We start from the raw sequence: 144,179 nt of genomic DNA on the forward strand, positions 1-144,179 counted from the left end.
TAAAAATCACAGGTCTTTGAGATATAACTGTCTTCATGGATTCAGGGAACTGAATCCTGTTCAAAACACAATAATTGGTCTAAGGTTTTATAGCAATAACTGATATTGCAGTAACAGCTCTGAAGACATGGAGGGAGCAAGAGATGGTTTCTCCTCTCTCCTTTCAAATGCCAAATAGGCAAGTTTTACATACAGAGAATTTTTCCTGGAGAGACATTTGTAATGATTTTTTTTTGCATCGAATGGGCCAAAGAAAACCTTGACAAACACCCAAAATAATATAAAGGTGTCCAACTCACAAAAATAGGGCAGTTTTTTTATTTTTCTGGAGTTTTGCTAGAGCTTGGGGAAAAGGCCAGGTTTTTAGAGGAGTGATTTTTGCTCTGCTCTGCTGTGAGATGAAAGAGGAAGTAATAGCCATCATTACCACAAGCTGGGACTAGGCCTGTGGCCAGAGTCAGCAGGGGGAAGGAGAGTCACTCTCCTTTCAACAAAAATTGATATGCATAGATTGGTTGTATAATGCTTCCAGGAGTGTAATAGAGACATTTGATAGTCCTAGGCTAGTTGTCTACACAGTAGGGTTGGCGAGCAGGATGGGGATTTTAGCAGTCCACTCAGTGTTTGACTATGCTGGGAAGCCCATGCCCAGGTCCCTCCCTCAGGGGAGCTTAGTGCTCTCTGTTCCCTCACATCTGTTCAGCTGACTTTGCTTCTGGAGCCACTGAGCCTACAGGTGGAGGGAGCTAGAGGCCTGAGAACACACTTCCTGTGGAGGAAACCTGTGACCAGTTGTGAGGCAGAAGTGTGCAACGGGCCAGATCCTGTATCCCAGGGAAGGCCACTTCTGAGACAAGTTACATACCAGGTTTGCATTCTGGTGTAGACTTGAATCAGCTTCTGGGGACTCAATAAGACCCTGCCCCAAGCAAACCTTCACCTCCTTCCCTCTTCACTCCCTGCTCACTTTCCAGCCCTGCCTTTGGGGGCACCTCCTTCATAAGTCACCATCTGCTCTCAGGAAACCCTGAGAGGGTGAGGGATATTGGAACAAATCAAGTGGTCTGGAGAAGTAAGCATTGTGTTGTAAAATTCATGCTGAAAACAGTTTAAGGCTGAGATCTTCTAAGTGAAGTTAGAGGCCAAAGACACAGGGAAGGAAGAGTTTTGTTGTTGTTATTGATGCTGCTTTGCTGCTTTTTTACTCAAACTAGATCATCCAGGAAAAGACAAAAAGACACAGCCCCACAGCCCTTTCCTGTACGTGGAAGATTAGCCATCAAGGTGACAGTGCACACTGCATGCAGAACCAACAAATCAGGAAGCAGCCAGCAGGGCTGGTGCTGTGGCAGAGTAGGTTCCTCTGCCTGCAGCACTGGAGTCCCATATGGGCACTGGTTTGAGTCCTGACTGCTCCTCTTTCGATCCAGCTCTCTGCTATGGCCTGGGAAAGCAGTAGAAGATCCTCCAAGTCTTTGAGCTCCTGCACCCATGTGGGAGACCTGGAAGAAGCTCCTGGCTTTTGGCTTCGGATCGGCGCAGCTCCGGCTGTTGTGGCCATTTGGGGAGTGAACCAGCGGATGGAAGACCTTTCTCTCTGTCTCTCTCTCTCTCACTGTCTGTAACTCTACCTCTCAAATAAATAAATAAAATCTTTTAAAAAATCACTGCTGAGTGGCGAAAACCATGGGCTATGATGAGTGTGTGCTTATAAGCACCTTTCAGATTGTGCCAAAGTGTCTTGGTCCTATCTCAAAAATATACAGAGTACACATTTCTCTGCTGTAATTTTCTGATGAGATGATGGTCTATGTGATTCCTGGGAAAATGCCGAGAAAGTGGAGTCATGAAAAGTAATCTCCAGTGCCTGTTAGGATTTGGTTATGCTTTACTTGCCAAAAGTTTGTATCTTGATAGTGTGGTCTTCAGTGTGGTGGTGGAACCTGAAAAGTTCTGGCCACGGGGCAGGTCATTGATCACTGAGGGCGGCACTCAGAAACCCGGACTGGAGAGTCTTATGGGGCCCTAAATTAGTACTTGTGTCAGCAAGTTAATATAGGCTAACATCTGACACCTAATTCACAGCCCAGCTTTCCCTGAATCACTCTCGGGTTTCCAACCTTGGTTTCTCTCTTTCTCTCTCTCTCTCTATGTTCTTGCCATTGTGGTGTTGTCCACTGTAAATCCCTCACCAGAGCTGGGCCAATATCAGTACTATGACTTGAACCTCCAGAACTATGAACTACATGAACTTCATTTCTACATAAAGTTACACAACTTCCAGTTATTTAATTATTTTATAAAACGATGCTCCTTTCCTACACAAGGTGGGGTCAACTGTGTTGAAGAATGAGAATTCCTCTGTTGACACAGCCTGATAGACACCATCCCTAGTACTTAGTCACGATCAATAACCCCCGGATGGTTCAAAAGAACATTCACACTCCTTGTGCAAGTATTTAGCCTCAGCAGTCTCCCCAGTATCTGTGATTAAGAAGCAAGAGGTAAAGAGTCCAGAATCAGCCCAGCAAAGATGGCCTTGTGTAGAAGTGTACCGCTTTTCACACGGCAGTGCCTTCCCACCATGACCTTGTGGAGTTGAGCCCCTTGCTTTCACAGAGGCAGAAGGGGAAAAGAGACTTCCAAGTATGGACAATTAATTGCCTGCCTCTAGCCTCTGGGCCCCAAAACAGCATGGCCAGAGAGGCCTTCCCTCAAGACAAGGCACAAGGCAATCACCGAGCATGTCTTGGACTAAGCCAAGCTCTGCACTTACCTGCCTCTAAGCCAATGCAGGAAGTTCCACTGGGTAAACTCTGCTACTGAAAGCACCCCTGGTCCAAAAGACTCCTTGTCCCTCTTTGGGAACTTTTGGAGATTCAGGGAATTATGTACTCTTCAATTTCCAGATATTTCTTTGAGCACGTGAATTTCTGTCTTTAGGATGAAATGTGATATTGACATTCTTGCCATGATCCATCCATAACTGACTTCTTTGGTAGAATGATATTAATGAAAGTAGGTATTTTTCCATTTGGAGATGGTGCCTATTATGGAGAATGTCAGATTCTATTAACATAACAAAATTTTGTTTGTTGATAGGTGTATACTCAGGGAATTAAAAACTCACAAGATATTACTTCAAACCCTAAATCTAGATATCAGAATCTTCTCTGGAGACAGCAGGTATAACTAATTTCTTTAGAGATATTTCATTCAATTCCACATACTTTCATATTTATTTCTTTTTACACATTATTTGTTACTAATACTTTTCTGACACCTGATTTTATATTGAGATGTAATCCTTATACTGTAAAATCCACCATTTTACATATATAGCTCAATGGCTTTTGGTATAGTCCAACATTATACAACTATCACTACCATCTAGTTGCACAAAATTTTCATTACCCTCCAAAGTAACCCTCTACTTCTAGCGATTATTCCACATTTCCATCTCCTTTCAGTCCCTGGAAAGCATTAATCTACCTTCTGTCTCTGTGCGTTTGACTTTCTTAGACATTTCATATGAAAGGATTCATAAAATGCTTTTGTTTGAATTATAATCACATTTGTAGAACTCTGCCTTCACCAAAATAAACCACACACACACACACGCACACAAAAAACCACACCATAAAACCATCACACTTGTAGTTGAAACCCTTCTCTATTCCCTTCACAAGACCACTAATGCTTTGTTTTCTGTTTCTGAGGATGTATACTTCTTGGCAATTTCAAATCAACATGACAATACAATAGGCGCTCTTTTGCGTCAGGTGCTTCCACTTATCAAAATGGTTTTTAAATGGATCCAGGCAAATACTCATCATTTCTCCCATTGTGTTGCCCAGTCTCGATACACCACAATCTGTTTATTCACTGACCTATTGATATCCATTTAGATGGTGTCCAGATTGGAATCATTATGAATAATAGTTTGCTGTGAATAAAACTGGTGCACAAAAACAAGCATTTGTGCACATGTCCTTGTGTGGACACATTTTTAATTTTCAAGAGTAAATAGCTAGCAGAGGGATTTCTTTGTCCTATAGCAAGCTGATGCAAAACATTTACGAAACCACCAACCTGTTTTCCAAAGTAGCATGGCCATGTTCCAAGTCCTACCAGTGGTATATTAGTGTTCAACTTACTCTACACGCTCAGTAACCCTTGGAATTGTCAATCACTTTAAATAAAGCCCCTGGAATGGACACACGTGGTATCACTATGGTTTTTATGTGCATTTTCCTGGTGACTAACGATGTTGAACAACTTTCTATGTGGTTTTAGTTATTCACAGATTTTAATGGTGGGAGGGGGAATGCATATTGAAATATTTTGTCTATTTATATTGGATTCTTGGTTTATTGTTGTTGTTTTTGATATTATTGTTATAAGAACACTTCAAAAAATATGAAATGGAATTAAAAGGAAAAATGATATGAGCATTTGAATAGAGGCAGAAATCACATTTGATAAAATGCAGCATCTCTCTGTGATAAAACTCCGACCATATTCAATATAGAAGGAAAATACTTCAGTGTAATAAAGGCCATAGATAAAACGCTAACAGCTAACATTACAAGTGAGAAAAAACTCCAGGGTGTTTCTCTCAGATTCAGAACAAGACCAAAACGCCCACCTTCACATCTGTGTTCAACATAGTACTGAAGGTCTTAACAACAGGGATTAAGTAAGAGAATGAAAACAGGTATCCATATTTGGAAAGGAGGAAGGCAAACTGTCACTGTTGGCAGACAACACAATCTCATAAATAGAAAACCCTGCAGGGTCCACCAAAAGCTGTCAGAACTAACTTTAAAAATTCAGCAAAATTTTAGGAAACAGAGTCAATGTACAAAATTCAGCAGCACAACTATACTCCAATATTAAGTCAACAGAAAAAGAAATCAAGTAAGCAATCGTACTTCCAATAGCTACAAAAAGTTAAATATCTTGAATAAATTAAAGCTAAGAGGTAAAAACCTCTGCAATGAAAACTGATGACAGAAATGAAAGAAGACACCAACAAATAGTGTTAATTAATTGGAACAATCAACATCATTAAAATGTACATACTACAAATGTACAAATTCAGTGCAATGTCTACCCAAAATCCCAATGACATTTATCACAAAGCTAAGAAATCACTATTATAATTCGTATGAGATTACAAAAATCCCAAAATAGCTAAAATGGTCTTGATTAAAAAAAAAATTGAAGCCTGTGTTGTAGTTCAATCTGTTGAGCTGTTGTCTGCAATTGAAATCTCATACTGGAGCTACATAGAGCCACAGCTGCTCTACTTCTGTTCCAGCTTCCTGCTTATGTGCCTGTGAAAGCAGCAAGAGTTGGTATGAGTGTGTGGGCCTCTGCCACCCTTGTGTGGGGAACCCAGCTAGAGTTCCAGGCTCCTGGCTTAGGCTTGGCCCACTCCAGCCCGTTGCGGCTATCTAGAGAATGAATCAGTGGATGGAAGGTCTTTGACTCTCCCTCCTTGCCTTTCAAATGAATAAATAAATCTTCCATAAAAGGAAAAGGAAAAAATAGGAGACATTACACTATCTGATTTTAAATATATTACACAAAGATACAGTAATTGAAACAACACACATTTGGAATAAAAACAATTCTAAGGACCAATGAACTAGAACATACACCCTGGAAGTAAACTCATGTATCTATAGCCAACTCATCATTGACAAAGGTACTAAGAAAAAATTAGAAAAAGGACAGTCTTTTTAATAAAGCTGCTGAGAGAATGGGTTATACACACATAGAGTACTAGATCCTGATCTCTCACCATGTACAAAAATTATCTTAAAATGGATGAAGGATCTGAATGTCAGACTTGAAAGTTAGATTATTAGAAGTCATAGGGAAAACACTTCAGTATATTGGAATGGGCAAGGATTTTCTGGATGAGACATGAAAGGCACGGGGAATAAAAGCAGCTATAGAAAAATGGGATTTTATTGAAACTAAAAAACTTTTTTGCAGCCGGCGCCGCAGCTCGCGGGTTCTAGTCCCGGTCGGGGCGCCGCATTCTGTCCCGGTTGCCCCTCTTCCAGGCCAGCTCTCTGCTGTGGCCAGGGAGTGCAGTGGAGGATGTCCCAAGTGCTTGGACCCTGCACCCCATGGGAGACCAGGAGAAGCACTTGGCTCCTGACATCGGATCAGCGGCCGTGCGCCGGCCGCAGCACACCGGCTGCGGTGGCCATTGGAGGGTGATTGGAGGGTGAACCAACGGCAAAGGAAGACCTTTCTCTCTGTCTCTCTCTCTCACTATCCACTCTGCCTGTCAAAAAAAAAAAAAAAGAAAAAGAAAAAAAATAACTTTTTCGCAGCAAACAAAACAGCAGAATGAAAAAAGTAACAGAGTGAAGAAACAGCCTACAGAATACAAGAAAATACTTGCAAGATATACATCTGACAGTAAAATAATGTCCAAAATATATAAAGACCTCAGATAACTCAATAGTAAAATAATCCAAGTAATCCAATTAAAAATGTGATTTTCAAAAATATAAACAGACATTTTTCAATTTCTTTTTTCTTTTCTTTTTTTTTTTTTAAGGGAAAGGGTTTATTGGGGGAAACCCAGCAGACCGGAGGGAAGGGGTGAAAAAGGCAAAAGAGAAAGAGAGTGTAAGAGAGAGAGGACAGGAGCTAGCAAGGAGAGAAGAGAGAGAGCAGAGAGAAGAGAGACAAGAGGGGGAGAGGGGAGGAGAGCAGAGAGCGCAGAGGAGAGAGAGAGCGAGCGAGTGAGCAGGAGAGAAGAGAGCCACGTGTTCAGGAACAAGTCCTTTTAAAACTTTGCCGGAGGGCGGGCAGGGAAGCAGGAGCAGCGAATCCCATTAGAATGGGGGTGTAGCTTGACACCGGTGGTTGGGCCATGTGGCCACCTGGCTTCCAGCAATGGCTAGAGCCTAGGATGGTGTCAGGGTGTAGATTGCACCATAGATAAAACTGTGCCATTTTCCTAACATTACCCCCTTTTGTTTTTTTATAAAGCAGGAGTTGTATGGGATTACATTAGTCCCAAAAGCCCAGGAGGGGTAGAGGGATGATGATCTGTCTTTAGAACTACTTCCTGCTAACCTGGGGTGATGTTTCAAGCCTCTGTCTCTGGAGTGGGGAGCCGAGTATATGCCTCTAGCAGCATTTTGTTGACAGCCGGGTTGCTGAAGGCCTTGGTTCGTTCCATTATCACTTGCTGTAAACACTTAAACAGACATAGTAGTATAAAAGTCAGGGTGAGAATAGCAACCAACGATCCTAAGTGTGGCATTAACCAAGTAATTAGAGGATTTCATAGAGGAGAGGAAATGGGGGGGGGGTGTCTCTGGACCCTTGCGAGGACAGTTTGATGGATGTGGCTTAAAGCTGATCCCAGCCAAGATTGGGAGAAAAGGCCACTAAACTACTTACCTTTTGCAGGTAGTGGGGTTTGTCTGTAGAGAAATTCTGAACAATCATACAATATCAAGTGGAGGAGAGGACCATCAGTACACACAGATTGGGAGTAGAGCCATTGGTGTTAGAGTAAAGGCTATGATTACAAAGGAATGAGGCCCAAGTGGGCTAGATACAAAGGACAGAGTTATTATTAGAGAACCTAAGAATATATAAAGACGTCAGACAAATCAATAGTAAAATAATCCAAGTAATCCGATTAAAAATGTAATTTTCAAAAATATAAACAGACATTTTTCAAAAGAAGACATACAAATAGCCAATGAGTAAATAAAAATGCACAACATAATTGATTATCAGGGAAGTGCAAAAGGAAAATACAATGAGACATCACCTTACTTTGGTAAGGTCAACTGTTGTCAAAATGATAAAAGATAACAAGTGTTGGCACAGACATGGAGAAAAGGAAACCCTTACACTGCACAGGTAGGGATGTAAACTAGTGGAGTCATTGTTGAAACCACCATGGAGGTTTCTCAAAACCTAAACTAGAGCTACCACATGATTAAGCAATTCCACTTCTGAGTCTGTACCCAAGGGAAATGAAGCCAGTCTGTCCAGGAGGCATCTGCACTACTCCCATATTTATTGCTGCACTATTCACTATAAACAGGAAATAGAATCAATCCAAGTGTCCATCAGCTGGTGAGTGGATAAAGTAGTCATGTAAACATAGTGGGTGCTACTCAGACGTGAAAAAGATGAAATCTCGTCATTTGCAGCAATACAGATACAAGTGGAAGTCATTTTGTTCAGAGAAATAAGCTAAGCATAGAAAGACCATTATCACGCTCTCTCACTCATATTTGAAGCCTAAAAAGAAGCAGGTGATCTTATAACAGTTACAAATATAATTATGGTTATCAGAGGGCGGAGAGAAAGGCTTGGGGGAAGGGTAATGATGGGTACGAAGCTATAGCTAGAGGGGACTAAGAAGTTCTGGGGCTGTTTCACAGTGTGGTGGAGAAGGATAATGTTAATTTATTGTATATTTCTCTATAAGAGCCTAGAAGACAGAACTCTTGGACATTTTTACTCTAGAGAAATGTTAAATGTTTGAAGTGATTGGATGTTTACACAATATATACATATAATGAAACATCACATAGTGTCCTGTAAGTATGTATAATTTTATGTCCATTAAATTTTATTAATGAATGAATAATTAATAACTAACACAAAATAAAGTTCAATGGGAAAAAAGTACATAATTTCATGAATTTTTTAAAAATTCCTCTCTCGTCCTCCTCCTCCACTCCCTCCTTTTCCTCTTTTGCTTAACATTATCACTACTATTGAATTTTTATTTTATTTTTTATTTATCTATTTTATTTAAGTTATGCAAGTTCCATAGATTTTCTTTATACCATTTTAGGAATATAGTGGAACCCCCCCCTCCCCCACTGTCCCTCCCTCTCACTCTCCAACTCTTCCTTTCCCTCCCTTTTGGATTCCAGTCGTTATCCTCGGCACAAGTTCTTATGAAGATCTAGGTGCTAAAATTAATTTCTCCCAGAAACTCTTCTCTTCTCATTTCACATCACATCTTCTGAAGCAAAGAGTTTAAAGAGCTGGGGCATCTTTCTTTTTATCCCTTTTGGCCTTTTTTGATAGAATTCTTTTTTTAATTTTTATTAATGTAAAGAGAAGAGATTTAGTGTATTTCATAGGTACAATTCTAAGAAGATATCCATAATTTCCCCCTTCTGAGTCTCACTCTCTCATTGCTCCCCCTTCCTTTCTTTCTTTTTTCCTTAAATTTTCACAAAAACATATCAATCCACTCCATAATCACACGCTTAATGCACCATTAACCATAATTTTCACAAGTAACCTGTAGAGAGACCACAGTTCCATAAGAGTATAAACAAGGGCCAAAAACAACAATCAAATACAAGATGTCTGTTTTATCCTTACATGTTGCTTTGTATTTTATATTAATCCCCAGATATCAGAGAAAAGATATGATATTCATCCTTTTGGGTCTGGCTTTACACTAAGCATAATTGCTGCCAGCTGTTTACACCTTCGTGCAAAAGCCAGAATTTCATTCTTTTTTATGGCTGAGTAGTATTCCACAATATTCCACATTTTCTTTATTCCAGCCATCAGTTGATGGGCATCTTGGTTGATTCTGTATCTTAGCTTTTGTGAGTGGAGTTGAATAAACATGAGAATACAAAGAGCTCTATCATATGTTGATTTCATTTTGTTTGAGTAAATTCCCTGGAGTTGGATGGCTGTGTCCTATGGCAGATCTCTTTTCAGATTTCTGAGGAATCTCCATACTGTCTTCCATGATGGTTGTACTAGTTTACATTCCCACCAACAGTGTTTCAGGATATATTTTATGTGTTTAAAATAAAAATGTTTTAAAATATATTCACTAAATGATGTAATGTTATAGGTGCAGTTTACCATTCACAAATCTTTTGGTTGTTTATAATCCTGGGCTCTTACCAGTACAAATGTAAGGTTAATTTTATAAATATGTGAATTTTTATGTAGGAAAAAATCCATAATAGAATTTCTTTAAAAAATTGCTTGCTTATTAAAATATGCCAGTTCAAAATGATAAATATTATATGTTTTGCCTGATTTGTGGTAACTAATATACAGAGTAGAAAAAATATAATGCTAAGTGACCAAGTTGTCGAGATTTGATTCTTATTTATGACCCTTGTCTATCCTTTTGAGGAACACTGATCTGTTTCTTACTACTTGTTGAATTCTTTATTTAGTGGAGAGTTAAGCTTGTGATTATAAAATAAATTGAAGTTTTGATGTTATAAAAATTAAAAGAAAAAAATAAGAAATAGGGAGGGAGGGAAAGAGGGTAGAGTGGGAGAAGACTATGCTCCTAAATCTATATATATGAAATACATGAAATTTGTTCACCTTATATAAATAGCAATTAAAAATAAAGAAGAAAAACATAAAAGGATAAAATTATTTTATTAAGCAAATTGACTTTTTGAATCAAGCAAAGAAAATGATATCTTACTGACGTTTTTTTAAAAAATATTTATTCATTTGAAAGGCAGAGTTACAGAAAGGCAGAGACAGAGACAAAGAGGTCTTCCATCTGCTGGTTCACTCCCCTAATGACCGCAAAGGCAGAAGCTGAGCCGATCCAAAGCCAAGAGCCAGGGCCTTCTTTAGGGTCTCCCACTTTGATGCCAGGGCCCAAGCAGTTGGGCCATCTTCTTCTGCTTTCCCAGGCCATAGCAGAGAGCTGGATGGGAAGTGGAGCAGCCAGGACACGAATTGGCGCCCATATGGGATGCCAGCACTGCAGGCGGTGGCTTTACCAGCTTATCCACAGCACTGGCCCCTTACTGACATTTCAATCTGAAGAAATTTTTCTTGTCAGATTGGCCAGAATTTTACCTTATTTATGAGCTGCATTTTCATGTCCTTTAACCACTTGTCTATTATTTATGACTTTGTTTCCTAATTCCTTATGTGTAAGGAAATTTTGCCTTAGTATGTGAAATGAACTGCAATTAGTTCACCCAGTTTAGCCTTTGATGAATCAGATCATCACATGATTTTTAAAATGTGTTTGAGTGTTAGAATTGAATGTGTCAATCTTTTGTTAATTTGCTGCTGGGATTTTGTATCATAGATTTCCCTGCTCTGATAGAATAAAATGATTCTCCATTGATTCTACATACTTATATGTTTATAAATTGAAATCTTTGATGCATATTGAATTTATCTTGATGTAAATTACTGGGTAAGAGCACAACTTTAAACTTTTTTCAAGTGCTATCTCTATCTTAAACCAATTAATTATCGATTTTTCCCCACTGAATTAACATCTGACCTAATGTATATGCAGGTTTCTTATGACTTTTGTTCATATTATAGAATTTGTTTCTGTTCTATTCCATTATTTTACTGTTGGTTTAACATCAATGCACCATTTATTTTAATGATCATAGCTTTATAATATATCACAATACTTAGTAGGACTACCTTTCCTCATTAGTTCAATTCTTTCAGAATATTCAGATTATGATACTCACAATTCTGCATGGACTAACTCAGTTAAAAAAGAAATCCTGCTGCTTTTACTGAGATCCCAAAATTTCTAGATTAATTTAGCAATTAAGAATATTCTCCCAATTCAAGGGTTTTGCACTCTTATTCATGTGTTCAGGTCTTCTTCTGGTAGTGTATAAATCTCTTAAAATAAATATATGCTCTTCTCTGTATAAATATTCCTTATTAAACTTCTTATTTTATCTTTGTTGTTGGCATAGTAATATTAAGTGAAGTGTAATCTCCCATTATCATTTAACTGATTCTTTTTATTTATGAAAATTACATATTTTGTGAATTAATTTTGTACTAATACTCTACACAAAATTTGTGCTTAGTTAAAATGATTTTGAGTTAATTATCTTGTATAAAACAGAAATTTTACCACATCTGCAATTATTACCTTTCTCAAATTTCTCTATCCTAATTGTCCTTGCAGTAAATACTAAATAAGAGTGGTAATTCTCATTCTTGTATGAGTGGGAAATATTTTAGTGGTTACAGTGTATAATCTTAACAATGATGCAGAATTTTCTTTGTGTATTTAATCACATTAGAGAAGCAGTAACTGTCTACTATTGCAAGGATTTTCTTTTTCCCTAACCCAAGAAAGGCTGTTAAACGTTCTCAAATGCTTTTCATTATCTTTGATGGTGTTCATAACTTCCTTCTTTTGGATATATTCATTATGATATGTTTTATTATTAAATTTTTTAATACTCAAGTATTCTTTATTCCTAGAATAAAATGCTATTGATAATGATGTTGTTTAATTAATTGTATGCTACTTGCATGCTATTTGTCTGTGGGGTATCTTTGCATTGATATTTAGAAATAAAATCATATGCCATTATCGCATAATCTTACTTGCATATGGGTTTTGCTTTTATGCTAAATTTACAAAAAAAATGGAAAACTTCTTTTCTATGCAGCAGCTTATTTTTAAAGATATACATCTTCTAAATGTGTATTTATTTACTTAGTTTTATTTTAAAGGGTGACAGAAATAAAAAGAAACACAGAGAGAGATCTTTTACCTACTGGTTCACCACCCAAATATCCCCAATAACTGAGGCTGGGGCTAGTCTAAACTTTAGAGCCAGAAAATCCATTTGTATCTCCTATGTAGTTGAAAGGGCCCCAGATACTTGACTTAGCATCCACTGACTTACAGGGTGTTCATTAGCAGGAGGCTGGATAACAGAACTCGTTCTCAAACTGAGGCACTCTGCTGGGAGAAGCAGGTATCTCACTATGCTACATCCTCTGTCTCAAGAGTAGTATTTAAATTATCAATTATTTTTACAGCTTTAGAAGAGTCCCCCCCCCCAAAAAAAAAAAAACTACCATGGATGATACTATTTTTCGCATGGTAAATTTTTGCTCTTGTAATTAGTTGGCTTTGTTAAAGATTTATGGAAAAATTAAGCAAAAAGTATAGAGTTCACACTATTCTGTGGGCTGCAATGTGTCTCTCCAATATTCACAGGTTGATGTCCTAACATCCAACACTTCATATGTGACTGCATTTGATGATAGGATCTCTAAAGTGGTGATTAAAGCAGAATATGGTCATTTTGCTTGGTCTTAATCCACTATTATTGGAATCTTTACAAGAGATTAGCACACAGACACAGATGGCCATGTAAAAACCCAGTGAGAACACAAATGTCTGAAACTCAAGGAGACAGACCTTAAAGGAGACCAAACCCATTGCACCCTGATCTTTGACTTCCAGCCTCCAGAACTGTAGAAAAATAAATTTTTGTTGTTTAAGCTGCCCAGGCTGTAGTGTTTCATTTCAGCAGCCCTAGAAATCCAACCTACATCTCTCAACACAAGTATAGTTTCCCCTGTAATGAACCCTCTGGGATTAGTGAGTACATCTGTTACCAAGAGTGAATGATTACTGATGCATTACTATTGGTCTAACTCAAGTTTCCCTTTTGTGTTGTATAGTTCTACGAGGTTTAACAAACACATAATGATCTGTTTTCACCATGCAGTATCAGAGTAGTTTCACCGCAATAAAAATTCATGGTTTTCACTCATTCATGCCCCTATCATCCCTAACCCAACAACCAGCAAGCACTGGGTTTATTATCTTCTTGGTTTTGTCTCTCTGACTGTATTCTTGTTGGAATTCTACAGGATGCAGCCTTTTCACTGGCTTCTTTAACTTAGCAATATGAGTTTATCATTCTTCTGCATTTTCATGACTTGTTAGTTCATTTCCTTTTATTGCCGAATAATAGCCCACTGAATGATTGCACTGCAGTTTCATTCTCAATTCACCTCCTGAAGAATATCTGGTAATTTCCAGTATTTGGCAATTATGATAAAAAGCTGCTATGAACATTCATGTACACAGTTTTGCATTGACATAAGTTTTCAGCTCATCAGGATAAATACCAAGAAGTGTGATTGCTACATCATATGGCAACACTATTTTTAACTTTGTGAGACACTTTCAAACTAGCTCCAAAAGTGGTTGTATTATTTGCCTTCAAGCCAGCAATGAATGGGTCCCTGGTGTTCTGCATCCTTGTCAACATGTGGTATTATCGGATATGGGGTTTTAGCTGTTCTATCCGGCTTGTGGTGGCATCTTACTGTTCCAGCTGCTGGGCATCTCTCCCTAAGCTCAGGTTTCTTTCACCTGTCTTCGGATAGCTGTCTCTTCAGATCTTTGTCCTTTTTAAAATTGAGTCGTTGGTTTCGTATTTTTGAGTTTTATGGGTTTCATATAATTTAGATAGCCATCCATTACCCCACAAGTGTTTTCAGTTTCCTTTTCCTCCCGTTCAGTGGCTTACCTCTCCTTCTCTTACCTGTGTCTTTCTAATTGTCACCCCACTGACCCAGGTTTCTCTCATAAATCATGCTTTTGATGCTGAATCTATAAAACATTGTCAAATCCAAGGTCATCTTCATCATCGATGTTGTCTCTAGTTGCATTACAGTTTTTCATGGTATACTTAGATTTATGATCCATTTTGTGTGAACTTTTTATTTATTTATTTATTTTTATTTAGCATAAGCAAACTTCAAGTAATTTACATATGCAGATTTAAGAACATAGTGATGTTTCCACCCTACCCTCCCTCATGCCCACAACCTCTTTCAAGATTTTCTCTTTGTCTTTAGTTTTGTATAATTTGAAAATAGTGTGTTTGCAATTTTATATTTATATATGTACACACAAATATATACATATAAATATACATATATTTACTTTCATTTGTGTTCTCTGAGCTTTCCAGATCTGCGATTTGGTGTCTATAATTATTTTTGGAAAATCTCAGCCATTATTAATTTTTAATGCAAAATTTTATTTAATAAGTATAAATTGCAAAAGTGTAACTTTTGGATTATAGCAGTTTTCCCCCCATAACCACCCTCCCACCCACAAACCATCTCATCTCCCACTCCTTCTCCCAACCCATTCTTCATTAATATTCATTTCTAATTATCTTTATATACAGAGTATCAACTCTATACTGAGTAAAGATTTCAACAGTTTGTACCCACACAGACACACAAAGTATAAAGTACTGCTTGAATACTAGTTTTACCATTAATTCTCATAGTACAACACATTAAGAACAGAGGTCCTACATGGGGAGTAAGTGCACAGTGACTCCCATTGTTGCTTTAACAATTGACACTCTTATTTATGATGTCACTAATCACCCGAGGTTCTTGTCTTGAGCTGCCAAGGCTATGGAAGCCTCTTGAGTTCACCAACTCTGACCTTATTTAGATAAGGCCATAATCAAAGTGGATGTTCTTTCCTCCCTTCAGAGAAAGTTACCTCTTTCTTTGATGGCCCCTTCTTTCCTCTGGGACCTCACTCACAGAGATCTTTCATTTAGGTCATTTTTTGCCACAGTGTCTTGGCTTTCCATGCCTGAGATACTCCCATGGGCTTTTTAGCCAGATACAAATACCTTAAGGGCTGATGTTGAGGCCAGAGTGCTGTTTAGGGCATTTGTCATTCTATGAGTCTGCTGTGATTCCACTTCCCATGTTGGAGTGTTCCCTCCTTTTTAATTTCATTAATTATTATTAGCAGACACTGGTCTTATTTATGTGATCCCTTTGACAATCGTATCTTTATGATCAATTGTAAACTTAAACTGATCACTTTAATTAGTAAGGTGTATTGGTACCATCAGTCATTATTAATTTAAATATTTCTTGTACTCCTTCCTCTAGTTTTTGTCTGGTATCTATATTATGCTCTTTTTGTATTTTGTGATTTTCCCACAGTTATTGTATCTTTCCATCTTTTTAATTTTTATTTTATTTTATTTTTATTTTTTGACAGGCAGAGTGGACAGTGAGAGAGAGAGAGAGACAGAGAGAAAGGCCTTCCTTTTGCCGTTAGTTCACCCTCCAGTGGCCTCCATGGCCTGCATGCCATGGCCAGCGCATCGCGCTGATCCAAAGACAGGAGCCAGGTGCTTCTCCTGGTCTCCCATGGGGTGCAGGGCCCAAGCACTTGGGCCATCCCCCACTGTACTCCTGGGCCACAGCAGAGAGCTGGCCTGGAAGAGGGGCAACCGGGACAGAATCCGGAGCCCCGACTGGGACTAGAACCCAGGGTGTCGGCACCACATGTGGAGGATTAGCCTATTGAGCTGCGGCGCTGGCCTTAACCTTTATTTTGAAAGTTTTAATTGACATTTCTTCAAACTCACTATTTTTCCACCTGTGGCTGTGTCTAGTCTACTATAACGCCTTTTTTTATTTCTATTACAGCATATTTTGTCTGTAACTTTGCATGCTCCTTTCTTAGATTTTTCAACTCCTCTGCATACATATTTGTTTGATCTTGCATATTGTCTACTATCCCCATTAGATATAATATTAAAATTAGTTACTTATCCTTAATCTGGCGATTCCAAAATATTTGTTTATCTGAGGTTGGTTCTTAGGTTTCTATTGTCTTGTCCAAATATCATGTCTCTCATATTTTAACATTTCTTGTGCTTTTTGATTTAAACTGTGCATGACGTATGATAAAATGGGAATTTAAATGAGCAAGCTTTTAAGGAGGAGTTTATGTTAATCTGAGTTCACTGAGCTGAGTTAGTTGCAGATGTAGGTGCTGGGGCTCCAATTTCCTCTGGTCTTCTTGCCCCACTGTATGAACTTCATAGTGTCTGTGATTTGTAACTTTCTCCTTTGTGACCTACTAGCTCCTTGTTGACATGATGGTAAGGACTCAGGTAGAAGTGTTCTATACTCGTGCGATGTATTTTTTTTTTTTTTGCTATTTTTCAACTATTATTTAATAAACGTGAATTTCCAAAGTATAACTTTTAGTGGCTTTTCACCCCATAACCTCCTACCCACCCGCAACCATCCCATCTCCCATTCCCTCTCCCATCCCATTCTTCATCATGATTCATTTCAATTATCTTTATATACAGAAGATCAGTTTAGTATATACTAAATAAAGATTTCAACAGACTGAACCCACAATGACACACAAAGTATAAAGTACCATTAATTCTCATAGTACAACACATTAAAGACAGAGATCCTACATGAGGAGTAGGTGCACAGTGACTCCTGTTGTTGATTTAACAATTGACACTCTTATTTATGACGTCAGTAATCACCCGAGGCTCTTGTCATGAGCTGCCAAGGCTATGGAAGCCTCTTGAGTTCACCAACTCCGATCTTACTTAGACAAGGCCATAGTCAAAGGGGAAGTTGGTATTCTGTATTTGCAGGTGTTTGGTGATCCTGGGTCCTTGAGCAGTGGCCTTCAGAGGTTTGTCTTAGGCTTTCCCTTTCATTCTTCATGGTAGGGGAAGACAAAGGGTCCAGAATGGACTAATTTTCTTCCTTTCAGGTCACTAAAGGCCCTGACAAAGGAATTTGTTTTGGAAGGTAGAATTTTGTCAAGAAGAATGCTCTGGATTGTTTTAAAATATTTAGTTCCAACACCAACCCTTTCCCTCCTGAAACATGTTTGTTTTTCTGTACTCTTCGCTGTGAACACTTGGTGGAGCAGTTGAAGCGAAAACTTATGAAAGCGTGAGTCTCTTCCCCCAGATTTGGTTCCCAAGAGTTTCCAACAAACTATTCAACCCTTGTTTCAGGAGGAATCCCTGCAGAGGCTTGGCCCAGGCTCTTGCCTCCATGTGTGAAAGAATTCAGAGGAGGCAAAGGCAAAGGAAAGGTACACACTGAAGGAATGAAAGCATCATGGAAGAGCGATGGAATTAGAAAGTAATGGGTTGTGGCCGGCGCCGAGGCTCAACAGGCTAATCCTCCGCCTTGTGGCGCTGGCACACGGGGTTCTAGTCCCGGTCGGGGTGCCAGATTCTGTCCTGGTTGCCCCTCTTCCAGGCCAGCTCTCTGCTATGGCCTGGGAGTGCAGTGGAGAATGGCCCAAGTGCTTGGGCCCTGCACCCCATGGGAGACCAGGAGAAGCACCTGGCTCCTGCCTTCGGATCAGCACGGTGCGCTGGCCATGGCAGCCATTGGAGGGTGAACCAACGGCAAAGGAAGACCTTTCTCTCTGTCTCTCTCTCTCACTGTCCACTCTGCCTGTCAAAAAAAACAACAACAACAACAAAAAAAAAAAAAAAAAAAAAAAAGAAGAAGAAGAAGGTAATGGGTTGTCTTTTGTAGGATAACAAATGATGCCAGGGCAGTGTTTACTTGAATATTCAAAGGTGATGGAGTTTGGGACAAAGCTTTTGTATCATCCATTTCCACTGCCCCTCCCCCCCCTTTTAAAAAAAATCTCTGAAGTGTCATAGCATCAGATGCATGATGAGAGTGCTGTTTAGGAGCACGACGGAAGTGGGGTGCATGTGCATGATGGGAGGGGTGCATAAAGCTGCAGCCATGTTGGATATTTTTAGCTGGTATCACCCTAGCCCCTCTATCTGCACAGAAATAGATAGGGTTTTGGCTGGTATAGGCTGGGTTTGGCACAAATGCTGGCATTCCTTAGTTCCTCACTACTTGCCTCCCTACCTCAAGCTAAGCCTCCAGAACTCATCAAAATTATCATGTAATTGCTTCTACCAGTAAATGGCTCTGTCAGTTTCACATTCAGGTATAATGATTCCAGCTTCAATTCTCTGCATCCACGCTTCTCCTCAGCTTCTGACATGGCTGTCTGCCACAAGACTTCAATTTTTTGATGAATTTAAGAAAAGAGATTGATATCCTGTTGATTACTTTTCTTTTCTTAAAGCATGGATAGGAATTATGATGTCCAACTTATTTCTAGATTGGAGCTTTGCCAATATGTCTTAGAGTCCAAGCATCTACATTCAGTTTTTGGTAAATTCTATTTTATTTGCAAAGTAGTCATGCTATCTGAATCTCCTGTATCAAACTGATCTTGTTCAACAATGTAGACTTTGAAAATTTTTAATTATAATTTATAGTTATTATCTTCTTATAATTTATTTTGTGCCTGTGTAGCTTATCAGCTATTTTAAAATAACTTTTTGGATCATTGATTATTTTGAAAATAGTTATTTACTTTATTTAAGCTTTCTTTTCTAATTCATTTTTATGTTTTCTTTGCAATCAGTTTAATTATTTTCCTAACATCCTGAGAGTGAAGCTTAATTAATTTAAATTTATTCCTTTTTTTTCTAGAAAGATTTTCCTTCTGAGTAGTTTTTGTTGAGACATTATATGATTCAAATGCATGGAATTCTAAGTAATAATCTAATTTTCATATATATGTATGGTTTCAATTTTACATCCTTTTTGAATAAATGGCTTTTTAAAAATATATTTATTTATGGTACAGCATTGTGGCTTAGTGGTTTAAGATGTCTGCAGTGCTGACATTCCATATGGGTATCAGTCACAGCCTTAGCCACTCCACTTCTGATCCAGCTCTCTGCTAATGTGCCTAGGTATGCAGTAGAAGACGACCCAAGTGTTTCGACTCCTGCACCCACATGGAAATCCTCTCTCTGTTTCTCTCTCTCTCTCTCTCTCTCTCTTTCTGTCTTTGTGTGTGTGTGTATCCCTCTCTATCTCTCTGTCACTCTGCCTTTTAAATAAATAAATATATTTTTTAAAAAAGGCAAGGTGACAGAAAGAAAGGAGATCTTCTATCCTCTAGTTCACTCCCCAAAAGCCCACAACTACTAGGTTTGTGCCAGACCAAAACCAGAAGCCTGAAGCCCTATCTGGGTCTCCCATGTAGCAGGCACCCAAAAACTTGGGTTATCATCTGCTACTTTCCCAGGCACGTTGGCAGAAAGGTGCATTGGAAGCAGAGCAGCCAGACCTCTCACCCAGTGCTCTGTTGTGGGATGCAGATGTCCCAAGAACCAGCGTAACCCACTGCCACAATGCCAGGTCAAGAATGGATAGCTTTTGAAGATTTCTTTTTTTAATTCCTTTTTTAAAGAAATATTTTTTCTCTTCCTTTCTTTGTTAGCTCTAATTTGCTGCAATCAGAAAGACTTTCCTTAGTCTTTCAGTTATTTAATTTTATTGGCAATTTTCCATATGACAGTGTGGGTTTTGTGTGTGTGTGTGCATGTGTTTATTCGTGATAATGGAGTTTTTTTTTTTCTCTGTCTTTAATGGACATAGTTTTATATTCATTAATTATGTCTATTTTATAAATCCTATTTATATTTTCTAAAGTTTTTCATGTGAACTGTTCTCATTTACAACTGATGGGCTTAATCCTGGGACAGCTAAGGTCCTATAATTAGGTGGTAACCTTTTCAAAGAGTACAGAAAATCCCTACCCTCCATCCAAGTGTATTTCCACATGATATTTCTTCTAGGAAAGTATTTGGTACCAGCCCATTCCAAGATTTGTTTCAGAAAGTCTATTCTATCATGAGTTCCTTCTGAATGGGTGATAAACCATCAAATTCTGTTCCCTGGGCTTTAGTTTGTCCAATCAGGGTCTTGAATATGCCAAATTGGAATAATGGGATTGATCAAAACAGACTGTTTCTCCCATAGATGCATAGGGGAACTGAGGAAGAGCAGGGGGCACTGGACCTGGTGGATCCATGGGCAGCTTCAGCATGCAGCAGAATGTTGGGTGGTAGGTGGAGAGAATGGCAGCACTGAATCACCGTGAGAATGACCTTGATCAGCCAGACAGGCCATGAGAGCTCAGAGAAGGATCAGCAAAGAATCCGTCTCCAGAGCCCTGGTTCTCTGCAGAACCCGGATGTTCAGCTCTCTGAGTTTTCCTGAGACGTTCTGAGCACTTGATACTGCTCTCCTGTTTCTTGAGCTACCTTAAATAGGCTAATTTTTCTTACAGTGAAATGGTCTGCATTGTGTCCTTGCATACTTAGCCAAAACAAACCAATGGTTCACCGCATGTGCCACATTTCTAAGCCATACTCCAATGCGGTGAGGAGGGTCATGAACCTTAAAAAATAATTTTGCTTCAAAATTACTATTCTTAATAATTTTAATATTTGAAAGTGACATCAAGACTTAATGGAGAAACACTCAAAAGGTGACATTCAGACATGTATTATTTATATTATTAATGAGACTGTTTTTATGTTTGCATCTCAGAAATTCAATCAGAATAATGTTAACACGAAATCCCCCTTTGTCTTCCCTGGATGTGCATAACAGCTGAAATTTCGAGACACTTTCCCTTTGGCATGAGTGTATCTCTAAAAAAAATAGCCATTCAGTTTCCTACCATGTGCCACTTTATTGTAGTTTTTAAAAATATTTTTAAAGATCGATTTATTTATTTGAAAGTCAGAGTTACAGAGAAAGAGGGAGAAACAGAGACAGAGGTCTTCCATTGTAGCAGAATCAGTCTGAAGGCAAGAGCCAGGAACTTTATTCGGGTCTCACACATGGGTGGCAGGGGACCAAACACTTGGGCCATCTTCCACTGCTTTCCCAGACCGTCAGCAGGGAGCTGCGAGGGAAACAGAGTAGCCTGACACGAACTGGCACCCATATGGGATGCCAGCATCACAGGCAGTGGCTTTAATACTAAGTCACACCATTGGCCCCAACTGTAGTTTTACTTCCAGCATTCTCTAATAAGTTCTCTGGTAGTAATTGAACATATTTAGAAGATAAATCTTCTTAATAATTCCTTTTATGTACTAGAGCTAAAAGATAAAACCACTGACTGGGAAATGATATTGATACAATTACTATCAGAGTCAATAAATGACTTTGGCTATTTGGATGTCTTTTATGTTCCATATGAATTTAGGATTGTCTTTATCTAACTCTGTGAACAATGACACTGGTATTTTGATATGGATTGCATTGAAACCTAAAGATTGCTTTAGGTAGTATAGACATTTTGATTATATTGACTAATCCAATCCTTAAGCAAGGAATATATGTCCAATTTTTTGTGTCCTTGATAATTTCTTTCAACAATGTTTGATAATTTTCATTGTACGGATATATCACTTCTTTGGTTAAATGTATTTCTAAATAGTTGATTTTTTTTGGTGGCTATTGTGAATAGGATTTCTTTCTTGATTTATCTGTACATAAATTCAGCATGCAAAAATGCGACTGGATTTTTTTGTATGTTTATTTTGTAACCTTCAAGTTTACTGAATTCATTTATCAATTTTAAATGCGTTTTGGTAGAGTTTTTCAGTTTTTCCATGTATAACATCAAGTCATCTGCAAACATGGATACTTTGGTTTCCTCTTTTCCAATTTTGATTTCCTTTATATTTTTCTCCTCTCTAATTGCTCTTGTTAAAACTTGCAGTACTATATGAAAAAGGGTGGTGATGACTTTTTGGACAAAATCCCCAAAGCAAAGTCAAGAAAAGCAAAACTAAACAAATGGGATAGACTATATCAAACTCAGAATCTTTTGCACAGCAAAGGAAATGGTCAACAGAGTGAAGAGACATCCAATACAATGGAACACACACACACACCACCTATCTGACAAAGGATTAATATTCTGAATATATCATCAACTTAAAACACTCAACAACAAAAAACCCAAACAATCCAGCTGAGAAATGGAGAAAGGATTTCAATAGACAGTCCTCAAAAGAAATACACATTGCTAACCAATGCATGAAAAAAAAAAATGTTCAACATCACTGCCATCAGGGAAATGCAAATCAAAATTACAATGAGCTATCACCTCATCCTTGTCAGATTGGCTAAAATCCAGAACACAGAGAATAACAAGTGCTGACAGGGATGTGGAGAAAGGGGAACACTTATACATTGTTGGTGGGAAAGTAAATTAGTGCAGCCACTGTGAAACACTCTGGAGATTTCTTAAAAACTACAAATGGACTTGCCAACTGATCCAGCAATCCCACTACTGGATATATACCCAAAATATTTGAACACAGTTTATCAAAGAGATGCTTGTACCACCATGATCATACACTGTTCACAATAGCCATAATTGGGAACCAAACAAGGCGTCCATCATGAGATGAATGGATAAGGAAAACATGATATATACACACAATGGGATATTATTCAGCTATAAAAAGTGAAATTCTTCCATTTGCAGCAAAATGGATGCAGCTGGAGGACATCATGTTGAGTGAAATAAGCTTGACACAAAAAAATCAATACTGCATGTTTTCCCTTATATGTGGAGCTAAAATTAAAAAAAAAAAAGAAAGAAATGGAAGAAGTGTTTGTGTGTGTCAGTATTGCTGCAATATAGTTTTGTAAAACTATTTTATATCTTTGTCAAAAAAGTGGTTAGAAAGGCTATACTACTGGGGCCAGCACTGTGGCACAGTGGGTTAATGCCCTGGCCTGAAGCAGTGGCATCCCGTATGGGTGTGGGTTCAGGAACCAGCTGCTCCACTTCTGATCCAGCTCTCTGCTATGGCCTGGGAAAGCAGTAGAAGATGGCCCAAGTCCTTGGGCCCCTGCACCCACGTGGAGACCCAAAAGAAGTTCCTGGCTCCTGGCTTTGGATCGATGCAGCTCTGGCCCTTGTGGCCAACTGGGGAGTGAACCAGCGGATGGAAGACCTCTCTCTCTGCCTCTCCTCTCTCTATGTAACTTGACTTTCAAATAAATAAATAAATCTTTTTTAAAAAGGTTATACTACTATAGGGTGAATGACCTGCAATTACCTTAAAATTTACTATATATGGAAAAAATGGTCATTTTTCCATTCAATTATTGTTTATAGGCATTGTCTATAATACCACAAAATTAGGGTCTTTTTGTTTTTTACTTGTTAAACTTCTTATTTGGTGAAGTATTAAGGCTTTTTACTGTAATACAATTTTCAACTATGTTATCACAAAAACTAAAAAGAAAGAAATGGAGGAGATAGCTTGGGAAGAATAGGGGAGAGGGGAAGGATGGGAATATCATTGTTCTTAGATTATATCTACGAATCACATTGAATTAGTTAAAAACTAATTAAAATAAAATTAAAAAGTTAAGAATTTCACGTGCTTTAGATTTTTACCAATCTTATTCAAATTAAGGTAAGTATTCACTCATTTGTCATACAATGAATATTTGCTGAGCACTGTGTCAAGAAATAAGGGAAAGGACAAGACATTTGGCACAACAGTTAAGCCATTGCTTGGGATGCCACATCCCAAATCTGAACGCCTGGGTTTGAGTCCCCACTCCACTTCCAATTCCGGATTCCTGATAATGAGCACCTTGGGAAGTAGCAGTGATGGTACAAGTAGTCAGATTCCTGCCATGCACATGAAATATCTGGATTGAGTTCCAGGTTCCTGCCTACAGCCAAGCGCAGCCCCAGCTATTGCAGGCATTTAGGGATTGAAGTAGCAGATGAAAATTTTTCTCTGTATGTGTGTGTGTGTCTGTCTGCATTTCAAATAAAAAAAAAAGAAGTTAGAAATATTAAGTTTATTTTTATTTTTATAAACACAATTGCCTTTATTGATGTGAATATTTTAAATCTGACTTAAAGATTGGGATTGTGTTTCTCTCCCAAGAGCATCTCTGCTCCACATTTAGAGTGATGCTGGGAGTCAGTCTGGTATTGGATTTCCCCATCTTCAATGGTACCACACTGGTCAGCTTTCTAGTACTTTCAAATGTCTGAGAGGTGTTTCTTGAGAAGGAAGCTTTATTTCAGCTTACAATTTGGAAGTTCATAGTTCAGGATCAGGCAATCTCATTAGTCTGGCACCTGGTGGCTGCTAGCAAAGGCAGACCAAGTGTGGAGGATCACATGGTGAGCCAGGAAGTAGACAGAAAAACTAGGCTGAACTCACTTTAAATACCCAACCCTCTCATGGGAACCGTCTTCTGAGTACAATATCCCAGTGCTCTAACTACCTCCCACCAGGCCCATCTCTCAGAGGTCATAATCACATCACAGCTCCGGGCTTAATCCATCAACCCTAAGCATATGACTTTAGCAATTTAGTAAGTGCATGAGTTTGAAATCCAGTTCATGCTCAATCCATAACGGCTATTTTGGTTTTTATTATTCTAGTCATCCAACTGCTGGGAGGATAAATAAAGAAGCAGAGCACCCATCACTTCCTCTCACTTTCTAGTGGAGAGAACGTGGACAATGGCCATATCTGGTATCAGCTGTTAAAGGGAGGGTGGGGAGTGGCTGGCACTGTGGTTTAGTGGGTAACGCTGCCAACTGCATTCCATACGGGTGTGCTTCGTGTCCTAGCTGCTCTACTTCCAGTCTAGATCCAGGCTATTGCTCTGGGAAAAGCAGAATAAGATGACCCAAGTGTTTAGGCCCCTGCCACACACACAGGAGACCTGGATGAAACTTTTGGCTCCTGGCTTTGGCGTGGCACAATGCTGACCTTTGTGGCCAACTGGGGAATGAACCAGCTGATGGAAGCTACCTCTGTCTCTGTTTCGCCCTCTCTATCTAGAACTCTGAGTTTCAAATAAATAAATAAAGAATAAATATTTTTAAAACCAAAATAAATACATAAATCCGCTTATTAAAAAGTATGTGTGTGGAGGGGGAGTGTGGGGAGAGATGGGAAATTGAGTCCCCGGATGGAAATAAGTGAAAGCAGATCTTAGTGGGGAGCCTGAGGGTCTTGCCACCGTGTATCTACCATAGTAGGCATCAAGAACATTGTGTTTGGATTAAAGGTCTACATGAATATTCCAGATTCTCCACCTACTGAGTCTGTGATTTGAACATGTTACCCAATCCCACTAAACTATGTCCCATCTTTAAAACAGGACAAATAGTACTCTCATAGCGCCAGTTAGTAATGTTTTGTCACTCATCAACCTTCACAACCTGCCCTGATGCTTGAAGGATCTTTAAAAAGTTTCTCGGGGCCAGCCCCGCGGCTCACTAGGCTAATCCTCCGCTTTGTGGAGCCGGCACACCGGGTTCTAGTCCTGGTTGGGGCGCCGGATTCTGTCCCGGTTGCCCCTCTTCCAGGCCAGCTCTCTGCTGTGGCCCGGGAGTGCAGTGGAGGATGGCCCAAGTCCTTGGGCCCTGCACCCCATGGGAGACCAGGAGAAGCACCTGGCTCCTGCCTTCGGATCGGCGCGGTGCACCAGCTGCGGCAGCCAATGGAGGGTGAACCAACGGCAAAGGAAGACCTTTCTCTCTGTCTCTCTCTCTCTCACTGTCCACTCTGCTTGTCAAAAAAATAAAAAAATTAAAAAAAAAGTTTCTGGGAAATGAATATTATGGAAAAAAGAGCGAGCACTTTACATTTTACACCAAAATACACTCACCTTTTTTGGAGCACCTGCACAATGGACTTGACCAAAGCATTGTTCTTTTACAGTTAGCAAAGTGTGAAGCTTTGTGGGTAGTGATGGAAGGGTATGGTGGGGCGAAGGGGAACCTCAACCTGGATCTTGTACATTGCGGGATTTTTAATGATTTTTTAATTTTTTCATTTGAGAGGTAGAGTTATAGATAGTGAAAGGGAGAGACAGAGAGAAAGGTCTTCCTTCCGTTGGTTCACTCTCCAAATGGCCACAACAGCTGGAGCTGCGTCAATCCGAAGCCAGAAGATAGAAGCCAGGAGCTTCTTCCGGGTCTCCCATGCGGGTGCAGGGCCCAAGGACTTGGGCCATCTTCTACCGCTTTCCCAGGCAATAGCAGAGAGCTGGATTGGAAGAGGGGCAGCCGGGACTCGAACTGGCGCCCATATGGGATGCCAGAGCCTCACACGGAGGATTAACCTACTGCACCATGGCGCTGGCCCCATACACTGCAGTTCTGATAATTTTTGTGCTACTATAGATTCAGCAGTGTGTGAGGGGACATCCCATGGCTCTTTGCACCACCCATGCCCTACAGAGTGTTGTCACTCAGTGACTACACAGCCCTGACATGGATCTAGCAGCCATTTCACTTCAGCTCACAGGTCGTGGGCGTTGGGATTAGCATAGTCTGTCTCAGCGGGAAGCCCGGTTCCCCCTGTCTCAGTCCACCTGTGCACTGGAGGGGGTTTCCCACAACTCTCACAGTGTGTCGTAGGTTGTGTGGCAGTGGAGTCTGAACAGCAAACTGGATTCCCTTCGCATGACTGTTCAACAATCATACTCTGCAGACATGTGGATAGTAGACATTTTTCCTTCCGTGTCCAGCTCTGTGTCAGACAACTCAATGAATTTCTCCTCTATTCATGTGCCTGCAGCCACACCTGTCCAGCGACGTCTGCACTCCATTTTTGTGGAAAGCACTCCTAGGATTTCCCTTCCTTTGACCCAATTTTAAACTTGAAGTTGCTTCTGAATTTTTCTTTTTATCTTTATCTTGCCACAATAATGTATTAATTCTTTGGCATAAACTTCCTCTGTTCAAATGCTGTTTGGTTTCTGTCTCCTGATTGGACATAGGCTGGTGTGTTATAATGTTGTTAAAATGATTTTGTATTTATTGAATTACTTCAATCAAAGCAGCTTCCACCACCCCTTTTCAGTGTAGGTTCCTGATTGAGAATCCCATTATTATCACCATTACTCCCAGCATCATCTGCGTTGCTCCCATCATTAGGAGCTATGGGCATGGCACATATCCCTTTATCCAGAGATTATGATTCAAACTATGTGTCCCGGTTTCCTGTACCAATCCCCTAACGCTGTCCCCCAGTCACTGTGGACACTGAAAAATCACCTCCAATCTTACCATCAGTAAAATTTGTTTTTTTAATCATTAGTGTGGCCAAAGCAAATCAAACTGTCCTATATTTCAACGTGTTCATTTGAACAAAAGAGATTATAAAACCTACTCTGCCTACCTGGGAAAACAAGAGTTAATTTTAGCTAGAGTAAAATGAGCTGATTTTTTCTGTAATAAAACTTAGTGTGTGAAGTGCTCTCCCTATGTGAGACCTTATTACTATACTAGGATGGTCCATTTAGAAAGAAATGTCCCTTATAGCAAAAGAGTTCCTGTTCTATCTGCTTTTTGATTAAAAGCCAGCATAATGGATTTTGGAGAATTCAATTTTGAATACAAATCAACTGCACCAGGGAACTTTCCTTTCCTTCGAAGTTTTATCTTGTCTGCTGATGTATGAAAAAGTCATTATACCTGTGTAAAAAGAGAGGATTTTGGGCTGAATAGGATCTATGGTGCCAGATTCCTGTAATTACTGTAGGGGGGATTAACAGCTAAAATGATGAATTCTCCCTTTTCATTAGTGTATGAAAAACAAGGTCACAGGCAGCCATTCCAGGTAAATGAAGAAGATCCCTAAGGACCAGGATGGGTCAAACCAAAGAGTCTGTTTTCACAGTGTTCAGTGGAGCAGAGGGTCCATAGCAAGCTGGTCTAGCCCTCTCCTAGCATCCTAGTATTGCCTTATTTAATGCTATTGCAAACAATGCTCATACTACGGAATGGCTTCTACATCGTTCTGTCTTACCAATACATCTTGATGTGTCCTGAATGTGTTTATTAAGTGAACTAAACAAAATCCAAGTCATTTTCTTTTTTTAAAATTTTTAAATTTTTATTTATTTTTTTTATTTTTTGACAGGCAAAGTGGACAGTGAGAGAGAGAGACAGAAAGAAAGGTCTTCCTTTTGCCGTTGGTTCACCCTCCAATGGCCACCACGGCCGGTGTGCTACGGTCAGCGCACCACGCTGATCCAATGGCAGGAGCCAGGTGCTTCTCCTGGTCTCCCATGGGGTGCAGGGCCCAAGCACTTGGGCCATCCTCCACTGCACTCCCTGGCCACAGCAGAGAGCTGGCCTGGAAGAGGGGCAACCGGGACAGAATCTGGCGCCCCAACTGGGACTAGAACCCGGTGTGCCGGTGCCGCAAGGTGGAGGATTAGCCTAGTGAGCCTCGGTGTCAACCCCAAGTCATTTTCAATAATAAATATGTACTGATTACCCACGTGTACCAGTTACTTTTTTTCTTACTCTCAACAAACTTAATACGCAGTTGACTAACCAAAATAAGTGACCCTACCAAGTGTATCATACTCCATAGTTCAGGCAAAATGTTCTATAGGAAGTAAAGAGTAAGAAAGAGGAACAATGGGAATCCGTGGACCAAGACTGAATGGGAGCAATTAATGGAAAAGGAAATTGATATCAAATTGAAAATTGCTTCTAGAAGAGATGAGATCTTATTAAATAGATGGCATTTATGGTTTTGTAGCCATTTTGATAAATGTGTATGTGTAACAGGAGAGTTGGAGTTGATTTTGGAGATCAGAGATTACTAGATTAAATATTTGATCACATCATCTAAGAATATTTTGAGAGGGTTGGGTGTGATTTATCAAACAGTGGCTGCGAAATGGAGCTAGAATAGCGGTAAAAAGGCACTCGCCCAGGGCTGGGTCCCTCTGGGATATGAAGTTGCCATTAGACACTAAAAGTCTCAGATGTGACTAGGCAAACATTTTTAGAACTCTACGGGGTTCAGACTGCACATCTTTGGGTCTCAGTGTGGGAAAATTGAGTAGATCTAAGCTTTACTGCAGTTCTAGAGTGATGTAGTTAGTTTCAGAAAAAAGAAACTCAGAAGAAAGAGAGTATAAGAGAGAAGAAGTAAAAAAGAAAGTCTGAATATCTTGGTTCTGACAAGAAGTCAGTGAAAATGGTAGGAATGATGGAGGCCAGAAAATAGTGGTGATTTATTAAATGGCTGAGGAAAAAAAAGAAAAAAAAAAACCCTGTAACCAAAAGTTCTATTTCTAGCAAAGTTGTCATGCCATAATGAAGAAGAAATTATAAGATCTTTAGATAAACAATAACTGAGAGAGGTCAGCACTAACAGAGCTGCCCTACAAAAAATACTCAAAGGAGTTCTTTATGCTGAGAAAAAAAAATGACTCTACATGAAGAAATAAAGGGCATAGGTAAAGATAGCTACATAGGTAAATATAATAGGTACTATAAATGAATTTTCTTCTTATAATCCCAGTTTTCTTACCTAATTCAAAAGAGAAGCACAAATTACATTAGCTGTGAATTTAAGTTGATAGAAACACTGTGTAAATGCTTATTTTGTGACAATAAGTGGATGAGGAGAACAATTCTATATAAATGCATACCTGGTATAACATAAATTGATATTCATCCAAACAAAATTGGCAGAAATTAACAATCATCTTCAAAGAAACCACAAAGAACATGATTCAAAAATACACAGTAAAAAAAGGGAATTAAAATCCTTCATTAGAAAAATGTCTATTTAACAAAGAAGGAGGAAGTAATGAAGACAGGAACAACAACATAAAGGCATCGATATACAGCTAATAAATAGTAAATGCTATTTTTCTCAATTTTCATTAAATATAAAAGAATTAAAATGCTCCAGTTACAGCGTAACTTGGAAGAATGGATGGGACATGATTCAGCTATATGCTGCACAGGACAACAAGCCCACTTTAGTTTCAGACACAACTCTCTTGAAAACGAAAGGTTGGAAAGAGACACATCATGCAAACTAATGAGAGTTGGTTTCTTTTTATGAATACGCTATAAGCACTGAATTATATACCTTTTTAAAACTTTTATTTAATGGATATAAATTTCCAAAGTACAGCTTATGGATTACAATGGCTTCCCCCCACACAACTTCCCTCCCACCCACAACCCTCCCCTTTCCCGCTCCCTCTCCCCTTCCATTCACATCAAGATTCATTTTCAATTCTCTTTATATACAGAAGATCAGTTTAGCATAATATTAAGTAAAGATTTCAGCAGTTTGCACCCACATAGAAACACAAAGTGAAAAATACTGTTTGAGTACTAGTTATAGCATTAAATCTCAATGTATAGCACACTAAGGACAGAGATCCTACATGAGGAGTAAGTGCACAGTGACTCTTGTTGTTGACTTAACAAATTGAAACTCTTGTTTATGGCATCAGTAATCACCCTAGGCTCTTGTCATGAGTTGCCAAGGCTATGGAAGCCTTTTGAGTTCACCGACTCTTAAAATTATGAGTTTAGGGTATTAGAATTTTTTTCCCAACAAAAGCTAAAATGCCTAAGTATCTTGGCTCTGGATGCTATTCACTCTCTAGCATATACCTCACCAATGCCTACTGTAGCACCCTTGTAGCTTACAGGGTGCTGCTTCGTCCTTTTAACGTATTTCATTTCTGCATAAAATAGATCATGAAATTTGGCATCTTTATAAAACCATAATTTGTGATTAAAACAGGAAGTCTCAATGCTATAGTAGGCATTTCTGTATGATGTTGAAATCCATGAGAGTGTTTTGAGCAAGTGACCATTGTGCCAGCACAGTCTTAAAGGAAGATTAATCTGGCACCCGTGTGTGGCATGAATTAGAGGCATACCCTTCCTGCCCTTAGAATGCCCTGGGAGCAATTTGTCAAGCACATGGCTCTCTGTGACTGCCATATGGGATTTTTCATTTGGAATGTCCTCTAGAGATATGAATATGAGTGATGGAAGAATTGTGTACTTGTTTTAATAAAAGGAAATCTCTGCCTTTCTTCAAGTGTTGTGTTAGCCTGATGGGAAATTCTGTCACAAAATAACATCAGAAGTTTCAGATCAAGAAGAAAAGGTTTTCCTATATTTTCTCATTTTCAGATAGAGATAGGAAAGGCGTGATTTAAATTACTTTTTCAGGGCAAGAAAATAAATTATTTTTTTAAGATTTGACTCAGAAAAAGAAGCTTGCTGTAATCTTTGTGCATCTTCAACACACTTTTATTTCACCCCTATTTTATCATTCAGCACTTCTGGGTAATGTAACTTTCGTTTTATTTAATATGCTTATATTTTGGTTTTGCTTATCTGTATCTTTTAACAGATTGTAATCTTTGAAGACATCTTATTTTTATTAATTTATCACTAGATTTTGTCACATTGTCTAACATATTATCAAAACAACTGCTACTCTATAAATGCTGAATTAATGAGTAAATGAAAGAAAAACCTCTTTGGAGTTGATGGATGCAAATCAAGCGTGTGTAGTTTCCACGCCTAAGTAAATACTTTAATTTCCTGAAAGATCTCATATAGATGTCGCATACATTGAAGAATCATTGGAAGCACTAGAGAACTTGGATGTTTGACATATCTACAGTTTACTATAAGGCCAGTCCTCAGGTTGAATAAATGCATGTGATACTTCTCTAAGCAAAGCTAATCAGATATTCTTGCAATGGGCTGGCAGAATCTCTTTAAGCTATAGCACACTGGCATGGATCATAAAACTCCTATATTCAGGGTTGTGACCTAGGTCCTGTTTTCAGTGAACACCTTTTACAAGTATTGTCCTATATAACATATTTTAGAGGTGTTTGTCTACCTTTTCTTTTTTCTTTTTTTTTTTTTTTTTGAAAGTTGGAGTTACACAGAGAGAGGAGAGGCAGAGAGAGAGAGAGAGAGAGAGAGAGAGAGAGGTCTTCCTTCTACTGGTTAACTCCCCAATTGGCTGTGTCGGCAAAAGCTGGGCCGATCTGAAGCCAGGAACCAGGAGCTTCTTCTGGGTCTCCCACTTGGGTGCAGGGGCCCAAGGACTTGGACCATATTCTATTGCTTTTCCAGGCCATAGCAGAGAGCTGGATCAGAAGTGGAGCAACCAGGACTTGAACAGGCATCCATCTGGGATGCCGGCACTGCAGGCAGTGGTTTTACCCACTAAGCTACAAAGCTGGCCCCAATCTTTTCACTTTTTGTCGTCATCCCCAAATGCATGTCTCTTCAGCCTGGTTGCAGTAAATGCGTCTCTTTTTATTTTTTCTGATCACCAATGACCCTATTCATTCATCTGGAAAGAGCAGGGCTCTTTTTGGGGATGCTTTTTGCATCGTGTTAACTGCTCCCATAAATGGGGTTGAGTGAAGAAAGTGTCAGTCCTTCAAATCAGGGGTTTACACAAACTAACAAAATGTGTCCAGGCTATTTTGTGGTAAAATTGTTATCTCTTTAGGAGGAACTCATAATAGAAATCAGAAAAATAAATTACATTTCCCATAAAACTAAAACCATTTAAATAATTTTTATTCTGGGGCCATGTTCTTTCTTTTGAATTGAGGATGAGAATTCATGAAAGAGTTTTTATATAGTGGTTTGGTTGGTTGATGGTTGATTTAGTTTATTTCATTGTTTTTGCTTAATGAAGCAAGAAGTTGGTAGTTCGGTTGGCTACTTGTGAAAGTTTTTTTTTAAAGATTTTTTTTTTATTTGAAAGTCAGAGTTACACAGACCGAGAAGGAGAGTCAGAGAGAGAGGGAGAGAGAGAGAGAAGTCTTCCATCCATTGGTTCACTCACTAATCGGCTGCAACGGCCAGAGCTGGGCTGATCCGAAGCCAGGAGCCAGGGGATTTTATTGGAGTTCCCTCATGGGTGCAGGGGCCCAAGGACTTGGGCCATCTTCTACTGCTTTCCCAGGACATAGCAGAGAGCTGGATCGGAAGTGGAACAGCCAGGACTTGAACTGGCACCCATATGGGATGCTGGCACTGCAGGCAGTGGCTTTACCCTCTATGCCACAGTCCCTCAAATAATTAACTTTTTAAAACTTAATTCCCTAAAGCTTTAAAAAAAATAACTGGCATAGATAACAAACCTATAAGACAGAAGATTCCATACTTATCTCTGGTGTGGAAATCTTTTTGTTTTTGTTTTTCTTCATATACTGTCAGTTGCTAAGTAGCCTGAAAGATTTAATGGAAGTTTACAAAATTGTTATTTCTAAGAGAACTCATTTAAGTGCACTTGGAATTCATTGGGCAAAAATATATTCATTGTACCTCAAAGCTATTCAGAAGCTGTAATATCAAAATTTCCTTTCTCTTTGTACAAAGGAAGCCAACAGAATGCCTATTTGGAAACAGCTAAAATTTTGTACCTTAGTATATTTCTCCAGCATATTAATACTGCAAGTATTGGCTAAAGGTATTATTTTCCCTGTGGCACACCTGTAGGTAATGAGAGGAACACACAGCAGCATTGACTCCCAGGATAAAATGATGACATTTGAAGACCAAGCTAAGGGGTTGAGCTCCATATTTTTAAATAGCAATGCCAATCATTGCTCCAAAGGTTTGATCCTGTCACTCAGCAGTCTTTGTATATGAACAAATACTGATTCAAGATTCCAACAACATTAATTTTTATGATGTTAAAAGGCCCAGAATTCACTTGACATTTATAAATTATCTTAGAAATATTAACTATGGTTATCTGCCAGGATTTAGAAAAAATAAGGAACACAGGGCAAAAGCCACCATCAAGTTTGAGCTAATTAAATGTCTTTTAGACTCTGAAATATTTTAGACATGAAAGACCACTGAGTTTCGTGAAAAATTTGGGAAATCTGACTTGTTTGCAAAAATCTATGTGCGAACACAGGGATCATTAGAATCAAATATTTATTCATTAAGAACAAGTAAGGAAAGAAATCTTGATTTTGTGTGTGGTTAAATTTCTCAATTGTTGGCACAAGAAAGTGTAATAGACACAGATGTCTTTTTTTTTTTTTTGATAGGTAGAGTTATAGACAGTGTGAGAGAGAGAGAGAGACAGAGAGAAAGGTCTTCCTTCCGTTGGTTCACAGGTACCTCCTTGCAGGGACCCAAGCACTTGAGCCATCCTCCACCACCCTCCTAGGCTACAGCAGAGAGCTGGATTGGAAGAGGAGCAGCTGGGACTAGTACCTGGTGCCCCAACTGGGACTAGAACCGGAGTGTTGGCACCGCAGGTGGAGGATCAGCCAAGTGAGCCACAGCGCTGGCCAACACAGATGTCTTGACTTCAGCTAGACATTGGGTAATATCTCTGATGTCAGCCCCTAGGTAGAGTATTGGGGATAACTAAGTGTACATCGCACAATTTACTCACAAACTTCTTTGATGCCAGCCATTAGGATCTCTCTCACAGCTTCCTCTGTGCTAGATGTCTAGTTTGCTGTAGTTTCAATGTCAGGTGGTCTGTCTTGTTCATTGTGTACATGAGTATGTTAAACATGAATTGTTGGGGCTAGTTGAGGCTGTTTAATAACCCTAACTCCATATCCTTTCCTGGAAGAGTCTCATCTTTTTTTTTTTTTTTAATTTTTTTTTCAGACAGAGTGGACAGGGAGAGAGAGAGACAGAGAGAAATGTGGGGAGCAACTCGGACTAGACTAAGTTACTGGCATTAAGACTTATTCTATGCATCTGCTCTCCCACAATATGGCGCTGGGAGAGGAATAAACAACTTTTACACAGCTGCCTCCAGTTCGACCAATAACCTGCAGGAGCTGATCCTGCTCCTGATTGGAGGAGAGCAGCATACTCGGTGTGTGGGTAGCAGAGTTGGGATTGGTGGAAGAGGACTATAAAGGAGGAGAGAGACAACATGTGCCAGGAACATCTAAGGGGAACACCTGAACAGCCCCCGAGAGAGCCGGCCGGCGGTGTGCCGCTACCCGCGGAAGTGGGGAAAGTGGCAGGGTGGCCCGCCCCTCCACGGAGGTGGAGTGACGGCAGCCAACCCGGGAAGAACCAGCAGCAAACACGGGGAGGGCCGAGCAGACAAAAGAACAGCGCAGGGTCCTGTGTCGTTCCTCCACGAATGGAGGAGCGACAGAGAAAGGTCTTCCTTTGCTGTTGGTTCACCCTCCAATGGCAGCCACTGCCGGCGCACTGCGCTGATCTGAAGGCAGGAGCCAGGTGCTTCTCCTGGTCTCCCATGGGGTGCAGGGCCCAAGGACTTGGGCCATCCTCCACTGCACTCCCTGGCCACAGCAGAGAGCTGGCCTGGAAGAGGGGCAACTGGGACAGAATCCGGTGCCCCAACGGGGACTAGAACCCAGTGTGCTGGCGCCGCTAGGTGGAGGATTAGCCTGTTGAGCCATGGTGCTGGCCGAGAGTCACATCTTAAACCATCTTAATTTTCACTCAATCTTACCACATCTTTTCAGAATTGGAGCTGGTAACTTTTATCAAAAAGGATAACCTCAATGATGTTTATCTTGATTTCTGTCTTCCTACATACATTCCATATCTGTATGTCTTCAGTTATGTGTTTGCTAGAGGTAGTGAGTGAGGATACTTCACTAAGAAAAACACTTTGAAGCAGGTTTAGAGAACTGAGAAAAAATGAACAATGGTTCAAGACATCATTGTCTTAGTCCTGCATTAGAATGTGAGACATGCTGAGTGCTATGATAGAGAATGAACTCAGTTCCTCCCAGTGCGTTCTCTAGAACTGATGCATCTACATTGGAATAACTTAACTATTGGATTAGGGCTGCAATATATATATATATATATATATATATATATATATATATATATATATACCTGCTTTCAGGAGTTAAATTGATTCTGTCATTGACACCCTCTTTCCATCACACAGAGACAAACCAAGCATTAGATAAGGGTTTGGGGTATTGGTAGTGGTTTTTCCCCCAATTCAGTTCATATGTGCTTAACACCCCCCCAACAACAAGAGGAACTAATAGGAAAAAAATAATATTTGCCAATATTTGATCATAAATTCTACTAGACAAATGAGCAAAGAAATGGGGACCATAATATATAAATGGAGGGAAGGATATTTGACCAACTGAAAAACACTGTTCTTTCCTGCTATATCTCAGATTGCAAAATGTTTGAAGACCCTCCGTGCTCCCTTTCACATCCCCATTTCAGTTATGTTGTGTTGTATGGTTGCATAACAATACTCTCATAGTACTCTATTGGTGAAAAGCATTTAGAATGACCAGGTACAATCTGAATGCAGAAGAGAATTGGTCCTTGGGAATGATGGCAGTTCACCGGCACATTCTTCTGCCACTCAGGTACCACAGCATTTGCCTACCAGTCACTGGAGCTTCAATGCCATTTGGAAAACAAAGTGGCAAAGGTTTGTTTGGACCTGACTTACGCCATTTGCTATTTTTTTTTATCTTTTACTAAGTGTAGGGTTCATCTTATGAATATAAAGTTAACCGAAAATAGATCTTTGTGAAAATAGAAATGGGAATAGGAGAGGGAAGAGGAAGAAGAGTATGGTGTGGGCAGAAGGGAGGGTAGGGTGAGAAGACTTATCATGTTCCTTTATATATATATATATATATATATACACACACATAGATATATGAAATGCATGAAGTTTATATACCTTAAATAAAATGTTTCCAGATTAAACAAATAAAAAATTACAAATCTTTCATGAAACATAATTAAAATAGTGAATAGGCCCAAAATGTTTATAATTAAAATTAAAAGTTTTATTCCCTATCACTCCTCACTCCCCAACTCACTCCTCAAGTGAGAAATTTAACTTTCCTACTTGTTTCATCTGATACTGATACTCATATTTATCAATCATACACTGATATTTCTGGAACTACTTTTAGATATTATCATTTTCTAAAGAAAGACTGCAGGGTGCCTTCAGGCTAGTAATTAAATATTTCTTTATCCCTGTTTGTTATCTGTGAAGAGGATAACACCTGTAACATATTGTTGTCAGGTTATTAGATGGAATAGCACATCAAATACTTTGTAGACCTTGGCTGACATATAGTCAGAACTAAATCCATGCTAATTGCTCTTGATAGTGCCATTCATAATAATTGCATTAGTGTTCGAGTTAACTCACTTTCTAGCAGATGAATGTGTATTATTCTAATACTAGCTCCATTCTGTGTATGCTGTTAGGCACTGTAGATAACTAACTAGGAGTCATGTAACTTTTGAGTACTTAAGCTTGACACCTGGAAAAAATCCTTCCAGATTATGACAGGTAGAGTTAGACAGTGAGAGAGAGACAGAGAGAAAAGTCTTCCTTCCGTTGGTTCACCACCCAAATGGCCACTACTGCTGGAGCTATGCTGATCCGAAGCCAGGAGCCAGGTGTTTCCTTCTGGTCTCCCATGTGGGTACAGGCACCCAAGCACTTGGGCCATCCTCCATTGCCTTCCTGGGGCCACAGCAGAGAACTGGACTGGAAGAGGAGCAACCGAGACTAGAACCCGGGGCCCATATGGGATGCCGGCGCCGCAGGTGGAGGATAAACCTACTGTGCCATGGCACTGGCCCCATTAAGAAAGTTTTAATGAAGTGTGTTCTTTCTGTTTATAGTGAATAGCTGCTTTTTTGTGACTTGCGTAGTGATCTCTGTACCCATTTTTCAATCTCTTTCACCATAGTCTCGCTTCTCACAGACCAGCCATTCCAAGAGCGAGGGCCCATCCTGAACGCTTCTCCTTTGACTCACCTGTGACCTACCTCCCATAGAGCCGCAGCACACCTGCTTTCCTCCAAGGCCTCATCAATTACCCCAGTGAGTGGACCCAGCTGGCATCCCATGTCTTTCTCTCTTTGGTTTGGCCCTTCTTTCTATGAAAGCACATTTTTAATTAATTTCCTAAGAAAGAGTAGATTGGAGGTGAATTTATTTTTTTTTCATGTTTTAGAAAAGTTTAGCTGTAACATTATCTAGGAAAAGTAATTTTCCTTTGACATTTTGGATGTTTTCATCCATTGATTCTGATATCCATCAGTCAATTCCTTTATGTAACGTGTAATTACATTACTTGCACTACTGTAATTTTAACTACTGTTCTATTTAGTTATTATTTGCTTTAAGATTTATTTTATTTATCTGAAAGGTGGAATGACAGAGAAAAGGAGAGACGGGGAGATTTTCCATCCACTGGTTCACTTCCTAAATGCCTGCAAAGGCTGGAGCTGAGCCAGACTGAAGCTAGAATGCAAGAACTCCAACTTTGTCAGCAAACGTAATGGCAGGGGCTGACATAATTGGACCATCTGCTGCTGCTTTCCCAGGCATGTTAGCAGTGAGCTGGGTTAGAAGCAGAGCGGCCAGGACTTGTACCACTATTCCAACACAGGATGCTGGTTTCACAAGAGGCAGTTTGATCTACCGTGCCTCAACTCTGACCCCAATAGACTCTTGTTATGTATATCTGGCTCTGTTTCTCTAGAGAACGCTAATACACCATCTTAATAAAGATGTTAGATACTAGCTGTTGTGATTCCAGGAAATACTTGGCCCGAGGCCCGTAGAGTAGACCTTGCTGCTACCTGAGTAAGTGGTTTACTTCTTGCTATTGTTAATTGGAAGCTCCGAAGGTCCATATCGGGATTGTGCTCCCATTCTGGGTTTTATACATACTGGAAGTATTTTCTCCCTTCTCTCAAACATGTTTAAATTTAATTTTTAATGGTGGAAATCCTGATATCATGTCATTTGTCTTAATAGTGTTACATAGTGGTCAAGCAGTACAATTGCTGGTTCTCACCAGGTTAACACACGTACTCTCTAAAGGACCAAGGCAAAATATGATCAGAGCTGCAGGTTTGAAAAATGCTAAGAGACTGGATAAATGACTTTTCCTCTTCAGGAAAGTGGATTTAACTACACCATTTCATGCATGAATATTTTTAGATATGTTCCAGAACACAAACTTATTGACAGAAGTTTATTTTTAATTTTTCATAGGATACAGAGGTGTGGAAATAACAGGATAAAATTATTCTCTACGAAGAGATCGCTAGGAATTTTTCTGGCTTCCCAGTTCTCTTCTTCATCTTCTTCAAATAAGAGCACAGGAAAATATGTTTAAGAGCCAAACTCAACTTAATCTCAGTTCTCAAATAATTAAAGAAAAAAGAACTTGGACAGCCATAAGGGCAGCTAAAATCTATAACTAACGGATGCCCTGTGTTCTAAAGTGTGAAAGAAATACAAAGAAATTATTTCATATGTGCAAGTGGCCCTTACCTTACCTTAGCCAATTCAATTTGTGGTATTTTACCAGATGATTGTAAAACACTGTGAAACATAGTACTTAGAAACGCCACTAATTTCAAACATTTCCTCTCAGGGTGTCTGTTCTTGCTCCTTTGTTCACCCAGCTTGCCAATCTCTCCAGAGATGTTGGTGTGACAGTGGTCACTACAGAGTCCCCCGTAGGACATAATGGACTCCAGTAAAGGGGGCATTTCCCTGCCAGCTCCAAGCCAGTCCTTAGGAAGACAGTCTTCACATTTCAGCCGGCAAGAGACAAAGCAGCTGAACAGCTTCCCACACAGGGCTTCGTTAAATGTTGTGGCTGTGAGCAAGGTGCTATTTGAATTAGAAATTACATGCATGTGGCCGGCGCCGCGGCTCACTAGGCTAATCCTCCACCTTGTGGCACCGGCACACCGGGTTCTAGTCCCGGTCAGGGCACCGGATTCTGTCCTGGTTGCCCCTCTTCCAGGCCAGCTCTCTGCTGTGGCCAGGGTGTGCAGTGGAGGATGGCCCAAGTACTTGGGCCCTGCACCCCATGGGAGACCAGGAGAAGTACCTGGCTCCTGCCACGGCGGCCATTGGAGGGTGAACCAACAGCAAAGGAAGACCTTTCTCTCTGTATCTCTCTCTCACTGTCCACTTTGCCTGTCAAAAAAAAAAAAAAAAAAAAAAAAAGAAATTACATGCATGTGAAATTCAAACCCTTTAAGGTGCACACAACAAATATTATGTAACCGAAATACAATCATATTCCCTTATCTATGATTTCACATTTTGTGGTTTCTGTTATCCATTGTCATGGTCTGAAATGATAAATGGAAAAGTCCAGAAACAATTCACAGGTTTTAAACTGCAGTATATTACAAGTAGTGTGATAAAATCGCACACCCTGCTCCATCCCACCGTGGACATGCCTTGTCTATTTGTCCAGCATATCAGGGTTGCACGTGCTGCCTGTCCAATAGTCACTTAGTAGCCTTGTTGGTTAGCAGATCAACTGTCATGGTATCTATAGAACTTGGGTTCAGGGAACCTCTATTTTATGTAAAACAGATCCCAATATCCAGGAGTAGTGATGCTGACAACTGAGGTGTATCCAGGATCAGCCATGAAGAGCTTCCTTTTTTGGAAAAAGATTTTATTTATTTATTTGAAAATCAGAGTTATGGGGGGAGGGGACAAAGAGAGAAAGAGAATATTCTACCTGCTGATTCACTCCCCAGATGGCTAGAACAGCCAGTGCTGGGCCACTCTGAAGCAAGGAATCAGAAGCTTTATCCAGAACCTCCATGATGATGGTGGTGGCTCAGGCACTTAGATTGCCTTCTGTTGCTTTTCTGAGCCATCAAGTGGAAGCTGAATCCTAGGTGGTGCAGCTGGGATCCCAACCAGAGCCCATGTGGGCTGCTGGCATCACAGGAGGTGGTTTAACCTGCTGTGCCACAAAGCAGGCCTGAGGAACCTCCTTTTAAATATCATCTCATATCATCAGAAGAAGGGAGACCACAGCACACAAATATACTATGAAAGAGAGAGTGAGAATGAGAGAGAGGGAGAGGGAGGGAGAGAGAGAAAGAGACAGAGAGAGAGAGAGAGAGAGAACTACAGTCACGTAACTTTCATGACAGTATACTCTATAATTGTCCCATCTTATTAGTTGCTGTTTTTAATCTCTCACTGTGCCTAATTTATAAATTAAGCCATATCATTAGGATGTATATGAAAACACAATTTTATATATAGGGTTTGGTGTGATCTGTAATTTCAGGCATCTACAGAGGGCATTACGACATTCTCTGTGAATTAGGGAGGCTACTGTGTTATTTGGAGGCTTAATTAGTCATGATGTAAAAAGATCTATGGGACTTAAAGAGTCTCTTGTGAAGACAGAGACATATGAGTTGAGGAAGTAGGATGGGCAGACTGTAAGGGTGCCCAGGATAGCCAGCAGGCTGGTTCACAGCTGGCTGATAGTCCCAATGCTTGGATTATAACGTCTCCTAGTATTCTCTTGAATGTGCTCGAAGGATGAAGGCCTCCAGCCACTCCAATATGGTCCTCTGAGGGAACTGACCACTGTGTGATATCCTCTAGGCTTTTGCTTGCCCCCATGCCCACCCCTCCTGCTGATGAATTGACTGAGCTTGTTATGAGCCCTGAACTCCAGATGCACCCACACTTCTGATTTCCCTCTCTGTAACTCCAGCCCACACGATTCACTCCTTCACTTGAGATTCTCTCATCTTTAAGGGTTTTTTCCTCCTGTCTTTAAGTTTTTAAGTGAAATGATGAAACAGAGCCAAGAAAGCTGCCTGAAGACATTTTTTTTTCTTTTTACTTTGAATTCTGCTTCCTAACTGCCCTTTGAGTAAACCAATCTGCCTCCAAGAAGAAACAGGGTCCATATTTGAGGTTTCAAATCCTATTCAGAACCAGGATAACAAGGCACTAAATTCCCTGCTTTGCCTCTGAACTAAATTCTTGAAACGCTTTTAGTAGTTTCTTAATTCTTTGTTCTCCCCACTCAGCGCTGGTTCCTTCTTCATGCCTAAATTACTCTTATTACTGTAGGATGGTTTTAGAATTAGGAAAGTGCCTGTATAGATACGACTGCAGCTTTCAGGTGGGAGGAAGCTCAGCTGACCGACCTTCCCTTTCATTTAGTTCATGGCGTCTTATAATGAAAAAAAAATCCACCTTCAATTAATATTAAAGCATCCAGCAGGCAGATAATTAAAGCATCCAGGCTCCCACATGACCTGATTGCTTTTTTTCAGCGAAAGTCATGCAACTAGGGTCTTGCCCCCTGCTAGTCTCCTGGAAGTAGGCTGAATAATCATTTGCAAGTGTATCAAGTTCAGGAGATATGCAAAGCAGCAATTCTAAGCTTCATTGTAGCATTCAGTTCACAGGGACATGCTCTTGGAACATGGAGAGCAGTTAGTTTCTAAGTCTAAGAGCAGGGGACATTTTCTATGGGCATTCCTGTGTTACCCTAGTTCTCTCCTCTGGCATTGTCTTACAGCATCAGGTACTATTAAATATCAAATCTATTCTGACTACAAGCACTGCGGTAATGTGTGAACATCTGCAAGGACTGGTTCTGGAAACCCATTTGGATCCCAATATCTGCAGAAGCTCAAGTCTCTGTATAAGATGCATTTTTTACATATAGATAAGCACACCCTCCTGTGTTCTAGGAATCATCTTTAGATTACTTACAATACCTAAAAAAGTACCTAATATAATTCAAATGCTATGAAAATATGTGTTACACTGTATTGTTTAGGGTATAGTGACAAGAAAAAAAGATGCATTTTTTAAAACTATTTTTGATCCACCATTGGTTGAATCTGTGGGGCATGCAGATGAGGGGTTTAGAATTTTACTGGTTAAATTCTGCTAAGATTCCAAACTTCCAACACATTATGCTGCTGATACAGCCTTTTAAAAAACGATCCAATCCTATATTCTTTCTGGAAGCCAGCAGCTCATTTGAGAGCTGACAATCCCCTAGATTTTTCTCACCTGTCAACTCCTTGCGAACATACCCAACAGTGGCCATTGGAAACCAGTAATACTTCCCATAAATTGTCAGTATTGAAAGAGGGAGGAAACATCTTAAACATATCACTTTTGTTTATTCATATTTGTTTTATTAATTGAGGGAACAGGATATTCACTCATTAATTACAAGCAATGTCTATTAACTTCAATGGGAGGTTTCAGGGTTGCCAGCTTTACCAGCTTATTCTACTGCATTTCATCAAGAATGGGATAGCAGAGATCACATGCTCCAGATGTGAGAAATCTCAAACAGTTCATGGGAAGTAAATAATTATAAAAAAAAGCTATAGATTCCAGAAATTTTTGCACCGAAATAAACTTACCTTTAACTTCAACTTTTTTGAAGTACCCTCCTATGATTCATTACCATCAATGTGATATTATGATGAAAATGTTAAATAAGAATCTCAACATAAAGTTCAGAGACATTCTAGAAAATGCCAGTGATTGAAAAACAAAAGAAGCAAGAGCTTCTTGGTTAAAAGATTAAAAGATCGTGGAACAGGGGAGGGCGTTTAGCCTGGTTAAAGCACTCATTTTCTGCATTAGAGTTCCTAGATCCAATTTTGAGCTCCAGTTCCTGCCTCCAAGTCCCTACTAATGAAGAGCCTGGAAAACAGTGATGAAACTGGGTTCCTGCCACCTACATGAGAGACAGAGATTTGAGTTCTTGGTTTCAGCCACAGCTCAGCCCCAGGTGTTGGATGCATTTGAAGTATAAAGCAGCAGTTGAAAGATTCTCTCTCTCTCTCTCTCTAAAATAAATGATATTTTAAAAGCTTTATTTATTTCCTAGCAAGATAGAGTTACAAAGAGAGAAGGAGAGACAGAGAGAGAGAGAATCTTCCATCCATTGGTTTACTCCCCAAAGGCTACGATGACTAGGCCTGGGCCAGGCAGAAGCCAGGAGCTTCATCCAGACCTGTCACGTGGGTACAGGGGCTCAAGTGCTTGGGCCATCGTTGGCTGCTTTCCCAGGCACATAAGCAGGAGCTGGATTGGAAATGGAGCAGTTGAGACTCAAATGAGTGTCCATATGGGATGCTGGTATTGCAGGTGGTGGCTTAACCTGTTATGCCACAACTCCAGCCCTGATAAACAATCTTAAAAACTAGCCTTGACTCCTTAAAATGACAGTGATGTAAAAGGCAAAGCAAGGATGGATGCTTTCTCAAATTAAAAGAGATATTAAATATAATGATTATATCCTGTATCTGGATCATTAAAAACTATGAAGTTTATTATTGGAAAAGTTAGAGAAACATTAATAAATCTCTGTATATCATATCATAGGTAGTTAAGAAGTTCAGCGGAATGGAATTAAGGAATAAGTCTAATTCTGTGCAAAAATTTGAAAAGAATGTATTATTTTTTCATAATATTCATTTTCCAAGAATTTTCTGAAGATGCCTCACACTGATATGCTACATATACTATCAGCTTTTATCTCTTTTTTTTAAAAAGATTTATTTATTTATTTGAAAGTCAGAGTTACACAGAGAGAGGAGAGGCAGGGAGAGAGAGGGAGGGAGAGAGAGAGAGAGAGGTCTTCCATCCAGTGGTTCGCTCCCCAATTGGCCGCTATGACCAGAGCTGCTCTGATCCGAAGCCAGGAGCTAGGGCTTCTTCTGGGTCTCCCACATGGTTGCAGGGGCCCCAGGACTTGGGCCATCTTCTACTGCTTTCCTAGGCCACAGCAGAGAGCTGGATCGGAGGTAGAGCAGTCAAGTCTCGAACTGGCATCCATATGGGATGCCGGTGCTTCAGGCCAGGGTGTTAACCCGCTGCACCGTAGCGCTGGCCCCAGTTTTTATCTTGACTAGTGATGATACTCAGGTTGTATAGGAGAAAGCACTTCTTATATAGCACATTCTGGATCTGGAGTATTTCGGGAATCATGAAATCTGTGATTTATTTCAAATGTTCTGAATACACACACAAACATGTGAATGTGGCAAAACATTAATAATTGCTGAATACTAAGAGATGAATTTATTTCACCTTATTTTAATTGACAAATAATTATGTATATTAGTAGAGTACAATGGATATTTGGAGACACACACACACATACACACACGGTAGAAAGAATAAATCGTGTCAAATAACTTATTCAACACCTAATAGGCTTATCAGTTTCTTTGGGGTAAGACCACTTGAAATGTTCTTATAACATTTAAAACATTACATTATTGTTAACTAAAGTTAGCATGCTATGCCGTTACCTCAAAACTTATTTCATAATTCTTTCAACTTTTCTGTAGATTTGAAATTTTCAAAACACAAAGTTTGAGAAAATTCTTAAGGCTACTGGTAATTTAATTGAGCAAATAAACAGCTATATGTTACTCCTGAAGTCTATAATCTTGCCCCCAAACCTTGTGATAGTCTTAAAACACCCCTGCAGCTTAATTAAGACAAGAATGAAGGCTGGCACCATGGCTCACTTGGCTATTCCTCTGCCTGCAGGGCCGGCAGCCCGGGTTCTAGTCCCGGTTGAGTCGCCAGATTCTGTCCCGGTTGCTCCTCTTCCAGTCCAGCTCTTTGCTGTGGCCCTGGAAGGCAGTGGAGGATGGCCCAAGTGCTTGGACCCTGCACCCACATGGGAGACCAGGAGGAAGCACCTGGCTCCTGGCTTCGGATCAGTGCCGCACGCCGGCTGTAGTGGCCATTTGGGGGGTGGACCAACAGATAAAGGAAGACCTTTCTCTCTGTCTCTCTAACTCTGCTGTCAAAAAAAAAATTAAGATTGATTAATTTTACATAAAAATAGCTTTACATTTTTACCAAAATCATGCAATATGTATGTATAAAAGCTTTCAATCTTTTTAAGAGAACCACGTTTTTCTTTAGGGATTTCCCATCTTCAGAATTGTTTTAACTGGGCATCATTAGGTACATTGAGAAAACTCATACACTGTGCAAAACTAGCCAGGGATGTAGCAGCAATTACAGTCTGCACTTTGTAATGAGCATCAGGGTCAGACGCTGGGACTTATCAAGCTGCAAGTGGCTGCAGCCCATAGCAACTCTCCGCTATGCACTAACCATACCCAGGTAATTGGTTCATACCAGGAATCACAACTTGGAACCTTTAAGAGTAATGTATGGATCACTTTCAGAAATAAAGTTCAGTTTGAAAATGAGCTGCCCAATTAGTAGCCAGTATAGTATAACAACCATACTTGTTACCAAAATGCCTAGGTAGAGGAGAGACCAAAAGATGACATAATGACACACAGATTACTGAAGCGAGGGTCGCACCAGCTCCAAGGCCACCTATGTTTTAGCATTCATCACGGGGGTCCTCATGTTTCCCTCCTGCAGCCCAGCGTGGAATGTTCAGAAGGAAATAAACACCAAGCCTATGCACTGGACGGTGTCACCCTCCCACAACCGTATTTTGAATGCTAACCCCAGCATGGAGGTATCTGGAGATGAGACTTTGGCGCGGTAGTCAGGGTTAGAGGGGAGCACATGCCTGGGGCCCTCATAATGGGATAAGTGACCTTATAGGCATAGACTTCAGAGAGATTATTCCCACCTCTGTCTACCGTGTGAGGATGCAATGAGAGTCCTTCTCACAGCCCAGCTACGCTGAATCCCTGAGCTCAGGATTCCAGCTCCAGGGACTATCATTGTGGCACAGCAGGTTAAGCTGCCACTTAAAGGGCTGGAGACCCACATCAGAGCTCCAGTTCAAGTCCCAGGTGCTCTGTTTTCAACCAAGCTTCCTGTTAATGTGTCTGAGAAAGTAGTAGATTGCCCAACAATTTGGGTTCCTACCACCCATGTGGGAGACCAGGATAGAGTTCCATTCTTTTGCTTTGCCTGTTCCAGCCCTGATCATTATAGTCATTTGGGCAGTGAACAAGTGATTAGAAGATCTCTCTCTCTCTCTCTCTCTCTCTCTCTGTCACTCTGTCCTTCAAATAAATAAATAATAGGGGGAAAAAAATTCTACCTCCAGGACTGTGAAAAAATGAACATCTGGTGTTTGAGCCACCCCGTTTATGATATTTTGCTATGGCTAGCTCAGTTGATGAAGATATCTATCTGGTATCCTTGAAAGGCTGGTGATATATGTTATGACAAATGCAAATATTAGCCTCTGGAAGATTTGTACCAAGTGGTCAACACCATCCTCAATTTCATTTTCAGGGCACATATTTAATTAGGTGTATTGACTGGATTTTCAAAGTTGGACTCGCCATTAAAAAAAAAAGACCTCTAGGGAACTCGTGTCATAAACCTCCGTTCAATATTTTACCAGTGCACAGCAGCCACAGTAACAGAAAGACCAAAGAGAGCGTCATAAAACAGCACACTGCACATGTGCTCGCATTGTGGGCAGGTCAACTAAGGCGGGAAGCACTCTCTTGTGCCGAAAACAAAACAGTTGGTGGACGGTGTTGGCCCGGAGCAAGCAGAAGGTTTCCTAGCCATAGGACCTTGAGTATCATTACCATGTTGTAACTGCACACTGGCTCAGCAATTTAATGGAGAGCAGTTGTTCTGCAAGTCCAGGCATTCGCTGATAAGAGCTCCATTATTCCTCTCCCCTGTGAACGCACAGCTGCTGTGAGAGCGTGCGCATCAACTTCCACTGTAACCCCTCATGAGAAAGCAGATGCTGAGCCATCAACACCCAAGATCACACCCGTTCCACTCTGTGCTTCCTGTAGTGGGGCATGTATCTCTTCCATGGAAAATCTAGGCAGAACTTGATGAAGAGCACCGATTTTGATGAACTAAAAAGTCATTTTTTTCATTACGAAATTGAAATGTTTGGTTTTTAACAATTTGGAACCTATAAAGAAAATACAATGTACAATTTTGACTGAACCCTCACTAAGGAGAAAACATTATTAAATTTTGCATTTAAAAACTTCTAGCTCTTTCTAGTGTAGTCAAGCATTGGTAATTTTTTAAAGTTCAAATAAATCTGTTTGCATCAAAGTCAAATCGCTCAGAGTGATTACATAGCATGGAGTGGTTTCTCTATGCTCTCAAATGCCTCTTGAGCAATGAAGAGATTCAGACACATTAAGCTGCCAAGCTCCCTCCTAGCAGTTCCCCATCAAGGTTATGAGCTCGCTTGAAAACACCTAAGGTGGATAAGCACTGGAGATAGGAGCCTCAGCTCTGACTGAAATGCTAAACACCCGTGGAGCAGCCATGCCATCAGCTCCTTCTCTGTAGATTTTAAGAGATTAACTCTTTGGGTTCTGCAGCCAGAACCTAGAGAAAGCATAAGGCAAATGGAATAAATGCAACAAGGACAAACAGTATGATAAACACAATTTCATTGCTTCTAACACACCTATTGTATCACCTCTTTCCTTCCTCACCCGCCCTCCCAAATCTGGTTTCTGGTCCAGGGTTTCCTGTTCCAGTGGATGTGAGTGAATACCCTGCAACAAGTGAGGCTGCTAGAGGCAGGGCAAGTCTTGTACACAACCCCATGCTATAATTCTCTCCCTTCTGAAAGCCTACAAGCCATAGCATGGTTATTGTTCTAGTATCACTCAACTCATCTGCTGGATATTTTACAGAGATTCACCTTACTCTGCCTTCCCATCTCTCTCTCTCTCTCTTTTTGAAACACCATAGCCAGAATTTTCTGCACACAATGCACTTCTGATCCTGCCACATCCCAACCTTGCCCTGTCCACACCATCCATTGCTTCTCACAATGACCTCCAGGCTTGCTGTCACTCTCCATTTCCATTGTCTCCTTGTATTCTGTTCCTTCTGAAGTTTCACACTTCATTCCTTCCCTAGCATTCTTTCTTCCTTCCTATCTGGATCTCTACTCAAACAGCAGACGCTCTGGGAAGCCCCGCCTGACCTCCCAGGCTGAATCAATTCCCCCTGGTTTGCAGGCTTTCAACAAGGAGGAAAATCTCCTTCCAAGTATTTTATGTATATGACAATATTCATTACTTTGTGTGACAAATATCTAGGTCTCTCAGTGATCTATGCATTTATTTAAAGTACCTTTTATAAATGTTTATTAATTTATCATTTGTTTGAAAGAGGATGAGAGAGAGAGAGAGAGAGAGAGAGACCGACCTTCCATCCACTGTTCACTCTTCAAATGGCTGTAGCAATCAGCATTGGGCCAGGCTGAAACCAGGTTCCAGGAACTGCATCCGGGTGTCCCTCAATGGTGGCAGGGGTGCAAGTGCTTGGGTCATCTTTTACTGCCTTCCCAGGCTCATTACTAGGAAGCTGGGTTAGAAGCAAAGTAACTGGATCTTGGATCAGTGCTCCAATATGGGATGCCAGCATCACAAGCAGTGGCTTAAACTGCTGTGCCAAAATGCTGGCTTCTGTTCTATGCGTTTCTTAAGGGCAAAGATAATTACAATTCTGTTTTTCTCACCATTGTATCCACAGTCCTACAAGAGTGGACCCACCAGAAAAAGAGTTTTGTAAATGACAAATCCATAATTAATTACAGTGAGATATTAACAATCAATTATAAGTAGAGTACTGTTTCATTTTCCTTCAGTGGTTTATCCAATGACCTGCTTATTTCAAAAACCTTGTTTTTAAAAGACAGTGACAAATCCTATAAAGAATAACAACAATGAAAAACACAAAGCCTTCAATAAACCTAGATTAGGGAAGAAAAAGAAGGTCCTATCCTTGCCTGGTGAGCTCCTAAAGATACACGGAGTCCATGCCTTAGCATTCAAAGACAGAATACTTTACTCCCACTTCTCTGAGCTAGGAAGACTTCTTGGAGGAAATTATATCTGAACCAGGCCATAAAAAATCAGTAGGATAACAATGGAAAAGGAAGAGAGTGGTGTTCTTGGAGTATATAAAGGATATTTGTGGTTTTTCTTTTCTGTATGCTTATTGAATGAGTATTTTTGGAATATAGTTTTAATACCTATATACTGGAATTACAAGGTTTTGTTCACTTATTGGGAAAGATGAAACAATATCTTTGTTATCAAAATTGTTTCAGGAAATCCAGAAATTATGACCAAGAGAGGGAGTGGGCCTACCAGGGTGGAAGATGACAGAGTGGAAATGAAACTTTAAGTGGCGATCAGTGAAGGTCTTTGCAAGAGAGCTTCCCAGAAATGCACTATGGGAACATTCAATGGGAGTCTGGAGATGTCCAAACAAAATGCTGCTAGGATGATTCCTATGGTGGGAACAGTGAGGGTGGAAAGCAAGGGACATATCAGAGAACGGACATCCAGGACCTCAAAGCTCCCTGAATCTGAAAAATTAGAGGCAGGAGTCCAAACTTCCTATCCAATGTGAAAGGTAGAAATTAAAAAAAGGAAAGAAAGCAAACCTAGGAAATATTCTTTTTGAGGGAGGAAATAAGTTTTTTTTTTTCCTTTTCTTGGCATGCTGTAAGCTCATTTCTGCAGCAGGTAATAGACAGGAAAGAGCAGGCAGCCCTTGTGGATTCTGCTCCAGGAGCGACTCGTCGCAGCCTGAAGGAACTTGGAGCTGTTGGCTTCTCTAGGCTGAACAGACCGGAACTGCCCCAGGCAGCACCGCTGGCAGGGGCGATTGCCATAGGAGCCCCTTGTGAGTCAAGAGAGGGGACCGGGCAGAGAGGGTCCTCACCATGGCACCAGAGATGGAATTCTGCAGAACTCAGGGCGGGAAGGGGGGAGCAAAATCTCTATCCTCACAGCACATTAGAACGACAGCTTGAAATTTTACAAACTAACAATGCCCGGCCCCTCTGCCCAGAGATTCTGACTCACTTGGTCTCGGACGGAGCTTGGGAATGAGTTTTTTCAATAAGTGTCCCATGAGAGTCACTGGGATGGATGATGAACAGGTTATCACAGAACTCCTAGGCCACAAGCTGACAGAGGATAAATCGATTCCATCTCTAGGGAAGAACTAAGCAGAGTACCGGACCCAATGAAACAGTGGAAAGAGAGAAGCCCAGAGGCTTCTCTGTGGCCACATCCTGTTTAAGCGTCCCATTTATCATTCTGTTCATTGCCTTCCTCGCCACTGGACCTACCTTAGACCTGGGCTCTTGGTGTTTTATTATCTGTTGGGTACCTGGGAATCTCTGGCTATCTGGAACATACATGACACTCAATAAATATTTATTGATGAGTGAACGGATAAAGGCAATTTATTGCCTAGCAATAAATCAAGGCGTTGTGCTGGAGAATTACTTCAAATACTGCTCTAGAAAGCAGAAATCTTCCTAAAAACCCCAGTCACTGAAGTGAGAATCTGCAGGTTGCATTTATAAGGTAGACCATTTACTCAAGGTAGAAAGGACCAGTCCTGCATAGATTTAAATCAATCAGCATGAAGTCTTATTCAGGTGCAAGATTCCTGGACATCATGTTGTTTTTTTTTACCATGAAGCGATCCATTTCTCTTTCTGTTCTAGGCTATTTCTTCAAAGTATCTGTTTCCTATTATCCCAATCCTATATTTTGGTTAGTTTACTCTCAAATCTAGTATTTCCACTGGGCTGTTTTTAAAAGTTTCTGTCTTTGTTTAATTTTATTTTTATCTTATTTCCTAAAGAATACCTTCTACGCTTAATCTAACATCTTGATTTCTCCCTTCCAATACCTGGACTTCAAATGGTGACCTTTTTTTCAGTCTATTGGCTTTTTCTTTGAAATAAAAGTTTCCCATGTTGAGATAGAGAAGGGAAGAGAGAGACAAAGAGGGAGAGGGAGAGAGAGGGAGAATAATTGTTAAGCAGAAGTAAGCTTTAAAGTGAGAGGTATTTGCCTAAGTTTTTCTTACTTTTAGACTTTTAGAAAATGAATCACTCAGGGGGTTAACAGTATAAGTCCAGTTTTTGGTGATGGTTGTTTATGGAGGGCTGGGGTGGTCACAGCGGACATTGCTCCCCAGTCTGGGTACTGTGGATATTGCCATTAGCCACAGAATGTGAAGAGGCAAGGTCATCTGGTCTTTGGGGTTTGAGTGGATGCTTGTTATCAGGCCTGCTGGATCACAAGGGAGAGACATTGAGGCTTGTCTAGATGAACGTTCACTCTGGGTCAAGCTAGAATCAGACTGCCTAACATTAGGATTTTAACTGGTGTGCTCCTTATTATTTCTGTTCTTTAGACTCCACAATCTTGAATTTTTTTTTTTTTGACAGGCAGAGTTAGACAGTGAGAGAGACAGAGAGAGGCAGAGAGAAAGGTCTTCCCTCCATTGGTTCACCCTCCAAATGGCCGCTACAGCCAGCGCGCTGTGCCAATCCGAAGGCAGGAGCCAGGTGCTTCTCCTGGTCTCCCATGCGGGTGCAGGGCTCAAGTACTTGGGCCATCTGCTGTACTCCAGGGCCACAGCAGAGAGCTGGACTGGAAGAGGAGCAACCGGGACAGAATCCAGCACCCCAACTGGGACTAGAACCTGGGGTGCCGGCGCCACAGGCGGAGAATTAGCCAAGTGAGCTGCAGCGCCAGCCAATCTTGAATTTTTAACTAGACTCATGTAAATAAAATGATCAAGTATATATGCTCCCAAAATACACTCTCAATCAATTTTCATTGTTACTGTCTCCATTAAAAAATAAAACAGGGATAAGTTATAGATACTAATCGATTGCTTACTTTGATGTAAAATGCTCTTATTTTTGGCAAAACCCAAGAGAAGTGGTTTGGGTGAGCTAAGACAATGTTTCTCAAGTGGTGTGTGCTAACATAATTTTTCTTTCATTTTTATGAAATGCAGGCAGTCTTGACTTGTGATGATTTAACTTAGATCTCTTTTTGATTCACAATGGTGTGAAACTGTAGGCATGGGGTATTGAACTTGGGCCTTACTGGGCCAGTGCTGGGTGGTCCAGTCCTCTCTGGTGATGCTGTGGTGGCAGCCTCAGCACCTGGGCAGCCCCAAGGTCGTGAATGGAAACAGCTGATGCCCTTCTTTCAGGGAACTATGTAGCTAAGAGGCTTGGTAGTTGAAATTCACCTATGATATTTTCAATTGATCATGGGTTTATCAAATTACTGAAAAAATGCTAAATATAGAGAAATTATAGAGAAATAAGAATACACACACACACATGTACACATACACACACAGAGCAAGAGAAGAGAGAGAGAGAGAGACTCTCCATCTGCTGGCTCACTCCCCAAGTGGCCTCAGTCGCAGGGGCTGGACCAGGCTAAAGCCAGGAGCCTGGACCTCCATACGGATCTCCCGTGTGGATGGCAGGGACTCAAGTACCTGGACTATCTTCTGCTGCTTTCCCAGGCCCATTAGCAGGAAGCTGGATCTGAAGCAGAGCAGCAAGGTCTTGAACCAGTGCCCATATGGGAGGCCAACAGCACAGTCAGCGGCTTAACTCAACAAACCACAATTCCAGCCCACGTTTTTTGTTGTTGTTGTTGTTTTTAAGAAAAATAAATTTAAATGGGGGCTGGCACTGTGATGTAGGGGACAAAGTTGCCATCTATTGCATAAGGATCACATATGGGTGTTTGTTCAAGTCCAGCTGCTCCACTTCTGATGCAGCTCTATAATAATGCATTTTGGAAAGCAGCAGAAGATGGTCCAAATACTTGGGCTCCTGTACCCACGTGGGAGACCTGGAAGAAGCTCCTGGCTCCTGGCTTCAGATTGGCATATCTCTGGCTTTAAAGCCATTTAGGAGTGAACCAGCAGATGGAAGACCTCTCTCTGTCTCTCCCCAACCTCTCTCTGCAACTATGCCTTTCGAATAAATAAATAAATATTTAAATAAATAATAAATATTTTTAAAATCTAAATTGAATTAATAATATTGTTTACCTGTCACAGAAAAAACCTTTTTTCCATATTTTCTCCCTTACCTGGTGACTTGTAAAAGGTGTAAACCTTACACTCAGGACCGGCTCCTCAGATTGCTGGGAAACTCATCAGGAACAAAGATTTAAAGAGGTTCATGTTAGTCAACAGAAGATGAAATGTGCGTGGAGCAAACATTCTGCATTTTCTTACAGAACTTGTTAGAAATTTCTAATTTCCTTTTCTTCTGCTACTTGACAGCTGAATAGAACACCAAATATTTTTAAAGGAAATAAAGAGCAAGAACACTTTGATTCAGATTTATTTTACAATATTTTCAGAAAATGATTTCATTGTGGTGTATTAAGTTTTTTGGCTCAGAAGTGTGGAGATACCTCCCATCTAATCAATAATGACTTAGCTTTCCAACTTCATGGGTTTATATCAAATGTAAAAAGATTTGCAAATAGGCTACGAAATTTCAGACAGCTTAAACTATCAATCCAAATAATTTAAATAAATTTCTATTTAACCTAAATAAAATTTAACAACTTGGAACTGAAAAATAATTCAAAATTTTACTTCATTTTTAAAAAATGTTTAGACCTATTTCAAACAAGAACAAGTCAGGGACTACATTCATAGAGTTGACAAAGACGCTGGATGAGTATATCAGAGAAAGTGATCTTTAATACTGCCACACCTGATGACAAAGTGACAGCGGACTTGTCTCTTCCCCCCAGCATTTCTACGCAATCCATGTGAGTGTCAGGTGCAGTTACATCCCGTGCCTTTTATGGTAGTTGCTGAATTTTCAGTGTCAGCACCAATCTCTACAGCAGGGACACATGCAATTTGTCATGGCTGCTCATGGTTGGAGTGTAGAGTTCAGCAGCGTAAAGTGATGCACACACACCGATTGCTACAAGCACAGCAAATGACACCTGCTGACATTAAACATCCCAAATGCTGCTTTCTTCCTGCTCCTCTCTGCTGTCACCAAGAGGCATCTAAAAGTGGATCCTTAGATCCAGGTTTAAAACGTAACATCCTGGCTGTGGTGCAGACAACGCTGGTGGCAGCAGCTGGCCATGATTTCAGATTTCCTAAGGATGACTGACAGCACACAAGACTTAGAACACTGAGGTGGGGCATGATCCCAACACCTCCCTTTCCTTAGTATCATTAAGACTGAATTTCTGAAAACTCCTAAAGTTTCTTTTTCTAATGCTTACAAGAAACTTTCATTTTTAAATATGAGTTGCTTAGGTTTCTTTTATTGTGGGAATGCTATCACATGAACTCCAATTCTGGAGGTGAAGAACCCACTCACTATCCTCATTCTAGGTTTTTCCTTTTCTCTGCTTTCAATTTAAAGACTCCTTTCCTTGCTTCTTTTCATAGTTGGACAATTTGGCTAACAATGGAGACTGATTTTCCACTTTTATACATATGAAAGCTCAGTCAAAGTTTCCAGATGCAGAAGTCATTGCCCACACCCCCTGCTTATTAGACTGATGAAACTGGTTGTGTGATCACCACTTACTGCATTAATTTGTTCATAATTTCATCTGGATTCTTTGTACATAATAGTATAGATTTTTTTAAAAGATGTATTTACTTATTTGACAGGCAGAGCAACAGAAAGAGAGAAACACACACAACACAACACACACACACACACACACACACACGGGGCGGGGGGTGTCATTTGCTGGCTCACTTCCTAAATGACCACAACAGTCAGATCAAAGGCAAGTAAAACTAGGAGCCAGGAAATCCTTCATAGTCTCCCACATGAGTGACAAGAGCTCAAGCACTTAGGTCATCTTCCATTGCCTTCCCAGGCACATTAGTACTTGGGACTCAGAATCTGCACTGTGGTATGGGATCTGTCATTGCAAACAGTGGCTTAACTTACTGTACCACAATACTGGGCCTTATTTCTTTTCTTCCCCAGGCAAAATTTCCCCCTTCAGGCTGCTCAACTGTTATTCTGATATGAGCACAGTGTGTGTGAGCTACCAGTTTACAACATATTGCAAGACAATTTCAGCTAAGCAGATCCTCAACATTAATTACATTCCAGAATTCTTTTAACCCTAAAACTTTGCATATAAATCATGATCCCAAGGATACCAAAAGTCTAAAATAATTCAAGTATACTTATATGTAGCACTGTGCTGATATGTTGTGTGAAAATATCGCACCAAGACACTTGTGGTAGCAAAAGGGACCACTGTTAATACTCATACCAGGACAGCAGGTGTAAGCCAGAGCGGTCATGCATGAACCAGAACATCCAGTCATTATATGTGTTATGGCATGAAGGAAGCCACACACTGCTCTCAGAAAATTTCTTATCTGCATTATTTACACATTGGAACCTTTTATACCTTGGTAAATCTCATCTTTTATAGAATTTAAATGATACCATTCTATAAAATACCATTTAATTCTATAAAACACCATTTAAATGATACCATTTAAATTCTATAAAGGGGGAAGGGAGGAGGAAGGGAGAGGAAAGGCATTGCTGTGGTTTTTACAAACATCCCGGGTGAAGAACCCTCAGTGGAAAGCAGAACACTGGTATAATGCTTCCCATCAGCAGAGGAATGAAATCAAAACAAACTAGAAATAAAACTTTCACTATTGATAAATTTAAAGATCTCTTTGGAAGGCATTTGAAAAGTCACCTCTTTTGTTAAGAAAACACTATTAATGATTGAAATAGCTTTTTGCACTGACAACATGTTTCAATGGAAGTTTTCATCACGGATTCTGAATAGAAAGGGAGATGGCATACAGAGAAGATTCATGGGGCACAAAAGGCACTGAGAGAAGCTCAGGGAGACAGAGTACTCGCTTCTCTGGGCACATTTCAGGACCTATCCACAAGTAAGGACTCCTGGATTGAGGCATGACTGAAAATTAGTTCTTATTTCTTGTCTTCAGAGCAGTTCAAACAAAGTGATATTGATAGGATTTGACAAGATACAAGTAGTCTGTGTTTGTAAATAATATATATAAAATGATAGAAGCAGTGTTTGTCTTTAGTATAAATAGATCTCTGTAAAAATTAAAGTTGGGATTAGGAGAGGGAGGAGAAAAAAGGACGGGAGCCTGGGAGGGCAGGAAGTTAGGGTGGGAAGTATCACTATGTTCCTGAATCTGTATATATGAAATAAATGAAATTTTTATACCTTCCATAGGGAGGTACTGCTGTAGTTGAGGGGAAGATAATTTGTAAAAAGTGGAGAGAGAGGACAATGTTGTGGCATAGTCCGTTAAAGCTCTGGTCTGCAGCACCAGCATCCCATATGGGCGGTGGTTTGAGTCCCAGCTGCTCCACTTCTGATCCAGCTCTCTGCTATGGCCTAAGAAAGCAGTGGAAGATGGCCCAAGTGCTTGGGCCCCTGCACCTGCTTGGGATACCCGGAAGAATCTCCTGGTTCCCAGCTCCTCTCTGTCTCTGTCTCTGTCTCTCTTTCTTTCTCTCTCTCTCTGCCTCTCAGTAACTCTATAACTCTGTCTTTCAAATAAATAAAAAAATATTAATTAAAAAAAGAAATCCCTAAAAGCATTTTGAGGTAGTATGAACAAAGAAATAGCATTTGGATAAGTGGTCAAACTGAGTTAAGACAACCACGTTCAGTAAAGAATATCATTGCTATTTTTACAGTGAGTGCATTGAAACTGTAGACTGCTTTAAGTTGCATAGACATTTTTATTTATGTTAATTCCTCCAATGCATGAGCAAAGAGTATCTTTCCACTTTTTGTGTCCTTGATGATTTCCTTCATCAATGTTTTATAATTTTCATTGCATAGATCTTTCACTGCTGGGATTAGATTTATTCTTAGCATTTTTTCTTGATTTATCATTCAACATGTTAATCATTTAGTGTATAAAATTACTGAAAAAAGAATACAGTAGTTCATATGGAATGAACCATATGGAAAAGAACCATATGGAAAAGAACCAGAATAATCAAAAAGATCCTGAGGGAAAAAAAAATGAGCTGAAGGCATTACAATACCTGACTTCAAAACATAGTACACAGATATAATAATTAAAACAAAAGTACAACCTGATGCTAGCATAAAAACTGACACATAGATCAATGAAACAGAATAGAGAGCCTAAAAATTAATCCATGCATTATAACCAACTTTTTTTTTTTACAAAAGTGTCCTATGCTCAAGCTGACTTACCTCAAACGGTAGAGTTAGGAGCATACCAGGGGATTCGAATTCAATCCCATCGAGGTGGCATGTACCAATGCCATCTCACTGGTCCCAGTGATCAATTTCTGTTCACAGTTGATCATAATGATAGGACTAAGAACCAAAGGGATCACATAAACAAGAATAGTGTCTGCAAATACTAGCTGATAGAATCAAAAAGGGAGAGAATGATCCAACATGGGAAGTGAGATACACAGCAGACCCATAGAATGGCAAATGTCCTAACAGCACTCTGGCATCATAATCAGCCCTTAAGGCATGCGGATCCGGCTGAAATGCCCATGAGAGTATTTTAGGCATGGAAAGCCAAGACACTCTGGGGGAAAAAAAAAAAACCTACATGAAAGATCTCCACGAGTGAGATCCCAGTGGAAAGAAAGGAGGTACCTTTCTCTGAAGGGAGGAGAGAACTTCCACTTTGACCATGGCCTTGTCTAAATATGATCAGAGTCGGTGAACTCAGAGGGCTTCCATAGCCTTGGCAGCTCATGACAAGAGCCTAGGGTGATTACTGATGCCATAAACAAGAGTGTCAATTTGTTAAGTCAACAACAGGAGTCACTGTGCACTTACTCCTCATGTAGGATCTTTGTCCTTAGTGTGCTGTACATTGAGATTTAATGCTATAACTAGTACTCAAACAGTATTTTTCACTTTATGTTTCTGTGTGGGAGCAAACTGTTGAAATCTTTACTTAATGTATGCTAAACTGATCTTCTGTATATAAAGAGAATCAAAATGAATCTTGATGTGAATGGAAGGGGAGAGGGAGTGGATAAGGGGAGGGTTGCGGGTTGGAGGGACGTTATGGGGGGGGAGCCATTGTAATCCATATTCTGTACTTTGGAAATTTATATTCATTAAATAAAAGTTTAAAAAAAAGTGTCCTGACCATACATAGGAGAAAAGAAAAAGTCTTCAATAATTTGTGCTGGCAAAATTGGGTATATAAATGTAGAAGAATGAAATAAGACCCCATATTTCTCACCATATACAAAAGTCAACTAAAAACGGATCAAAAATTCAATTTAAGACCTAAGACTATGAAATTACCAGAAGAAAATGTGGGAGAAACACTTCAAAATGTTGGTGTATGTGATGGCTTGTTAGGTAAGATCCCCCAAAGCACAGGCAACAAAAGTAAGACTAGAAAGATGAGATTCTGTCAAATGCAGAAGCTTCTGCTTAGCAAAGGAAACAGTCAATGAGTGAAGATATATCCAACAGAATGGGAAAAATATTTATAAGCTACATATTCAACAAAGAATTAATATCCAGGATATATCAGCAACTCAAAAAACTGATCCACAATGCAACAAGCAATGCAGTTAAGAAATGGGCAAAGACAATTCCCAAAAGAAGAAACGCAAATGGCCAACAAATCTATGAATAAATGCACAACATCACTACCCACCAGAGAAATATAAATCAAAATCACAATGCTGAAATTACCTCCCCCATCAGAATAACATTATCCAAACAACACAGAGCAACAAATGTTGGTGAGGACGTGGAGAAAGTCGAGTATTTACACACTGTTGATGGGAAAGTAAATTAGTGTAGCCCCTGTGCAAACCAGTGTGGCAATTTCTTCAACAACTAGAAACAGACTTGCCATATGATCCAGAAATCCCACTACTGGATATATACCCCAAAGACAGGAACACATATCAAAGAGATATCCATACTACCATGTTTATAGCAGCACTGTTCACATAGCCAAAATAACGAATCAACCCAGATGTCCATCCTCAGATGAATGGATTACGAAAAGATATATATATATATATATATATATATACACACATACATATACATACACAAACACACACACACAAGGTATATCACTCAGCTAACAAACAAGAACGAACTTTTAAAAAATTAATTTTTTAAAAAAAGATTTCTTTATTCAAAAGGCAGAATTACAGAGAGATTGAGAGAGAGGTCATCCATCTGTTGGTTCACTCCCCAAATAGCTGCAAAGGCTGGGTCTGGGCCAGGCTGAAGCCAGGAATCAGAACCTTCTTCCAGGTCTCCCACATGTGTGCAGGAGTCCTAGGACTTGCGCTGTCTTCCATTCCTTTCCCTGGTGCAATAGTAGGGAGCTGGATCAGAAATGGAGCCACCTGGACTCGAACCACCACCCATATGTGATACTGGCACTGTAGATGACAACTTAACACTATGTACCGCAACACAGGCCCCAAGAAGAGCAAACTTTTGTCATTTGCATCAAAATGGTTACAAACTGGAAGACATCATTTTAAATGAAATAAGCCAGACACAGAAAGACAAATGTCTCATGTTCTCTCTTATATATAGGTGCTAAAATTTAAAAAAAAAAAGCATACAGCAAAAATAAATAAAAGAAATGCCTATGTGCATTAGTTTTGCTGCAAATTCAGCATTTTTTTAAATTGGTGTTAAATCTTTGTCAAGTACATTGTTAAGAATAATATACTACTATAGTTTTAATGATTTGTGACTACCTTAAAATTCACCATATATGAGTAAAATAAAGTCATCCTGCTGTAAAAGAAAAAAAGCACATCCATGTCCCATATCACAGTAACTTGGTTTAGTGCCTGACTTTAACTCCTGACTACAGCTTTTGGCTAAGACAGACCCTGGGAGGCAGCAGTGATGGCTTAAGTTGTGGGGACCCAATAACCCATGTGGGGACACGTAGATTGAGCTCTTGATTCTCAGGTTCAACCCCTCGTTATGACTATTGTGGTTCTTAGGAAGACTCTTCATTAGGGTTTTTTTTTTTTTTTTTTTTGACAGGCAGAGTGGACAGTGAGAGAGAGAGACAGAGAGAAAGGTCTTCCTTTGCCGTTGGTTCACCCTCCAATGGCCGCCGCGGCCGGTGCTCTGCGTCCGGCACACTGCACTGATCCGATGGCAGGAACCAGGTACTTATCCTGGTCTCCCATGGGGTGCAGAGCCCAAGCACTTGGGCCATCCTCCACTGCACTCTCTGGCCACAGCAGAGAGCTGGCCTGGAAGAGGGGCAACCTGGACAGAATCTGGCGCCCCGACCGGGACTAGAACCTGGTGTGCTGGCGCCGCAAGGCGGAGGATTAGCCTAGTGAGCCGCGGCGCTGGCCTCATTAGGTTTTAATGAGTAATGCAACACTTTGGGAATGGGTTTCCTCTGTACTTTACTGTTCCTCTACACCTTTCTGCAATTCAAAGAGACTAATGTATAAAAGGAGTATAATTAGAAGTGTTTCCTGGAAATCAGGTTCTGAAGTCAAAGAAGCTCCTTGCAAGTTCTTTTATTTTTTCTTTTGATCAAAATAGAGTAATATTAATATGATGTGCTTTTTCCAAAAGTTATCACAACAGCAATATTTTGAAACAAACTAAAATTGAGAAGAAACAGTTCAATTTTAAGTTCTTTCAACAGCAGATGACATGTCTCAGATGTTAGTAAATATGAAAAATCATCCTGAGAGTTTAAGAAAAAGATTACCAAATCAGCTGTGCAGAAATCGAGTCTGCAAGCCTGCAACACAGCTGTAACACCCTTATCATTAATGTTTTTGTCTCAGTCTGTGGTAGTTGAGCTTCTCTATGCCACAACAGCTCAGTCTATCTGATCATATGGACAGCTTCCTGCAGGCCATTGGTGCTCACTCAGACTCCAAGCACTGGTCCCTCTGTGCACCTGTACAGGGGAATTAATACTGGAAGGGTTTCCTTCACCAGGGAGAAATGGACCAGTTGATAGTATCTCAGTCACAGTTCTTTAGGGGACAATTCTGGTATAATTCAGCAAAGCTCCTCAGAGGGTCTGGGGCAGGACTGAGCTCCCCAAAACACCCACCAGAGAAAGCAACTTCATCAGAGCTGCCTTTTATTTAACAATTCACTAATTCACTCTTCTGCTGTTGCTTAAGCCACGTACTGATTTTCTTTGACAGATTGTATTTTTGATTTTTGAAAGTTCAGTTGGTCCTTTTCCAAATATGCCTGCTTATTTTAAATAGCTGTTTATTGTTTGATAATTGCTGTGATTTCATCTTTTTTTTAATCTCTGATATAGTAATTTTCTATTTAAAGTCTGATCACGGTAATAACCTGAAATCCTTGGGGGTCTTAAATCTGTTCTTGAATTTCTCACTGGTTTATTTCTTTGTATGTTTAATGATCTTTGATTATAAGTGCTTGTCTGCTTCCTCTTAATTAATGGAAAATTAGGGTCATAAAATCAGGAGATATCCTCCTGAGAGACACTCCTTGGGATCCAGTCCAGTCCAGGGGATTTTTAGCAACCTGGGTGGACATTCATCCGTTTCCAGCTGTAGCAATCACGTTGCAGTTTGCATTCATCTTTAGTCCACTGCACACACCCGAAGACTGGTTTCCTGATTACAGCAAGGAACTTGTCCACAGACAGGTCAACATTTATTTTGGGCTTAAAGCTCACCCCTTAGATCAGATTGTACTTCATCCCTTTTTGAAGGATAGGTGTTCTTTGAAGATTTCTCTAATGGGCTCTGGGAGGACTCAGGTTCATTGATTCTGAGTTATTTATTTAAGTTGGTTAAATGTGTGTCACTTTATCATAGTGTGTGCTTCAAATATTTGAGCTCCTTATTCCCAGCAGGATTAAGCTAGCCCCAGAGCGATCAGGAACAGAGGTGGCTGGGACCAGATCTAGCTGAGTTGACTTCCAAGTGTTTTGCTTGGTCTTGGATGTCATGGGAAGGTAGGGCAGAGGCAGATCCTAGGGCAGTGAACTCTATTCTTCAATCTTAATAGAACGTTGAGCTTCACTAAGAGCCCCTGTCCTCAGTGATCTGGGTTGTGTCTACCTGTTGAAGTCTTTCCCTTTCATTGTATTGCCTTGTGGGAGGGTGGGAGAGAAGCAGAAGGAGCTGTGGGTATCCCAAGTTGGGTAGCCTCCTCATCCTGGTCAGTGCCAGTTTCTCTGTGCCAATATGTATTTTTTTCTTGTATTTATTGATTTACTTATTTGAAAGACACACAGAGACAGATGCACACACATACACACATGCAACACACACAGCTCCCATCTTCTAGTTCACTCCAAATTCCCTCAACTCCTTGGGCTGGACCAAGGCTAGTCCAAGCTGTTAGCTGGGAATGCAATCCAGGTCTCCCCCAAGGGTGGCAGGAGACCAATCATGTGAGTTGTCATTGCGGCCTCTCAGAGCACACATTTGCAGGAATCTGAGTCAGGAATGGAGATAGGAATCAAATGCAGGCACCCCAGTATGGAACGCAGGCCTTTCAACCAGTGACTGAACAAGTGGACAAATCCCTGCGGGATGGTCATTTTTTGAGCACGAGAGAATGAAGTTCTGTGGCTGACTTCGCTTCCATGCTGAACCACAACCAACATGAATGGACCCCAGAAATTATGTTTCCAACTTTGATGGTTTCAGATCCATTTACCCTAACACTGGATTTTTCTACAAAGACATCAATATAATAAAACAGAGACCTTGATTTTCACAAAAAAAAATCTTGAAGTTTAAATGGTGGAATTTTTAGTACCTCCTTGTAATAAATGTCATTCAGAGTTTTGAAGTTTCCTCATGTAGCTCATAAAACAGAAAAATAAAGGGAGATATTTGCCATCTTTTTCAGAAGTGCACAGACTGTGAAAGTGTAACAAGATTAACCACTCCACTCCTGCTACTTAACAATTGAGGACTATGCAATGAAAATACACATTTTAGGGCCGGCGCCGCAGCTCACTAGGCTAATCCTCCACTTTGCGGCGCCAGCACACCAGGTTCTAGTCCCGGTCGGGGCGCCAGATTCTGTCCAGGTTGCCCCTCTTCCAGGCCAGCTCTCTGCTGTGGCCAGGGAGTGCAGTGGAGGATGGCCCAAGTACTTGGGCCCTGCACCCCATGGGAGACCAGGAGAAGCACCTGGCTCCTGCCATCGGATCAGCGCGGTGCGCCAGCTGCAGCCATGGCGGCCATTGGAGGGTGAACCAATGGCAAAGGAAGACCTTTCTCTCTGTCTCTCTCTCTCTCTCACTGTCCACTCTGCCTGTCAAAAAATTAAAAAAAAGTTTGTAGAAAATACACATTTTAAACTAACTAAATTAATGTAACACTTAGAAAAAATGAGGCGAGGCCAGCGCTGTGGTGCAGTGGGTTAATGCCCTGGCCTGCAGTGCCAGCATCCTATTTGGGCGCTGGTTCTAGTCCCGGATACTTCACTTCCGATCCAGCTCTCTGCTATGCCCTGGGAAAGCAGTAGAAGATGGCCAAATCTTTGGGCCCCAGCACCCACGTGGGAGACCTAGAAGAAGCTCCTGGCTCCTGGCTTTGGATCAGAGCAGCTCCTGCCATTGCTGCCAATTTGGGAATGAACCAAGGGATGGAAGACCTCTCTCTCTCTTTCTCTTTGCATCTCCTTTCTCTGTGTAACTCTGAATTTCAAATAAATAAACAAATCTTTAAAAAAAAATAAAGGATGATGCAACATTATTACCAAATGAAAAGCAAAATGAAAGAGGCAATGACATTACTGGAAATCGGCTGATAAATTTTGTGACATCCAGCACATGTTGCCATTCTGAAGTCTCATTTTGTAATATTCTTGTCAAAAGTTTTTTTTTAGGTCATATCCATATTTCAAGCCTTTTCATTTTGCCTAGGCATAGACCTCTGTTTGGACGGTACATGCCAAAGGTATGCGAGTTTGATTATCTGGCAGGAGAGCAACAGGTAGTAGCAATTAGATTCAGGACCAGCATTCTAACAAATGGTTTTTTTTTTCATAAACTCAAAATTTCCCCAAGATATGGCCCATAAAAGAGGCAGACACTGATTTTACATATTCATGGAAGATGGAATTAAATGATGTTTAGTATGATTCCAAAATATTTGAGATGTTTTTATACTGTTTAAGAAATATTTCATAATTATCCATGAGTTTTTGAAGACCCCTCATATGCACCAATTTCAAAATATTTTACATGAAGATAAACATCTTTTAATTCTATATTCTAGGAACTGTTGAATTTGTCATATTCATATCCTATACTATAATGTAAAATAATTATACAATTCCTTGGTTAATACTAATGCATTCTTGAGGATCAAGGAAGGCATTAATTATGTTCATTATTGGACTAGAGAGTAAGAGGTCCTCCCATTTCCTCCCTCTTCCTTCTTCTACTCAGTCCCTGTAGAGCTCGAAACCATTTTGGGTAAGAGAAGGAAGTCTCTGGGGTTGGACAACCGAGGCCACCCCAGCTGTCCTGCTTCTCAGTGGATGCCTTCAGGGAAGTGTGGCAGCTTCCTGGCAGGTGTCACGTGAGCTGCTCCAAGCCACCGTGCACAACGCACCCCTGAACACCTGGACGTTGGCTCTTCTGAGGCACTGGTCTCCTGGCCACACCTGCATACCACACTGAAGAAATGGCTTGCAGAGGGAAGAGAGCTGTGCTCAGATCCTGCCAGGAAACGCTGCCCTCTGCCATCTGAAAGCCCTACTCCTACTCAATGCATATGCGTGCACATGCACACAGACTAATCAATATGCATATGAGGCAGGGGGACCCCCAGAAGAAAATGGAGGTGAAGGAGAGGGGGAATTCAAGACATCACAATGCATTTGCAATGTGATTTGGAACTAGATGGCCTTTGAATTCTGGATTTTAGCATTCTGAACCTGCTAAAAGAGATAATCATTTTTCTCATCCTCCTGGACAGGCTTTCTTTAAATAGCACATCAGGTGAAAAGCATTGCAACTATAAAGTGTAATACAAACACGTTTTAACAGTCATTTTATCTGAAATAAAATAATAATTACAATAGTAAGATTAAAGATTCACTAAGCTCATATGGCTGTCTATGAAAATCCATGTAATGCTTTTCTTGTCAATTCTTTTGACAGCTTGTGGGTGTGCCAGGAACTGGAATGAATTTGGAACATCGCAGGTGAAGATCAATGTAAATCTCCTTGGTCAACTGTACAGTACCAGGCAAATATATGGGATTTCATTTGACTAAAGGAGCAAATTCCACATTGAGAAGTCAGCTGAGATTGGGCAAATGACACTCTTCTAAACTGTATGAAAGAAAGAGCAATTAATGGAATACTTGAGTACATTCAGCACACAGATTAAAATTACATAGCACGGCGTTTGCCATGAATCTTAAAACAGGCAGAACAATTGAGGGCTATTCTTAATTTGAGATCATTTCATACTTAAGGGCATCATCAATGCTGAGATGCAAACAGTAAGTAATTCTCGAATGCGTGATTTTCAGTAGTTATGGTATGCCACTTTAGCTTGATTTCAGACTGTGTGTGAAACCCGACACTACCAACAGGCTGCCGGGAAGAAAAATGAATGCATGCTAAGTAAGCCTTGCACAGTTCACAGAACACTCGAGAGAAGGGTTATGCTCAAGACTTTCTGAAAGCAGAAATATTGATCCCAGTGAAAATGAAAAGATATTAGGACTCTTGACTTATTCTACTTATTAGTCCTTTGGCTTATTTTTTTCTGCACATTTATAGATTTAAGACAAGCACTGGGGCGATGCAAAATAGTAGCCTTTTCTTCAGCACGACACAACCTATTCTTTCCTGCATAAACCTCCCCTGATTCTCGTTGAGGCATTTTTAATAGCTGTTAAGCTCCATAGAATAGTTCAACCTGAACACAGAGATGAGAAAAACACCGAGTTCTTTGTTATGCCAGTCAGCTATTTTCCTTGAGTGCTACACGGTTCCTTTACTGCCTTTTATGATCACCTGAAACAAAATTTTCTTTCCTTTTATTTCTTTTTAAGAACTGGCACTCGGAATATGATGGTCTCATTGTGCTACTGAACCCACAGGCAGTACACTGTTCTTACCCAGGCACAGAGACAGGGCTTCAGGGACACTTTCTGCAAACAAAGTGTGATTCTATGGATGGTGTTCACCTGACCCTTCCCACTTGTGCCAATTTTAATAATATACAACTGCCTTACAACATAGGGGGCGGTTTCTGACTCTTAAAACTGAGCTGCATTGTTTCAACACAGGAAATAATTCAGACCACCCACATTCCATATCAATACCTGGGTTTAGTTCTCAGCTCTGGCTCCAGCTTCCTGCTCATTCAGACCCTGAGAGGCAGTGGTGAGGGCTCAGGTAATTAGGTTACTGCCACTCATGTGACTTGCTTTGAGTTTCCAATTCCCTTATTCAACCTGGCCTAATCCTAGCCATTGCAGGCATTTTGGGGAGTATACCAGAAGATCTATGTTTCCTCTCTCTCTCCCTCTCTCTCTCTAATAAATAGAATTTCTTCAACTAAGCAAAATTTTCTTAAATATGAAGAGAATAGGGCAGATTAAGTATTTATGTGTATATATCTTTCCCTAAAATAATAACAAAAAAACAATATCTGTTAAGAGATTTCAAATGTTAGAATTTCCATGAAGTATACAGTTTGACATGAAGTTAGTCATAATGATTCAGGCCAGACTTCTATGAAAATGGGCTGGTTGTAAAATGTTCTGGATCACTGACCAAAATAAACAATTCTGGCTAAAATTATAGCAAAACCTCTAGAGCAAGTATGCCAATTAATCGTGGGGATTGCTAGAAGATACCAGCTTATAAGGATTAGTTAACTACCAGTTCAGAAATGACCTAAGGTCACCACGGTTCTAAAATCACCACCCATTCCCACAAGATCTCCATGCTGTCTGCACAGAACAAAGTAGCAACTGTGTGATCATGAATAGCTATTTTCTGGCCTTTCACTTTCAACCTATCTGTGTCTCCATATTTGTAAGACATACTTGAAGATAACCGGCAGTGAGACATTGCAGATTTAGCTCAGATACAATCTACCTTTTGAACTGGGATGTTCAGTCCATTAGTATTTTAGGTAATAATCTTTAAGATTTAAGTCTCTCATCTTGTTACAAGTTTTCTATGCTCATCTTTGCTTTTCATGTATCTCTGTTCCTCTTTTCTAGCCTTCTTTGTAGTTCATTAAGTTCTTTTTTTAAATTTTTGGTCTTCAATTTTATTTCTTCTCTTGGCTTTTTCAGTACTCTACCACTTGTTATTGATTTGAAAGGGTTTCTCTATGAATTAAACTATGCATTCTTAAGTTATCACCATCTGCTTAGCATTAATATTGCATGCATCAAACTTCACAAAGCATAATTACAGTCACTCATGCTATATGACAATCTTGTTTTATATTGAACTTTTGGATAAGTTAAGACTCCCACCTTACTACAATATTTTAATTTTGTCTTTTTTAAGGTTTTTATTTAATGAATACGAATTTCATATGTACAGCTTTAAGGAATATAGTGGTTCTTCCCCCTCTCCTGTCCTCCCACCCCCACTCCCATCCCACCTCCTACTCCCTCTCCCATTCCATTTTTCACTAAGATTCATTTTTAATTCACTTTATAAACAGAAGACCTTCTCTGTACTAAGTAGAGATTTCCACTGTTTGCACCCACACAGACACACAAAACATAAAGTACTGTATGAATTAATTTACACCCATAGGTTGATGACACCCACAGAAACTTGACTTACATTCTGATGTTTCTAGGAAAGGTAACATATGGATTTCTATTTAGGGTGAGCCACAGAAAGGGCCAGGAACAGTGCTAAGAGTAACTGCTACAGAGGGGTTTTCTGGCAGCAAGTGGCAAGAGGCACAACCATGGAGAGGAAGGGGGAGGGAGAAATTTTTGCAGCTCTTGTCCTCCCCTCATAATTTTGACTGAGACCAAAGCCACATTTTTGTTTTCTTCTTTTGTTTTGTATGTCCATCTACAATATATCCAGATATGATATTTAAAGCCACAGAATCAATAGAGATAGGTACCCTTTGGGAGAAAATATACAGATTTTGAGAAGATAGGTTGCATTGTAGCTGAAGTAAATGCTCATGAGCAATATTGCAGCTTTTGGGAGGCAAGATAAATGCTTGTATGCCTGGGCTCTCAGAGATTTGCCTAACAGAGCTACAGCTCACCGTCATTTCCTGAGAAACACACTGGTAGAAAAGCTTTAGAACTAAACACTAAGTATTGCATACTGTTGCTATGTACTACTTCAGACATTAACTAAGATTACAAGTACTTAGCATTAGCAGGATGAGGTGTGCACACACCACTACTTTTTAGTTCTCCTTTTATCTAAAGAGCTGTCTAGCCTAAGAGTGTCAGGCAATATTTCTACTCAAGTAGGGTGAACAGATACGTGTGAAGTGTGGGGATCTCTTTACTTCTTCTTGCAGACACTTTATTTAGATAATGTTTTGCTGCAATAATGGAATACATGGAAATGTTTTAACTGCAAAATTGAGGGAAAGATTGAGACCATAAGACTACTTAATGGATTGGCAACAGAAGTAATGTTTTCTGATTCTAAAGATTGTCAAATTGTACTAAGATCAGAATCCACTTGAAAACTTACTTACATTGAATCCAAGTATATGTCATTCAGAATTGAGATATCCAAGGGGATTCCGTTTTGTGTCTCTCCTGGATCACATTTTCAGAAGCACAGCTTTGAGGATTTCTGAGTAAGGTTGATTAGATGAAGCCCAATCACAGGACCTTCTCCCAAGACTTAATGAAAACAACAACATTTTAAAACATCTGTCTGTAGTGTTCAAATAGAGTACATCTTCCTGTTGGAAACTTCCGGAAGTGAAAGCTAAGGAAGGAAACAAAATGTGATGAGGATAATTAGTACCTCTAAATGGATTATGATAAACTAAAGTAAATACAAGGAACTTGGAGAATATCCTCTTCTGCTTTTCGTCTTAATGTGGGGTATTGGAAGTGCTTCATTGTGAGCTAGAGTAAAACGAGAAAAGTCATCCACGGGACTGTTTCCTACTTGTGGATGCAAAGCCTGCAGGATGTATCCCTAGATCTGAGACACGATCCACAGCCAATGCGAAATAAAATGCATATCCCATGTGGTAGGGCAAGCCTCACCCTACTCTATCACAATGTAGGAATGAGGGATGGAGGCCAGTCTTCCAAAAACTGTACATTGTCTTATCTCAGCTCTCCACATCCCCACTCCACTCTGCCTAAGAATGTGGGCCTCAGAAAGATGAGTCAAATTGAAAACATAGCTTGCCTAATGTAACAGCATTGAGAAGGATGCACTAATGTGCATTAGAGAAAATAGAAAGCCTAATAGAGGAGCCTGCATTAATATATGATGAACAAGAAAAGACATGTCATGACAAATTTGTTCACAGCCTATAAAGGGAAAGGAAAGGAGGACAGGGAGGGTAGAGGAGAGAGAGGGAGCAAATAAACACACCAAATGGAGACAAAGAGTGTAGTCTGGAAAAGTGAGATCAAAAACAAAAGAAAATGTCCTGTGAAATTTTTATAGTCTAGAAGAGTTAATAGGTTCATGATACACTAACAGCAACTCACAGGAGATAAAATTAAACAACAAAATGGCATTACAACAAGATTTTAGGAAGCTTCAAAGAACTTATACTAGAATTTTTATATCACTAATTAGAAGAAACTAGAAACAGACTAGAGATACAAAAATCAAATCAACTGAGGTGGAAGAAAGAGCATCACAATGATTTCAAAAGAAAAAAATGAGCAGATCAAGGAAAAGGAGAAAAATACAATAATGCAAGACACTCAGTGAAAGGTTAATTTGTGCTGTGAAAACTGAACATGTGTGTGCCAGCCTCATCCAATTGTACTTAATAAGTAGGTACTGCTCTTTGCATATTGACTACGTCTCAATAAAGCTGTTCCAAGTACTCAAGTATGGCAAGGAGAAAATGTTCCAAGGTACACAAAAATAAAAATGTGCTGAATAAACAAAAAAATCAGTTTGATTCAAAAGAAAGCTCTTTGTTCTGGGGGAAAAAGTGAGAGTGCCATTTATGTCAAGTTTATTCTAGTTGTGTTCAAAATACCAAGAATTTAGAAAAAACTTTTCTGCTACCTGGAAAATATAAACACACCCAAAGGCTGGACTAAACTGTGACCATCTTCTTCGTATCACTGTATGAATAAAGAGCCATGTTTGACCTGACCCATGGGAGCAGAGCTGTTATCTACAAATATGCTGTTTTACCACTACCCTGGCAGGTTGATGCCATGGGCCAGGTTCTGGCTAAACAGTAGGAGGTAAAGCAACACACATGTCACTTAAGAGCACAGGCATCTAAGAGTGGTGGTGAATCCTGTTCTTTCTTTTCTTTTGCCTTGGCAACTGTAGTAGCCATGCACTACAGATGAGACAGGTTCAAGCTGCTTGCCTGTCTGTTGTGCTGGCCGTCTGCATGGCTGTGCAGAGAAGAAAGAAAGCTTTGCTGTAATGAGCCATTAAGATCCTGAAATTCATGTATCTTTGCAACATGTCCTTCCCTCTAATAACATGACCCAATATCATCCAAAGGGATCAGGCTGCCCAAGAATTAAAGCAATCACCAGAGAGTCTCAACAGATCTGAGCCAGTAGGATACCTGTGAATATTTTCTGTTAAAACATGAAGAAAGCTATTCAAGAGATAAAACAAAGAAAGAATTTAGAAGTAGAAGACATTTGTTGAAATAACTGAATGGAGAAACTCAATCAACTTGAATATAGATTTAAAACTAAACAACTGCAGGTAATGAAGAACAGATAGAAAATGTTATAAACATTGATACATTAAAAATGTACTCTCTCTATATACATACATATATTTACATGTATATATTCTCCATCTCTCTCTCTCTCTCTCTCTGTGTGTGTGTGTGTGTGTGTGTGTATATATATATATATATATAACTGAAAAATGAATGAGAAAACCATGAAACGGGAAAATGATTTATAAAGAAGTTTCAGAGTGCTAAATTTTTCAACATTAGTGGCAGTTATATAAGTGATTATTCTCTTAAAAATGACTCCAACATCTAAATGTTATTTTTTAAAATTTTTAAAATTTATTTGACAGAGTTAGACAGTGAGAGAGAGACACAGAGAGAAAGGTCTTCCTTCCGTTGGTTCCCTCCCCAAATGGCCGCTACAGCTGGAGCTACACGGATCCGAAGCCAGGAGCCAGGTGCTTCTTCTGGTCTCCCATGTGGGTGCAGGTGCCCAAGCACTTGGGCCATCCTCCACTGCCTTCCTAGGCCACAGCAGAGAGCTGGACTGGAAGAGGAGCAACTGGGACTAGAACTTGGCACCCATATGAGATGCCGGTGACACAGGAGGGGGATTAACCTAGTGAGCCACTGCGCCGGCCCCCTAAATGCTATTTTTACCATTCTCCCTAATCTTAGAAATAACATTTAAGAATTAATATTTTTATTGATAAAGAAACATTTCTCAAGCACATTCATGTTTTTGGTTTAATGTCAATTTCTTTTTCTCTCTACTAAAATTAAGAAAAAAATGGGAATTGATTACTGTTTATAGCCTTTGTCTCTATTCTTACTGAACAGTGGTTTTTCTACTTTTTACTTATTGGATTCTTTATCTAGTAGAGCATTAAGCCCATGACTATAAAATAAATTTAAAATATTAACACAAAAATTATAAATGAGAGAGCGCGGGCATTGTGGCATAGCAGGTGAAATCACTGCCTGTGATGATGGCACCTTTTTTTTTAAAAAAAGATGTATTTATTTATTTGAAAGTCAGAGTTACACAAAGAGAGGAGAGGCAGACAGAGAGAGAGAGAGAGAGAGAGAGAGCTCTTCCATCCACTGGTTCACTCCCCAACTGGTTACAATAGCCAGATCTGTGCCAATCCGAAGCCAGGAGCCAGGAGCTTCTTCCAGATCTCCCAAGCAGGTCCAGGGGCCCAAGGACTTGGGTCATCCTCTACTGTGTTCCCAGGCCATAGCAGAGAGCTGGATCAGAAGTGGAGCAGCCAGGTCTCGAACCGGCGCCCATATGGGATGCCGGCACTGCAAGCAGAGGCTCAACCTGCTATGCCACAGTGCCGGCCCCTTTGATGGCTGCTCCCCTTCCAATCCTGCTAATGGCTTGGGAAAGCAGTGTAGGATGGCCAAAGTGTTTTGTGGGAGACTCAGATGAAGTTTCTGTCTCCTAATGTCAGCCTGTCCCAGCACTAGCTATTACAGCCAGATGGAGAGTGAACAAGCAGATGGAAGATCTCTCTCTCTGTCCCTCCCTCTCTGTAACTCTGACTTTCCACATAAATAAATATTTTTAAAAAACACATTCAAAGCCCAACACCTCTGAATGACTGTTACTAATATTAATTGAGCACCACTGCATAATATCTATACACATACATGAGTATTCAAAAAATAATTACGGGTAGATACATTGATAAGTATACAAATAGATAAAACGATTCTATTAAAATGGAATTTTTTCATGATGTATATTAAATTCTAAAAATATATTTCTCTTAAATTGTTTGCATTTATTTTATTTATTTTTATTTTTAAAGTATTTTAATATGAATATAACAGACTTCATGTAGTTCAGAGATATAATTCTAATAATATAATAATTCTTCTCTCCTCCTCCATCTGGGTCTCCCTCATGAATGACAGGGCCCCAAACACTTGGCCCATCTTGTGCTGATTTTCCCAGGTTATTATCAGGGAACTGGATTGGAAGTGAAGCAGCCGGGACACAAACAGACACCATTATTGAATGCCAGTGTTGCTGGCAGTGGCTTTACCCTCTATGCTACAACACCTGCCCCTTGAATGATTTTTTATTCTATGTTTTCTGGATAGATTGAGTTATTTTATATTGGAAATATCCCAATTTTATTAAAAAGAAACAGTGCCTATATAGGATGCTAGTTCTGTAGGCAGAGGCTTAGCCTACTACACCACAGTGCCCAAGGATAAAATACTTAACAATAAAATTATGTTGCTGCTCAAAACTATTTTATGTGTAATAGGTTTATATGTAATAGCCATGCAAATTATGTTAGGGACCAATACACTCACTACACAAATCAAAGATGATGCTTAAAACATATTTCTGTTTTAAATTAGGAAAATTATTAACATTTTATCATATTTTTTCTTAAAAATAAGAATTTTTCTACTTGTCTCTTTGCGTTTCTTCTAACACTGTTAGAGGAAGATGTTGTCATCTGCATTCATGTCCAGAGTCTTTTTTTGATTTTTCCTTTGATTTCTTCAAAATGACCCCCTGTTCATTCTGGAGCTGTTGTTCAGTCTCCATGTGCTTGTATACTTTCTGGAATTTCTTAAGTTGTCAGTTGTTAATTTTTACCTATATTTAATTGTGGTCAGAAAAGGTACATGGTATGATTTCAAATTATTTTTTAATTTGTTGAGATTTTATGGCCTAGCATATGGTCTATCCTAGAGAAAGTTCCATGGACTGATGGAAGAATGAGTGTTCTTCAGCTGTGGGGTAAAATATTCTGTAGATATGAATTATGTCCATTTGGTCCATTGGGTAGATTAGTTCTGCTGTTTCTTTATTGCCTTTTTTGTCTAGTTGATTTGTCCACTGATGAAAATAGTGTGCTGAATTCCCCCATTGTTATTGTATTGGTGTCTATGTTTCTTTAGATCCATTAACATTGTTTTAAATAGCCAGGTGCCTCGGTCTTGGGTACATATACATTTACCTTTGTCACACCTTCCTGTTGAATTGATCTCTTAACCATTACATATTGCCCTTCTCTGTATCTTTTGGCAGTTTTTGTATTGAAGTCTTTTTTTTTTTTTTTCAGATATCAGGATCACTCTTTTTTTTGCTTTCCATTAGTGTGGAATATCTTTTTCCATCCTTTCATTTGTCTGTGTGTATCTTTGCTGGTGAAGTGCATCTCTTGAAGACAGCAAATAATAGATGAATCTTGTTTTTTTGTTGTTGTTATTGTTGTTGTTGCCATTGTTGTTGTTGTCATCGTTTTGGTGCCACACTCTGGGGATGCTGAATGTCCAGGTTGGGAATGTGCTTCCTTCAACCCTCCAGGTATTCTAATGCTGATCAATAGAGGACCATGCCTTAAGAAACTGCCCTACGTTATTTTTTTGAGAATTGATACAGTCTTTTTTTTATTTTTTTATTTGACAGATAGAGTTAGCCAGTGAGAGAGAGAGAGAGAGAAAGGTCTTCCTTCTGTTGGTTCACCCCCCAAATGGCCGCTATGGCCGGCGCTGTGCCGATCCGAAGCCAGGAGCCAGGCACTCCTCCTGGTCTCCCACGCAGGTGCAGGAACCCAAGAACCTGGGCCATCCTCCACTGCTTTCCCGGGCCACAGCAGAGAGCTGGACTGGAAGAGGAGCAGCCGGGACCAGAACCTGGCACCCATATGGGATGCTGGTGCCACAGGCATAGGTTTCGCCAAGTGAGCTATGGCACCAGCCCCAATGATGAATCTTGTTTTTTAATCCATTCGGCAAGTCTGGACCTTTTAATTGGAAAATTTAGGCCATTTACATTCAAGATCATTATTGTGAAGTAATGGCTTGGGCCTTCTGTATTTCTGTAGATATCCCTATTGTTTGCTTTGGATTTCCTCTGTACTTTTACAGGAGACTTTCTGACTTTACCTTATTTCATAATTATGACTATTTTCCTGTGTTTCTGTATGTAGCACATCTGAAACATCACTCGTAAGGCTGAATGAGTGGTGACAAATTGTGTCAATTTCTGTTTGTTAGAGAAGGTCTTTATTTCTCCTTGATTCATAAGTGAATGCTTTGCTGCAAACAGTATTCTTGGTTGACAGGATTTTTTGTTTGTTTGTTTGTAGGTATTAACTATGTCTCTCCATTCTTTCCAAGCCTATAGTGTTTCTGATGAGAAATCGGCTGTCATTCTTATTGGAGATCCTCTGAAAATAATCTGTCATTTCTCTCATGCAAATTTTAGAATCTTTTCTTTATACTTAACTGTTGAAAGTTTGAGTATAAGTGCCATGGTGAATATCTGAGTTCTTGAACAAATAAATTAAGGAAAACAGAAGGAGAATACAAAAGACCACCAACTTCTGTCTTACTCTCATGAGGTCCCTAACTAGACCAACCAATCCTTTGATTTGCCTTGAACAGTGTTATATCAAGCCTCTTTGTTTGTAGTAACTATTATAGTGCCCTGATCACTCTTAAAAGTGTCCTGATTTGTATGATAATTATTTATAGCTGTGTTTTCATATACTTGAGAGATTGATTCCAGAAACCCCCAGGATATCAACAAATGCAGATGCTCAAGTCCCTTATACAAAATGCTGCAGCATATTTATTCTTTAAATCATCTCTAGATGACTTACTATTCCCAAAACAATGCAAATGCTATGCAAATAATTATTACACAGTATTGTTTATGGAATATGATGAAGAAAAATGGCTGGATAGATTCATTACAGATTGTTTTTCAGATATTTTTGAAAAATATTTATTGGTTAATGCACAGATACAAAGCCTGATTGTGCAGTCACTCTAAGCACCAAACTGTTTCACCTAAGAAATACACAAACCATCACACACTGAACTGAACTTGGTTTGTATAGAGATTCACAAGGATTACAAGGAACTTAATTAGTATGCCCTATTCATCCCTGCTGGGTCAGTTTAAGTTGCCACAACAAAATACCATAGCCCAGGGGACTTGTGTTGTATTGCAGTTCTAGGCGCTGTAAGTTTCAGGCAGGCATATTGGCAGGGTGAGTTCTCCATGAGGGCTGTTCAGTGAAGGATCTGTTTCACATCACTCTCCTAGACTAGCAGATATCCTCCTCCTTGTGTCTTCAAATCATCTGGTTCATCTTAATGACCTCACCTGTGACCTCTGTAATGACCCAATCTCCAGGGTACTTTTTTGGTTTTGTGAATATAATGCCAGTTTAGTCAACTGCATCCAATATTGGGGTGCCTATGTTTGATTTTCAACACTACCTTCTGAATCCAGCTTCCTGCTAATGTGGATCCTGGGAGGCCACAGTGAAGACTCAAGGACTTAGATCTCTGATACCCACATGTGAGACCTGTATTTCATTCCTAGCTCCTGCTTTCCCCTTCAGCCTTGTCCCATCTGTTCTGGGCATTTGAAGAGTGAACCAATGGATGGGATCCCTCTCTGACTCTCCTGCCTCTTTCTCTATCTCAAATATATATTTAAAATGTACTTATGCTAAACAAAGAAAAATAATGTCCTGTGTTCACATTCTGGGCAATGGAATTCACCTTAATGAATAGGGAAGGAGGAACCGAATTCAACCTGGAACAACCCCAGGCTAGGGGGTTAACAAATGTTGGAGAATATTTGAGACTTAAAAAGGAAAAAAATCTGCTAGGAACAAGATCTTCAAACAAAGGAAAGAAGAACACAGCTTCTGTAGTAAGACCCTGCAGGACAAAGGACCCACTCCTGAGTCCCTGGAGGCTGACTTCCTCTTGTGGTCATTGACTAATCCTAGGTAGAGAAACTGCATGCTTCAAACAGTGGGGTCCAGTCAACTTTTCAGTCTGAGCAGATGCTGTCCTCAGTGTTTTGTGAATGAGTACAACCAAATGCCAAGGTGGACCAGGTCAGAGTCTGAACCAAAGACTCTCTCTTGTCCTTCTGAGAGCAGTCACAGAAGCCACAGACAAGACAAGCAGCTGAGATGAAGTTTCTAGTGCTAGGAAGAAGAGATGAAACTGGGAGAGCCAATAACCACCATGAGAAGCGTCTCTGCTGTGGCAAGTGGGAGAGCTTGGAAGATTTGATGTCTCAGAATGGTGGTAGGTAGAGTTGTCATTCAATATAATTGTTATATATTTCTTGTTATTTTTACTGTCTGCTTGTTTTCTCCTGGTTTTATTTGGCTCAGAGAAAGAAAAAACTCTAATATGGAAGGAAATTCATGAGATTTTCTTTTCTTAATGAATGCATATTTTTAATCACTGGATGGAAAGATCATTATCTTTCCCTTTGATGGAAATTCTATCTATGGTCCTTAGCTGGGAGCATTTAAACTCACTGGAAAGCATTTTAACTGCTAACATTATTCCATTATTGTTTCTCTCCTAAGTTAATGCTGGCAGCATAGACTAGCGCACTTGATGAGACATCAGACATGCAATGACTTTGTCATATTTTGACATATTGTGGGAAAGGTTCAAATATTCTGCTTCCGTCCATATCTCATCATATTCCATTGTTCCAAGAATACTTCCTGCTAAAAGCCAATGGTGGCCTTCTGGAATGTGGGTTTTTAATAACATTTCCCTTTTTGCCAGAGCTCCTGCTGCTGACTTACAGTTCCCCACGCATGCAGCAACTCAATATGTCAATCAGTAAATAATTAGAGTGCGAATTAGAACTAACTTGTATATCTAGCACATGTATAATGATCTCCCACATGACTTCATTCATTCAAATCTATCTTTCTCTCAACATCAATTCCTCATGGGTGAATCCCAAAGTCCTATGCATACCTGAGGGTGTCTCTCTCATTACTCTTGGAGAAAGTAGCAAACTTCCTTTCCTCATCTGACAGGATGCACACTTTCAGATAGGGTATTGTGTTGCCCTTGGAGTGATATCAATCTCAATTGAGTGCTTAAGCACTAGAATCAGTTAGGAATTAAAAATTAAATAGATTTAAAGTTGCTAAAGGAACGCATGGATATTGGCAAACAAATTGTCTCAGGAGAGTGCCTACTCAGAACAAAAAAATAAACCCCAGTGTTAGTAGTGTGATCATTTGTTTAGAGCAGGCAAGAGGCAGAGGGTCTTAAGACAAAACATCCAATCCCTGCAGGGCAAAACTGCAGAATCAGGGGCAATTACGTCATCATTCCCTGCTTTGTATTAAAGAGGTCCTGGAAGCAGGAAGTAAGTTAGGTGAACGCACAGATAGGACTCCTAAAGACACACAGAGAGAAATGTGGAAAGTGCTACCAAGAAAGTGTTCACCAAAACTTACAACAGTGCTGTGTGTGTCTGGGAACATTTTCAACTTGACCTCTCTTCCAATCCTTATTGACAAATGATGGCAAAGTTTTGTTCCCTCCATCTACGGAAAGGGGATTATATTATCTGTCAGCTGCTTACCAAATAGGGACATTGAGAGGATTAATGAGGATCTAGGTGCTACAGTGTCCGTTGCCATAGAAATGCATAGCTAAGTAGAGTGGTATAAAAGATGTGTCAGATGCAATATTTTTTAGCCCATGGCTGACAATACTGGGAAGACAGAACATCTCTTTGCATTAAAGAACTCAATTGATTAGCAAGCCCAGGGCCTCTCTATTGCTCTCCTACCCACTCTGTTTTTCGTGTGTAACTTTTAGAAGAACCATCAACCTGAATGGAAAAGGACTCTGGCAGAATTAATGCAATCCAACAGATCAGTGGATTTTAGTGACCCTGAGGTACTTCATGGCTCAGCAAATGGCAGGAGTGTAAAATATTCATCTGTATTACTACGATAATTCATAAGCAGTGTGACCTTTTCTCTATTTTGCAGACATATAGAGAGCTTTTCCTCTTATCTATCCTGCCGGTTTCCTTCTTGAAAATGAGCCTAAACACTTGATTTTTCATCAGTAATCTGTAAAAGTCCATTCTATGCTTTCATCCAAAATCTTACACCTAAGCCTGTTGGCTTTAAAATCATAGGAGTCAGGGTGGGCATTTAGCCTAGCAGTTACGATACCAGTTAAGGCAACCGTGTCTCACATTGGAGTCCTGGGCTTGAGTCCTGGCTCCACTCCCAATTCCAGCTTCCTGTTAATCAGTACTCTGAGACACAGTGGTGATGGCTCAAGTACTTGGATTTCTGCCACACTCATGGGAGACTTAAACAGAGTTCCCAGCTCCAAGCTCAAGCTTTGGCCTGGCCCAACTTCAGCTGTTGTGGATGTGTGGACAGTGAACAAGCAGATAGATGCTCTCTCTATGCCTGTTTGACTCTCTGTCTCTCTTTTTCCTGGTCTCCAATGAAAAGAGAGAGAGAGAGGGAGGATTCAAACCAGGAATTAGGAGTAGGCACTAATCCTCCCCACAAAATGCACTTCCTATCATTGCCTTGGAGATTCAGTTTTCAACATATTACTTTTTGGTGGGGGCTGGAGATGGGAACACAAAATTCAGTGGTAAGTGGACAAGGCAGTAAGTTGTTTCTGACTGCAGTGTGTTGCTGCTCCTCAAAGTTCTGTAGTGCAACTTTGAGGCCCTAGGTGGCCATCTGGAGTGGTAATTGCTGCTGCTGCTGCTGTCCCCGGGAGCTTATTTCTGTGACACGTACCTATGAGACAGAGTTGATGTGTCAGAAATGGATACCTGTTCCCACGGATCAGTAGCTGAGAAGCCAGAGATGGGTTCATAAGTGACTCACCTTTGTAGCCTGAGCTGGCCAGAATCATTATGGCATGGGTCAATCCAGAGCAGGACTTCATAAGCCAACCTGTGTGGGCATGGTTAAGACTTAAGAATTAAAGACCTTGACCATAAAGGAAGCATGGGCTCTCTTGAATGCCTCTCTTCTGTAAAAAAGGCTAATTGAAAAGTAATGAGCCAAGTATTTGTGTCAAGGATTGAGTAAAGGATGAGTCACAAGGTAAGCTGATAGAGGAAATGATTATGAAGAAACTGACCCCATCAGGAAAAGTAAGTTCAGTTGGTTTAACCAACTGTCCAATAGAAAGACTTACTTCTTTTCATCTCTGGTCAGTGTGTACAGCATACACACTGTATCCAAAAATGCATATACTTCCATTCTGGAAACATCTGTCCTTTGCTTATGGGCAGAAATTTGCAACCTCTACTTCCCAAGGTTTAAATGTAGAAAAATTGAACTATCCATAGGACACTCTGTCACTGGAAGTTTGGAGACCAGTTGTTTAAATTCACATCTGTTCCAGTAGACTAAGCAGGCACCATGTAGTTATACCAGCAATGCATGTATCATGGCCATGTTGTACAATACGAGTGAAGGATGGAGCATTCCACTATTTGGGCAATGTGGGTAACATGTCTCGAGTCTGGTGTTTATTTTTCTGGAAGCAGAAAGACAGTCATAAGGTTGGCTGAGTTTTCTTCATGCTTTGTATTAGAAAGGGAGAGAACAGTTTACAGGAGACAACAATAATTACAAGACAATTTCCATGGCTAACTGCAATTCACTACTCTATGACAACACATTGATTTTAATGGTTCCCCTCAACAAATAACTTCTCATATGTGGCTGAGGGCAAATGATGCCCCTCTACCCAGTCAATCCAGACAAAAATGTTAAGTTCATTAAGTGGTGGGAAATCACTCAAATTGAATTTGTTTCATGCAAAACTGGTTCAAGGGTCAAGAGGGAGCACACACTAATGCAACAATTATGGGGGAAATCACATTCATTTAATCAGGGTCCACATGGGTTGAAGTCAGAACACAGCTTCTTATTTGCATAACTTTTTTCTTTCTGAGTCATAGGCATGGGCTGTTCCAATAGCTAAGGAAGACCTCATAATTCAAACAAGTCATTCTTGAGGCCAATGACCCACCTCTCAGCCTTGGGCAGATGTTTGATTTTGTGAACATGGAAGGAATAATCACACTATACAAGCTCAGCTGTCCAGCTGGGGCATTCACTAGTGTTACAAGAGCTATACCTTGCAAGAGAAGGGTGATTTATTCAAACAAGACTACAATTCATAGAAGAAGGCTGTCACTTACCCCTAATGGTAGAGCTAGAAAGGTACCATGGGATTCCAAGTCCCATTAAGTTGGCATGTACCAATGCCATCTTACTAGTTAAAAAAATCAGTTTAAGTTCATAATTGATCATAATGAGAGGATTAAGTATCAAAGGGATCACATAAAAAAGATCAGTGTCTACTAATAATAATTGATAGAATTAAAAAAGGAGAGAACGAACCAACATGGGAAGTGGGATACTCATAGAATAGCAGATGCCCTAAACAGCACTCTGGCCTCAGAATCAGCCCTTAAGGCATTTGTATCTGGCTAAGAAGCCCATGAGAGTTTCTCAGGCATGGAAAGACAAGGCACTGTGGCAAAAAAAAAAAAAGACCTAAGATCTCTGTGAGTGAGATCCCAGTGGAAAGAACGGGCCATCAAAGATGGAGGTACCTTTCTCTGAAGGGAGGAGAGAAGTTCCACTTTGACTATGGCCTTGTCTAAATAAGATTGGAGTTGGTGAACTCAGGGGGCTTCCATAGCCTTGGCAGCTCATCACAAGAGCCTCGGGTGATTACTGATGTCATACATAAGAGTGTCAATTGTTAAATCAACAACAGGAGTCACTGTGCACTTACTCCCCAAGTAGGATCCCTGTCCTTAATGTGTTGTACTATGTGAATTAACAGTAAAACTACTACTCAAACAGTACTTTATACTTTGTGTGTCTGTATAGGTGCAAATTGTTGAAATCTGTACTTAGTATATACTAAGTTGATCTTCTGTATATAAAGATAATTGAAAATGAATCTTAATGAAAAATGGGATGGGAGAGAGAGTAGGAGATAGAAAGGTTTGTGGATGGGAGGGTGATTATGGGGGTAAAACTGCTATAATGCAAAAGTTGTACTTTCAAATTTTATATTTATTAAATAAAAGCTTAAAAAAAGAAAAAAAGAAGTCTGTCTGGTAGCGGAGCAAACATCCTCTAGCAGGAGGTGGTCTGGGTTCCAGTCTGGTCCACCACTGTTTAGCTGCAAGACTATGAGTAATTCATACAAATATTTTGTGTCTCAAGTACCTCACATAACAAGGAAAGTATCCATTTATCTAAGTGGTTTAACCTTTGCTAGCTTACTATTCCACAGTGACCAGTGCACATATATATGAATGCATGATACATAGAGAGAGAGATAGCTATAGATGATAGAGAACAGATAGTTGATAGGTAGGTAGGTAGGTAGATACATAATAGATAGATACAATAGAGAATTTAAAAAGATGATTAAGATAAATATATAGACGGAGCTGATAGAGGGATAATAGCTATGACAGAGAGATGGTGATAGATGTGTATGATAGTAAAATATAAATGATAAATATGGAAATATAGATGATAAATGGACAAACTACAGATCAAAAGATCTGACAGAGAAATAAATGATAGATACAGATTATCAAAATAGATAAATGATTGATCAATGGGTTGATACACATACGTGATAAAGAAATAGGTCCAGTAGCAAGAAGGAGTTCAGGCATTCCACAGCCCAGGCAGCCACTCTAATTCACAATAGTGGATTATGTATCGTGTAAAGAACTGGGAGAGGTGCTGATTGGCCCCAAACACAAATAAAACACAAGGAAGTGGAAAGACTGGCTGTCTGGTTTGATCAGTTTAAGTTGTGTTTATGTGGTGAAATTATGCATTGGTCTCCTAGAGGGTGTAAAGATAGTACACTTTAAAAAAAAATTAAAAATATTTTAAAAAATAAAATGGGCATTCCTGACTATTGATGAAATAGAAATCTATTTCAGACCCAAGGAACACCATCAGCAGAGACAGTCTGCTACAGTCTGCTTGGCCAAGAAACGTTGTATTGCTTCCTGAACCCCTGCTTGAATATGACTATCTTTTAAATTAATTTATTTATTTGAAAGTTAGAGTTACACACAGGGAGAAGGAGAGCAGAGAGAGAGAGAGAGAGAGAGAGAGAGAGAGAGAGCAGGGAGAGAGAGGGAGAGAGAGGCAGAGAGAGAGGTCTTCCATCCGCTGGTTCACTCCCCAATTTGCTGCAATGGCCAGAGCTGCAATGATCTGAAGCAGGAGCCAGAAGATTTTTCCAGGTCTACCATGTGGGTGCAGGGGCCCAAGGACTTGGGCCATCCTCTACTGCTTTCCCAGGCCACTGCAGACAGCTGGATTGGAAGTGGAGCAGCCAGGACTCGAACTGGCACCTACATGGGATGCCAGCATCACAGATGGCGGCTTTACCCCCTACGCCACAGCGCTGGCCCCCAGCATTTGACTATTTTCACTTTACTGAGTCTTGTTGAGATTCTTGTATGAGGACTACACTGAATGAAGACACATGGGGTAAACTATTAATAAAATCAAAAAAGACTCAGTTTAAAAACCCATTGTGGCTGAACAGACAAACCCTGTGTGTATGGAACGGGTAGAAAGAATGAAGGTGGGTTGTCACCAGGAGCTGCATCCATGGCATAGCCTTGGAAGGGTTTAGTGCACTGAGGCAAAGTGAGGGCATCAGTGTAGTGCCCTGGTCTAAAGAACTTTGCTTAAGGAGAACTTTGAGCTTGCCCCTGCTTGTCAATGTGCACCTGTTACTGACATCTTCATGCATTCTGTTCAAGAATAAGAAAGCCTGGGTCTCAATGTTTGCTCTGACATTTGCTGGCCATCTGTTAATAGAATAACTGTACCATAATAACCAATCAATGTCAGCTATTATTTTTAAATTTTTCTTGTTTGAATTTTTTAAATTGACACATAATAATTGTATGTATTTCTGAGTTGCAGTATGATGCTTCAGTATATATCTACACGGCATAGTAATCAAATCGGGATGTTTACCACATCCATCACCTCATATCAGGGGCCTTGACGAAGTTCACAGAAACGTATATGACAAAAAACTATGCATCTACATCAAAATAAACTTATCTTAATTCAAATTCTCCAAAATCTTTTTAAGTACACTTGCCCATTTATCATTCATCTGTGGTAAGAACACTGACACTCTTCTAACTTCTTTGAAATACCAAGCGCATTATTTTTTAAAAAGATTTATTAATTTATTTGAAAGTCAGAGTTACACAGAGAGAAAAGGAGAGGCAGAGAGAGAGAGAGAGAGAGAGAGAGAGAGAGAGGTCTTCCATCTGCTGGTTCACCCCCCAAATGGACACAATGGCCAGAGCTGAGCTGATCTGAAGTCAGGAGCCAGGAGTTTCTTCTGGGCCTCCCTTGCAGGTTCAGGGACCCAAGGTTTTGGGCCATCTTCTACTGCTTCCCCAGGCCATAACAGAGAGCTGGATGGGAAGTGGAGCAGCCAGGACTCAAACCGGTGCCCATATGGGATGCTAGCACTGCAGGCATCAGCTTTACCCACTTTACCACAGCGATGGCCCCCAAATGCATTATTATTAACCACAGTCACGCTTACCCTGCAAGGGAACATCAGAACTTCTTCATCACTCACCATCCTGTCCTCTCCCCTCCCCAGGCCCTAGTAACACTTAGTCTACTCTCAACTTCAATGGAAGCAACTTCTTCAGCTTCCAAATAGGACTGAATTCATGCATTTCTCTTTCAGCCTGACTTATTTTACTTAACATGATGCCCTCCAGGTTCATTCATGTTGCTGCAAATTACAAGATTTCACCCCTTTCTTTTCCTATGGCAGAATAGTACTCTACTGTATGTATGTGCTACGATGTTTGCATGTATTTATCCATTGATGGATGCTTAGATTGTTTCTATATCTTAACTATTGTGAATAATGCTGCAACAAAATTGCTAATAATTGGGGAAATGCAAATCAAAGCCGAATTAGAATAGCTATTATAAAAAAGAGAGCCCCCAAATAACAAATTCTGAGTGGATGCAAAGACAGGGGAACACTTCACTGTTGGTGATTTAGTTCTTTTTTTTATCTCTATCTTTTCACCTTATTTTTTTAAAAGATGCATTTATTTATTTGAAAGGCAGAGTTACAGAGAAAGAGGGAGAGACAGAGAAATAAGGCAGAATGGGAGATCTTCTATCCACTGCTTCACTCCCCAAAAGACCACAACAGCCAGGGCTGGGCCAGGACAAAGCCAGGAATCTGGAACTCCATCTGGGTCTCCCACCAGGGTGGCAGGGGCCCAAATACTTGAGCCATGTGCCACTGCTTTCCCAAGAGCAATAGCAAAGATCTGGATGGGAAACAGAATGGCTGTTACTTGAACCTGTGCTCACAGGGGATGCCAGCATTGCAGGTGGTGTTTTGACCAGTGTGCTGGCCCAGCCCCTTCTTCTTGATCAACACTATCAGAATGCCTCTCCTTTCCAGAAATTATGTCCTCTATTTTTTTCAGCAAAGCCTTTTCTTTGCACACTGACCAGAGTGATAGAACCTACTTAGTCTCCCAGAAGGCCTGCAGCATGTTAGGCTACCACATGCAATGCTGGCATCCCATATAAGTGCCAGTTCCAGTTCCAGCTGCTCTGCTTCTGATCTAGCTCCTGCTAATGAGGCAGAAGAAGATGGCCAAATGCTTGGGCCCCAGCAACCCATATGAGAGACCCTGGTGGAGTTCCAGGCTCCTGATTTCAACCTGGCCCAGACCTAGCTATTGCAGCCATTTGAGTGTGAACCAGTGAATGGAAGATGTCCCTCTTGTTCTCTTCTCTCTCTCTCTTTCTCTTTCTGTCTCTCTGTCTCTCTGTCTCTGTCTCTGTCTTTCTCTCTCTCTCTCTCTCTCTCATTCTACTGGCAGATAAATAGGTAAATATTTTAAAAAACAAGTAGGCAACCACACCTTTTGGATTATAACTCACTTCTTGGAGACAGTTCTCCAATAACTAATTGCTTTTCTTTCTACAATCTACTTTCTGCTACCTTCCATAGAATGCTAGTTTCCATAGAATGAACATAGACAATGTTGCAAATATGCCTGGCATATAGTGAGTGTTAGCTGTAATGTTATTTTTATAATTCATTCACTTTAAGCTTCAGTCAGTAATTCTATCCCATAAATTACTTCAATTATTGATCTCCAATTTCAGGATTATTAAATGGTTCTATTTACTTAAAAGTTGCCACCATAATCATAGAGGAAAGTGGCACAGAAATAAAGATACACAAGTACACTATTCAATCCATAGGATCTAGATTGACAGAAACATTATCTTGTCCATGAATAAGTATTTTTGACTTGTTATAAAACCATCCCACTCATGTCCATTTTTTCCATTCACTAACTTTTGTATTTCATCAATATTTTTTATGTTTCAAATGTCATTGAATCATACATCTTTGTCAGTTCAAACAGACAACTAAATAACACCCACATTTTCATTGTCATTATTTAAGAAATGCAAATTGAAACTTTTTTGTGAAGATTGCTCACTTTTAATATTTTCAACACCTTAACATTTATGAATCTTGCAATTAACAATATTTTAAAACTCATTGATGATTCAAAATTTAAAAATGAACATAAGGTTTGATCTAAAAGCCAAAGCCTATAATAGGAAAGATAGGTCTGAAGTTTTTATATTCTTTGGAGAATATCTTGATGTTTCTTTTTTTAAAGGATCTATTTATTTATTTGAAAGGCAGAGTTATACAGAGAGAGAGAGAACAGGAAATATTTCATTTGCTGGTTCACTTCTCAAACGACCATCACAGTTGGGACTGGGCCAGGCTGAAGCCAGGAGCCTGAAATTCCATCAGAGTCTCCCATGAGGCTGACAGGGCCCTAAGCACTTGGCCCACCTTCTGCTGCTTTCCTAGGTGCATTGGCAGGGAGCTGGATTGGAAGCAGTACAGCCAGGGATGCCGGCATTGCGTGTGCTGGCTTAAACTGCTGTGCCACGTTTCTTTTTTAAACTTAGTATTTTATTTATTTATTTTGAGAAAACATATTTGTAATGCACATTATAGTCAGATCAATGTTTCTTTTTAATCCACATGGAGGTATTTTTTTTAAATCCATGCAGTCAGAAAGCATAGTAGAGAGAATGACAATAGAGCCGGGATGGACAGAACATTCTGGTTCATCCGTGGGAATTTCTCACCCACAACAACTTCTCATCACCACCTAGAACATTTAAGCCAATTCCTCCTGGCCGAAGTGGCTTTATCCCAGTGCATGTGTTCTCAATTTACTACTCCAGCCAGCAATTACATCTAGGAAGGCTGAACTGTTATAAACAGATAATAAATAAAATAAGAGCAGCAGTCTGCACTGTTAGAAGGCGCTGGAGAAATGACCTTAAGATTATGTGTTCTGGTGAATCACTTGCTTCCTTGTTTTGTCCTTGGTGCACAAATTAGGAATCTTACTTAAGGAATGAAATATCATCTACAGAATATGCAGGTGCTTGTAGCGGGTTATTTTTATAAAGAAATATCAGAGAACAGACCCAATGAGGGGTTCTTTTGTTTTGTGTGTTTGTGTGTGCGTGTTCTTATAAAAATCATAAATGGAAAACATGCCCATTTTAAGATTGGAAGTGACAAAAAAGAATTAAGAAGAAAAATAAGTCCTCTGGCGGTGGAAATAGCTTAAACGACTTGTTGTGTTCTTTGCCCTTCCTTCTCTTAGTAGCACAACCTCACTGCATGTCAGTGAGTTCTGAAACCCAGTCTGGTCAATCTTTCCCAGGAGCTCTTGTTGCTGAATGAAGGTTTCTAACTGGAAGTGATTTCAACCAATTCCAGATCACAGTTTTATAAGAAAACTACTTGGCCCACCCTCTCTGCCCCTTTCCCACAGGCAGCAGCAAAGATTGGTGCTGGTGGACCAACTTGGACAAGTGGATAATCATAGACAAACAGGGATGCCCAGGCGAGCTTTCCAACCACATCCTCCTTCCAGCTCTGAACCCCTGCCTCCAGGCCATTAAAAGAGAGACACCTTTTTGCCTTGTAAGAGTCACTGTATTCTCCACTTTGTGGCACAGCACTTCAGCGTTTTTTTCTCAAGGATACGGCACCCTTACCCTACTCCTAAAATGAACACACCTGTGCTTTGGCAGATTTGCTATCAGCTGATTTCTTTGAAAGCCTTGAAAATAGATAAGGAGTGAGTATTTACCCTAGGGGTTAAGACACTGGTTGAACAGCCTGCATCCCACATTGGAATGTCTGAGTATGATTCCTGATGTAGACTCCCAGCTCCAACTTCCTGCGAACGCAGACTGTGAGAGGCAGCAGTGTTAGCTCAAGCAGTCAGGTTCCTGCTACCCATGTGGAGACTTGGGTTGACTTTGGGAAGTGAACCAGTAGATGAGTTATCTCTCTCCCTCTCTTCCTCTCTCTCCTCTCTCTCATCTCTCTCTCTTTTTCTCGGGCTGGCATAGTTCTGTTCCCCACTGGAAAATTACTCTGAAAAGCGATGCTGTAAAGTTACCCCTTCCATAGTGTGCTCTATGGAGGAAAAATGCTTCACAAAGCCCATACTCTGGGAGCTATGGAGTATCTGCATAAATAATGGGACACTCTGCAAGGGAGAGCTGCCTGTCTACTTTATGTATGCATTTATGCACGCATACATGCATGGATGTGTGTGTTTAATTATTTTTATCACTATGGACTCATGGGAATTACATCATATTTTGGGTCATCAGTCAGTACTTTATTTTGCCACTCAATGGTTCTACCTTGTGTCATTGGGAGCTCTTTAAGTAGGCTGGTATGGCTGTTTGACACAATCACATCAGTACAGGTTAATTAGGGGAAAGAGTAGGCACTCACTTTCTGACACTATGACATGCTCCAGGCTGATCTTATGTATTTCTTACAAAGTCCTATAATTGGCTATTTCTCTGTGGAGTTATTGGATAAGGATATTAAGAGATCTGAGCCCTTGGGTGTATTCATTGCTACTGGGATACAATTTATTTTAGGCTTTCTCAGCTGGCATTAAATAAATAAATAGAATACTTGAAAAGGCTTCTGGAATTAAAAAGAGAAGTTTATTTTGGTGCAAAAATATTTGAAATCCATGATAGTTTATTTCATCATATGCATTTTCTATTAACTTTTTGAAAACTCTCTTATAGATGTGTCTATAGTAACCTATATAGTGTGTTTGTGTGTATATAGATATGCATATATATAATGTATATCACAAACATTGCTATATGTAGCCACTCTACATAAAAGGGAACTTCAAAATGTTGGAACAAAGGTACACTATCTTTTATTTCAATATTTCAATTATTCCACAGTTTTGGAAGCTCCCTTGTATACTAATCTGAACACAGGTCGGTAGTTTTGTCTCCAACTCTAACCTATTACCGCATAGTTCACTCTAACACCCATTGATTGCTTATCTGCTAAATCCCGGTCCAGTTGTAGAAACCTGGGTCTCACTCTCAGCACCCATTCTGTCAATTGCTCAATCCCTGCATAAACGTGTACCAGCATCAGGATTGCTATCTCATGTGTCTGTGGGGAACATCATTAGCAGTTAAGGCAGAGAGCCTTTCATCTTGCAGATCCCAGTTATTTCCAAATTTACTTAGGTCCACCTCTCTGCGCCACTTCCGTTTCCATGCATTGTTAGATACAATTAGATTCTTTTGTCACAATGTACATTCCTCCCTGGGATCTCCCACCTCCTGAGTTATTTTTTCAATTGCATTCAGTAAGAGGTGCTTAGAACTTCTGCAAAGTTCTATGAAATTTTTTTAAAATGCAAAATGTCACATATCCACCATTACAATCTCATATAGAGTAGTTTCACAACTATAAAAATCTCCATTGTTTCTTTTTAACCCTCAATCCCTTTACCCAAACCCTTGGCAACCATCAGTTTTTTCATTTTGTTCTATGCATTTACTTTTTCCAGAGTTTCTCAAACCATAAGCTATGAAGCATGTTCAGATTGGCTTCTGTTATTCAGCTAGCTGTTAGGGTTTATGCGTGTCTTTTTGTAGCTGGAAAGTTCATTTCTTTATATTGCTGAAAAATGTTCTCCTGTATGGAAGTATGACAATTTATCCATTCATCTGTTGAAGGGAAATGCAGCAACACCCACTCTTCCATGATTACGAATAATGCTATTATAAACATTTGCATAGGAGATTTTGTATGTGCATCTATTTTCAGTTAATCTGTATAAATGCCGAGGAGTAAAATTTCTGGACAACATGGTAAGATCATGTTTAACTGTGTAGGGTAGTGCCAATCTGTCTTCCATTCTGGAGGCACCTTTATCTGTCTTTGGTGTCACTCACTGAGATGCTCTGTAGCATTGTTCTCCATGTTAGTTATTCAATTTTACACAACATCACTTGTGTTACTATAGCCAATATAAAATGTAATCCATTATCGCTCTTTTCAGTTTTATTTTTTCTTTTCCTTTACAAATAGCTATTTTATATAATTCTCTTCTCTAATTGCTTTTCCTTATAATGTTCTATTTCATTATTTCACCTTGATTTCTACTGAAAGTGTAAATAGCCTCTCTGTCACTCTCTACCTTTCAAACAATTAAATAAATCTTAAAAAAAACACACACAATGGGCACACTTTTTTTTTTTTTTTTTTGGACAGGCAGAGTGGACAGTGTGAGAGAGAGGCAGAGAGAAAGGTCTTCCTTTGCCGTTGGTTCACCCTCCAATGGCCGCCGCGGCCAGCGCATCGCGCTGATCCGATGGCAGGAGCCAGGAGCCAGGTGCTTCTCCTGGTCTCCCATGGGGTGCAGGGCCCAAGCACCTGGGCCATCCTCCACTGCACTCCCTGGCCACAGCAGAGAGCTGGCCTGGAAGAGGGGCAACTGGGACAGAATCCGGCGCCCCGACCGGGACTAGAACCCGATGTGCTGGCGCCGCTAGGCGGAGGATTAGCCTAGTGAGCCGCGGCGCCGGCCTGGGCACACTTTTTAAAAGATTTATTTATTTATTTGAAAGTCAGAGTTACACACAGAGAGGAGAGGAAGAGAGAGAGAGAGAGAGAGAGAGAGGTCTTCCATCCGCTAGTTCACTCCCCAGATGGCTGCAACCGCTGAACTGCGCCATTCCAAAGCCAGGAGCCAGGAGCTTCCTCCAGGTCTCCCACATGGGTGCAGGGGCCCAAGGACTTGGGTCATCTTCTACTGCTTTCCCAGGCCATAGCAAAGAGCTGAATTGGAAGTAGAGCAGCCGGGACTTGAACTGGTGCCCATGTGGAGTGCCGGCACTGCAGGCGGTGGATTTACCTGCTGTGCCACAGTGCTGGCCCTGGGCACCATTTTTTGAGGGTAGTGACGTCTTACTGTCTAGAGAAAACCAACCACAGAAAAGAGCACCGTGGTTCTATTTTCAAATTGTTCAAATAAGAATAATTTTTGGTGTATCATTCAGTATATCAACAATTTTAAAAATGTAAAATTTCATCAAGAGAAGGATACCTAAATGTAATTTTAGATTATGGCATATCCACTGAAAGAAACATTGTGTAACCTGAAAAACATTGAGGGAGTTGTCTGGATGCTCCGCTAGCAGTCAGGATGCACCCATAGTGAAGTACATGAGTTTGAATCCCAGCTGCACTCCCGATTCAACTTTCATGACAATCCAGAGCCTGAGAACCAGCAGAGATGGCTCAAATAGTTGGGTCCCTGCCGCCCATGTGAGAAACCTGAATTGAGTTCCAAGCTCCTGGCTTTGGTCTGGCCCAGCTTTGTCTCATATGGGAAACGAACAAGAGGATCAGAGCTTCTCTCTCTCTCTCTCTCCCTCACCCCGCACCCCACCTCACCCCACCAAGTATGTGTGTGTGTGTGTATCTCTGTCTCTGCCTCTCAAATAAATAAAAATGATTGAGTAAATGGATATGAACTTTTCTTCAAGATATGTTAATTGAGTAAATCAAGGTGAAAATCAGTGTAGAATGTCCTACCGTTCATGTTCAAGGAAAACGGAGGAAGAAGAATTTTACTCACACATGCACGTCCTCCAAAAGGGCTAGGAAGCAACTGGTGACATCAGTTTCCCCAGGAGTGGACTTACTGAGGTTGTAATGCAGGATGATTCAGCCATGAAGTGTGGGGAGCAACTGGGAGCAACTTGGACTAGACTGTTACTGGAATTAAGACTTATTCTATGCATCTGCTCTCCCACAATATGGTGCTGAGAAAGGAGGAAACAGCTTCTACACAGCTGCCTCCAGTTCAACCAATAAACAGCAGGACCTGCTCCTGATTGGAGGAGAGCAGCGTGCTCGGCGTGTGGGTAGCAGAGTTGGGATTGGTGGAAGAGGACTATAAAGGAGGAGAGAGACAACATGCACCAGGAACATCTATGAGGAACACCTGTGCAGCCCCCAAGAGAGCCGGCCGGCGGTGTGCCGCTCCCCCGCGGAAGCGGGGAAAGTGGCAGGGGGAACCGCCCTTCCACAGAGGTGGAAGGGACGGTAGCCAACCCGGGAAGGACCAGCAGCAAACCCGGGGAGGGCCGAGCAGACAAAAGAACAGCGCAGGGTCCAGTGTTGCTCCTCCACGAAGAGGGGGAGCGACAATGAAGACTTTTGCATCATTTAGTTTTTGAAATCTGTGAATATCTTCACTGAAGATTCTGAAGTTAAAATAACAACAAAATTGCAGTAACATGCGAGAGAGATGAGAGAAATCAAAACTTCCCCCAGCCCACTTTCTCCAAAGCATTCTCCAGAAGGTTCTTTCTGACAGGGCCAGCCATGCCTTCTCACCCCTCCCCACCCCACCCTGTTCCCATCAGTCATATAAATCAGGGGGAGGATAGGAACATTTTATTGCCATTAGTTTCTTTCCTTCTTGGGTCACTAAATGGAGTTAAATAACCTTAAAGGTCAGCACCATTTCCTCAACCTCTTTGAAGCCCTACTCTAAGCACATGGACATGCACATGTTAGGATCTCCAAAGCCACTTTCTGATAACGTTAAAGCTGTGATTTAACTATAAGTTTCGACCATAATTTCCAGAAACTGCTCCAAGGCACCACTCTTAATATTTTACACTCTGTGCAGACTTTTAAAGCCGCATAAAATCAGAACACACCTTATAGGTTTTTTTTTTTTAAGATTTGGTTATAAAAAAGAATGGAAATGTAAACAGATATAATTTTTAAGAGGCAAACATTGTAAAAGAACACAAATTTGAATAAATAGTGTAGTCTAGCTATTTAAAAAGTTATTAGAGAGTGAAGGCAAAAACCTGGCCAGCACAATTTGGATTTTTCCACATGTAACACAAACTTCAAATGGCACTGAAACTATCTGAAAGCTTATTACTAGTTCTTCAAGCCATTTTCAGAAATGGCTTTCCATTAAAATATTAACTGCATTTCTCCATTTTCCCTTACTTTTCAGCAAGGCAAATTCTCAGTTGAAATACATTTTCATTTTCCCATCCAATTTACATAAAGAAGTCATCTGACTTAATAGCTTATAAAAAAGGAAAGAAGAATATACAGAAACAAAGAATAATAAAAGATGTTCATATACAGACTAGGAAACTATACCCTTCTAAGCTTTCAAGTGACTTTGACATCCAGGGTCACATATAATCACGTTGAGATGAGTTTTTCTCACATTTCCTATAAAATGCAAATATCATTGACTAGAACAATGAATCCTCAAATTTAAGTTTTCAATTCTGAGAATAGGATATTGTGGACACTTTTTCAGACAATAATGAGCAAAGACTTCAGGCAAGCCTAGTGACAATAGGTTGGAAGTCAAAGATTCTGAAAGTGTGAATGAAGTGATTCGTAAGGGGTACTTTGGAAGTTTGATCACAGCACCAATAATTACTGGGCTTCTTCCTGCAAAAGATCTTAAGACCAATTGAGAAACAGATCCATGCTTTTGAGCACCTACATCCTAGCAAAAATAACAGGGCATCATTGGAAGATCAATTTAGTATATAGTAAGTAAAGATTTCAACAGTTTGCAGCCACACAGAAACACAAAGTATAAAGTACTGTTTGAATAGTAGTTATACCACTAATTCACATAGTGCAACATATTAAGGACAGAGATCCTACATGGAGAGTAAGTGCACAGTGACTCCTGTTGTTGATTTAACAATTGACACTCTTATGTATGACATCAGTAATCTCCCGAGGCTCTTGTCATGCGCTGCCAAGGCTATGGAAGCCTCTTGAGTTCGCCAACTCCGATCTTATTTAGACAAGGCCATAGTCAAAGTGGAAGTTCTCTCCTCCCTTCTTTGATGGCCCGTTCTTTCCTCTGGGATCTCACTCACAGAGATCTTTCTCTTAAGTCATTTTTTTTTTTTTTTTGCCACAGTGTCTTGGCTTTCCAAGCCTAAAATACTCTCTTGGGCATTTTATCCAGATCCAAATGCCTTAAGGGCTTATTCTGAGGCCAGAGTGCTGTTTAGGACATCTTCCATTCTATGAGTTTGCTGTGTATTTGGCACATGCACACTCGGACTTACCCCTAATGGTAGAGTTAGAAATGTGCCAGGGGATTCCAATTCAATCCCATCAAGGTGTCATGCACCAATGCCATCTCACTAGTCAAAGTGATCAGTTTCAGTTCATAATTGATCATAATGATAGGATTAAGTGTCAAAGGGATCACATAAACAAGACTACCGTCTGCTAATACTAACTGATAGAATTAAAAAGGATAGTGAGTCTTAACCAAGGCACAAGTAGAATCATCTGGAAGACTTTACAAAGCACAGTTTTATCAAGAATCTATGGTAGCAATGGTGAAAACTGAGGTGTTAGAAAATTTTAATTCATTGACAGGAATACTCAACTAGTAAGCATGGAGTCTGACTCCAACTCTGTCTTTCTGCACAGCTCAGAAATTTGGCTGGGTTTCTATCTTATATAAGGACACTATTTTAATTAAGAATCCAAAAGGAAAGCATAATTACATCAACAAGATACCTGTTCTGCCATAGTTAATGCAGTATTATACATGATAGCCAAGATACAGCATCAACAGATGAATTGATAAAGAAAATGTGGTATACATATGCAATGGAATATTATTCAGATGTTAGAAAGAATGAAATTTTATCATTTGCAACAAAAATGAATAAAACTGAATAATATTATGTTACATGAAAAAAAAACAGACCTAGAAAGACAAATCCCAAATATTCTCCCACATATGCGGAAGCAAAAGAAAACAAAACAAAACAAAACCACCTCAATATGAGCATAGAACAGTAATTACCAGGGGTTGGGAGGTTGAGGAAGAAGGACAGATGAGTACCCAATCACAGTTAGACAGAATTTGTAAGTACCTGGTGTTACACAGCACAGTAGGCTGACTGTAGATCACAATAAACTATTGTGTATTTTCTGAGCAAATGGAAGGGGGGAACTCTAAGGCTCCAATCATAAAGTAATGACAAATGGGGGAAATATCAATCACCTTGATTTGACCAGTACACATTGCATACATGCCCTGAAGTGCTGTACTCTTCTTCAAACATGTACACAGCTATTACTCATCAAAAAAAAGTTTTTTAATGTTTTTCAACATAAATTTAATAGATTTAATAAATGAAACATATTTCTTGATTTTGATGAGTTCATCTGATGTATTTTCTGCAAATGATTAAGATTTTCAAGTAACTCATAGAATAAATTTGATGAGATCATTTAATTATCTTGAAAAATTGAAAGAGGGAAAGTTGAGTAAAGTATGAAAAGGTCTTTATTTGAAAAGATTATCCTTTCTATCAAGTCTTTAAATAAGAGTGCCTGACAAGATTGGTGGGAGCTATAAAATGTGTGTTTTACCTAAAGAAGGGCCAAGATTAGAAAATAAACACTGTGGCTTCATGGTATCCAGGAGCTTTAACTGAAGGCTGAGAACCTGCTTCCAACATAGGGTGTAGATCACTCTACAATGTAAGGAATAGATCACTGTGCAGCATACAGTCCATATTGCATGCAGGGTAAGAAATAGATCATTATGTAGCACAGGCATGCACAATTGCACAGTATACAGTGTAGATCACTGCAGTAGAGTGGGTCATTGTGTAGTGGAGGCTGTCAATAGGATGTAGTGAAACAGCAGATCACTACTTAGATTCCAGTGTTGATCGGTGGCAAATCATTATGCCATAGGATGATACACTACTGTTCAGTATAGCATGAGTAACTGTGCAGAGCATCTCACTATGAGCATAAAGAGTACATTGTTGTGCATATCAAGTGTAGACCACTGTGCAATGAAGGGAGAAAATTCAATACATTGTGTAAATCACTATAAAGTGCAGAGATGAGTTCACAGTACCATACAGTGTATAACTATCCCTGCACACTTTAAGTAGTAGATCACTATTCATGGTAGTGGATAGATCACTGTGAATTATTGGAACTGGCTCATGGTGTGGCACATGTTACTCAATAGCATTAGGGAACAGATCACCATACACTGTAGCATATAGATGATTATGTACAGCAGGGACTAGATCACTGTACATATCAGAGTGCTGATCACAGGACAGGGCATGGTATAGGTCACTGTGCAGTGTAATAGGCAGGTCACATAGATCACTCTCAGCACTAGATCATTGTGCATAGTACAGGGTAGATCATTGAATTGTCAGGAGTAATCCACTGTGTGCTCTGGATTACTGAGTAGTATTAGGGAGTGAATCACTGTGCCATACACAATGTGGATCCCTGCCCCGTAGGTACTGGTTTACATCATGGTAGAGCATAGATCACTGTGAATTATCAGGAGTAAGTCACTGTATGGTATAGACTACTGAGTAGTAGAAGAAAATATTTTCCTGTGGCAGGGTATGGAGGACTGTGTATCAAGAGAGTAGTTCATTGTGCATGGTAGAGTGCAAATCACTTGCAGTGCATGGTGAAATGTGTAGTATGCTGTATAGATCAATGTGTGGAACAGAGTATAGATTGCTGTGCTGTGTAGGGACTATATTGTGTGCAGATCATGCTGCAGTGTAGTGTACATCATTGTGCAATTTAAGGAGTACAAGGATGCGACTTGTGCCTGAGCTCTGTATAGTGGTCAGAGGCATCCTTTTTCACATGATCAGAGTTTCCCAGAGTTTCATTTTCCTTGGTTCTTTCATGTGTGTTTGATCTGTATCCATATCTGGAGATGGGTAGGAACCAGGGAGAGCAAGGAGCACTGAGATGTGACCCTGCCGTTGAATGTTTTATCTCTGATAGGTCAGGAAAACACCAGTGTGTCCCTGCAAACATTGTGGGAGAACAGTGACAACTGCTGCACGAGCTTCATTTGCCAAGGGATCAGCGCTGAACAAAGGTTGCTTATAGAGAAAGGCAAGGGATTTGTAGGGAGGGTGGAACGGGGCTGTGGATCGCGTGAAGGGAGGGCAAGCCAAGTTGTGGCAGCAATAAGACTGTGTGAGGCTTGGTTGAGTAAGAGATGAGGTTAGAAGTGCATTGCCCTCAACACGTGGTCGATGGAACTCGGCACTTCAGCGTCACTTGAGAGCCTTCATTCCAGAAATGGAAATCTGAACCATACCCCACAGAATAAGTGTCTCTGTGAATATAAATTGACCAAGCATCCTAGAAAATTCTTGCCTACACTAAGATGTGAAAACTGCTGGTTCAAATACATAGATTTGTGTGCAGATCTGGACAAGCCAAAATACAGCCTATGCAAACAGCAGAATGGAAGGTCAGTAGGAAGTTGTCTCGCTGGTACATATTCCAGGCTGCTTTGGAATTCCTAAGTGTAGAAGAAATACATCCTGAATACAGACTTGGATATAAAAGAAAAACAAACATATTCTGGCTACTGGATGAGGCCTCTGAGGCTGACCTTTGAGTCCAATCAGCAAAGTACCCAGATGAACTTCAGGAGCGTCCACTTCTTCTCCCAAGTCTCAAGGGCCACGGTCTCAGAATTTGTACTTCTTGAAGCTGGAAGTAGGAGAGTGGGTCCTGCCGCATGTGAAAAGCCAAAAAGAAATGGCTCTCCTAGCAGAAAAATTTCTGGCTAAGACCCTCATGCCTCACATTGGAGAGCCTAGGTTGGCCTTCCAGCTACAGCTCCTGTCCAGCCTCTTGCCAGTGCTGGCCCCGGTGGCAAGAGGTGATGCTTAAAGTGGTTGAGTTCCTGGCAGCCATGTGGGAGACATGGATTGAGCTCTAGGCACAAAGCTTCAGTACCATAACCACTGTAGATATTTGGGGAGTAATCCAGTGGATGGCAATGCTCTTGCTCTTGCTCTCTCTATCCCAACTCTCTACCAAATAAACTATTTTTAAATGGCCCTACTCACAGGAAACATATGTCCACAATGGTGGTGGTAATTTCTTTAGTATTTGCAAGCATGTAATTTTCTTTCTGGAGAATGTTTAGTGTACTTTCTCAGCCTATAGAATTCATCACAAACTTCTCAGCGCCTTGTTCTCCATCACATCTCCCCACATACCTTCTAGAGCTGCTCGACCTAATTTAGTACATACTGGAGATAACTCCCCACCTGGCACCCTTGTCCCTCTGCCCGTGCTGTCCTCTGCAGTCCAAGTGCCTTCCAACTTCCTTCAACGACCAAAGTTGGCCACCTGCTCTATGCTTCAAGTCCCACCTCAAGTTCAAGCTCCTTCATAATGCTCTCCTGATGCCCTCTGAACCCTTTCTCTCCAGGTCCTTATAACCTTGTCAGAGGATTTGTCACCTCTTGCCTCCAGTTCTGTTTTTTGTGAGCCCAGTGCTCTTTCTTTGTACTCTCCTCATCCTTGCATTCCTTCTAGCTTATGAAATGATTTGCACATAGCAGATGCCCCCAAAATACCTATGCAACTGAACTGGATTCAGCCAACTGCTTAAGAAGTTTGGAACAGTCCAGTTTCGTGAAAGCATTACTAAGGCATCAAAAACTTCATGAAATATGAGGCACTTGCACCCCTCACTCACCCTCACTGTAAGACAGAGCAGACTTTTGCTTCCCTAAGGTTCCCTCATGATTAGCAAGGCACACCAGATTCACTCCCATCCTCTCTGATCTGACCACTTAGTGACAGCATGAATATGTGAATAGTTTGGGAGGCGGAAACCCCAGTCAGCTTGCCTTTCTGTCAAGACACAGGGCTGGTGGGCCAGCACTGTGGCTCAGAGGGTTAACGCCCTGGCCTGAAACACTGGCATCCCAAATGGGTGCCGGTTCGAGACCTGGCTGCTCCACTTCCGATCCAGCTCTCTGCTATGGCCAGGGAAAGCAGTAGATGGCCCAAGTGTTTGGGCCCCTGCGCCCATGTGGGAGACCTGGAAGAAGCTCCTGGCTCCTGGCTTCGGATCGGCACAGCTCCAGCCATTGCGGCCAATTGGGGAGTGAACCAGTGGATGGAAGACCTTTCTCTCTCTCTCTCTCTCTGTGTGTGTGTGTGTCTTTGTGTAATGCTGACTTTCAAATAAATAAATAAATCTTTAAAATAAAAAGACACAGGGCTATTCATGGAAACTACATTTTCAAGTTACCAATAAAAGCCAGCTGAGAGAGTGAACAAAGTGATTGATAACCCATTTCTCCAAGAGCACTATTTGGGACAAAAAGCCTGACGATCAAACCGTTGACACAAAAGCCAAGATGAGCTGATGGCATCTTCTGGTTAGGAATGGGAGGTTTCTGCTAACTTCCTCCTGAGCGCTTCCTTCCTGGGCTCCGGGCACAATATGATTGCACTTGACTCAGAACTAGGCTTCCTCGTGGATAAATCAGCCGCACAGCAACTTGAGATCAGGCTGCTGGGCTCTCTAGGAACACTCCTTGGGGAATTCAAGGACTCTGGTTTTGGACCGAAATTATTTCATCAGCTCTGTACAGTCTGGAAAAGCTGGTACAGGGCTCGAGAACTCCAAATGCCTCTGATTGGCCAGTCTTTTGATTGAATCAAAAATCATCCATTGCCTCCGGCTGACCATTTCTAAAGCTTCTAAATGTTGAAGCTTATTGAAGGCATGGGCTTCAGTTGGGGTTCACAGTAACAAAGGCAAGACATATAGATCTCCATCCCTCTCATGGAAATCTGCAGGGCCACTTGCTTGGAGTCAAATCCGAGTAGATGGAGGTTTGAAGTATGGATACTCCTGCGAGATCAAAAGAGCGGTTTTAGATATTTTTAAAACCCCTATGGCTGAAAACATACAAAAAGGTGAAAATAAATTGTGCGAACAACAAAGGAGATCGGTAGGGGTGCATATTATTTTTGGCCTTTTATTGATGGAAATAGAGAGAAATGGGGAGTTTCATCTAACTACACTCCAAAAACACTCAGCTGTCTTCTAAGCAGTTGGCCCAAATAGAAGGGTAAGATGAGAAGGAAACGAAACACCTGCAGTCAGAAAGTGTTATTGATTAGAGACCACTCTTGCTTCGTCTAAGGAGAGGCCCAGTAGTGGCAACCTTTAAACTGCTGCAGATTTAGTCACCCCACTGCCTGCTCTAGGAGAGAACAAACTGTGTCCTCAGTCCTTTGACCTTTGACTTTTGTCACTTGCTTGGTCTCAGCTCTGATACCATTCAACCCCACACAGTCTCTGAGAGTTCACAATGAAATCTGAGTTTAAATTTCACAGTCTCTTTTTACATTTTCTTGTGGAGCACCTTTCCCTCATAGAAAAGAAATCTATTTGGTACAGTAAAGAAGAGAATGTTGGAGATCTTTGGCTGAGGATTAATCAGAGGAAGGTTTTTGCCAACACAGATTCAAAAGCGTCCTGCCTCTGATGAGTTAGCCTAAGGAACAAATGCAACATGAGACCAGATGTCTGTTATCAACAAATTCATGGAAACATGTGAGGCACTGCTGCCCTCATGAGGGTGGGATCCCCATCACCAAGGACTGGGTGAGGGAATCAATGGTTCCTAAATAGGCCAGTGGGTGGGACGATTGCTTAAGTAGACAGGTGCTTTGAAGGCAACAGGCATAATCTCTTGTCATCTTTATGCCAACCACATTGAGTATTTAAAATCAGTGTCTCCATTTGCCAATTGATGAGCAGAAACACAGAAAGGTTCATTGAAGTCCATATACCACACTGGTGGTCAGCAAGGTGGAGCCCACCCGTGCATTTCAATCCAGAGCTTGAATATTTTCAAATGATTTTAATTGACAGTATTTTACATATTATATGTTTATGGGTACAATTGCTGCTTTGACACATGTTCACTGAGCTTGGGAACTTAGTAATTTTCTTTTGTTGAGGGAAAATTGCCCCACTAGACATGGGCGCCACATTCTGTTCTTTATTGAGATCCATTGCTGTAAAGATCCAGGAGTTATTCTCCAACCTGGAGGACGGCGCAGCCTTTAGAGTTGTGAGAAGAAAACAGCAGAGAACTCTCACTCTAACTGGGGAAGAAAGAGTACAGTAGTGGTCCTTTGGTCCTGGAACTCCTGCCTTATTATAATGAAGTTTCCCTTTGCCTTCATCAACATAGCATTTGCCAGAATTGGTTCATTTTGTTTTACGGAATGAGAATCAGGCAAATCTCTAGCATCATCATTTTTTTTTGTTATCAAAAATTCATTCCTGAGACCTCCTCTGAGCCAGGCATCGTGCTATGCTGTGGAGCTGTGGGGACTGAACATACACCCCAATGTTTAGGGAACTCAGTGTCCAGGCTAGGAAAAGATAGCAACCTGTAATAACCCCAGTGTCACTGTGGTCTTGGAATCGGCTGGAGGACACAGGCATTCAGCAGCCACAACTGTCATTAGCCAATATCACTGCCTAATTTCCTTTTTAGTTTCTTGTGCTCCATAATTCTTTTCTTAAATGACATCAGTTTCTTCAAAAAGCAGAATATATGTTGATATTTCTTTTATTACAAGTTATCTATCTATTTTTATTTTATTTGAGGGGCAGACATATGGAGAAAAAGAGATCATCCATCCAATGGCTCAGTCTCCAAACGCTTGCAACATCTAGGACTTGGATAACCCTAATTGAGGAGCCTGAAAATCAATCCAAGTCTCCCATGTGGGTGGCTCAGATTCAAGCATTTGAGCTTGATACCTCCCAGGGTGTGCATCAGCAGGAAGCTAGGTCAGAAGTGGATGAGCCTGGACTCAAACTAGGTACTCTGATAGGGATGCAGGGAGACCTAAGAAGTAGCTCAACTGCTGTGACAGATGCTCATTACAGGGGAAAGTGCTGTGGTGTAGTGGGTAAGAGCTGCCACCTGCAGTGCCGGCATCCCATATGGGCGCAGGTTCAAGTCCCGGCTGCTCCACTTCCGATCCAGCTCTCTGCTAAGGCCTGGGAAAGCAGTAGAAGATGGTCCAAGTCCTTGGGCTCTCACCCATGTGGGAGACCCAGAAGAAGCTCCTGGTTTCTAGCTTTGGTTCAGCCCAGCTCTGGTCATTGCGGCCATTTGGGGAGTGAACCAGTGGATGGAAGACCTTTCTCTCTGTCTCTCTGCCTCTGCCTCTCTGTAACTCTGCCTTTCAAATAAATAAATAATCCTTAAAAAATGCTCATCACCCCACATCTTAACACTTCTTTAGTGATTAATTCCAGGTAGTTGATCTGGACATAATGGACTCTGTTAATACACATTCATTGTTTGATAATGTTTAAATCAATTGCTTCTGAACTAAAATTCACCAGCTAAGCCTTAGAAAAAGAAACAGAGGAACAGACAACCAAACTGGATTTCTTTCATCACAGATAATGTACAAAGTGAACTAGAGAGGAAAAGATTTAAAACCATACTAAACACACTGAGATATTTGAAAAATTATTTAGAGTCCGGAACTGGGCTGTAACTGTGAAGCAGCTGCCTGTGATGCCAGCCCCCACATGGGCGTTGGCTTGAGTCCTGGTGGCTTTACTTCTAATGCAGCCCCATGCACCCAGGAAAGCAGTGGAAAATGGCCCAAGTGCTTGGGCACCTGCATCCACCTGGGAGACATGGAAGATGCTCCTGGCTCCTAGTTTCCACCTGGCCCAGCCCCAGCTGTTGCTGCCATTTGGAGATAAAACAGAGGATGGAAGACTCCTCTCTCTATCTCTCACTCTTTCTCTGTAACTGTGCTTTTCAAATAAATAATAAATATAAAGCTTTTAAAAATGAAAAAAAATACTTACACCTCCTCTAGTGTAATTCCTTATGGGAATATACAAAGTTAATAAATTTGTTTTGATACAGAAAACTTGTGGTACCCCTGAGCACATGGTTCACTAGGCATTGCTTTGTTCCATTTACAAGCAGAATTCCCATCACAGAAGTTTGAAAATTAAGTCCTCATGGTGACAGGTTACCAACTTGTTATCCTTTCAGAGTTCAGCTGCTCTTTCAAGGGGACAGCAACTTGAGGGCCAGCACAGTGGCATAGTTGGTAAAGCCACCACCTGCAGTGCCAAAATGGGCACCAGTTCAAGTTCCAGCTGTTCCACTTCCAACCCAGCTCTCTGCTGTGGCCTGGGAAAGCAGTAGAAGATGGCCTGAGCCCTTGGGCCCCTGCACCTGCGTGGGAAACCTGGAAGAAGCTATTGGCCATTGCGGCCAACTGGGGAGTGAACCAGTTGATGGGAGACCTACCTCTCTCCTCTGCCTCTCCTTTCTCTATGTAACTCTGACTTTCAAATAAATAAATAAATCTTTAAAAAAATGGTGACAGCAACTTGGAAAAGATTCCATTCCACATGTGGGGACCAGCATAACACTTTGCAGCTGACGTGGGTATGAAAGCACTGGCCTAAGGGATTGAATAAGACTGGGCAAAGCTAAGCTGCCCTTTGCTTCCACTGGACAAACAGCTACATTCCTTTCTCTCTCTCTCTCTCTCTCTCTCTCTCTCACACACACACACACACACACACACCCCACTCAGCATGATGAGACCACAGAACCCACACTGGCAGGCCCCAGAAAAGTGTCCAGAGTAAGTAATGGGGTTTGTGCAGAAAATGTCACTTCCTCTCCTGCATGGCCACGCTCGGACCCCTTGCCTTTGGTCCTCCTCTCCAAGCATTAGTGTGCACCCCAGTGGAAAAGATAAACCTTTCTGCACCATATGGTTGTGAGGAGGGTGTAAGAGCACACATAGGAGCTGCCCTCACTCCACTTCTCCTCCGCTTCCTAGCTTGCATTATTATGTGAAGGAGATGAGAATTCCTCACTGAGCTCTGATGAGGGGCAAAATGCATCAGCGGTGAAAAACAAGCAGTCACCATGCAGACGCATTCGCATCAGGGCTGTGCAGTGTTTGCTCTGTCCCTGGAGCTCCCCAGCAACTCTGCCAAATATTCCTCGGAGACCCTGCAGGCAGTGGAGTGGCTTTCAATGAAAAAAGGGAAAAGATGCCGGTGTGGGTGCACGTGAAGGCGATGGTGAAGGATGTAACTCCAGAAGGCAGGGGGAGCCTTTTAAATGTTTCATTTCCAGGGAGGTGACTGTGCTCTTCTTGTCCCTGTGTGCATTTTTTTGAGATGCATGCAAAATGAATGTGTGCACAGGAGATGAGGGAGCTGAGGTCGAGGCCCAAAAAGATAAGAGAATAGTCACACAGATCTCCACCTTCCCTGCCTATGGCACCTGTGGTGAGAAAATTATCGCAGGTGCCTGACGTCTGCACCGCCCCACTGAGTGCAAAATCCTGCGTGAAAACCTTCTGTGGCCAAGGATGTGAGAGCGGGCAAGACCAAGGAAGATGGGGAATGGAGTGGAAAAGACAATGAGGCGGCCAAGGGTACTCCAAGGCTGCTTGTGTCTCACAAGAAAGAACAGGGACTCTTACTTGCTCATGCCTGGCAGCTGCAGAAAGACAAGACGGAGCGGACTCTGTGGGAAGGGGATTACTGTGACAGCTCCAAGGCCACCAGAAACAATGGAAGCAATGGAAGGGTGAAACCCTGCACCCCTTACACCCCTTACACACTGGGAAGTGGAACTGAATGCTCTACCTGTTCTACCACAAGCCTTGAGCTCCTTCTAGAAACTTAGTTATGAAAGCAAAGGCTGAATTGCATGACAGCTGGGGAGGACACGGCCAAATGTACTTTTACTATCTAACAAGAACACTCGGCTGATGGAAGTATGCTTTAGCTGTTGCTTGCCCCATAGCACACCTTATTCGTTGTCAGTGCAATACAGTCAAGCAAGGAGAGCAAGTGTCTGAAGACGCATGGATGCCTCCCTTGTCTACCTGTGGCCACTGCATGACACTGTCCAGTGGGGTTGCAGGAGCGCCGACTCACTTGCAGGCACATGCTACGTGTTCTTAATTGGGTCCCGTAAGTGCACTGTCTGGTAGGCATTCTTTCAACTACAGGTACTTCTACCTCCTTAGCAGTTAGAGGTAATTTATTTTGTATTGAGAGATTTTCAGCAAAGTTGTAAAAGGCAGCAAGGTCACAGTTTTTTGGGAAGAATGACAGGACAGACCTGCCATGTCTCTCAGGGGAGGAGAAAGTAGCGAGTGTGATGCTGAGGTGGGCTACTGTAGAGATGGGGGTACACCTACCCTTGCTCTCATTGGATGAGATGGAATGAAAGGAGTAAAAAGCTCCCAAGGGGCCCACACTGTGGTGTAGGTGGTAAAACCACAGCCTGCAGCGCCAGCATTTCATATGGGAGCCGTTGCAAGTCCCAGCTGCTCCACTTCCGATCCAGTTCTCTGCTACGACCTGGGAAAGCAGTAGAAGATGGCACAAGTCCTCAGCCCCCTATACCCGCATGGGAGACCTGAGGAAGCTCCTGCCTCCTGACTTTGGATCGGATCAGAGCAGCTGCAGCCATTGTGGCCATCTAAGGAGTGAACCAGTGGATGGAAGACCTCTCTCTCTCTCTCTCTCTCTCTCTGCCTCTGCCTCTCTGTAATTCTGCCTGTCAAATAAATAAATTTCAAAGAAGAAGCAGCAGCTCTCAAAGGAGAGCTTATCACTATCTTGATGCAGTTCTGTCTGTCCCTTTTAAATATTTATTTATCTTTTTATATTTTACTGACATCAATATCATGCATGATCATTACAGAAAAAATTTACATATAAAAATTAAGCATAAAATAAGCTGTAGTTAATGTAGGTCATGCTGACTAACATCACTTTTCTTTGCATTCTTTATTAAACATTTTGAAAAATCAGTGTTAGAATAGAGTTTTCAGTCATTATTTCTTTTCTTAAATGGCTTATTATTTATTTGAAAGAGAGAGAGACAGAGAAAGACAAAGAAAGAAAGAAACAGAAAAACAGAGAGAGCTCCCAAAATGCTCACAGCGGCAAAGACTGGGTTAACATTAAAGCTGGAAGATGGGGATTCACCCAAGTCTCAAACCTGTGTAGCAGGAAACCAATCACTTGACTGACACTGTGGTATACATTGGCGGAAGCTACAGTCAGGAGCTGGAGCTGGAGATCACCCAGGTACTTCGTTGTGGGACATGAATATCTTAACTGTGAGACCAAGTGCCTGCTCCCTTGACTGTTATTCTTTAATGTAACCCCATATCATGAGTAATTTTCCTATTCTACATATTCCTCTATAACATTACTGAAAATGGTGCAGAACAGTCATTCCATTCGATGAAGTATCTATTTCACCAAATGAATACACCAGCATGCATTTCCACAATTAATTTTGAGTCAATTACATTGTTTCCTAGTTTTGTTAGTATGAGGGATTTTTCAGCTAGCATTGGTATATGTGCATGTGTGTCCAGTTTTAAAATCAATTAACTGTAGTGGGTTTAGAGATTTGCAGGATCCAATTTACAGAGATCTTCTGTTTTATGGTTCAGGCATTTTTTTTCCTAGACACAGCTTAATTTGCCTCCTGTTAAGTAGGAAGGGATGTGAGTATGCAAAGACAGCTCTAAAGAACCACTTCTCAAGAATTGATTGAGGGCCGGCGCCGCGGCTCACTAGGCTAATCCTCCGCCTAGCGGCGCCGGCACACCGGGTTCTAGTCCCGGTCGGGGCGCCGGATTCTGTCCCGGTTGCCCCTCTTCCAGGCCAGCCCTCTGCTGTGGCCAGGGAGTGCAGTGGAGGATGGCCCAGGTGCTTGGGCCCTGCACCCCATGGGAGACCAGGAAAAGCACCTGGCTCCTGGCTCCTGCCATCGGATCAGCGCGGTGCGCCGGCCGCAGCGCGCCAGCCGCGGCGGCCATTGGAGGGTGAACCAACGGCAAAGGAAGACCTTTCTCTCTGTCTCTCTCTCTCACTGTCCACTCTGCCTGTCACAAAAAAAAAAAAAAAAAAAAAAAAAAAAGAATTGATTGAGAATGGCCAACAAGAGCTGATCAAAATTCTCCATACACATTCCTGCCATCTATTTCTTCATGCTGTCTAACTCTGCCTGTCAAAACAAAAACAAAAACAAAAACAAAAGGGATGGGAAATTAAAAGAAAAACCCCTGGCATGCAGAAGACAAAACTGACACCCACTGCAATGTTTCTATGTCAAGCCTTGGCATGAGAAAAAAGATATCTATTCATGCCTCCCCAATACATACAAAGTAAATAATAGTCCTTAAGAATTAAAATTCACTTCCTGACTAGTAAATAACCTGCATACCTGCCTTGAAAATTTTCTGTCTCTGAAAAAAATTGGATTAATGGGGTTGAAACTACCTTACTACCAGAAACTACACACCACAAAAATTAAACAGAACATAGGTAACGATGTTTTCAAGATAGCAGTTATTGGATACAAGCTGTGACAGATGAGTGAGAGTGACCCCTAAAAGAAGAAAACAAATGGGGGTAAGTCTCAGGATTCTCCAAGCTTACTAATGACAGAGAGCTTGTGAAGACAGTAATGACAGGCAGAACCTAGGTGGAACCCAGCAGAATGCCAATGTGCAAACACAAAGCTTTGAGTCACAGAAGAAGAATGGAGCTGGGGTTCAAAGAACAGATTATAGAGAATAAACAAACAGAGCTGCATAGAGAGAGCACCCAGAAACCCAGATTTCCTGCTCAGGAACTCAAAAAAATACTGGTAATTTGAGAATCAACGACTGGAAAAGAACTACCTACAAAAATGAAGGGACAGTGTCCAAAAGTGACATGAGGATAGGAATATAGCTGGGTTCCTAAACCACTGGACAGCACAATGTGCAGGAATTTGCTTCAGTAGCTACCAATAATTAGTCCTAAACTAAAGCATACTCTTACCATGGGTAAGAAACCTTAAAAACAAGGCACGGATTTTTGTAAGCCAAATCAAATCGCAAAAGTATAAGAATACAAAAATATTTATAAGAAAAATAATAATGTTCATAGTATGCAGTATTGAATAAAACATTGTTATGCATATAAAATTAATAGAAAAATACAATCTATAATAAACAGAATTGTCAATCATGAAACAGACCCAGAAATTATATCCAGGACATTAAAAGAGTTATTACAAAATACATCTATAAAATGTGTTCAAAGGATAAAGAGGTGGGCTTACAAAAAGTTGAAAACTGAGCATTTAGAGAAATATATATATATATATATATATATATATGATGAAACATAACCTAGATGGGATTAACAGCATATAACAATAGAAGTCAACAAAAAAGAAACCAATAGAGAAAGAGTAATTAAAAAACAATTAAAAGGCCATCAGTCAGTGTCAGGTATGGGACAACATGATGTATTTACTGATATACACATACTCAAAAACACACACACACAGAGCTATACCAACAATGGTACTTTGATCAATAATGGCCCACATGCACAAGAGCCCATGTCAATAGTGACTTCATAATCACCTTAGTTTACGTATGTACCCTCTATGGTATAATATTGACTACTGATGCATTTCTCAGAATGTATCTGCATCATCATACAATGCATGACTCTGTGTGTGTGTGTGTGTGCACATACGTGTGTGTGTACATGCACTCTAGTACCCAAGGGAATGAGGCACAAAAATATTTGAAGAAATCATGAGTCTTTATAGGGTTCCTGGTTAAGGATTATTCTTCTAGGTGATCCAAGAAGCTGAATAGGGGAAAGACATGCTGATTTTGACCATGGGAGGGTAACAGAAGAAAAGCAGAGTAACTACTGCCAGGGGAGAGTTAGAGAGAAGTCTGCATTGGAAATTCTACAGAAAGAAGAGAGATGCAGTGGACAGCGTGGGCAGTGCAAACGTGCAGCAGTGAGTGGGGACACCACTGGGACTGGAGAAGGCAGGATCTTCTTAGGGCAAGATGAGAGGGAGTCTGTGGCAGCTCATGTCACTGGTGATATCGTATGAGGGAGAACCGTGTGGACCACACTGACTGAGTCTGACCTGGAGAGCTGGTCGGGGGTGGGGGGACAGGGTGCCCACCTCACCCTGTGAAGGGAGAGCAGGGCACCCAGCACTAGCAGGGAGGAAGTGTCATCTTAATAAGGTGAGTACAGGGAATCCAAGATAGCAGAATAGACTCTATCCATGCTAACATATGCTGCTCCATTTATGAAAAGAATGAAGGGAGGACTTTGTTTCCAGGGGTCTGACTGATGAGAAATTTCAGTGAAAAATTACAAAAATCAGTGAAGACTCCACGGGATGAGAGGTGAGAAGACAGAGACACCGCGGCAGCCACCCACATGGTGCAACCAGCCGCCAGCTGCGAGCCGCCCACTTACCACGTCAAGACAGGAAAACATCGCTGGGGGCCCTGCCGCCTGCAGTTTGAGCTGGGAGAGAATTCCGCAGTCACTCCCTCTGTTTCTGATCCCGTTCCCTGCTAATGTGTTTCGGAAGGCGGTAGAAGATGGTCCAAGTGTCTGTATCCCTGCCACCCGCATGGGAGACCCCGATGGCGCTCCAGGCTTCCAGCTTCAGCCCAGCCCAGTCCTGAACATCTCCGCTATCTGAGTGAACCCGTGGTTGAAAGATCTTGTTCTTGCTATCTTTCCCTCACCCTCTGTCAACTCTGCATTTCTAATTAATAAAATGAATCTTATTTCTAAAAAACATAAAAGCAACCCTAGAAAAAGACGTGCTACATACACAGAAACACAGATAAGGATTACAATAGATTTCTTGCCAGAAATGATGAAAGTGGTAAGACAGTGGGTTAGCCTCTTTAATGTCTTTGGGGAGAAAGATCTTGTCTTCCTAGAGATCTGTAACCAGTGAAACGACCTTTCAGAAAGCAAGGAAGGTGATTCTTTCCCCAAAGCAGATGTATAAGTTCTCAATAAAAGATGTTCAGGGCAGCAGGTGTTTACCCTAATTGTTTCTTTTTAAAGATTTATTTATTTATTTGAAAGTAAGAGTTACACAGAGAAAGGAGGGGGGGGGTGGTCTTCTATCCTCTGGTTCACTCCCCAGTTGGCTGCAACGGTCGGAGCTGCACCAATCCAAAGCCAGGAACCAGAAGCCGATCCAAAACTAGGAACCAGAAGCTTCTTCTGGGTCTCCCACATGGGTGCAGGGGTCCAAGGACTTGGGCCATCCTCTACTGCTTTCCCAGGCCACAGCAGAGAGCTGGATCAGAAGTGGAGCAGCTGGGTCTTGAACTGGCACCCATATAGGATGCTGGCGCTTTAGGCCAGGTGTCAACCCGCTGCGCCACAGCGCCAGCCCCTACCCTAATTGTTAAGATGCCTGTTTCCCATATTAAAGTGCCTGGATTCAATTCCCAGCTCCAGCTTCTGACTCTAGCTTCCTGCCAATGGAGGCAGCAGGTGATAGTTCAAGTGACTGGGTCCCTGCCACCCATGTAGGAGACCCATACTGAGCTCCAAGTTCCCAGTTTCAGCCTGGTCCAGCCTCAACCCTTACAGAAAAAAAATTAGCAAAGGAGCTAATGCTTTAGAGTTTGTGTAATTACATAATATGAAATCTAGAATTATAGAATTTAAGTAAATCAATAATTAAATCAGTTTTAAATGATCAAACAACATCAAAATTTATTTTAAAAGCAAGGGCTAATTTATGGTGAGGATGAAAAATATATATTAAGAAGAAACATACAAGTAGGTTGAAAGTAAGGGATAGAAAAGTTATAGCATGCTAATACCATCCAAATGATAGGGAGAGTAGATGTAATTATATTAGATAAAGTAAATTTCAGAGCAAAGAATATTACCTTGGTACAGATAATTTTATAATGATAAAAATTATATTATTAAGATAAAATATTAATAGCCCTAAATGTGTGTGCCTAATAACAGCAGCTGAGAAATACATGCACGAAACCTGATAGAACAGGAAAGAGGAAGAAAAACATAGAAAATTATTGTTGGAGATTTTAAGAACTCACTTTTAGTAATTGAAAAAGTAATAGACATGAATTAGTAAAAATACAAAAGAGCAGAATAAATATTCTATTCAACTGCATATGAAACATGTCCCAAGAAAGACTCTCTTGCAGGGCAAGAAACAAATAAATTTAAAGATTTCAAGTAATGCAAACTATATGCCATGACTGCAATGGAACTAAATTAGAACTCTATAAGAGAAAGACATGAGAAATAGTAAGATATGTGAAAAAGAAATCACACATCCTTAATAGCTTATGAGTCAAAAAGAATCCAAAAGAGAAATTATAATTTACTTTAAGCTGAATAAAAACAAAAACACAATGTATCCATCCATGTGCGAGAGTACTAAAGTGGTACTTAGGGGAAGGTTATAGCATTAAATAGCATTAGGTAAGAAAGATTTCAAAAGACCACAGCATACTTCTTAAGAAGAGCCTGCCACATCAGACCTAAATATAAAATCAAAATCTATAAAAGTTCTAGAAACAAGAGAAAATCTATGATATTGGTTTAGAAAAGCATTCTTAAATATAATTTCAAGAGTACAGACCATAAAAACAACTTAATAAGTAAGACTTGATCAACATAAGAAATATCTGCAACTTCAAAGACACTGCTAAGAGAACGGAAGGCATGATGCAAACCGACAAATATACTTGCACAACGTATATCCAACACTTGTATGTGGAAAATATACAGACGCTTCAAGACCGAGAAGACAATCCGAAAAAGCTGAAACTCAGACATCATGGAAGAAGATACACAGATGGCAAATAAGAAAAGTAGAAACGGTTGCAAAGACTGGCAACACCAAGTGTTAGGAAGGAATACGTGAGAGTGCAAAATGACACACCCATCGTTAATGGCTGATAGTCACTTGAATAGTTAAACATCCTCCTACATATTCTCCATCCACTCCACCCTTAGCTATTTACCCAAGACAGCAGTAAGTATAGACCAATAGAAACACTTATACCTGAAGATTCATCCCTTATTCACTGCCGAATGGCATTTCCTCACTTGAATACATCACCCTTTGTTTACCAGCTCCTCTGCTTGATGGACATCTGATTTCCGGTTTGGAGCTATGGCAAATGAAGCTGCATTCAAAGCATTATTCTGCAGTGAGCAAGGAGTCAAGTCTATTGCTTTTTGTGTACAATTTGATGCTTTCACAAATCTATACAACATACATCCATGCAACTGTCAATAATTAAAAGGGTAAACATCTATGGTGTCCTAAAGTGTTTTCATGCCCTTTGGCAGTCTCTTCCTCATTCCCCTCCCACTCCCATACCTTACCCCATGCAACAATTGGCCAGGTTCCAGGCCCAGTAGATTAATTTGCATTTTCTCAAGTTGCAAATTTGCATTTGCTCAAGTCCTTGGGCCCCTACACCTACGTCAGAGACTTGAAAGAAGCTCCTGGCTCCCGGCTTTAGATTGGCACAGCTCCACCCATTGCAGCCATCTGGAGAGTGAACCAGCAGATGGAAGACCTCTCTCTTTCTCTGCTTCTCTCTAACTCTGCCTTTCAAATAAATAAATAAATCTTTGAAAAAATACACGGTATATAAATATGTCAAAACTTACTAACTGCACACTTTGTATAAATGTTTGTTCACCAATTACCCAAAAAGCAGCTGCACTGACTCCTCATTAACTATGGAGTAATACTGCAAATCAATTTGACTTATGCTTAATGTTTTTGAATGATCAGAAACCAATCTATTCTTGATTTCAGTTTAGTTTTAATTGTTTCCTAAAACACAGCTTCACCTACAGTGGGCAAGCACTGCAGTGTCTTTGAGTGCTCACCCAGACCATGCTAATATCCAAACTAGTGGGCCTCTTGTTGCTCCCCCTCTTCGTGGAGGAACGACACTAAACCCTGCCTAGGCTTCATATCCGAGTCACGGCACCATTATGTCGCTCCCCCTCTTCGTGGAGGAACGACACAGGACCCTGCGCTGTTCTTTTGTCTGCTCGGCCCTCCCCGGGTTTGCTGCTGGTTCTTCCCGGGTTGGCTACTGTCCCTTCCACCTCCGTGGAAGGGCAGTTCCCCCTGGCCACATTCCCCACTTCCGCAGGGGAGCGGCACACCGCCGGCCGGCTCTTCTCGGGGGCTGCACAGGTGTTCCCTTAGATAGATGTTCCCCTTAGATGTTCCTGGTGCATGCCGTCTCTCTCCTCCTTTATAGTCCTCCTCCGCCAATCCCAACTCGGCTGCCCACACGCCGAGTACGCTGCTCTCCTCCAATCAGGAGCAGCTCCTGCAGCTTGTCAAGTTGGTGAGAGGCAGCTGGGCAGAAGCTGTTTACTTCTCTCCCAGCGCCATATTGTGGGAAAGCAGATGCATAGAATAAGTCTTAATTCCAGTAACTTAGTCTAGTCCGGGTTGCTCCCCACACCTCTGCCTTGGGCTGCCTGCTTTTGTGGATCACCTCATATCACAAAAGTAAGTTTATGAAAGACCTTCTGGCTGTCTTTGTTGGAACTGAGCCGAGGTACAAGCAAGCCACAGTCCTGCATATGATGCCCAGAAGGAGCCCTACTTGGTCCATGGGAAAATCTCCTCTTCATTTCTTGTTGCATGTCTTCAAAATAAAGCACAAGTGTGTCCAAGGGCCCTGAGGTTTACAGATTCTGCAGGCCATGAATTTCAAAGTTTCTCTGGGTCACAAAGCCCTATCATTTTATAAAGAATGCATTCACTGAAAATCCAGTTTATACATTTACTGATTTCTAAAGCATCTACCTTGTAAATTATAGATTACGACATAAACATGTTCTATAGGCCATAAAACTCACAACAAAAATAAATTTTTTTTTTAACTTTTATTTAATGAATATACGTTTCCAAAGTACGAATAATGGATTACTATGGCTTCCCCCCCATACCGTCCCTCCCACCCACAACCCTCCCCTTTCCCACTCCCTCTCCCCTTCCATTCACATCAAGATTCATTTTCGATTATCTTAATATACAGAAGATCAGCTTAGTATACATTAAGTAAGGATTTCAACAGTTTGCTCCCACACAGAAACATAAAGTGAAAAATAATAGATGATTTTTTTTTAAAATCATGATGAAATCAGATCAGACCTATTGTCATGTTTAATCCCAGTGAGAGTCAAGTTGGGAGTTGATAGTTTCTATTCTTTTCTTTTTTTTTTTTTTTTTTACAGAGGATCAGTTTAGTATGCATTAAGTAAAGATTTCAACAGTTTGCACCCCCATAGAAACACAAAGTGAAATATATTATTTGAGTACTCGTTATAGCATTAAATCTCAATGCACAGCACATTAATGACAGAGATCCTACATGAGGAGTAAGTGCACAGTGACTCCTGTTGTTGACTTTACCAATTGACACTCCTGTCTATGGCATCAGTAATCTCCCTATGCTCCAGTCATGAGTTTCCAAGGCTATGGAAGCCCCTTGAGTTCTCCGACTCTTATCTTGTTTAGACAAGGTCATAGTCAAAGTGGAGGTTCTCTCCTCCCTTCAGAGAAAGGTACCTCCTTCTTTGAAGACCTGTTCTTTTCACTGAGATCTCACTCACAGAGATCTTTTGCCAGAGTGTCTTGGCTTTCCATGCCTGAAATACTCTCATGAGTATTTAAGAAGATAAAAAGAAATTTGTTACAATATTTACTTTCTTCATTCCAGGGTATAATCTTATGCACTCCCTAGGGTGCCCTACTTGGAAGACAGCTGGACTCAGCATTAGAGACAGGAATAGTCCCTGGACAAATATAGATATTTAATTGGCAATAGAATAGGTGCCTGAAAAAATGTGGGGAAATTAACATATCAGAAAGAATAAATGAAGGAAAGCAATTTGCATCTTATTCAATTTGGACCAAAAAGAGTCATAAAGTCCTATCTAAGATGTGTTGTAAGAAAAAGAAAGTGATTATATCCTTTCTTTTTCACAACATAATCCATTGTGTCTTTGCTGAATTTCACTAAGTAGCCATCCAAAAGATGAGATGGCTTCCTATAAAGTTTATAACAGCTGTGGCAGAGTTTTATTAGCATAGTTATTTACAATTGCAAGAGATGAGCTTATTTTTAGATGATCCTAAGAGATTAAATCTTTAAACTTTGGTTATGCTTCTAGCATGAAGAGCTGGCTTGAAACAAGCATTTAAATGTGGTGATGAAATCAAAACCCTTCAGGAAGTTATTTTATGTTTGGGAACTGTCTTTTTTATCAAGATTGTCTTTGCATCAGTGACACAAAATCTTTGCAGAAAATCTCACTTTCTAGCCATCACTTTCAGGTATTCGGCTTAGACTAACCCGAACCTGTCTGAACCTTACTCTGTGCTGTGCTGAGATCAAAACTGGACACGTGCATCAGCTGGGTGATTAGCAACACAGCCACCTGCTAACCATGACAGAATAACTAAATTTTCAATCACATGATCACCAACGGAAGCAAGAACTTTCAATATGGTTCTTTACCTTGGGAATTTTAAATATTTTAAAGAGCCAGTATTCCACTTTATTTATTAGTGTTGTTAAACAAATTGACATGTGACTTTTAATGATGCTTGCTCATTTGCCCGTATTAAAACTACTATGAGTCATGAGATGCAAAAGATCAAGCTGAACTCAGCAGAGGCCGGTGGCTGCTGCCTGTAGCATTGGCATCCCCTGTCTGAGTGGCAGTTAGAGTCCTGGCTGCTCCACTTCTGATTCAGCTCCCTAATAATGCATCTGGGAAAGCATCAAGTACCTGAACCCCTCCCACCTACTTGGGAGACCCCGACCCAGTCTGGACTATTGTGACTGTTTGGGAAGTGAATTAGAAGATAGATCTCTTTCTCTCTGCCTTTCAAATAAATAAATGAATAAATCTTATAAAAAGAAATAAGCAGGGGGCACTCACCCTTACAGAATCCTTCTTAGCACTGTCTTCTCCATCTCCCTTTCAGTGGCTGAGGCTTAGTCCCGCTGAGGACAGCACAGCCAGAGCTGTGCAGTCACGGAGGTCAAATTTCCTCCAGCTAATCTCACCCTCGGACACACACTGCCTGTCTCCTCTATCTGTTCACTTACCTGGGATTGCAGGCTCCCTGCTGATTTACCAACCCCTACCCCCACCCCAAGAATCAAAACTGAGTTTCCTGCTCTCTGCTTTTCTCTTCTATCTTTTGCTACCCTTGTGTTCTTCAGCTCATAGATAGAAACTCATGGCACAGAGTAACCCCCAAACCAAAACTTGCCAGCCATCCGCACTCTGCATGTGATAGCAAGTGAGTTCTACGATCTGGCCAGCCAAAGGCAAGAAGACCAGCACTTATTTCTCCATACAATGCCTCTGGCGTTCACAGAGACCCTATTTTTTCCTTCGGAAGCAGCACTAGCACCCATCAGTGTAGATGGCAGTCCCTTTATGTGCAGTGTTCACCTGTGCTGCAGGGGGGCTGCAGTTCATCCTCTTTCCTCACTTTGTCTCTAAGAACTGTGTCTGCTAACTGTGGTTTGTCTTTAGGTACACCCTGTCTCCCTGGTCTCATGACCAGCTGTCCATCAACACTCATACACAGCTCGCTCCTGGGACAGCAGCCATCTGGACTTCAGAACTAGATCTCCCTTCCTCCCCCAGCAATTTTTCACACTGGCATCATTTTCTCAGGGAATGGCACTGATGCCATCCTTTTTTTTTTTATTTATTTATTTAGCATGGGCAGAAGCTTGAAAGACCCGGGCCGAGCGTTTTCAAAACACTGGACCGTGACTTCCGCCCACGTGACTTATACATCATCAAAACGTCGCGGACATCCCTGATGCCATCCTAACAAACCAGTCCACCAAGCTGCACCAAGCTGCGAGCAGGTTTGCCCACTGGGTCGTCCTCTTTTTTTTTTTTTTTTTTTTTTTGACAGGCAGAGTGGACAGTGAGAGACAGAGAGAAAGGTCTTCCTTTTGCTGTTGGTTCACCCTCCAATGGCCGCCGCGGCCGGCGTGCTGCGGCCAGCGCACCGCGCTGATCCGATGGCAGGAGCCAGGAGCCAGGTGCTTTTCCTGGTCTCCCATGCGGGTGCAGGGCCCAAACACTTGGGCCATCCTCCACTGCACTCCCTGGCCACAGCAGAGAGCTGGCCTGGAAGAGGGGCAACCAGGACAGAATCCGGCGCCCCGACCGGGACTAGAACCCAGTGTGCCGGTGCCGCTAGGCGGAGGATTAGCCTAGTGAGCCGTGGCGCCGGCCTGGGTCCTCCTCTTGCCTTGGCAGTCCTGTTCCTGACTTTGAACATATTGAGCAGGATTCAACATCGTGAAAATTAATTAACCCTTGAATGTAAAACTGAGAAGGAAACATCACAATATCTCTTCCTATGCCTGCTGCCCAGGTATATACTAACATCTCTCAATAACGCTTTCATGCTACAAGCTTGTTCTTAGTCTTGGATTCGTACTTCATTTATTTTATTTTAAAGATTTATTTATTTACTTGAAAGTCAGAGTTACACAGAGAGAGGAGAGGCAGAGAAGAGAGAGAGAAAGAGAGAGAGAGAGAGGTCTTCCATCCACTCGTTCATTCCCCAGTTGGCCACAACAGCCGAAGCGATGCCAATCCGAAGCCAGGAGCCAGGAGCTTCTTCCAGGTCTCCCACACGGGTGCAGGGGCCCAAGGACTTGGGTCATCTTCTACTGCTTTCCCAGGCCATAGGAGAGAGCTGGATTGGAAGCGGAGCAGCCGGGACTAGAACTGGCGCCCATATGAGATGCTGGCGCTTCAGGCCAGGGCGTTAACCCACTGTGCCACAGTGCTGGCCCCCATACTTCATTTAAACCCTTGCTATCTACCAAGGTGTCTTTGTTTCCTCTTCTGAGGACCTTCTCCCCTTCATGCTTCTCTAAGAAAGGCACTTTTCTTTCCTCTTTCTTTTCCTTCCTTCCTTCTTTCCTTTTTCTTCTCCCTCCCTCCCTCCCTTTTGGTTTTATCCATTTGAAAGACAGAGAAAGATGACAGGAAGATAAATCTCCCATGTGTTGATTCAGTCCCTAAATGCCTGCAACAGCCAGAGCTGGGCCTGGTCATAAAGGCAGAAGCCAACAATACCACGTGAGTCCTGAATGTGTGACTTGAATCCAACTACTTGGGCCATCAGTGCCGCCTCCCAGGGTGTGCGTTAGCAAGATGCTGAACACTCCAATGTGGGATGCAGGTCTCCCAAGTGTCATTTTAATTGCAAGTCCAGATGCTTGCTCAACTGAGAGACTTTTCTGTTTGGGCATTTTCATACGGCCAGAGAGGACACACGCTGAAAGTTTGTGGGATAGTTCTGTTGTGTAACCCTGCTTTGTTTCATTTTTCAGTATGTCCAGTGCTTTACACTAAAACACGTTATTTCACTTCATAGCTCTGTTAAGGTTTTAATGTGAATCAGAAGTTGAGAAAGCAGATCAGGAGTCATTTTCCAGGAAGCCTCAAAAAGTTCATGGATCTTTTACTTCCATTACTGCCCCCTGATGGAGGCAGGCAGATAGGATAAAACTGATTAGATTTGTGAGCTAGAAGACCACACCTTCACCATGACCCCTGTGTGGTCTCACACCCCTATCTGATCCCACCCATATGCCCACCTGCCAATCAGGCTATGTAACCACTCCCCTTTGGAAGTGGGTCAAAGGCCCGGAGCACAGTGGGTCCTCCTCTTATTGCCCTTTGCTGCCCTTGCTGTCCGTGCCTTCAGGGCAAGTGACCTTGGGGCCACCACTCCAGGCGTTCCTGCCTGCATGTTACTGCACATGGCTGGCTCCTGGCCTGCTCTCTGCTTGGTATGGACACCAACTTAGCCTCTAGACTTTTCTTTTTCCCTTAGATAAAGCCCTCACTCTCCTACCCATTTCTCTCACTGAATAAAATCCTTAAAGCTTACCATGTTGTCTGGTCTATTTGAGCCGGTATTCAGAATTATTCTCAGATTACGTGGAAAGAACCCACAAAGCTTATTAATTTCAGGAAATATTAATAAGCAGGTCATATTTGGGGGCTAGAAAAACATATTGACTTTTCTAGTCCCACTAAAGGGAAGGAAGGAAAGTATTTTAAAATGTTCTGCATGGTGGTCCACAAAGGCAGTAGATGCTGATAAATTCTGTTTTTCCATAATTTTTTTTCTAAAAATATAGAAAGCATTTCAATACTAGGTGCAATTTGTTTAGCAAAGAGATTTGCTGGAAGTGAAAGAAATACTAAAAGAGCTCAAAGTATCCATGAGCAAAAGCCAAATAACTGGGAGGGAACAGCTGCCGGGAATTCTCCAGCAGGGATGAACTGTGTGGGAAGGAGAGGGACAGCATGTCAGACAAGAACAAGGCAGAGTGGATGTTCGAATCACAGACAATAACCCCCGGGGGCCGTGGTTGAAGACAAATCTCCAAGCCCAGACAGCTTCTTCCCTTGGGGGAAAGAAGTATTTTTGAATTTTTATTTATCTTCCTAAGCCAGCTGTTTTCCCGAAGAGGAAAAGAATCATCTTACTGAAGAGCATAACTGTACCATATACAAGTGCTTTAAAACATATGTGCACGTTCAAGAGAAATATTTCTAGTGTAGGATTTCTAAAAAATTTGAATATTTCTAATTTCGAAGACTATTCAAGAATATTTCTTTCTGTCTATTATTTTATACAACCTTTTTGACTTTCAAAAAAATAAACCGTTGTTTAAATTTCCCCAGTCTTCCAAGATGGGAATGTACACAGACAAAAGTCACATTCATTTATATCTCTGTATATCTATGCTGCATATCCACGTGCGGTGCTGTGGATCGCCTCCACAAAAACAGTGGAACCCAGGATTTCTGTGGCCAGAGTTCACAGAATGCTAAAAAGTTAAATAGCAATGCAAGGTGTACAGTGAATGCAGATATGATTGAATGCCAACGAAATCCCCATAAACTTAAAAGAGAGAAGTGCTTGCTTTGGGGTAGAATAGTTGTGAGTGTAATTTAGATAAGCAGCAAAAGGGTCTGCTATGTGTCAGAAAATGCACCATGTTCAGGGAACATCTGGCCCACAGGCTGTATAAGTACTGCAAAATCATATGTTCTGGCTCTTCCAAGGCAGCCACAGGTGGGACTTGAAATTCAATAAATCTGTAGCAGGCTAATTTTTAGTTGATAATTTTGTAGGGCCTGCAAATGTGATTATACATACCCAAAGGGCAGAAACAAGGTTCTCTACCCTGAAATACTGAAAAATAGGTGGGAAGTGAGCTCACCATCCTCTGGAATAATAATCAAAGCAAGTTGGGTGGCTGATTGCATTGTTGCGATGTACTCAGGAGTCAAAATTGATTGGATTCATAAACTAAACCAAGTCTCTTTGAGTTCCTTTGCTTCTCCAACCACAACAGAAGTACCACAGATTCATCCAATGATCATCTTTCTTATTCATAGGTCTGAGATGGGGCCATCACCAGGATACCAAAGATCAACCAATTATAATACCTCACCTGATATACTCTGGGAGTTTTAGATCTTCCAGTATCGCAGCCTTAATGTATTCAAGCAAAAACCTATGAAAATAAAAGGAAAGCATTGTTATACTCAACCTGCCTTCACAAATGTTACACAGAGAAGATGCAGTTCTGAGATTCCATTTACGGTGTGGGTCCTGCAGGGCAAGCTCTGTCACTAGGTAATGTTCCCTTGGTTGTGGGGTCAAAACAACAAACTGGAGTTCACAGGTTACGACGGCTGTTCCTGAAGGTCAGCACTGGTCCAGCCCCTCTTCCAGGAGGAGAAAGCCTTGCAGACTGAGGTGGCATAGGGATGACAGCAATGGTCCCAGTGTACAGAATGTGCCAGTCTTGGAAAACCAAATATAACTCGGGAATCTGCTTCCTAATGAGAATCTCTGGCACTGCTGACCTTCCAGTGTTGATGCCACTTAGCAAAGTCATACAGCGAAACAGGTAAATGCTGTGCACATGGATGTGGGATTTATTAAATGAGAACAATGCAATAGGTCTATTAGCACTGAATATCTGTTTCCACATCTGCTCACTGAGTAAATTAAAGGGCATCTGAGCTTCTGCTAAAGGTTAGTCCATGTTTTGGAAAGAATCTAACGTAATTTATATGTGTTACGATTACAATAATCTACCCTTGATTGTAATTATAAATAGTTCAATTATAATCTCAAGTTTTCTGCTTTTATACCGTGTCTCAACAAGCTTTCTAAGTAAAGTGAGCCATGGACACGGATTTTCCTAGTCAAGTCCTTACAGCAAGATGCTGAACATTACACTGACTTTTTTTTTTTAAATGATGTCTTGATTGATTTAAAATGCAGAGTGGGAGAGACAAAGAAGCTGAGACCTTCCATATACTGGTTCATTCCTCAAATGGCCACAAAAACAGGTCTGTACCAGGCTGAATCCAAGAGCCAGGAACTCCACCTAAATCTCCCACATGAATGGCAGGGGCTCAACAATTGGTCCCTCTTTGACTGCCTTCCCAGGCGCATTGATAGGGAGCTAGATTAGAAACAGAGTAGCCAGCGCTTGAACTGGTGCTCTGATATGGGATGTTGTTGTTGTTGTAAGTGGCAGTTTAACTTGCTGTGCCACAACACTGGTTGCGTCATTGTATTGATTTTTTAAACCACTCATTATTCCCAGGAATCTGCCAACCAACTGCAGGCTTAGTTACACATCTCAGATCCTGTGTCATTGAGTATAAGCTGCGCCTTCATCACTTGTTCTCATTTCAGCTGTCCATATGGAGCTTGTGTATGTATCTCTTGGAAAATGCAAGGAAATGGGCCTTAGGGACATGTAGTCAGCTGTGCCTTGGAGGGTGTGGCTACCCGAGAATGCAGGATTCCGATTTTGGAAAGCGATAAAAGCACAGACCTAGACCCACCAAGAAACTAGGGGTAAAACAAAGAGATGCAAAGGAAAACTAAGTCCCAACTGGGCGGCATTATCAGTGCCGCCTTGTGCTGGCCACCCTGCTGTCCTTTGGCTTCTCTCACCTGCCTCCTCCATCAGTCTAGCATCTCTTGTCCTCACACTGACCACCCTCATCCACTAACAGTTGGCATGGGCAGACAGTTCATTCATTGCTTTGGTGGGATGGACTAGATGTGATCTGAGAGAATCCTCTGTGTGGGGCCACCCAGAAGGCTGAGGACAGTGGCTGAGTTGGAAAGAAATGTTCTCTCTCGTTTTAGTGAGAAGTGCTTCTGGATCACATACTCTGATGAGAAAACAGGGAGCCAAGCTTGGTCCTTATGTCTCTTGTTCTGTCTGCACAGCTACATAGTTACTGGTCTTCGCTGCTCATATTTTTTTTTTCTCTTAACATTTTATAACCCATGATAACTGAAGGCATGTAGCAACTACCTTCCTAAGAATAGTGTGCCCTAAGCTGGCTGTGTCTTGACAGTACCACGTGGAGTAGTTCTTGTCTTTTTACACAATAAGGAGTGCCAGCCCTTGGTTTGGCAAGTTGGGTCAACCTGGCTTGGGAGTCACAGTCATGAGTGAAAAGATGCCTTGGGGTTTTCAGAGCTCAATCATGCTGCTCTCTTCCTAGTATGAACCCAGCCTGCAGGCTTGCGTCACTCCTGCTGCAGCTGCTGCTGAGAGCTGCTCTATAGATTATTGACTTCTCTTGATTGGGAAATGGGTTTTTGTCTGCCTTTGGGCCATTTTGCTCCCACCTCCAAGTCACAGCTTCTAGCATGCAGAGAAATGTCCCTAAATTGTTGCTGCCTGGGTTGCAGTTAACAGTCATTACAAACCAACAAAGCAAGACTCTCTGGGATATGGAACCATTTTTGCTAGGCTCAGTGGGTGCACATTCACAGGTGTACATGTATATATTTCAAAGAAAGCTGTGTGTAAACTGCAATTTGCCCCAGAATGGAGAACCTGCACACTAAGATAAATGGGCTTCTTTAGTTCAATAAAACTAACTTAATGTTTTCCCAAAGATGAAATGGAATTGCTGGCACAGTTGGGAGAGAAGTCCAAGAGAAGTACTTCTGTCACACAGGTTGCTTTTCTGCTCCTTGTCCATGCTATGAAAGATTCACGGTCTGTTGCTTTAAGTGTTGATGTTGCAGGTAAATTTTATAAGGGGAAAAATGCACAACAAAATGGAATTTGCTCATGCACCCTGAATTGGGTTGGAATTTAGTCTATTCCGTGTGATGAAAGATTCACAATCCTTGCTTTGGAGTTTTATATCACAGATAAATTTATGAGGAGCAAAAGAGCACGACAAAATGGAATTTGTTCATGCATGCTGACGTGGGCTGGAAGTTGGCCATGATTCAGTGTTAATGAAACAATAAATATTTCCTGGGTACCTAGTAGGTTCTAATGACTTAAGGATAGTAGTCCCTAATAATTATATATAGTTTACTCTCTAATGATGAAAAGAGCAATTAGAGAAGAAGTGTTTATTGTGTAATAATGTGCTTGAATGAGTCAATAGAAATTAGAAAGGTAGAAACTCAAAGACCTGACAATGTGGTTGCCTTGTTAATTTTGTTCCAGTCTCTAAGGATCAGTCCTTCGATGGGCTTTGCCTCAAATCCAAATATAGCTGATATTTAGATTCCAGAACCAAGACTTCCTCCTGGATCTCATCCTCCTCGTACCCTAGGGACCCTTCCCCCATGCCTGCGTCTCTGTGTTACCGGCCTCTGCAGTGTAGCCTGCAATCCCTGAGCAGATGCTTCTCCAAGCCTACCTCAAGGACATGAACTAAACTCAGGAGGAGGAGAGAAACTTTGAAATTTACTCTTTGCTTAACACTGATGGTTTGCCTGGGACTCATCGTATTTATTTCTTCTCGATTCCTTTGACTTGAATCTACTGTGGTGGAGTCCCTCTTTGCTTCCCGCCTGCCAGCATTTTCCTTGTAGACTAAACAGCCCTCCAGAGCCCACTTCTTCCTCTCAAGACGGGCCTGGAGGTGGACCTTCAGGTGGCAGTGCCCTCCACTATTTTCCCTAACCCGTTGGGCAAGCTGGGTTGCAGAAGATAGTCCTTTTCTGCCTAAGCTGCACAAGTGAAGGAGTGTTTCAGTGTCTGGCTGACTGTCAAAGTCACAACATAGACCCACATATAAATGGCATTGGTCAGGGAACGTATCATGGGCAGGGCCCTACAAGATTGGTAGGAGAAGGGCCAGTGAAGTGGCGCAGCAAGTGAAGTCACCCATATGGCTGCTGGTTCAAGTCCCAGCTGCTCCACTTCCTATCCAGCTCTCTGCTATGAACTGAGAAAGCAGTGGAAGATGGCCACTGCAATGTGGGAGACCCTGAAGAGGCTTGTGGCTCCTGGCTTTGGATCAGCTCAGCTTTGGTCATTATGGCTATTTGAGGAGTGAACCAGTGGATGGAAGATCTCCCCCTCTCTCTCTGCCTCTGCCTCTCTGTAACTCTGGCTTTCAAATAAATAAATAAATCTTTAAAAAAAAGATTGGTAGGAGCTATCAGAAACAAATATAATTATGTGTAGATATTTAACATATATTCATAGGTACCATCAAATTAAAGAGAAAATTAAGACATGCAATTGAAAATAATCCAAGGATTGAAAAGGAAAAACAAACCATTACCACTACCACCAAAACAACTGCAAAAATACTGGTTTTCTGTGCAGTTTTAAAACCTGTTCAGGTATGAGTCTTTTGGGGGGAAAAGCTATTATCTTTTTTTAAAATTTTATTTAGCAAATATAAATTTACAAAATAGAGTTTATGGATTACAATGGCTTCCTCCCCCCATAACTTCCCTCCCACCCGCAACCCTCCCAACTCCCACTCCCTCTCCCATTCCATTCACATCAAGATTCATTTTTCAATTCTCTTTATATACAGAAGATCAACTTAGTATATATTAAGTAAAGATTTCAACAGTTTGCACCCATACAGAACAAAAAGTGTAAAATACTGTTTGAGTACTAGTTATAGCATTAATTCACATTGAACAACACATTAAGGACAGAGATCCTACATGAGGAGTAAGTGCACAGTGACTCTTGTTGTTGACTTAACAAACTGACACTCTTGTTTATGGAGTAACAGATCTCTATTTCTTTATAAGAATGCAAAAGGAAACAAAAATTTATAGAATATCTACTGCATGCCAAACATTATGATTAAAATGGTATGTGACAAAGTATTTACTTATCCTTTAAAAATAAGGAAATTGTGACTTAACAAAAAGCTAGTCACAAATCCACCAGGTGCTAGAGTGGAGACTCCAGTGCAGGTAGGTCTAACCTCACAGCCCACATCCTTGTCAGAAAAATGTAACAACTCCCAGAAGTTGTCTCACTAACAACCTTACAGTGATGGATTCCCAGAGCTCTCAGGAACATCAGAAACCCAACACTCATTATTGTTTGGTCATCACAGATGAGTTCCTGGGTCCACCTCCAGTGTGATTCATTGTGACAACAGAGCACCCTGTGCAATGGGGAGCACAAGTATTTTCCTGTTGGGAAAAAAGAAAGTTGTTATCCAGTTCTGCTTAATTTCCAAAATGTTTGGCTTTCCAACTGTCAGGCCCTAGCACTAAGTCATATGATGCTATTTTTGTAAACACTAGCCACCCTAAACTTCAGGGAGAGAGAGGCAGGGCTAAAGCAAAGCAGGATTGGAAGCAGCCTTTGGACTTCATTGCAAGCCCAGGGTATCCTGGAGTTGTAGAGTTCTGATAGGAACCAACCAACTTCAAGGCCAAACTGGACTCTTTGGGCTGACCTGAGAAGCTGGACAGGTTCTGGGTTCTGTTGGACATGCAGGAGGCACTCAAGCCCCTCCTACTTTCCTGATGGGGGACACGTGATTTCCAAACCTGAAAATAGGTGGTGACCCCACATTCAACATGAACATTTCCCTAAATGGGCACCTGATCTTTTTTTTTTTTTTTTTTTTTTTTTTTTTTTTTTTTTTTTTTTTTGACAGGCAGAGTGGACAGTGAGAGAGAGAGACAGAGAGAAAGGTCTTCCTTTGCCGTTGGTTCACCCTCCAATGGCCGCCGCGGCCGGCGCGCTGCGGCTGGCGCAGCGCGCTGATCCGATGGCAGGAGCCAGGAGCCAGGTGCTTTTCCTGGTCTCCCATGGGGTGCAGGGCCCAAGCACCTGGGCCATCCTCCACTGCACTCCCTGGCCACAGCAGAGGGCTGGCCTGGAAGAGGGGCAACCGGGACAGAATCCGGCGCCCCGACCGGGACTAGAACCCGGTGTGCCGGCGCCGCTAGGCGGAGGATTAGCCTAGTGAGCCGCGGCGCCGGCCGGGCACCTGATCTTTTTTAAATGTGGGACTGAGACGGGAATTCTCCCTGGATCACTAAAAGCAAGTTCTTAAAATTCACTGGTGAAAAGTTTTTCCAAAATTTCAGTCAAACAGTCAGGATGGGATTTCACTTGTGAATTAAACTCTTAACCATTGAGTAGGCTTAGAAACCAGGTCTGCCTTCCTGAGCTAATAAGAAAAGCAAGTGGATTTGTCACTTCTGAGATTGGGATCCTGAGTTTGTTACCAAAATCCTCCTGGCCCATGTCATTTTTCCACCTGTTGATTAAACAACAGCTCCCCTGTTCCTCATCCTCCCTCTGACTAGCTCAGATACCTCAATAAGTGGAATTCAACTGCATTTATCTTATGTGTCTTACTTATTGCACTTAGCATATTGTCTTCCAAGTTCATCTAGATTGAACCACCTGTCAGACTCACCCCTCCTTTTTAAAGTCAGCTACTATTCCATTGTGCTTTTCTGTATGAGGCCCATTTTCTTTATCCATTCCTCTGTCAATGGACTTGACTAATCTTGACTATTGTGATCCCTGCTACTAAAAATATGGGTACACAAATATCTCTTCAAGATCCTGTTTCAACTTTCTAGATATATACAGTGTTTGGATACAGGATTTTTTAAACTCTTTGTTTTCCACACCAACTGCATCACTTTATATTCCCAGCATCAGTACACAAAGATTCTGAGTTCTCCACATCCTCGATAGCGCGTGTTATTTTCTAGGTGTTTTGAGAACAGCAGTCTGAATGGCTGTGAGGTGATATTTTACAGAGCTTTGGATTTTCCTTTCTCTGATTATTAGCAATGTTGACATCTTTTACATGCGTGTTGTCGTTTGGACAGCATCCCTGGGGAAAGGTCTATTGAAGCCCTTTCCTCATTTTTGAATTGGAGTCCTTGTGGGCTTTTGTGTTGGCCTGTTGGAGGGTCCCTTCCTTCTCACAGACGTTTTGAATATTTCTGTTACATAATAGAAAAGGGAACCATGAGGGCTTCCAAAGCGTACATCACTAAGGATATTTCTAGATCAGAATGACTCGAATATAATTCTAATTATTATCCTTTCAGCTGCAAAAATCAGTTAAGTCATCTTCCCTTAATTTACTGCTGCCGAAGCTTGCACAGTAGAAATGGTGACAGGGCATTTGTGTTTTTCCAGAGGAAGCTGGGCCTCCCGCAGTACAACTGTGCTTTAACTGTTGAGGGGCCGTATGCTAGGTCACTGTTTTCCCCTCCCACTCCACAGGACTTGTCCTGCTTGCTTCTTCCTCCCAAATCCCATCACCAACTCTCCCACCTCAGTTGCAGGAACCCCAAGTGTGTGCCTCCAGATTAGAGTATGAGATTCTCTGGGTCTCCTCCAAAGAGGTGTCTCTGGAAAAAAAAACAAACAAAAATATAAATTACCTTCTGATTTGGGGCAACTTTTTAAATTTCCATGCAAGATAACATTCTCAGGTTAGCAATATTAAGAGTGTAAAGCTAAGAAAATTTCCGGAAGCCTTGTGCAGTTCCAGACAGCCTGATCCTAGCATTGGCAAGGTTAGCTCAGTTTTCTTTTTTTTTTTTGGACAGGCAGAGTGGACAGTGAGAGAGAGAGACAGAGAGAAAGGTCTTCCTTTACCGTTGGTTCACCCCTCAATGGCCGCTGCAGCCGGCGCACTGCGCTGATCTGAAGGCAGGAGCCAGGTGCCTCCTCCTGGTCTCTCATGCAGGTGCTGGGCCCAAGCACTTGGGCCATCCTCCACTGCCTTCCCAGGCCACAGCAGAGAGCTGGCCTGGAAGAGGGGCAAACGGGACAGAATCCGGAACCCCGACCGGGACTAGGACCTGGTGTGCCGACGCTGCAAGGCGGAGGATTAGCCTAGAGAGCCGCGGCGCCGACCAAGGTCAGTCTTCTTGAGTCTTCCTTCGTATGTGGGATCGCCCTGTCAGCCCTGACTGCTCTCGCTCTGGCTGGCATGTTTACAGGGTGGTGAGATACTAAGTGGCTCATCACTGAGACGAGATCCGCAGACAGTCGTCTCTGACGCAGGCAGCTCTGCCTCCACACTGCAGATCCCTTGTTTTTGCATTCAGTTCTCAACAAGTACTGAGCAGCCACTGTGAGTTAGATATGATACTAACGCAGGGAATTCAACAGGTACTAAGGCACAGTGAAGGCTTTGCTGGACAAGGAAGATGATGCCTTTCTGGCCCTCAAACAGAATTTCCTTTGTGTCTAGAATTCCCTAAAGTGATTTTGCAATTATTTCTGGAAGCCTCTATTACTCTCACCCCCATGGAAGTTCTCATTTTTCTTCGTCTTGTTTTGCTTTCCCCTGTGATACCTTCCGATAGGAGGATCTTGGCTTTATCGCCAACATTCCTTAATGCTCTCTGGGTTTTCTTTCATTACAATCTGTGTGGTGTCTTGGGATTCTGACTGCCTCAATCAACATTCACAGGTATTTTTTGATATCCTTCTGCCAAAGCAGTCAATGTCTTTTGAGTCCAGTGGACAAGTATGCACTTCTTGGCTATGGGTACTGTGGGGAGCAACTGGGAGCAACTCGGACTAGACTAAGTTACTGGAATTAAGACTTATTCTATGCATCTGCTCTCCCACAATATGGCGCTGGGAGAGGAGGAAACAGCTTCTACACAGCTGCCTCCAGTTCAACCAATAAACAGCAGGACCTGCTCCTGATTGCAGGAGAGCAGCATACTCGGCGTGTGGGTAGCAGAGTTGGGATTGGTGGAAGAGGACTATAAAGGAGGAGAGAGACAACATGCACCAGGAACATCTATCTGAAGGAACACCTGTGCAGCCCCTGAGAGAGCCGGCCGGCGGTGTGCTGCTCCCCCGCGGAAGTGGGGAATGTGGCAGGGGGAACTGCCCTTCCACGGAGGTGGAAGGGTCGGTAGCCAACCCGGGAAGAACCAGCAGCAAACCCGGGGAGGGCCGAGCAGACAAAAGAACAACGCAGGGTCCTGTGTTGTTCCTCCACGAAGAGGGGGAGCAACAGGTACCAATTCCAAACATGTGCCTGCATTTTCATGGACCCCCATCTCTCCCTTTCAAACCCAACAAGCTAGAATTATCCTCAAAGGTCTTTTAAGATAGGGTGTGATAAACCAGAGGTCTTTTGTTGTTGTTGTTGTTGTTAAAGACAAAACATTAACATGGAGGATTCATTCTCCAAGATATGTTCTACTGGCCCTGAAGAATGTATCCTTACATGTAGATCTTAAACCAGACAAGAGGGCCGGCACCATGGCTCACTTGGCTAATCCTCCACCTGTGGGGCCAGCACCCTGGGTTCTAGTCCTGGTTGGGGCGTCAGATTCTGTCCGGGTTGCTCCTCTTCCAGTATAGCTCTCTGTTGTGGCCCGGGAAGGCAGTGGAGGATGGCCCAAGTGCTTGGGTCCCTGCATCAGCATGGGAAACCAGGAGGAAACACCTGGCTCCTGGCTTTGGATTGGTGGTGCAGCGCCATTAGGGGAGTGAACCAACGGAAGGAAAACCTTTCTCTCTGTCTCTCTCTCACTGTCTATAATTCTACCTGTCAAAAAAAAAAAAAGATAAAAAAAAAAAAACAGACAAGAATGAGTGTGGGTTTCCACCCCCATCCCAGTGATCGAAACATAAAAATAATAATCAAACTGTATGTATATGGTGTTTGACTCTTAAATAACAGCTAGCCACTACTGACCCTGGAAGTAAATCACCACATTTTAAGATGAAACAAAAATAAGGTTGGAATATTGAACATGAAAGTTTCTGGACACCAGGGTGTTATAAATCTGCAGGACAGTTTAGTATTCTCAATGATTTGGAGATGGGGTAAGTGCATATCTGCCCAAAAATATATTGGTTCACCACTCAGCATTGTACATAATATATGGTAACTGCTTTGTAGTCTTTAGATGATGCTAACAGTTCGGTAGCCATTGGCTTCCATTTGCTTGGATCTTTGATTTTGCACTTTGGGGGTTTAAGGAGCGATTTTCTTAATTGCTTAATATAGCTCAATATTTTCTGCCCATTCAGACAGGTTTTCCAGTCAGAGTCCATTTTTCCCAGCCATGCTCCAGATTAATCTAACTTGATGGAAATGAATGTTTCACTTTTGGGGGCTTTGTTTTGGACCCGAAGTCCCAGCTACTGAAGACTCTGACCACGAAACATCTTAATATTAACCAGATACCTCTGCAGGGAGAAGGGAAGGGATATTGCTGATGCTATTTCTTTCTTTCTTTCTTTCTTTCTTTCTTTCTTTCTTTCTTTCTTTCTTTCTTTCTTTTTTTTTTTTTTTGACAGCCACAGTTAGACAGTGAGAGAGAGAGAGACAGAGAGAAAGGTCTTCCTTCCGTTGGTTCACCCCACAATGGCTGCTACGGCTGGCACTCTACGCCGATCGGAAGCCAGGAGCCAGGCACTTCTCCTGGTCTCCCATGCAGGTGCAGGGCCCAAGCACTTGGGCCATCCTCCACTGCACTCCCGGGCCACAGCAGAGAGCTGGCCTGGAAGAGGAGCAACCGGGACAGAATCCGGCGCCCCTACCGGGACTAGAACCCCCGGGTGCCGGCGCCGCAGGTAGAGGATTAGCCTAGTGAGCCGTGGGGCCAGCCGCTGATGCCATTTCTTGATGAAGAAAGGACTACAGATGTGATCCTGCCTGAGCCAGTGGGTCAGGGCAGTCCTGAAAGCAGATGGGCAACCAGGCAGGAATGACCCCCAACAAAACAGCAGTGATTTCTTTTTGTCACTTCAGAGCTGTTCATTCTTGGCTCCCTTTCTTATAGAGCAAGTCAGAATGTATGAGTCCAATTGTTTTTGCTTGTTACTAAATATATATGTGCATGAAATTGTATCTATTTTCCCTAATTGGCAATAGTGAGGAATAAAACAATATCTATTGTCTTCACCATTTGTGTGAAAAGAAATTTAGCATGCCATTTTCTCCCATTCCTCGCCTCCCCTGACAATTCTCTTATTTTATTTCTATCATCTGGGATCTTAGACCCAAATCACTACATGAGATTGTGTAATTAAAGTTTTTAACCCACTGCAAGCCTTAATAAGTGGTATTATTATTGATAACAAATTACAATATTAGCATTCACTTTTTGTATTTGTACATTTTTCTAATGACAAATACAATTCACTCTTTATTTAAATGGCTTCAGTTTTTTTTGGTCTTTTTTTTTTTTTTCCCGGACTGCATTTTCTCACTCTTGAACTAGTTGATTATTACTTCGGTTGACTGAAATATATGTTTTTTGTCCCCCCAGGGAGGATTCCTTTCTGATATATTTTATGCAACTCCCAATAAGAAGGACTGTTTTTCTATCTCATTTACCCATGAATAACCTCCTAGAAATCTGGTGTTGGAATGGATAGATCAATTCAACATGCTATGAACTCTAATATGAAAGAAAAGAAGGTCAAAGGGCAGCCTGTTCAATCACAGCTGGATAGCACTTTTTTTCCCCTAGCATTGCCTTAAAATTTAAAAATTCTCAGTCTGGAAATTGTTACATGTTACTCATTTTAATTGGTGCTTTGTGAGCCCTTGAGCTCTGCACTTTACAAGGAAAAGGTTTCTTCTATCAATTTAGAGTTCTATAAAATATTAAACAGGACTTTTAGGATTTTTGGTGCACATCACCTTTTCTCGCATGTTCTCTGTGTGTGTGCCTTTTCCCTTATATTCCTTTAAATATTTTAAGATCTCACAATTTCCCCTAGAAGTAATTTCATAGCACTTTTAAATGCAGAATTCATTTTTATTATTTTCATCAGAACTTCTGGGATCTCCAGTGCTTTCCCTTTCAGAATGAATATCCTTCGAGGTGGGAGGATTAATTCACCATTTTCTAAATTTTTGGTGAATTTTAGAGTAAATCTGTTTTGGAGATATTTCCTTTATTCAGAATATTCCCCTCCTCTTGAAAGGCTGTCTCCTGGGGTGTATGATGATATTTTCCCTCTTATTGTAGAGCTAGAGGATTGCCTATAGTGTTTCTATGTAAGAAAGAGTTGGCATAGTATGTCTGCAGTTGCTGGGTTGGTCTCTGCAGATGCAAATGAAGGAATGAGTTATAAGAGACCAAAAGGCTTGTTTTCTGCTCCTGACTGTAAGTGGCCACCTACTGAGTGACCCTGCCCTGAGATCCTCCTTACAGGGAAGACCCACTACATGACCCTCTGATGTCATCTCCACCTTCTTCCCTAGGTTCCATCACAGGAAGTAGGGTGACAAAGGACAAATAATAATATTGATCACCGGAGATGCTTTTGCCAAAAGTGAACACTGGGGCAGGCTGGGACACACTGGTAACAACACCACAGTGGTTGCCAAAACATACGTCGGCATCCTAAGTATGGAGGCCTGTAATTATAAACTTATTTGGAAATGGGGTCTTTGAAAATGGACTCAAGTTAGGATGAGGTCAAAATGACGAAGAAAGAGCCTGATGTGATGACTTCTTTAAAATGGAAGAAAACTGGACACAGGGAGACCTGGAGACAGACACAACCATAGAGGCACAGGCTGGAGTTATGCATCTACACACCAGGGAATGCCAAGGATTGCTAGGAGAGAAGAAAAACTTTTCATGCTTTCAGAGCAAACATCCTCACTCACACCTTGATGTCTGATATCTGGCCTTCAGAACTGGGAGTGCATATGTTCCTATGATTTCAAACCGCCAAGTTGTTTTTTCTCTTTCTTGGATCACTTTCCTAGCCAAAGCCAGCTGTCTTGTCATAAGAGTTTCTCTCATAGAGTTGCTCATAACAAGAAAAAGAAACCTGACTACAGTCATTCAAATAAGCTCAAAAGTAGACACCCAGGGGCCAGCACTGTGGCTTGCTGGTTAAGCTGCTGCCTGTGGTGCCAGAATCCCATATAAATGACAGTTTGTATCCTGGCTGCTCCACTTCCAGTTCCCTGCTACTGTGCCTGGGAAAGCAGCAGAAGGTGGTTTGGTTCCCTGCACCCATGTGGGAGACCCAGATGAAGCTCCTGGCTCCAGGCTTTGGTCTGGCCAGTCCTAGCTGTTGTAAACATTTGGGGAGTAAACCAGAGGCTAGAAGATCTCTCTCTACTTCTCTCTGTCTCTCCCTCTCTCTCCCCCCTCTCTCTTTCTCTCTCTCTATTTTTCTCTTCCCCTCTTTCTCTCTCTGCCTCTCTCTCTGTCTTCCACCTGCCATAAGTCTGCTTTCAAATATATACAATGTAAATATTTTCTTTAAAAAATTATGATCACCTGGACACCCCGGGCACATTAGAGCCTTCACATGGGATCAAAGCCCAGCCAGCTGCCTAACTTCAACCTCGTGAAAATCCCTGAACCAGAGGCATCCAGCTAAACCCCATCTGAATTAGTGGCCATAGTGACTGCCTTCATCACCAGTCTCCTGTGACATAGCATTGGAGGAAAAGCAGCAAGCATGGGAATCATTGTCTCTTTCATTAACCCTAACTTGTCCTGGACAGCTTACTTTTTACTATTTCTATGATGTTTCAGTCTGTGTGGTGCTTGGAATTAAGTTATACCGTTGGTTTTGTTTTGTTTTAATGACTTATTTCTTTATTTACTTAGAAGGCAGAGTGTCAGTGACAGAGTTGAGAGAGTGATCTTCCATCTGCTGGTTCACTTCCCCATGACAAACCGGGGCTGGACTAGGCTGAAACCAGGAGTAGCTTCACCTGCTCATGCTAAAACACCAGCCCCAAATAATTCCATCTGTTGGAAAACTTGGTAGGCACATCTGCCAAGTAGCATGAGATTGGACAAACAAGGAAATGATAGGACCTAATACTGAGTGTGCTAAATACTATTCTGGACATTTTTCTATATTAGATTCAGTTAATTCAACAACTATTTCAGATTTACGGGACAGCATGATTCCTTATTTATACATGAGAAAGCCGAGGCTTAGAGATTGTGGCTGCTGTGCTGTTTCCACAGTTAATAAACGATGAAACTGCAGTTGGCTTTGTCTTATTTATTTCCATATCATCCATTTACAGAAGTGCTACTAAATTTAAATCCTACATTTTTGTTAATAATGTGAGCACTAACTACCATTTTCTGGGCATGTTCTATGCAATAGACATTGAATCAGAATTTTTGCGTGTATTATTTCACTAATAGGCTATTCTTACAAGCTCTAGCTTGGCTAGGCAGAGATAAGAGAAATCATGAAGTATGAAGAAATAATCCTGGCAAAAAGCGCCTATGCTAAGTTAGCAAATGTTTGCAAAAAGGGCAATGCATTCATGTCTCATTCATTCATTATGCTATAAAAAGTGTCATAAAATTAGCTATTTATTAAAGTGAAAATCACTGCTCCAGAGGAGGCAAGAAGAATCCATTAAGCAAAACAAAAAGTAGCAACAATCTTTATGTAATTTTTTAAACCTCTTTTTGCAGTGGTAGAAAGGAAGCCAGTTGGACGAGAATTCCATATTTTCCTAAATCTTGCTCTCACTGAAATGAGTTTCCGTGGTGCCCATGTGCCTATACTCATGATTTTGATTGCTTTCTTGTATTTTCTGCATTCTGCACAATGATTGCATTTGTACTCATACAAACAGGACTTAGAGTAATGTGGAATAATATGAGTTATGTTTTATTGGATTTTTTCCATTGCCGATATTTCTAGTGAAATCATGTCCACAAGCTTGAATGTCAGTCATCTCACCCTGATTTTGGAGTTCACTGATTCTACAATAAGCACCTTTTCCACATTTTAACATCTCTCAGTTTGGACTGTATATTGTTTTTGGCTTTTGTTTGTTTGTTGTGTGTTTGTTGTTAGCAACCTGGATGTCAGCACTGTAGGCAGGGGACTTACCAGCTATGCCAGGACACCAGCTATGAACAACTTGCAAATTTTTAACACTTTCTTGCATTTCTTAATTTGGAATGTATATTGTAATAAATGTCATGTCATAGTTAAATTGTCATCATTTATTTTCTTTCTCAGTGATTCATGAAGAAACAACATGTCTTCCAATTAATGGCATCTTAGAAGTGATGATGGTGCATATTGGAGAGCCTTGCAATACACTTAACTTTTTCCACAAATATGGAGCCTGCTAACCCTTTTCTGACTAAATCTCAGCCAGTATAGAATTTTCTATCTAGCCCCCAACCCAAGAATCAGGCCATCAACAAGTTGACCTCAAAATTGCATTGCCTTCCCTACAATACTGCACTGGAATATCATAATCTATTTTCCAATTGTATTAAAATTAGTTGTGACAAGAGTTAATATTTAGCTAGCATGCACCATTGTATACCTACCTCTTCCTCAGGACTGGCACCCACTGTGGTGTCACTGGCAGCTAGTTATGGTATATTTACAATAGTTCCCTGTGCACTGCTAGATACTGTTTGTTGTATTTTCCACACATTCCCCCACCTCATGTTATGTCCCATTTTCCTATAGGTTCCTTCTAACTGCCCCCTCCAGGCCCATAGCTGTGGCAGTTAACATCTGGTCAGACACTGTGTTCCACAGCCTAGTTGCCAGTTGCAGAACTAAGGGGCTATGGTGACCCTGCCAACCGTCTCTGGCAGTTTAGAGGCCTCTGGATGACCTGGTTACAGCCCCTGACACCTGGCCCTACAGCTCCTCTGATGACGTCATGATCACCTGCTGCGGATACGGAATGTCTTCCTGTTTGAAATACCTGGGGTAGCGTATTTGTTTCCTTTGGATGCTGTAATGAATACAAAGTGGATGACTTAAGTCAAAAAGATGTGTTCCCAGCTCTAGAGGCCAGGATTCCCCACGTAAGGTGTTAAAAGTGCTGTGCTTCCCCTAGGCCTGGAGGAGAAACCATGCCCTGCCTCTTTCAATTCTGTAATTCTCAGTATTCCCTGATGTGAGGGGAGAGGTGGGAAAGGAGCAAAAAAAAAATGGAAACAAAAGAAAGCAGAATATGTGAGAAGCTCCATTTCGCTTAATCAGGAGTGTAAGGAGGCAGATTTCATTCAGCTGTTCTGCAAGGACCTGGTAGCAACGTACAGGTGTGTATGGTTAGACATTGTGGCTCATTGCCTTTACTGACTAAAACTGGTGATATCTAGCCGGCGCTGCAGCTGAATAGGCTAATCCTCCGCCTTGCGGCTCCGGCACACCGGGTCCTAGTCCCGGTCGGGGTGCCGGATTCTGTTCCGGTTGCTCCTCTCCCAGTACTGCTCTCTGCTGTGGCCCGGGAGTACAGTGGAGGATGGCCCTGGTCCTTGGGCCCTGCAACCCATGGGAGACCAGGAGAAGCACCTGGCTCCTGGCTTCAGATCAGCACGGTGCGCCGGCTGCGGTGCACCGGCTGCAGCGCGCCGGCCTCAACGGCCATTGGAGGGTGAACCAACAGTAAAGGAAGACCTTTCTCTCTGTCTCTCTGTCTCTCACTGTCCACTCTGCCTGTCAAAAAAAAAAAAAAAAAACAAACAAACAAAAAAAACTGGTGATATCCTTCCTGTACCTGTCCTTTGTGCTTGGAAAGCATACTTGGATGAGACACTTACCAAGGACTCTCTGACAACTTGGCTGAAAGAAAATGAAATATATCAAGGGGGATCTGAGGCACTGTTAGAGTGTGTGCAGTTTTGTCTGGCTGGAGTAAAGAGCATTGACTGAGACTAACAGCATTATCCACCCATGCAAGTAGTCTTCCAACTTCTCTGTTTCACCTTCATGAGTGCTCATGGGATAGTGTATCAATATTTTAAGAACTTGAGAATCTTTTCAACATTCCTTCCCAGCTATGATAACTACATTTGCCAAGCCCCCTTTGTTCTTGTTGGACCAAATATAATTTTTTTAAACCAAGATATTTGGAACAAGTTTGTAAAATTTAGCAAAAAAAAAGTCTTGTAGAAAGTAGTTTAAAATACATTTCTCATTTCATATGGAATCTTACGACTCTCTTAGACATTCAAACATCGTCCTTTTTTTCCACCAGCCTCACCAATCACAGGGGAGAATCACAATTTGGAAAATAACTAAAAAGACCTTTCAAATAAATAAATCTTTAAAAAATAAAATATAAAGGCCTTGGGTTTGCTCCTCCATCCAGACTCCAGGATTCTGAAATTGGTAAGTCTATGAGTTACACGCACACAGAGGGAATAAACCACAAATCTGAGACCACAATTGAAAAGCAGCAAACACAAGATTAATGGAATTGAACCTTCCCCAGGATGAATACTCAGGGCACAGGGGAGTGGATGTTTATCCTGGTGGTTAATATACCTGTGTCCCTCATTGCAGCACCTGGATTCAATCCTGGCTGACTCCTGATTTCAGCTTTCTGCGTCTGCACACACTGGAAGGTCGCGGTGACGTTCAAGCTGTTGGGTGCTGCCACCTTCATGGGATACCTGGATCAAGTTCCTGCCTCCTGGTTTTGCCTGTGGTGGGTACTGGAGGAGTAAATCAGTGGATGGAAGCTCTCTGTATGTCTTTATTTCTCTCTCTCTCTCTCTACCTTTCCAACACTAATAATAGAAGATAAAAGATTAATACTCTTGCCACAACTAACTTTTGAGAAGGTGAGAAGCTTCCTTTCACTTAGGGACCTGTAATTGTTGTTTTGTGATCATGAATTCAGCTAAATGTCCTTGGCACACACTCCTGTTTACCAAGATGGAGTCCCTTCTGCCATATTATACTCTGATGCATTATTATGTATATGGCTCCCCAGTCTTCAGAGTATTCCACAATACCCCAGAGAACACCCGGGTCATAGTGAACACACTCACCTCCAACCTCACATTCCGCACTAAATGGCCCCTTTAACTTCCAGCTCTGGCAACAATCTAGCTGTCCTCAGAGAATACCACGAACCTTCCACATCTTTTGTCCTTTCCTTATGGCATTTTATAGGCCAATTCTTGGCACAGAATATTTGGTATAACAACTCTTCCTTGCTGGACATGTGAGGAAGCACTTGTTAGCCCCACTTAGGGGAAAGAGGCACTATTTTGAAACATATAATTCTGTATCCCTTTCATACAGCCTTGTTATTTTTTCCATTCCTTGAAGACAATGTTCAGTTTCTACAATCTTTCTCTACACCCCAACTTTATCAACACACACAGTGGGCTGCTCTCTTCTTTCTCTCTTTCTTTCTCTTTCTTTCTCTCTCTCTCTCTCTCTCTCTCTCTCTCTCTCTCCTTTCTTCCCTCTTCTCTCTTCTCTCTCTCTCTCTCTCTCTCTCTCTCCCTTGAACATACTAATCTCTGAGTCCTTGATGTCTTCATCTCCTATGGCCTTGAAAAATCACATTTTTTTGACAGAGTTAAACAGTGAGAGAGACAGAGGAAAACTCACATTTAACCACAACCTCCCCACTGCATCCCTTTTGTTTGAGAAGCTGCAGAGCACCAGAGAGAGGACTGGCATTGCCTTCTCTTGGAATTCAAAATAGAGAACCACCAGGAACAGCTTCTCTCTGTTTTACACAGCAGTCTGCAGGGGCGCAGTGTCTATATTGGCTTAGTGCATTCCATTTTCTTTTCAGAAGAGAAAGGGCAGGAAATAAACTGAGAGATAAGCAGGATGCATCCCTATGATGTAAGACAGCACCATATGAGAACATGAAAGAGCAGAACAGGTGAGGGAGACCCATCTATATGATTTTGTAAAGTGACTTAAGTTTTGCAGACATTGGACAGTTCCTTGGCTTGCTAAAGTCTGCCACAAACAAGGATCCTAACCTCGTCTTTGCCGTAAATTTTTCAATTAATTCGCCCTCTTTGACCTTCCTATTTCTCCTGTTTAAAAAAACAGGAGTGGAACTGCCTCTTCCCAGGAGATGTGCGTTGATTGAGCATAAGGAACAATGCAGCTCAGGAAGTGGCACTGCTGGGACTCCATGGATTCCCCCACCTCCCACCGTGAGCCCCAGGCCAACCTCACCATCCACACCTCTCTGGTCATCAGATGGAACAGAATGAGACAAGATGGATAAGTAAATACATTCCGTGTATGGGAGAGGCACAGCACCTGTCAGCTGCCGTGGTCCAAATGAATGGATTTATACTCACATGCTTCCGTAACCTTCACACCGATCTCATCTCATACTCCTTGCTTTTAAATTTCTTAGGTTAAGGATGATTGTTTTGTTTTCATATCCAGAAACACAACACTAGTCAGTTGTGCGTTTTTAATAATTGTGTGTGAAAGATCAGATATTAAATCCATATATATAGCTTCTGGGCAGCAAATGCGTTCCTGAAAAGTTGTGTGCAATTTTTTATGTCAAGTCAAAACATTTTATATATAGCTTGATATTCACTGTATAAATGGACACTATCAAATGCTTTTAGAATGTGATAAATGATCCATTTTCTTATTTCCCTTCTAATACTGGATTTTGACATTTTACTTTTCCTTAAGAGAGTCTTCGCCATATTGCCTATTCATACATTGTGTATTTCTTGCAGGTTTGTTAAGAACACATTTATGTATGAACTGGAGTCTTCTAAGGCCAGAAGGCAAACTAAAAACTCAGCAAAGGGGTTGTTAAGGCACAGCAGGTTAAGACACAGGTTGTGACACCAGCACCGGTGCATGTCCCAGCTGCTTCTTTTCTGATCAAGCTCCCTGTTAATGTGCCATTGAAGACAGGGGAAGATCGCCCAAGTTCTCAGGCCCACTGCAACCCATGTGGGAGATCCTGGAACGTGTTCCTGGCTTCCGGCTTCCACTTCAGGAGTGAACAAACAGATAGATGACTCTCTCTTTCTCTCTCTTTCTCTTTCTCTCCTCTTTATTTATTAGTTCCTTTCACTCTGCCTTTCAAATAAACTTTTTTTTTAAATTAAGACTTATTTGTTTATTTGAAAGGCAAAGTTACAGAGAGAGGGAAGGAGGAAGGGAGGGAGAAACAGAGATAGAAATAAATATTCAATCCACTGGTTCACTCTCCAAATGCCTGCAACAGCCAAGGCTAGGCCAGGAGCCTGAAACTCCATCCTGTGAGGTCCAAGGACTAGGGTCATCCTCGGCTTTCCCAGGCACATTAGCATGGAGTTGGATCAAAAGTGAAGCATTTGGGCTGGCGCTGTGGTGTAGCAGGTAAAACCTCTGCCTGTGGCGTCAGCATCCCATATGGGTGCCAGTTTGAGACCCAGCTGCTCGATTTCCGATCCAGCTCTCTGCTATGGCCTGGGAAAGCAGTAGAAAATGGCTAGGCTGGTGCCGCAGCTCACTAGGCTAATCCTCCACCTGCGGCGCAGGCACCCTGGGTTCTAGTCCCGGTCGGGGTGCCGGATTCTGTCCTGGTTGCCCCTCTTCCAGGCAAGCTCTCTGCTGTGGCCCGGGAATGCAGTGGAGGATGGCCCAGGTCCTTGGGCCTTACACCCACATGGGAGACCAGGAGAAGCACCTGGCTCCTGGCTTCGAATCAGCCTGGTGCGCCGGCCACGGCAGCCATTGAGGAGTGAACCAATGGAAAAGGAAGTCCTTTCTCTATGTCTCTCTCTCTCACTGTCCACTCTGCCTGTCAAAAAAAAAAAAAAAAAAAATGGCTCAAGCCCTTGGGCTCCTGCACCCGCATGGGAGACCCAGAGGAAGCTTCCCAGAGGAAGTTTCTGGCTTCGGATCAGCTCAGCTCCAGTCGTTGTGGCCAACTGGGGAATGAACCAGCAGATGGAAGATCTCTCTCTGTCTCTCCTCTCTCTGTGTGTAACTCTGACTTTCAAACAAATAAATAAATCTAAAAAAAAAAGAAGTGAAGCATTTGAGACTCCAACCGGTAACCATATGGGATGCTGGCATTGCTGACAGCAGCTTAACCTGCTATGCCACCATGCCTCAAATAAATCTTAAAAAAAAAAAACAAAAACTCAGCATAAAAGCCACCTTTGCATCTATTGACTTAAGATTAATCTGACTGCAAAATAGTTTTCTGACCTATTCCATCTTCATAAACATTAATGTTATGTGGATATGCAAATATCAACCCATGCTGTTTGTTTATTCAAGCAGTCAAAAGAAGTATGATGGGAAAACTGCAATATTTAAATTTTATTCATTTTATCTGACAGAGTCTATTTTAAATTTTAACCATCACCAAGAGTAAAAGGGTAAAAATGACAGCAGCCTTGGGATTTGATTCATTTCATTCTATAGCTTACATTAAGAATTAATACAGTTCATTCTTGATAAATATGCAGAGAAAATTATGAAATGACACTTGATTTTCTCATGTCTTTGCATCAACCTATTCTCTTATTGTTTAGAACAAGATATTGAAAGGGCTCAGAATTTCAATCAATCTTCATTTCCACTGCTAATTTCCTTGGAAAAAGACAAGTATAAAATATGAACTTACTTTTTTTTCTTAATTTAGTTGAGAGGCAGAGAGGCAAAGAGACAGAGAGAACTCCCATCTGCTGGTTTCCTCCCTAAATGCCGGCAAAAACAAGAACTGGACTCTGATGAAAGCCTGAAGCCAAGAACTCAATCCAACTCTCCACGTGGGTGACAGGAACCCAATGCCATGACCCATCACTACTTCCTCTCAGAGTCTGCATTGTCAAGAAGCTGGAGTCAGTAACCAGAGGTGGGCAGCAAACCCAAGAACTCCAACATGGGACTCAAGAATTCCTGCTTTCACTTTAACTGCTGGACCAAATGCCCTCCCTCCCATGAATTTCTTTTTTTTTCTTTTTCTTTTCTTTTCTTTTTTTTTTTTTTTTTGACAGGCAAAGTGGACAGTGAGAGAGAGAGACAGAGAGAAAGGTCTTCCTTTTCCATTGGTTCACCCCCAATGGCCGCATGCTGCAACCGGCACACAGGGCTGATCCGAAGCCAGGAGCCAGGTGCTTCTCCTGGTCTCCCATGCAGGTGCAGGGCCCAAGCACTTGGGCCATCCTCCACTGTACTCCTGGGGCCACAGCAGAGAGACAGACTGGAAGAGGAGCATCCGGGACAGAATCCAGCGCCCCAACCAGGACTAGAACCTGGTGTGCTGGCGCCACAGGTGGAGGATTAGCCTAGTGAGCCATGGCGTCAGCCAACCTCCCATGAATTTCTTAAGTTTTCATTTCTATGCTTCTATATTTGTGTGCTCTCTCTCATTCCACACATCTCTCTGTCTTTACACACACACACACAAGCACACACATACATAAATACATACACATAATTGTGTTTATATAATTTTTATTTATATACAATTATCAAATTTCATGTATTTCATAGATACAGATTAGGAGCATAGTGATACTTCCCACCCTTCCTCCTCCTTTTTCTTATTCTTTCTCTTAATTATTACAATGATGCACTTTCAGTTTATTTTATAATCATAAGCTTAACCTTTCACTAAGTAAAGAATTCAACCAATAGTAAGAAGAAAAAACCACTGTTCCTCAACAGTAGAGACAAGTGCTGTGAACAATAATCAAACCTCAAAATGTCAGTTTCCCTCACATGCATTATATGTTTGCACTCTATTAGTTACCACAGAACAGGGAACATATATGATATCTGTCTTTTTGGTACTGGCTTATCTCACTAAGTATAATGGTATCCAACCACATTCATTTTGCTGCAAAAGACAAAATTGTATTCTTTTTTACAGCTTAGTAATATTCCAAATTGTATATAATACATTGTCTTTATCTAGCCCTCATTGTTTGGGCATCTGGGTTGTTTCTATATCTTGGCTACTGTGAATTGAGCTGCAATACTCACAGGGATACAGACAACTCTTTTATATCCTGATTTCATTTCCTCTGGGTAAGTTCCCGAAGTGGGACGGCTGCAACATGTGGTAGATCTATTTTCAGATTTCTGTGGAA

Source organism: Oryctolagus cuniculus, chromosome 2 (genome assembly GCF_964237555.1).
Source record: "Oryctolagus cuniculus chromosome 2, mOryCun1.1, whole genome shotgun sequence".
Classification (NCBI taxonomy): Eukaryota; Metazoa; Chordata; class Mammalia; order Lagomorpha; family Leporidae; genus Oryctolagus; species Oryctolagus cuniculus.